The sequence below is a fragment of the Streptopelia decaocto genome (assembly GCF_964273445.1).
Source record: "Streptopelia decaocto genome assembly, chromosome: 11".
NCBI lineage: Eukaryota > Metazoa > Chordata > Aves > Columbiformes > Columbidae > Streptopelia > Streptopelia decaocto.
The window spans coordinates 16,788,485-16,932,663 of record NC_138666.1 but is presented as its reverse complement, the minus strand read 5'-3'; the positions used below and the strand labels follow the sequence as shown (position 1 = coordinate 16,932,663).

At 39.7% G+C, this 144,179-nt stretch overlaps 6 protein-coding genes across 9 annotated transcripts; 2 read left to right on the top strand and 4 right to left on the bottom strand.

Moving 5' to 3' along the window:
• Positions 1-5,804: 5,804 nt before the first annotated feature.
• Positions 5,805-36,601, bottom strand: CMTM4 (CKLF like MARVEL transmembrane domain containing 4). Its single transcript, XM_082063072.1, has 4 exons — positions 36,049-36,601; positions 18,580-18,756; positions 7,842-7,940; positions 5,805-7,108 (listed from the first exon to the last, which is right to left on the bottom strand). The coding sequence occupies exons 1-4, from the start codon at positions 36,232-36,234 to the stop codon at positions 6,935-6,937; spliced, it is 636 nt and encodes a 211-aa protein (XP_081919198.1). The 5' UTR covers positions 36,235-36,601; the 3' UTR covers positions 5,805-6,934.
• Positions 36,602-44,849: 8,248 nt separating this feature from the next.
• On the bottom strand, positions 44,850-68,909 carry DYNC1LI2 (dynein cytoplasmic 1 light intermediate chain 2). Of its 2 annotated transcripts, XM_082063018.1 has the most exons (13): positions 68,682-68,909; positions 67,538-67,611; positions 67,013-67,129; positions 60,548-60,778; positions 54,027-54,190; positions 53,695-53,788; positions 52,998-53,133; positions 52,544-52,655; positions 52,309-52,368; positions 51,559-51,600; positions 51,027-51,144; positions 49,928-50,044; positions 44,850-47,852 (listed from the first exon to the last, which is right to left on the bottom strand). In XM_082063018.1, the coding sequence occupies exons 1-13, from the start codon at positions 68,774-68,776 to the stop codon at positions 47,746-47,748; spliced, it is 1,467 nt and encodes a 488-aa protein (XP_081919144.1). In that variant the 5' UTR covers positions 68,777-68,909; the 3' UTR covers positions 44,850-47,745. The 2 variants fall into 2 exon arrangements, with proteins under 2 accessions (XP_081919144.1, XP_081919143.1); XM_082063017.1 differs by lacking the exons at positions 67,013-67,129; positions 67,538-67,611; positions 68,682-68,909 and adding an exon at positions 65,223-65,313.
• Positions 68,910-70,964: 2,055 nt separating this feature from the next.
• On the bottom strand, positions 70,965-85,816 carry TERB1 (telomere repeat binding bouquet formation protein 1; the record flags this gene model as incomplete). Its single annotated transcript, XM_082063021.1, has 20 exons — positions 70,965-71,076; positions 71,641-71,850; positions 72,363-72,475; positions 72,873-72,986; positions 74,253-74,333; positions 74,818-74,985; positions 75,230-75,322; positions 76,521-76,627; positions 77,882-78,234; positions 79,004-79,161; positions 80,150-80,275; positions 81,124-81,255; positions 82,369-82,521; positions 83,072-83,194; positions 83,327-83,442; positions 83,540-83,600; positions 84,054-84,185; positions 84,651-84,779; positions 84,966-85,076; positions 85,783-85,816. 20 exons carry the CDS (start codon positions 85,814-85,816, stop codon positions 71,047-71,049), a joined length of 2,544 nt encoding a protein of 847 aa, XP_081919147.1. The 3' UTR covers positions 70,965-71,046.
• Positions 85,817-88,192: 2,376 nt separating this feature from the next.
• NAE1 (NEDD8 activating enzyme E1 subunit 1) lies at positions 88,193-101,495 on the bottom strand. The gene is made up of 20 exons (XM_082062485.1): positions 101,393-101,495; positions 100,263-100,366; positions 100,112-100,172; positions 99,161-99,191; positions 98,505-98,576; positions 98,316-98,395; positions 97,093-97,202; positions 96,639-96,748; positions 95,984-96,046; positions 95,665-95,728; positions 94,805-94,896; positions 93,417-93,476; positions 93,198-93,331; positions 92,296-92,371; positions 91,880-91,919; positions 91,295-91,381; positions 90,176-90,268; positions 89,659-89,773; positions 89,534-89,583; positions 88,193-88,447 (listed from the first exon to the last, which is right to left on the bottom strand). The coding sequence occupies exons 1-20, from the start codon at positions 101,446-101,448 to the stop codon at positions 88,338-88,340; spliced, it is 1,608 nt and encodes a 535-aa protein (XP_081918611.1). The 5' UTR covers positions 101,449-101,495; the 3' UTR covers positions 88,193-88,337.
• Positions 101,496-104,723: 3,228 nt separating this feature from the next.
• CA7 (carbonic anhydrase 7) lies at positions 104,724-112,865 on the top strand (the record flags this gene model as incomplete). The annotated part of the gene is made up of 7 exons (XM_082062680.1): positions 104,724-104,763; positions 106,751-106,948; positions 109,467-109,585; positions 110,484-110,579; positions 110,825-110,887; positions 112,324-112,479; positions 112,743-112,865. The coding sequence occupies 7 exons, from the start codon at positions 104,724-104,726 to the stop codon at positions 112,863-112,865; spliced, it is 795 nt and encodes a 264-aa protein (XP_081918806.1).
• Positions 112,866-121,358: 8,493 nt separating this feature from the next.
• On the top strand, positions 121,359-126,416 carry PDP2 (pyruvate dehydrogenase phosphatase catalytic subunit 2). 3 transcript variants are annotated; one of them, XM_082062615.1, is made up of 3 exons: positions 121,377-121,509; positions 122,696-122,765; positions 124,264-126,416. In XM_082062615.1, the coding sequence occupies exon 3, from the start codon at positions 124,323-124,325 to the stop codon at positions 125,922-125,924; it is 1,602 nt and encodes a 533-aa protein (XP_081918741.1). In that variant the 5' UTR covers positions 121,377-121,509; positions 122,696-122,765; positions 124,264-124,322; the 3' UTR covers positions 125,925-126,416. The 3 variants fall into 3 exon arrangements, with proteins under 3 accessions (XP_081918740.1, XP_081918741.1, XP_081918742.1); XM_082062614.1 differs by lacking the exon at positions 122,696-122,765 and having other exon boundaries at positions 121,359-121,509; XM_082062616.1 differs by lacking the exons at positions 121,377-121,509; positions 122,696-122,765 and adding an exon at positions 121,517-121,585.
• Positions 126,417-144,179: the final 17,763 nt, after the last annotated feature.

The following is a 144,179-nucleotide window of genomic DNA, read 5'->3' as shown; positions in this document are numbered from 1 at the left end:
ATTTTCCTTGGCAAAATGTTACATTTTTTTCTTACTTCAAAAGCAAAATACCAAGGGTATGACACAGCAGACTTGTGCTCATATGATAAAAGGAAAATTGCATCCCCTTTGCTCGGCTCGAGATGGAATTCTAACCCACTATTCAACTAATATTCAGAGCTGTTCGCAATTACAACCTGACAGCATTGGACCTACATCCCCGAGGGATAAAGTCTTTCAGTCAGGCCTGGATGCTCCTTCCTCAGACATTATAAATTACGAGCTAGAAGCAGAATGCTTAGATTACACGCACTGTTATTTCTAGAGGATGCAGACATCCCACGCTGAGCATCTCCTGACACAAGTCTCCAGGAAAGGAATCTGGAGTACCTTCCAGCTGACATCAATGGGCTGTATCTCCATCTGTCAGGCAGAGCAAAAGTGAGACAATCTTTGGATTCACCATGAAATCAGATTTACCGTTTAGTGCACAACGGGAAAGCAATGACTACAGCAGCCATAAAACTGGTATCACTGCGAACAAAGCACAACGAAACCAGAGATGCGTTAGTGACTCATATTACAAAAATAGTGTTTACTGCTTTAAGAAATTTACATCTCTATTTTTGTGAATGACAAGTGTTTATACCACACATGGAAGGCACCCTAGGTGAAGCAGTTTTTCAGTATTTGCTTACAATTCTGTGAAAAGACATACAAAGTGTCAACTTTCAAATCAAAATTGAGCATTATATTGAGAAATAAATACATACTTTACTATTTTATTGTGGGTTCCTGAACCCTTACAAACTTCAACATATACAAATAGTTTCAAAATGACACTAACACAGAAGAGAGTAAGTCTAGACAGATATAATGATTAGCCAAGTCATTTGTTATACTATGTCATAAATGTTATGTCTTAAGTATAGAAATCATTTGAAAATGCAATAAATTGGCCACAATATATAAATCAAAATATTTTCTTACTCCAGAACTGTGATGTATGAATTAAAGCTGATGAACTGTAGTGCTAAGCTACACTCTCCCTCCTCAATATCCAATGAGTAGAAACCGGTAAACATTCAAGACTAAAGTATAAACAGTAGAAAAATGAAGGTAGCAATTGTTGTAATAAAGGGTGCTAACCAGAACCACTGTAACCTGTAGACATCAGGATAAATCTAACATTACTAAAAATATTTAGACAATAATGCTTCTGGGATTAAAAGGTTACCAAAAGTGATAAATCAGCTTAGTTGAGAGGGTATTTTCTTTCAAACAAATGAAGGTTTTAATTAAATATGTCTATTGAGACATTTGTCCAAAGCAAAACAAATACAATACCCTGAAATTTCCCATATTCTAAACACTAGTCTGTGGCAGTCAGAACAGGCAGATGGTCATGTTTCATTCTGTTACTCACATCCAGATGTTATTAAAACAGCTGCAGGGACCAGCCCCAATCAAAAAATAAGAAAAACCCCAGATACTCCATTAGTGTGATCTGGCTATTGCTTTTTAAAATGCTCCTATGTCCTCATTCTGAATTCATGAAGATCGTTTCCATATCCTCCCATATACGCTAACTGGCTTTTTAAAATTGTACCGATTAAGTTCACGGTATACAGATAAAACCTTCATAGTAAACACAAAGCTCTGTTATAAATATGTCAATCAAGGTAACTATGTATATTGTATATAAAATTAAATATCTTCTGTTTGCCAAGTATAATTTAAAAAGGAATACCTGTGGCTAGTTATTAAAAACAATTATTAACCCATAGAGATTAAAAGGCAATTTCACTAACTCATCCATCCAGCATGCTTACAAGAGTTGCACCGGGATTCTGAGTAGGCAACTTCATCTCATCACATTTTCATCATAAATAGTCAACATTTTGGGGCATAAGAACACTTTTGAAAGCTGTATATCCCAAAAGAAAATGACATTGTATTGTATGCTCTAAATTAAAGGCTAGCAAAAATCACAGTGTAAGCAGATTGTTTTAAAGAATATTTTTAGAATACAAATGGTTAAATTATAAAGAGATTTTTAAAAGACAACATAAAAATAAGACCAAAACAACAAAGGAGCCCTTTGAGGTTGGACAGCACTGCTCTGGCTCTGTTGAACACACCAATCCAGGTGGCCAAGTGGCCAACGAGGAAAACAACACACCAGGACAAACTCTGAAGTGGCATTCAGAGATTTCCTGAATATTTGCATCAACGCATTTTAACAGTCTCCCTCTGTTAAAATAAAGTGAGAAGTATGGTATAATTTCTACAAACTGTTTTTAAACATTCCACTGTTTTATGTACCTATTTCAGCTTCATTTTATAGTATTACATTTGTTGCCATTAAAACTCTAATACACATCTCTAGCTGCACAGTCTTCTTGAGCTTTGTTGGCCCTCCAAACAACCCATTATTTTATGCTGTAAACAACAAGAACTAAGTACCCAATTTACAGAAACGCTACACAAGAGCTCTGTTCTTTTCGGTGAGAAGACTTTCTGCTAGATCCGCAGAGCCCTTCGGATGCAGACACCTACATCCTGCAGGCCTCTGCGAACCAACCACTGCATTTCAGCTGAGCAGCAGTTCTCTGGGAACCACACGGATTTGTCAACATACCTCAGGCTTTAAGAGGCACCATAAACACCATCGGGGTGGAATCTCCGCACCATGTCCCCAGCCAGCATGGCCGCGGGGTCAGGACAGGGGAACGATCCTGCACCCGCGCTTACTGCTCATTCCAGGGGTGTCTCTTCTCCTTCTGCAGCTGCGGATTATTCACCTTCATGTATCATTCTGAAAGAACTGGATAACTAAGTGTCACATTTGGGTTCCACTCTCCTTTGCACCCTTTGATGCATCTCAAATTCATGATTAGGATTAGTTATTTACCCTAAATACCTGCTGAAGATGTTTGGCTCCAGAGATTTCAGAATTAAGACCTGTTATTTATGCACCAATTTTCAATACAAAGCTGTTCAGTATTTCATCTGAGCAGAAGAGAGAGTATTATTTTCTACGCTATTTGAATTGCTATTACATTTGGGGCTTCTAAAATTATGCCCTAAAAACATTATTCTTACTTATTTGGGGTTGTTGGGTTGGTTTGCAGTGGTTTGGTTTTAGTTTTCTTTTTCTGGTTGGCTGGTTAGGGGGGGATTTGGGAGGTTTGTTTGTTTTTCACAGAAGGGAACAAGTGGGAACATTTACAAAGTTGTCATGAGACATGAAAATAACGGATATACAGACAGGGACTAAGGAAGGGGGGGAAGGAAGGGTTGCATTAATAAAACCACGTATTAGATAAGCTGAGCCTGCACATCCCCAAAATAGCAAGGGTGATAAATACCACATTTGCTTAGGGACATTAAAGTTCATGGGAAACTAGTGGTTAATTCACTCGAAACGGTCCACATGCAGCTCGTAGCAGATCAATTCTCCCGCCGTGTTCCGCAGCCCTTTAAGAACCAGTCAGTCTGCCGTGCTAGGAAGGGGCAATCATCGCATGGTACAATATGATCTTAGGGAAGGAAGGCTGGAAACTTTCCCCAGTTCTCCTCTCTTCCTTCTAGAATCAACAATGAAATACAATCACATAGAACAATTATAGATTGTATCAGCAGATACACAGTGAAACACACGTGACAAAGCCTATGAAGAAGCTCCCCATGTTACTGGTTTTATTTAAATTCACATGTGAGAGATCTTTTAAGTAGAAGATGAGGAGCTCATTGCTGATGCCACGCTTCTGAAGACAAAGTCCATGATGAATAGCACAGGCTGAAATATGGGCATCAAATCTCTCAAAAAAGGCAGAGGTAGGTGAGTCTCTAACCCTCTCCTGGCGCAGACACTATACAGGTCAATGAAGAAGACTTAACAAAAATTAAATATTAAAATGTAAGCCAGATGAATATCCAAAATGAAAGGAACACATGGAGAGTAAGAAGGAATCAGCTTTACTAAGAAGTGAGGAAACTGTCTAATCAATTTTCAGTTATGGTTTTAGAAACTTCTATTGCGGGCAGTTTGCAGATCACCACAGGAGCTTAGGATAAACTTCAGCCCAGGCGGACAAAACTGAGCACGCACAGCATTAAAAGGAAAACATTCTTCCAATGCTATAACAACAGTTATTATGCTGTTGCTCCAATCATATCTTAGGCTTTAATAAATCTTTTGATATCTGTGCAAATGTACTGTCCCTTCTACACACAAAAACACCTGGACCACACACCTGAGGGCTCAGTTTGACGGAAGAGGACTAATCAGAACCATTAGTTTCGAGCATGTCACTCCTAAAAGGTTCAACTGCTTAGCTTTCATTTAGTTTTTATTTACACTGAGCTTTGAGTCCCTTTATGGAGCTAAACAGCACTCTTAAGGACTAAGGGAAATTATCCTTGTATGCTCAGCAACTACGAGCAATTTAGTGTTGCTTTTCTGAGCAAGTTTCAAAAAAGTTAAAACTTTTTATCCTATTTTCTTATCTTTTTTTCTTTTTTATCCTATTTTCTCAGAGCTTTTTTATGATGCCTGCGGTTTGGAGAATAGTCTTAAAATATTACCACCTCTTCAATATACTGTATCAAATTAAGCTGGTGGGGGTTGGAATCAACTGTGTATATGTAGTATGACCTTAATGTTTCCAATTTAGTTGTCTCTCACAGCTACTTTGTTTCCCTTCTATATAATCCAAATAGTAAATAATGTCCCTGGAGTACTAAATGCTTCACTTACATTTTTAGAAAGTGTATGCTGTACAATACTAATATCATCTTGGGTCCCAAACTAAAGAAATCACAAATTTACATTTCTTTTTTCTGGTTTACAAAATGTATCAGATAGTATTTATTAAATTAATACTCTCTGAGTTCACCCCTGAAACTGTGCTAATGATGTCAGTAATAAATAAAGGCATACTGTTCTCAGCTCAAGAAAACTTATTTCATGTGTAAAAGCACTCGAGGTCATTCAGGTGTATTAGACTACATGATGAAGTATTGCACTGTATGGGAAGTACAACTGAATCATTCTGCATTTGTCATCCCAGCTAAAAGAGAACAAAAGCTTTTCATGATCTCTCTCCAGCAAAAATGAAAAGACATCAGTTTTGTCACCATGTTTTCACAGATGAAAATAGTTCTCTGCTGCTTGATTCAAACATTGCAGCGTCCGGTTCGCATCTGTCACTACCCCACTTCTATTGATCTTCTCTTCGGTATAACCTGCTTTTCATATTTAAGTGACCTACTGCAACGTATTGCTGTTTGTTCCTAAGACTCCAATTAACTGCACTCACCCACTTAAGAGTAACAACTACAAGGGTAAGAACATAATGCAAAAAGTGTTCAATTCAAATGTGAAATAGATTCAGGCATACATGGCATACAGTTCTGCTCATTTCAAAGACTTCATCAGCTTAGGCCTGGAAGGAATTCAGCTCTAGAGATCTTCCGCCCCACACATTTTCTTCACCTAACACGCAGGCATGCATATGCCAGATAACAGATTACACACATGAATCACCCATCAAAAAATCAAGGGGCATCTTCCTAATAACGTTATGACATGGTCTAACTGATTACTGCAGAATTCAAGTTTTGAGTAGAGAAAATATCCTCTTCAGTGGAAGTACAATTATAATAAGAAAACTTCAGTTAGGTAAAGCTATTTCGAAACAAATCAGTACAGTCCTATTATCCTCCAATTATCTAAACTAGTTTTTCAAATAAATACTAGGGGGAAAAGATGCAGAAACACCCAATTAAAAAATAGATTAAAAAAAAAATAAAAATCAATGTTATCTACTACCAACAGATTCAATTTTAGAAAAAAACAAACAACCCCCCAAGATAGAAAATATTTATCTTACATGAATCACAATTTTGCAACCGTAGCAACACTTTATAAACACATAATTTTTTGCTAGTTCTTGCTTACCCGAGGCTTCTCAGAAAGGTTGAACCTTAAACCAAACCATCCCCCACACCAGGAGAAAGAACAAAGCCATGACTGGAAAGCACGTCTATTGGATCACGGCCCCTTCCTTCTCTATCGTGCCCCTTCAACCTCCTTTTCTCCATCCAGCCTCCCAAGCTGATTCCTCGTTTCAGAATGAAAACCAGAATGTATCCCAACATTCTCAGAAAGCACATGCTTGCACTTGATGCATTATGGTGATCATTCAGTAAGCATGCTCATTTTCCACAAGTTCAGACCTGGCCAACGCCATGCATGAACTGAATATGGCCGTTTCAGAGTAACCCACAGAGTAACTATCTCAACACTATATATCCATCAATCAAAAATGTGAAATGATTGTCCATTCAGCTATGTAAGTGCACCAACAGTGAAACCGCAGGAGATATTACAGGTAAGAATTGAGCTGCACTGCCAAGGCTGCATGAGGACGGATACAGAGAGTTTCTTGGACACGATACGTGGCTAAAGTTATTGCTATTTGCCCCTCACTTCCTTTTTGCATGTATTAAATTTACTTTTGGTTGATTTCTTTCTTATATTAACCAAGCAATGCAGTGCTGGTCTTAGTGTTTATGACAGACAAAGAAACACTGGCAGAACAGGTATATTCAGAGCTTGCACTTGAGAGACGGAAGGAAAATATCATGCAGTTAATTCAAAACAATAACATACTTCAAAACATATATATACTATATATTATATAAAATATATAATATATGTATATATACACATGTGGACGTCTTAAACTGATCTTGCTTTTGAATGACCAACATTTACTGCCTTCATGACAACAGCTTCTGACTCAATGCACCTCTGCACAAAGCAGCGCCGGGCATTCTTTGCCACCATCTGATCTTCCTTTTCTTCCCCAAAAAAAGAAAAGCCCCTTTATTGTGTGAGGGAGTCAAGCACTTCTCTTCCCTTTGCAGTCCCATGCGAATGTCGCTTTCACGCATCCAGACGCTGAATCTCAGGGCGATGATCTACTTCTCTGGATTCTGTCCGAGCACGTATGTAATCACTGGTCTGCCGACTACTTTGTTGTCTGCTGTTCATTCGCCACTTTTTAATAGCTAAATATGTGTTCACAGCGTACACTGCCATTGCCAAGAAACCAAATATCTACAAGAAGTAGAAAGAATTGTCAAAGACAATTTTTGAAAACAAGAACAATAGTAGTTTCACAACAAATTCCTCAGAAACTTGGTGTTCTACTTTATTTGCACTGAGAAATCATCATGTTGTGTAAAAATGTTGTTTTTCTTCTTCAATGAACTACAGAATCTGCAGAAGTGACTAAGATAAATGATCCCAGAAAACAAAGTTCTCTGTCTACAATCATGACAATTAAATCCTGCAATGCAACTTCAATGGAAGAAGCTCTTGTAAAGAAGAATACAGCCCTTCATCCAACAGTTCACTCCTCAGGGTGCACATGGTTGTAAATGAATGACAAGAGAACCAGTCCAGACATCAGCCTGGAGAAGGAGCTCATCTGCAGTTCTTCCTGTATAAGCAACTGTAATTGCTTGTGAATTTTTGGCTCTATCTTTTCCATAGACTTGCAATACAGAGCATTATCACCTAAACTAGCTATAGAGAAAGAAGCAAGGCAAGTTCAACTGCTCAAAGTGCTCTCTGCGAGTCATTTTTGTTTGTTCTTCCCTCGAGCCTTAAGACAAACAACCCAAAGGATGCCAATATTTTTAAATGAAAATTAGCTTATACCGGCCATAAAATGACAAGTAAATTGAGATGGCAAAGGCAACAGGAGTATTCATTGAACATGAGGGAAAAGTTACTCTTAGTTTTAATAGAAGATAAGTGTCATATACAAAGAAGTTCAAATTCTTACCACAGCAGCAATTTCTGCTCCAGTTTTATGGTTTAAAGCAGCAAGTACTACAGAGGCAATGAAAAAGAAGAAAGTGCTGAGTCCAGTGTTGACCAGATCCTAAAAAAAAAAATTCATTAGCATTATTAAACAATGATTCTTTGCTTTTCTTAGAAGTGATGAAATAGAAGAAGCGTCGAAGAAGAACTATAGTAACACATCCCCACATTCTGTGCAGTTTATCTCTTATCCAAAAGAAGGCAAAGATTATTACGCAGGAAACGTAGCACGTCTGTGAACTGGAGTCAAAGAGCACGTACACATGGAGCACCAGCACAGGTTCTGGATGCATCACCTCCATTTCTGCTGGGTTTATGAGAAACGTACTGCCAGCATAAACAATGAGCAAAGCTCTACCTCAGCTGACGCCAAAGTAACCTGAATATCCAGCTTTAGCGCTTCAGGAACCCCTTGTTCTCTTTCGCATCACAACAGTGCTCCAGTGCACTGTCCTACAAGTTCTTTGAGGCCTTTATTGCAGAAAACTGCACGTCCTATGCTATTTCTATGAGTAGCAGCTGCCTGTATTGCGAGAACGCACAGATTTATTTCTTTATTTACACACGTATTGCATAAAATTGATGCTTCGAGCAGGCATTTTAGAACACACGCACAGCGGCACCCCAGGAGCGCCTCAGCATAGGGAAAATTCCTGCATTGCTCCAAGCACAGAAAAATGACAGGCAACATGCAATTCAGTTATACGGATGCCGCATATGTCACTCAGCCTTCAGACGACTATGCTGCCATGCCTTAAATAAAGCAGGGCCATTAACATAAGGTAAGTAAGAATTCTGAATGTCAGCTATTAGCACAATTATGTCAATAAAAGAATGCCTGATCAGACTCAAGGGGAAAAAAAAGAGTTGGGACTTGAACAGAAGAAATAAAGTGCAAGATTCATTAGGGACTAGCTGTTCAGTATGTTATTTGTGGCATCTTTTAAGATTTTCTTAAAGCATTCGATACATATGTATACTGCGCTGTATGCACCCTACAGAGATGCAGGAAATAACAGACTATCGCAATAAATGAACAAACAGCTGAAGTCAGGGAGCAAGGAGAGGTGAGGAGGAGTCAGGGAACGGCAGCTCAGCACAAATATCCTGCAGGAACATGAAATCAGCGGGAGGCAAATACTGTCACAGCCAAAAGGGACAGAAGAAAACCTGCACACAAGTTTGGTGTGCGACTCACGGTCCTGAGTTAAAGAGAAGGGGAGAAAAAAAAAAGAAGAAAAAAAGAGCATACTGAACATGCCAACTGCCACCATAAAAAAGCATCCCGACACCACTCTCTGATTAGAATTGAAGGACAAATTTGTTTTACTTGACCCTCTTCTTTCACAAGCCTGTTCCTGCTCCTCCACTTACTACACTCTTTTCGTTGTCGAGATCATCTTGTAAAGCGCTGTAAGAATTTAGGCTTAGAACACTGAAGACATAAATTTAAACTTATTCCCTGGGTATGAATCCCATGACTCTGTTCCAGCTACACAGCACAAAGACTTGGAAAAGACCATTGTCATCCAGCCACCCCCAAAACATCTGTTTGTCTAGCAGTGATTGGAGAATGCTTTAGAAAGCAATTGTAAAAACTGAAGGTTTCGGGCGCTTTGTTATTCACAGGGAACACTACCTGTGTTTTGGGGGTCCTGACCCAGCAACAGCTGGTTGTCAAAATGCAGCACACCTGGGGATAAACTGTATGACTTAGCACTGCGGCCCAATTCTGAGAGGTTTCCATTGCTCTTTCCACCCACATATTCACATTTCATGAGCCCAGTAAGACTCAAACGGTCTTACCAAATACTGAAGAAACAAAAGCAAACTGCAGGCTTCAGAATCTCCTACCATCTTTCCACCTGCTGGTGTAATGTCAGAGATACACTTTCTCACCTCTATTCAATCTTACTGGTACTTACGGCATCAAACAAAATTGGAATTTTATGAAATAGTTATTACAGTTTTAATCTTGTAACTTTTTACTTTGCTGAGATAATAGAGATATTAGAAAATACACGGCATTTCACAAGTTCTCCAAGTATCCTCCTCTCCAACTTTGAGTTCAGTGGTTTGAACTGTGCCTCTGGGGTTCAACAAGGGCTGTGGTTCTCATCGGCACAAACCTTCCCTCACCACAGGGGAAATCTCACTATATATGACAACAGATACCACACCAAGGATGCTGAAACTAAATACGGAGGAGAGGGCAGCTATGTTCTTGAATAATTTAAGTAAAAAACTTTAAAAATTTAGTTCAACCCAAGGTCAAGTTGTATATTTCACTACCAGAGTACATTTGGCAGCTATATGTTTGAATAATTTAAAGACAAAAATTAAAAATTTAGTTCAACCCATGGTCAAGTTGTGTATTTTATTAGCAGAGTAAATTTGCCACCTATAGGAATGACCTACAGAATGGAAATAAAATCCTAGAAGAAATAACTCTGAAGAACATGGTAATTGCAGTAGGTAAGCATCTCGAAATGTGATGCCATGACAAAAAAAAGGGGGGGGAGCGAAAAAGCAATTATACATTCCTTTGGACATATGGACAGAATAGGTGTAAGGTGGTAATCTTACCTGTGCAAGGGATACTGGAATGCTGCATCCTGTCCCGGTAGCCACATTTTTAAAAGTAAGTTGAAAATTGGACAAGGTACAGAGAAGAGCCACAGAAGTTATTTGAAAGGAGGAGGAAATTTCTCACAGTACGAATCAAAGAACCTAAACTGCTTTGAATATTAAAAAGATTGAGCTGTGTACATGAAGACTCCAGTGTTCCAACAATCAAAACACAGTAGCGCTTTGAAAGGTTAACATAGAAAAACCACAACAAAATTAATAATGGAACAAAATGAACAGCTGCAAAGTTAAGACCAAAGTCATATTCAACATGAAGTAAATGTAACTGTAAGGGAGGCAAACACCAGAACAAACAGCCAAAAATGTCCTTAATATTCCACCTTTTCGCTTCTTATAATCCAGATTATGTTTTTTTCAAACACACACTCTCTTCTTCCTTAGTGCCATACTAAAAAACTAAATGGATGACACACAATGCTCTATGACTTATGGGGTCAGATGTGCTTATTAGTTAATCTTGCTGACCTCTGTCTGTTTTAATCTGCCACCCTGATTATCTTGCCAAAGGAGAATATTACAAGCAAGACAGCGAAACCTCTCCACACCATGATGGACATTGTCACCTGTCTCCATGCTACATATTGACTGGAAGGCTTCTTGTAAGAGGTCTGAAATACTGCTGAAATTACACTACTGCTTGCCTTTGTCATAATTTTTCCAGGAAACCAAAGATATGTTAGAAACTTTGTCGTCATCACTGGCATTTTATTTCATTGTTCTCCTCTACAAAGGATATCAAATTTATTCTTGCAAAGAATCCAACAATTCAAATCCAAAGAACTGATTCCATCTTGAAGTTCCAATTTATATGTTTCTCCAGTTTCATTTTTCCTGTTTAGGTCAAAACTTTTAATACTTGATTCACACTCATACAATTAAAAATATATATATATAATATATAATATATTACATATATATAATATCTATACCAATATATAATGGTAACATCACAGATGGAAGTATCAGTGGAGGTTTGTTTTTAATCCAAAATTTGGTACTTACTATTTAGAGCAGAAATATAAGAAAAAAGGCAAAACAAAACACAATGGTTTTGGACAAAGTCAGAGAAGAAGCAAAAGGGAATTAGTTACAGCAAGAATTCAAGAAGTAAAGGACACTCCCTAAAGTAATGTTACTTTTTTCCACGTAAGAGAAAATGAATAATCGTGGCAATAAAAAGAATAAACTAATTGAAAAAAGATGAGCCGTTTCAAATCTGGCCATGATGGAGCTGAAGTTCTTGCTATTATATTTATAGACAAAGTAAAAACCACATCACACAGATAGAAGAATTTCTGCTGAAATTACAGCAACCTCATGAGACAGTATGCTGTGCCATAAAATACTGTACAAACTGCCATCCATAACAGAGAATAAAATCTATGAGCTGAATCAAATCCACTCTGGACTGCTGCTGCTCCCTTTTTCCTTCCCAAAAGGATTTAAAATGAAAGACGGACTTCTTGTCACTTGCTAGCTGTGCTCAAGTCACCCTGATCAGTCACCAGTGCTCCTGTTAGTCCAAAGGAGAGTATCCAAGGACACACTTTGCTACTGCCATCCCCAGCCATCCGCCCACTCTGAAGGAGCAGAAGAGGAATCTTAACTTGTGGAGGAAGATGGGTTTGTGCCAAGACAGCATTTTATACTAAAACAGGGTGAGGCTTTTGTTCTGCTCATTCTGCCGTAAAGGCTGGTAACTCTAGAAAAGTGGACAGCATCCTACAGTCTTTCATTTGTGAGGGTCTGGGCAGCTATAACCATACCATACCATACCATAACCATTTATCCACCTGGATTAATGAGGACAGAGAAGCTGGACTGGTGCTATGAACTCTGCTAACAGGCCTGGGAACTCCCATGAAGTAACTCCTGAAAGCTGCTGTTCCATCCTCCTGTTTGCACATTACCAGGAGGCGGCTGGGACGCTCAGAGGCGCGTCAGGAATATCCACACGGCTTTATCCATCCCTCTCTCCATGACTTCACACATCCAAGCTTTTAAGAGACATTCAATCAACACACACGCTCTGCCTTTTTATCCCATATTTTGTGGCGAAGTAAGACACTGCACAAACAACCAGGTACTATTTAAAAGGGAGACAGTACCATCTTGCAGTTGTAATTTGTATAAACAAAAATACGACGTTTAAACTGGTGGTTGCTTTTGTCATTTGCTTTCTGAAATCCAAGCGTTTCCATTTAAATGGAGTTTAAAGTAGCTAAATGAATGCAGTCTGGAAAAGAAGCCTGCACATTTCAACAGCTTGACTTCGTCACAAAAAGTGACAGAAGTTAATGGCCTGCTGTTGTCCAGGTTATTTTCCACAAAAGAGAGAGCTCGAAGCAAGGATTCCTTTTGGCTGCCTGGGTTTTGGCAGCTTGTTTTCCAGCTGGCAGGGGAAGGGAGGGGAAGTGTGGTTATTGGGTTTTTGTTGTTTTGGTTTTATCTGCCTTTTTTTGGTACATTGTCTCTAATTTTTCCTCCAACCAGTACTTCACTTGCAAGGTTTGGGGTCTTCTTCCCTTGTTTCTATATGAAGCTATCAATTTGAATTTGACAAACATAGCGGTTAGTCCTCTAAGACAAGTACACTGCTCAAACTCCCTTAATTTTACCCTACAATCATACTATTAAACATTGTATCAGCATTTTGCACCACAATTAAAAATGGAAACATGGTTTCTCAAGTAAAAATAAATCACAGGTAGAAGGAATAGAATTAACTATATGAGCACTGAATTCCACCTCTTTCTTATTTATTTATTTAGGCCCACACAAGTACAGGAGCCTTATTCAGACACTATAGTCTGCTACTCCAAGATTGACATCAGCATCGCTTCCCGCGATGGACAGCTCACGACTGATGATTCCAGCAATCTGTCAGTGACCAGAGGGCTGTGCAGAGACACCCGAGTGCCCGTCTCATAGCACAGGGCTGACGGTCCCCGCGGGTCCCTCGTCACACGCGGCAGCCCCAAAGGGCATTCGCCTGCAGGTGCTCCTGAACAGGGGCTTCCACCCGGCCCCAGGTGTCCGGCACTGCTGTAAATCAGTTCTAGCTACAGCATCTCAAGCAAACTATGTATAAAAAAACCTCCTGAATTAACACATGTGACTTTCAAAAGCCTCAGCCAACTCTCAGAAAGGTCAGGGACAAGCTATGATTTTGAAGAAGTGGAAGTAGTGGCCTCTCAAAACCAAAATTCATATTATTTTATTCTCATTTCTAACTATTTTTGAGTTGGAATACAAGGTCTGTTAGATGTAGTGAAGCTCCTGAATGAATGCTTCCACAAGCCTCATTTCATTTTGGTTTCTTGACGATCACCTGCCTATTTCCCTCTCAGTTCTTTCTCAGCTGCTCCTCGCTGCTTTCCCTGTGTGTTTTTCCAACAGCGGTCCTGCACAGACAGGACCAGCCGTCATCACAGAGCAACAGTCCTTACTACCAAACCAGGTAATATTTCTTGTATTCAAAACGTGTGCTTGTATTTCATAGGAATAATGTGTAATTGTTTACACCATGCTCCACCAAACGAGAACTGTCCACCAACAGCACTAACCCGGTGGAAATTAATTCTGACAATTTTTTTAAATTTGTAAAATATTCATTTTTATCCTTAATAGGTATTGCTATTTTGACAGCAGTAAACAGAAAAGTGAAGGGTGACTTTATTTCTCATTCAAGAGCTTTGCAAGCCAAAGAAAAATCAAGGTGTTTTTTCAAAACAGAAGAGGAAAAAAAAATTAAAAAAAATAAAATAAAAAAGAAAAGAAAAATAAGATTGCCCCCTGAAGGCCTTTGAAGTGCAGCTCTGCAATCATGCTCTTCAGAGCCTGGGTTGGCGTAAGACAGTTTGACATTCTGGCACCACATCAGATCTTCTGCCAGCCAATTCAGTGTCAGTTGCTCGCACACAAAGTCTCATCTCTGTAACAGCTGATAAAACCCCATCCCTGCAAAGGTGATGAAATGAGTGTTCAGGCAGCACAAAATACAAGCGCTGCTGTGCGTGTCAGAGCCGCACCTGAGCGCTGGGGCTGCTCCCTGCCTCCCCGGGACTGAACCCAGGCTAACGAGCCCGCCTGAACTCTAATTACTTGTGCTGTGCTCAGTTCTGTGCCTTGTCTCTGAAGCTGCTCTAGGCTGAAACACTCTATATTCGGAACTGCACGCACAGAAAATACACTACCAGAGTTCCAGTTCATGCTTAAAAAGAAAATAAAAATCAGCAGTCAAAATCTATTGGAGGATTTTTTTCCCCTACACACAGACATGAACAGTCCATTCCACCAGCAGATTAAGAAACGATTTACATCTGTAATGACTCGGATTTCTCACATCATCCAAGAGACGCTATCAAATTCCAGTATTCTCAGCTACTGGGCATCACTTTTCCCCCTCCCCAAGTCATCTCAGTTCTCAGCCCTGAAAAACGGGTACAGCAGCGTCACAGTGGACCCACTCTGCGGTGACAGTGACAGTCGGAAAGGCTGGCAAACCACACGCCGGTTCACCCAAACGCTGGAGGGAGTGACAAACGCTTCTGTTACCTTTCCTACCCCACCTCTGATTCTAGAGGGCCAGCTCATCCACAGCTTGGCTGCAAGATCTTAAGCTCTCTCAGTAGATCACATTAGATTCAAGAAATGAATTTAAGAAAAACAAACAAACAAACTATAATTTAGCCAAACACAAACATTCAGGTCTTAGTTAACTCTGAAAACAAACATTTCAAAGCAGCAGCTCCTTAGTTAAGCAGGGATCCCCCTGTGCCACTTGCTGGTGTCCTTGCAGAACAGGCTCCCTTTGAGCTGTGAAGCATAAATGAAATGGAAATTTCCACTGACATCTTTCCCAGCTTTTGCATTTTTGCATAATATTGATAGTGCTGCACAACACAGACAAGTGACTGCTCTTTCATCATGTAACTGATCTACCTCTTCCCAAAACATGCAAGCGAGCTTCTTTCCTGCCTCACCAGCTCCATGTTTCTTCCAGGTTTACCTCAGGAAAATGTGAAAATGGTTGCCAAGTTTCTAATTAGGATCAAAACAAAGCTCTTTTTCCCAAATGGCTAAAAATATATATTTAAAAAACTGTACATTTGCATATCTATTAGATGCTAGTATCTACTGATCCACGTTTTCATTCCAACTGGGGATAGTGGACATCAGGCAATATCCACAACACATTAGAAAGAAATTTAATTTTAGTAAAGTACTAAAGGAAACAAACCTGTGTTGGACAATAGCAGTCACTGCTCTGGTACTTTCTAATAGGCAGGATCATTTGAAAGCAAATGGTTTCAAATGCTTCCTAAGAAGTGTGAGTGCTGTGTTTAAAGGGAGAATTCTTCCTAAATGTAAGACTATTAAATTCTTTCAAGCACTCTAACAGCCTCTTCTTCTCATGCAGCTTCTAAACAGCAAAGTTTGAGACTTTTCACAAGGGAAATACCCATTATAAAGTCATATATATATATATATATTTAAAGCATATTAAGTATACTAATGAATTTATACATAAGCAGGAGTAATCCTAAAGCATTCAGGAGTGTTGCCAGAAAGCAGCTCCTGTGATACTGTCATACAGAGAGCCTGCAAAATAGCCATCGAAACACAAGAAAGTTCTAAATATTGAAAGAGGCAAATAATGTTTGAATACACATCTAAACTGAAGAATAAAATGCCAAAATAAGCCAAGACCACCACATTCAGCCACAACTCTACGCTCTTACAGTTCCTACTAACTTTGCTGTAGTAATCTCCCAGAGGTGTTTTATCAGCAGCCTTCGATCCCCCACTCTGTAGGTGCACCAGCAGACTACAGCTGTATCTGAATATTGAAGATACTCCCATTCTGCTCTCAGAGTACCAGTCCTATCAAACTAATGGTTGCTAAAGTCAATCAGCAACACTAGGAAGAAGGAAGGTCTCAGTTGATGGAAGTCAGAAGCTTCCAGTTCTCACTAATGTTACAGATCTTTGGTATAATAATTGAAGAACCATTTCATCTTCAGAACAAAACAAAAAGAATGAGACTTGCGAGATCATGATAATTTACCTCTGCTGATTTGGCAATATGAACTAAAGCAAAAAGCATTTGCAGTGTATTTCATTGGCCCTTCAGGCTGAACTCCAACCATGTCACTGCTCCATGCCATTTAGGTGGGGGGTTCAGAGTGTGGCCGTTGCCCTAAAACCCAAAATACTTTTTTTTAAAAGAAGCAAACAAAAAAGCCCTATACCACAACTGGTTGGATTTTTAAGTCCTGTTTTCTGTAAAGATCTCTAGCAGAGTGCTATGCAGAGACAAGTAATGCTGCACGCAAAGCAACCACTCTCGTCACTCAAATACCATAGGAGGTCAGAGTGGCTGAAAGGACCTACCAGCTACACACTGACAACCACGGCATTACGTGGGGGAAAGGCAGAGAGCTGCAGTTCAGCTTCTGTACTTAGGTATGTTAAACGTATTGTCAAAGTGTTCTGGCAGGCAGTAGAAGTGTGCCACAGCGCTTAACAACAGAACGAAAGGCACAGATACACAGAAACAAGGGTATGCAAAACCATTAAACTGACTCTTGCAGAGACACAACTTCAGCTCAGCCATGGTCACCACACAACCACTCTGTGGTCTCTTGATAAAACGTCCTGGTCAAACTTCCTTTGAACATAAGCTACATCTGGTATTCACTGTGAAAGCACTTGCATCACGCCAGCAAAACCATCATGTATTTTATGTGACACGGATGCACTTACACACGGTTGTTATCATGCTCTTGTACATCTTACTAGCATGTATAGAACTGTGTGGTATAAAAAGATGGTCTTCAATTGCTGTTATGAGCTGTCAGGCTGTTGTGATGCTCATTAAACAGAGACTACCTTCTCTCTGCAGTTGCCGCTTTTCAGCAAAGACAAGTGGTGACAATACTGGCAGAACAAAGACAAAAGAAGCAAAGGCAAGACAACCTAGAAATACTTCAGTGGTTCCTTTTGCAAGGCTCCTGGATCTCCTCCACGTACAGGTACCAGTCGCAGCTGACGGTCCATCTAATCTATCTACCAAGTACTCTTAGGAAGAGTTCCTCAATAAATCATGCATCCCCAGCATACAAAGGATCATCCAATTCCACATCCCAGTCTCATTTTAGTCATTTAGGCTTCTGAGCTGTTACTGAAAACGTACAAATTACAACATAAATTACATTAAAAGCAAGCTTTTAAAAACCACACAGAAGCCTAAAAAACCTCTGGGACTGGTCTCCAACTCTACTTACAAAATTACTGTTATAAGTTAAAACAGAATGTAGGCACATATGTATCTGTACTGTCCCAAGAAGTTAATATAAATCTCGACAGACCTTTTGCTAGAGTGACTGACGTTGATTTTGTGACCTGTGTTTATGCAACCCAATCTGAAAGTTTAACTCATAGTGCAGGATGGAAATAGAGACTTGGACAAAAGGAACGTGCGCTGCCAGCAGTTCCCTAAAACTCCTCGTATTTGAGAACACATCAAGCATGGCCAGTCAATGTTTAATAGCTATGTGTGTAAGCAATTCAAAACACCTGAATTTCACAGACAGCACATAACTTTTTACACTGCTACCCGATGATTGCATTAATCTGTATAAGAAAATATATGTAGCATGGCTGTCCTAATATAAGAAACAGTTTATGAGAGAACAACGGGCTACTGTACAAACAGCATCTGTCAAAGTTAAATAACTACAGGCTGCATTTTTATCCACTTCGTCCACAAACAGCAATTGCTGCCATTAGCAGGAAGTTTCTTCCTTCCAAAGAGAATCTACTAGAAGACAACTTTAATTCTACTTAATGTTGTTTAATCTTGCTACTTTTCAAAGCCCATTCTGCTGTTAGTATTCAAAAATATATGTAAGTAAATGTATACTTTACTCAGCACAAAGAACACCCGCACGCAATCTTAAACAAGACTAGCAAGTACAGTTCAAAGACCAAACTTAAAAACAGACTTGCAGCTATTTTTAACAGAGCGAGGATTTGTATGAACTTACAGTAAGATTCCAGTTGATCTGCGGTATTCTTGTGTGAAGATTTAGACTGAACATAAGCAACAGAACTCCAGTAACCACTAATGCACTACAGCTCACAAACTCGAAGAAATAAAGGCCTTCGCAAGGGGAGCATTCCATGATGGTCTCTATGCAGATGAATGCAATCAGTGCCAAAACCTAGGAAGAAAAACAAGGGGAAAAAATATAAATAGATTTCCACATTTTGAAAGTAGCCACAAGTATTCCTGAAATTTCCATTGGGAACATGATCAGTTTACACTCAGGAATGTGTGATTTTAGTTTATAACAGGGCACTGTCTAAAGAGCAAAAACAAGGGCAAATTAATACAAGGCTTTCTGGATATCTCCTGTTCAACAAAGTATATTTTAGCAAAGTTACAAGGAGCTTAACATCAAAATGACTGAGACACCCAAAAAGGCATGAAACCCCTTCGCGCCAGTGGCTTAACGTGCAAACGGCACCTCAGACATTTTATTTCATTTTTCCGTCACGATACGCTATTCCAAAACTTGAAGGTGGAATGCATTTGTTTATTGGGCCAACCTCAAGCTCAATTACATAATAGGAACAGTGTGATTATGAAAGACATTTCAATAAAGCTGTTATTTAAAATTCACTATCAACTTGATATCTAAACCAACACAAAATAGAATAGATTCAAGATGTCTACCAGCATCCAAAAAAACCTGCCTTTCCATGCTTTTAATCATCAATATGCTATATTTCGGATAAATATATTTTATAGTTCTCATATAATACATTAAAACAAGCAACTAATAGAGGAAGGAAAAACTCCTGGTGCTGCAAATTCATACATCTAACTGGGATAATGGTTAGTCACACTAAATTCAGATGAAGTCTTGGTAGAGTTAACACAAAAGCGGACTTTTGCAAGATGAGAGTTTAATTTACTGTTTAGGATACAACAGTGAAACTCACTATAATTAAAAAAAAAAAAAAAATCTGCCCAACGGACAAAACTAAAATATATAAAAACCACACATCAACATTAGCTCCCACTGATAGCAACCGCTTGGATACCATCAGACACCACAAAGTATACAACTTACAAATGCTGGTGTATAAGTGGTAAAAGGAAAACGGTTGCATGGATGGTTTTCTTCTGCTCTGTGTTTATTTGTATGTTGCTTGTTTTTTAATTTTCCATGGCAAGCAAGGAAGGCCCTAGGAGTGTTTTGCTTTGGTTTTCAAGACAACAACCCCCCTACCCACTCACTTATATTTTTCAGAAAGAATTCACTTTTTTTGCATAATTAATTTTGCAGAATTAATAATTAATAATCTTCAGAGCAATTGTACCTTAAGACTTCATTTTACCCCTTAAGAAATTATAAAATACATTTCCCTATAACGCACCCTTGTAAGAAAAGTATTAGTTGTGTACACTTAGGTTTGACTTAACCCAAACCAGTTCGAGTGAGGCACAGGGCATGACCGTACAGCACAAGTCCATTGACATGTTTATCAGAAAGGTTGGGGGAAAACCTCAATTGCTTCAGTTCATGATAGAGACTTTGGCCACAAATTGGAGGCTGCGTTTTGGAAACATGCACAATAGCTGACTATTAACAGGAACGTTATCATCACAGAGTGGATCGGGACACCTGAACCCTTGGTGGTGCTGGGTACGGGGAAAGGAGAACATTCCCATGCATACAATTGATTTGTAAAACTTTTGTACTTCAAGGAAGATTCCAACTCAATGTGTTACTATTTTTCTTGCAATAAAAAACTTATTTCACCCTTCTCTAAGATTATCCACCCTGCTAGTGCTACAGATAATACTTTCTTGTTAACTGCCCATTCTTTGTCTTGCAATGAATGCCATAACAAAAAAATGAGATCTGAATTAATCACCGCATCAGAAAAAGCTGTCCTCCCACTGAAACTGCCGTTTGCATAAGCACAATAAAAATCTCAGTCTTTAACACAAAATATTTTCGCTTTGAAACATCAGGGTAATCTTGTCCTCCTACACATTTACAAACTTGCCAGGAGCCTCTTTCCAATTAACTACAAGTAATGTGAATCTTCTATAAAAACACACTAGTGCTGCTTTCACTGGACATTGCACTCAGAGATGAATCCAATTTGGTTTCTAATAAAAAAAGAAAGCTAACTACTCTGAACACATGAAATGAAAGTGAAATACATTATAGAATCAAACCCATTACTTACTCGGCTACATTACTTAAAAGTGTCGTATAAACGCTGCAGCATGAGCCAAAGCAGCCAAAGGCCATGGTTCAGCCAGTGACCACGTTCATTAGAAAACAAAAACACCAACACAAAACCAAACCAAAACAAAAAAAAGCATTAACACTGTAAGAAAAAGGCTTCATTTTCTCTGCATTTTTAAATTTACAAAATAAATCATTTATGAGACAGGCTATATAAGTTAGGTTACGATTTTTCCAGCCGGAATATCACTTGGTTGACACGGCCATAAAGCAGAGTGACGTGATCACAGGCGTGCCCCCAGAGCGTCCCACCGCAAACACAGACAGACTCAAAGTCAGGCTTGGTCTCAGCTACCCCAGCTTATTTTCTGAGGGACTTCAGCACAGGTTTAGCAATAACCCTTTTCTCCTGTTCTCTCACGCTCTGTAACTACAATGAAAACATCTTTCTAACCTACATTTCTCTCCATTGCCTGACTACCCCCATCACTGCCTACTGAATTAGCTAATCAACACACAGCTCACCAATGCTCAAAGACCCCAAATGTCACTTCTCCAAAGCTTCCTACCATCTTCCCTCTGCCATACCATACATCCAAGATAAAACTGGTGCCCTGCCTTACCACATTGATTATACACAGTGTCTCGGGAAGAGGGAGGAAGGACAAAGAGCCTCCAGCCCTCCCGGGAAGCCTCGTGCAGACACCATCTGAGGGTGCAAAGACTCACACTGCCCCAAGTGACTGGGACCCAAAGCTGGAGCAGAGAAAACGCTCGTTCCCCAGCTGCTGAATCTTTGCTCTTGTGAGATAAGTCACCAATGCTACCTCAGAAAACCAGGAGACAGGATCTGTCTAGGCCTGTGTCTGTCTCCCATGACTGCCGCTACAGGACTAGCTAAAAACACAAACCAAAAAAAAACACAACCCACCAACGCAAAAAAAACAGTGTCATATCAGACTACAGGTCTCTGCCAACAAAATGCACGCTGCCATTCAGCCAATGCAGAAGGCGACCCTTGCTCTCCAGTCATACCTCTTCTCATGGTTTAGGGTGATGAGTTTTGGCAAGTTTTTCCACAAGCAGAACTTTCAGCTTGGTTTACCGAGGCAAAATGACAAGTTGAATGCGGTGGAGATCTCCTCTTACAAGAATTATTGCTCCCTCCCACAAATGACACAGCCACAGCTTTCTCGGGCAGAGTCAAGAGAGAAAGTTTCCTCTGATGGATGAAACAAACTTTGTCATCTGTTTTTCTCTGCACTGAGTACTTTGGACAGTTTTCTGTTCCACCCCATTTCCTCCATATCCTAAGATTTGTATAAATCTATTACTACCTTTCTTTTTTTTAACAGTCGCTTTTAGTATCCCTTCTACTTGCACTCTTCTTGAAGTAAGTACGGTAGATACTGCGCTGATACGCAACTTTGTCACTGTGGAAACATCTGCTTATTCTACTGGATGCTCAGGTCTATGCAGAAACAGCTTAGGCTTTCTGCAATGTTTTCTTGAACAAAGGAGACGTGAGCATCTGGTCAACAAAGCAGGGTCAACAAACCAGAGCTTCAGCATCAACTGAGGAAAGGTCTGGGTCTGCCCATGTGTGCAATACAGGTCCAACTCCGTGCCCTTCGTCCCTCATCTCCCACCACCACACCATGCACAGGCGGAAGAAAAATTACCCAAGAACAGGATTAAATATGAGATCTATTTCCCAATTATTATATTTTTTGCTTTTCGTCTTAAATAAACCGGCCAACTGCTGTCCAGTTCTATAGCACGGGCCGCTGAGGGCTGCTGAGACAACTCACGCACAGCGTGAGGCTGTTGCCCTTCCACTGAACAGCGGCGAACCCCCAAATAAAGGCTCTATTCAGAGGGAAGGAGCCCCTCACTGGAAGGGGATGAAGCGACCACAATTTAGGGCTATTTAATTCCTGAAAAAGAGCCTCTACACTGGGATCCCGTGTCCTTTAATTTACCACATTAGCCTCCTACCATCACCGTATTCATCTCAACTTTCATGTAAACTCCCCTGGAGAAGGGCCCTTAATGAAGAAATCATCTGCCTTAGGGCTATGTAAATGGCTTATATTTACATCACTTTCTTGGCAACACAGGCACGCACTGTATTTCCCCAAAATGGAGAAAATGTGCTATGACAGGCACCAAAGCTGAAAGGGAGCTTTCAGGGGGTTGCTAATGGTGTATTTTTCCTGTCAGAACATGTTGTGTTCTATTTTTGAAGAAAATAATCAAGCAGTTTTGCACTAACAATAAAAAAAAAAAAGACAGTTCTGCAATGAAAACAAAGTAAAAAAAATTAGTTTTCCTGTTTATCTAAAAAGTTACCACAGAAAGCCTTATTGTGTGGTTAAATGACACAATTACGCATGATTTCCAAAAAGCCACAAAATGGTCAGCATTTTTTCTGCCTGAAAAATACCCACAGAATTTTCGTAAGAATGTCACACTACCAAGACATTTTTACATCCAGACTGTTTAAATTAATGGCACGGCACAATACATACGCACAAAATAGAGAAGAAATAAATTGCTTTTACACCACTTAAAGTATCTGAAGACATTAAACGTTTTTGAATTAAAAATCTAGATTTATTGTTCTCATTTACTTGGCCCAGCAGTCTCAACTTAATGTATGAAACCAAGTGGGTCTCATTCCTTGCAAAACACATGCATTTCCCACATCTAAACCAGCTGACACAGATATGAATATTTGGGATCATATGGCTTAAACACAGTCCTGCTTCTCCAGCAGGAAACCATCTTTTACCCGAAGCAGAATGACTGATTTCCCGCCTGTTCCTACTCTGCATCCTTAAGACTAAAAGAAATGTGTTACTAACTCTGGTAATTGGCCTGCAAGGAGCCTTAAATCACAAATGAGTATTAAACTTTCCTGACAACACAGAAAACTTAGGAAAACTATGCTGGCGAGAGAAGAAAGTTTAAGAAACACCAGAGATTCAGCACTCTGGAGGAACTAAATTGTGTTCTAATGGCACAAAATACAACACTGAACAAAACCCAGAGAAACTCAACCAGACCTCTGAATTCAACTCTGATTTGGTTTTGGTGGTGACACTAGAAATAATAGCAGAATATTGACATTTCAGATCTTCAGTGCGCCTCTAGGGTTTTACATGTAGCAGCAATCCTTAAGTTTTCATTATTTCTTAGTTCACTTTTGAACACAACATGGCAAGACTTCAGAGCATTGAATATTATGCAATCTTTATTAAATCAGATTATCTTTTGCCGCGTCCAATAGTTTACAATAATCCTGGAAAGATTCAGCTACTGCTGACTTCCCTTTCCCAACGTAGGCAAAAGATGGATCCTACACACAGAACATATTTTTGATGTCAGAAATATCTTGGAAATATTATGGAAAAGGGTCACATTTAAGAACAAGGGTAATCAGCTTTAAGTTAACAACAGAATGACAGTTGTTTTGAAACACCAAGTACATTAAAACTAACATGCAAAAAAACCCTGGAAATAACTGAAAACTAACACGCCAGAAGAACTGGAATTAACTGAAAATTAACTGGACTGAACTAAGATGAACAGAAGAGATTCTGAATTGGCTAAAACAGAAATGCATCCATTTTAAAAGTTATATTAATCACATTGTCTAGAAGAAAAAAAAAAGCTGCAGACACGACATAGTGACTTATTTCCTGCTAACCAGGCATTAGTACAGCTTGGACACACCTATACAACAAACATTCTTATCTGCTAGATAAATGCAAAACCAATTCCACTACAAATACCATTAAACAAATACGATTTCACAGTATGGAAATATTACAAACAAACAACATACTTCTTCCTGTTACTGCTCAATAATTTAAGATCTTTTTCATGTCACACATTTATATTGCCGCCAGAATAAATCCATTTTGGCATTCAAAGTACTAAGTGAAGATGCAGAGCGAGGCCCTGGTTTGCACAGCTCCCGTGCAGTCACCATCGGTATCTGGCCCTGTAAGAAGTTGCTCATCCACGACTCTGCAGACCTGACTGCGAGTTTATTCATTTACTCACACCCAACCAAACCACAACCATCTTCCTAACAACACAAAACCCAACATCACTCTGATTTAGGTATGTTGCAGTTTTTATCCAGCCAAGCAGATGACCAAAAGAAACAGTGAACAAAATCTGAAGCCAAGGTGCATTGCGACGAGGTTATTTGGTTTAGGCACATTACATTTCCTCACAGAAGCCTGAATGAGGTTCAATGCCTTCCAGATCAGACAAAAAAGGAACGTAACATGCCACCTGTCCCATAAACAAAAGCCCATCAGTTGTTTGGTAGCAATCCCACCCTATCAGAACACTCACTTGAAGCTCATGCCCTTTAAACAAGGGCAAACACCACACACAAAACGCCATCAGTTACTCCCACAGGAACCTGTGCCGCCAGTCCCCAGGAACTACAATTCATGTGCACCAGAATTCAAAATACTTTCATAAGCAACAGGTCCTGCAAGACAATATTTAACAAACTTCCAGAGTGATATATTTCTAACTTTCCCATTTATATGTATTAATCACTTAATTCCTGTGCAACTCAGTGAAATGAACAACCCATAAACAGGAAGGCTTATTCTGTATCTACAGCACGCTGAATTGTACCAATGGCTTTGACAAGTGCACATAAAACAGTAAATTATAGGAGGCAGGGTTTTTTCTCAATTTCCTGATATTTGAGGCTTAATTTTCCCATTCATTGTCTCATGTTCATTTTGACACACATTTGCAAGCACGGTGCTTTGTAGCCATCTCTCTCTCGTTCCCAAACGCCACCAGTACCGCTTGGAGCAAGGCACAGGCGGCTCCTCAGAAGGAGCCGCACTCGGAGGCCAGCCAGCCAAACCCTCTCAGCAGCCCCCGAGCAGCCCTGCGCACCCACACCGTGCCAGGGGAGCACAGAGGGGCTCCGCATCGTCCTCAGCCGCTTCAGCTGCGCGTGGTTGGGGCACAAGGGTGCGAGAGAGAAGAAAGTAATTTTCCACTAGGCCAATCTGCTGCTAGTCCTATTTATGCAGGCTTTACTACAACAGTGACACGCAGTAAAAACTGACTACAGGAAACAAAAAGGAAAAAAATGATCTAGTTTAACAGCCAAGTTCAATAAAAGTTTAGTAACTCTGTCACCAGGGCAGGGGAAGATATAACTTAACTTCCTTAAAAATCATTGGCAACTCTTGTTTGTCTTAAGGACTAATTTAATACTGCCACTGCAATCACTAGTTTTGTATCGGCATTTACTAGTTTGTTAATAACAACCGTGCAGGATGCTCAAGAGAACACGTCCCGGAGAGGTAGATCCCAGCACACTGTCCAAGTTCCCATCTTCCAGCAACGGTACAGCATCCTCTCCGGTCCGTTTCCCAGTAGTTTCTATTAAGTCAAGCTGTAAGAACTCATAACTTATCATATCTTTGCTATTTAAACCAAAGGGATAAATATAGTTAACCTATTTTTGTCTTCAGGCTGCGCACACATGTTTTGTATGGTACATCCACATGCTCTTTGCTGGAACACAGTAAGCTACTGAGACTTTTTTGGTATGATTTTTAAACAACGTGAAAAAATGGCTATTGCTTCACTTACAAGAATTCTCTACTCAGCTCTTAAAAATGTATTAAAATTCAACACTTTTGACCTGGCTTCATGTTCCCATTCACACTCATGAGCCAACCTGTGTTGGAAACCAGGCTACTCAAAACCATATTAAAACACAGTACTGTAAAGCTGTAACAAACAGTAGGATAGATTAATTGGGTTTAAGAAGTGAAGGTGTACTCATAAAACTTGTCAAGTATTTGATCTGCACAGCCTCCTGTTTAACTAGCCTGTCAGGCTATTTTTAAAAGTGAAAGTTCTGTTTTAAGACTATCAGAATCAGTCTGTATCCTTTAAAACCCCATTTAATCCCAATTATGAGTAAACATCAAACATCCCACAAATACTAAAACAAGAAAGGAATTTTAATGAGAAAACATTCAAGAACTTGAAGTAGTCCTAAGGAATCCATTAAAGTTTTTTGGGTTTGTTTTTGTTTAAAGGAAATGGTGCAAAATGTCCTTGCGATCCCAACGTTCCCAAGATTGCAATCTGAAGGCCCCCTTAGATGCCATGCCTTAAAAGGGAAAAAGAGTCTAGACATACTGGTAAAACAGAACATTAAAAAAATAGATGTAGGCCAGAACATTAAAGAGCACTGCCAGCTGTACTGGGGAATGCACGAAACCTTCAAGCCCGTCTTGCAGTTCAGACTGTCTTAGAAGCATTATACAGTAGTGTCTCATCCAAAATAGAAAAGAGCCCACAAATTGTCGTTGCGTAACTGCAAATCCACCTACTCGTGATTTTATAACTGAAGAACAGATCTGCCTGAAGACTGTAAAGAAACTTGGGACACTGCAAAGAGAGGACTACAAAATAGTGTTAACACAAAAGCCCTAAGGCTCTGGCAACAGTGCTTTTGCCTTCTCCGTCATGATTCTTACTGTGCTGTACTGCCACCGCAAACTAAACATAGTGAACATCCCAAAGGGTTAGGACACTATCCTATAATTACGGAAGAATTACATTCTTTAAAGATGTTACTGAGTGACAACTGCATTCAAACTTAGAAGATCCCAATGTTTAATAAAATGTTTCATTTATATTAAAGAAAAAGTTTCTAAGCAATGAGTGCAACAATTACTTGCTTTTAGAAGAGTATATGATCAAAAAACTAAATAATTTATTCACAGCATTCAACTGACAACATCAGTTCCTAGCATGAAAATAATTTCATAAGACAAAAAGTGACTGAAGGTTATTAAAGACTTGCAGAACTTAAGTGTTTCACAATACTCACCACCGCACTTGTTGCTTTCTTTCATGAACATTTCCGTTTAAAATGTACAGAAAATTACTAATACAGAAATGTTTGCAGTTGATTCATAAAATAATTTTGCAAAAAGTTGCCAGAACACCCCAAGAGACTGTTATGAGTAGTACTGCATCACCAGAAGGTTTATAGCATCTGAAAATAACAATGTTTAGCTTAAGTGACAGTTACAGCAGAAGTGTCACCGTATGCAACTCCAGATGCAAGTACAGGATGTATTTCTACATACCGGGCACACGGCTGCTGGGTTTTTAAACGATGCCGAAACGAAGGGGACTATCGTGAACAAATTCAGCTCAATTACAAGCTGAACACTTTGTGAATGTACATACAAGATAAAGAAAACTTAAACAAGTGCCTTGAACAAGACATTACTCAAGCATCAACATTTGAATATCAAGTTATACATCAGAAGAAGTTTAACTGCGGACGATGCCACGGACACTTGTTTGGGGAAAAATGCATTATAGTCTTCCACAAGCTAAGGCATTAAATACCAGAGCCTTAATTACAATTAGCTAAATACAATAGTCAGAAATGTGATACTCACAGTTCCCAGCTCAATTTGCACACAGTGAGATTGAAACATTAAAAGTGGCTCTGCTCGCCTGCAATTACATTTCAGGCATTAAGCCACCCTAAGAACAGACTGCAGCGCCAGGACAGATTTCATCCTGGACACCTACTAAATAAAACAATGCTTCAGACTTGTCACTGTAAAGACGGCATTACTGGATCTGCGCTGTTGCACAGCGCTCAGGCTTCTCAGATCAGGCGAGTGCTGCATCAGCTCCAAGACTTCTCTGCCCATCTTTGACCCATCCTCCCTCTACTCATGGTTGTACATTCTTACACCTATTCTACATCAGGTTGGTATTATGCAGCTTTTGCTTTCCTACTCCCATATTCTGAAGAGTTGACCATACAAGTTCCAGAATAACCTAAACATTACTTCCATGTTTTGGAAGCAACTGACCACACAAATCACCTGAGAATTAGGTGACTTTTTGTCCAGCTCTAATTTAGAAATAGCAGCTACTACCAGTACAGCATAACAGCAGCTGACCCACTGTCAAGGTGTCTATTCACTGTGCATCCAGTCCTCTTCATATGCAATATTTCAGCACAAAGTTATTTGTTGAGGTCTAGAAGCAAGTCAGGTATCACTGAAATACAATTTTGAGCACACGATGATGACTACCAAAGAGTGTGCAAGCTCATTGACAAAATGATGCATTAACTCGCATCAGAAATAACAGATTGCTCCTATACTGGTTATAAGAAAACCACAACCTCTTACATTTCTAGTCCTTCTCCTTGTCTTATCTCCAGATCATAATTAAATCGCTAGGGAGACTCATCAACAAAAGACATCACTGGAAAAACTACAAGAAAAGAAGGTCATTTTACAAATAATAATGCCATCAGAACTACCTTTCTTACTGTAGTATCAACAATTAGCATAGTGTATCTATTACAATTACAGTGGTTCATAATGGGTGAGAAAAAACAGAGAGTACATATTACAGAGATTACAGAAATCTCTTCTGAAAGCAGAATTTAAAACTATCCACCATCTCAGAGATAAATTTATACCAGGAATCTGGAGTTTACTGACAGTAGGACACCAGCCTGTGCTTAAGAGACACCATGGAAGAGACTAAAACCCCCTCACCTTTCTGTGGGGAGACAACCACAGTCTTGTCTTCAGTTACACACAGGAACAATAAAAAAGAAAGCTAAACAGAGTTCTCTCATCATTTTCCCCTCTATGGTAAATGTCAGCAATGCAGATCTACAACCATTAAAGATAAATCTTTCCAAAGAGAAATCAAGAGTTTCAGAGATACTGAAGAGACATAGTTTCTCTAAAGACAATTTCTAAGCATATTTGTGATGATAAATTTGATCATTTTGATACAATATTACAGCAATCTTAAGACCCGATGCCAAAGATCACCAGTATCCAATGTCATACTAAACATCCTCTGAACAAGCAGCTACAAATACCACTGGGAATCGACAGCATACATCACAAAAAGACACAAGTATTTCTTATATAAACGCATATTTATTGTTTGTAAATTATAAGAGCATAAAAGATGGAGGATACAGTTAATCACGGAATGACTATAAATTACCAGTGCAATCCTAGGATGGAACAGGAGAGGTATTTGCAGCAGAGGCTTGAAAAGTGATTTCATACACACTGGTAAAACACCCTTGAAAGGGGTCACCTACTCGGGTTGTGCGGGGTGAGAAACCATCACCTCGGTCATACGGTGTGCGTGGAAAGGCTGCAGATGGCCCCACGACCAGAGCCCCTCTTAGGAGGGGAGCCCAAAGCAGTTGTGCGTTGCCTTGCACAGCAAGAGGCGGCTGGCTGAGCACCCGCAGCTGGTGCGGAGCGCACAAAGGAGCCAGGAGCAGTTCTGGGAATGTTAACGCAAGAACAAAGTGCTATATGTTTTCTAGAATTAAGTTCACACTAGAGATGAGGAAGGTTTCTACATCTCCAAAGTGAACAGCAAATGAACAAAAGGTGAAACCATCACTTATGAAAAAATATGTCAGGTCTCAGGCTGCCTGTGACACCAAAGCTGCCTTAGAAAGCCCAAATGTCTCCTGCAGAGCGACCGTGCAAGGCTCTACTGATGACCTGACCACTGCGGGAGGGCTGTACCATGCAGAGAACATCACCTACTGACCTCTACTGGGCACAGTCTGATTTTCTGTACCTTAATTAACACCCCATTTACATAAAACCAAACTTTACAGTAACTAATATGAAAGAAATCTTGATATAGTCACACTGTATTCAGTGGCCAACTGGTAACCTCTATGATTTACAGAATGATAGCTGCCTGTAAAGCACCCAGCTCCTCACTCTAACCAGCCATAAATGAAGCAGATCAGGAATCACAAGAGAGACGCAGGGAGAAAGGAACGGGGAAGAATGAGATATGCCCTCAGATGTGACACACCAGACTGGGGACTCATCTAATCCTCCCCTCCAGCAGCGATCGGAATGGGATGCCGAGCTGAAGGCACAAGAAGGCAGTGATAATTAAATATGAGATTACCAAAAACCTCATAACAGTTTTCAACTGGATTCTAATAGTCAGCAATTAGCTTATTCCTCCTAACATAAACGCTATTACTCTTTTTTTTTTTTTAATGTAATGAACAACAGGAATTTTCTATAGTCCCATTTAGGCATGTATTACTGGCTTTTTGAATTGTTTTCTTCATTTCAACATATCTTGATAGCAAAGAATTTTACTGTAGTTCTGGCCTTAACCAATTTCTGGATCTGGAAATGTATAATGACAGTACGCCACAAAACAACTATTTCCAACATTCAGCTACTCTCCACCAGTGAGGATGGAACATCTTATTCTGAAAATTGTGAACATATGAACTGCTATTCCCACCAGATTTCATTTAGCTTAAAATCTTGACTCCGCTGACGAGCAATAGTATATGCTATAGAGAAGAAGACAAGAGCAGCACGCAGTGATGCTTCCCAGTACGCTCATCAGCAACTTGTAGCTCAGAGACCTCCCAAGCAGAAGTATTATCTTCTTTCAAATGCATCTCTGGTGGAGTTTTGTAGTATTTGGAACAGACACATGAAGAAACTAAAGCCTAGGGCTGTCCAAGCCGCAGAAGCCACCACTAACCACCACAAATGCCATCCTCTTTTAAGCTAAGCATGCGATAAGGGTTTCCTGATGCGACCTCCATCAGAAAGTCACAGGAACTGGCCAGGCACAATTCTTCTTATCAGTTGTCCCAGTTGTTAAAGGTAACATATGTTACTTTAAACCAAGTGCCTGTCAAAACTAGTGGGATGCTGGTGAGAACCAACCAGGCTCCTCATGATTCACCTGCTGGCCTGATGAACAGCACACAGTGCCAAAGAAACAGAGAAGCAGACAACAGGCAGTCAGGATCCACCATCAAAACTTCTGTGGGAAATATATGTCTACACGCAGCTTTAACAATACTAAGATCCTTGAAGGTGCGGTATTGAAACAATCAAGGAAAAACAATAATGCATTTCAAAAAGCTGAACCGAAAAATAAAGTGAGGAGAAGAAAAACAACAACAGACACACACAAAACACCCAAAACAAAACACAGACACACGCAAAGCAAAACAGTTTCTAGCAAAGAGGTGGTACCTGCTAACCAGCCCATTTCTTCTGGATCACACAACGGGCCCCTCCCGATTCCTCACATAGTAAACACTTGTGTTCCGCAAGCACGCTCAGGAAAACGAGAGACTCTAATTAGGAAATTCAAGGGAATTCAAGTGAAATGAAAAAGATCATTTGAGGATATCCACAGGAAAGTTTTACAGGGATATCTGTTTGATTATTGTACAATAATCTCCATGGGAAGTATTAAAGCCCCCCAAAGCATGAGAAACATTAAATCATGCCAGAGAGTAATGCAAATAAACTCTGAAGAGCTTTTCTGCTCTGGTCCAAGGACAGCTATCTAACGGCTCACATCTGCCGGATGGCAAGACACCGCTCCATCTAAATGCTGGCAAGTCAGCTGAGACAATTTCCACCTAGGCTTCAATTTCCCCAAGGGAAAAGCATTTATGTGTACTGGCTTCTCCCTAACTTCCATTTCAAGCTCAAATTCCCATTAAAAAAAAAAAAAAAGGCACAAAACCAAACATGAGAATTCCATACTACTGCAAGTCCTCCCCCCTGCATCCATGTCCCTTCACCCCGTTCACGTTCCATCCGCCTGGTGACACCCATCAGGTGTCTCAGCCACCCCAGGAGCCCTGAAAACTCCTTTGCTGATACGATGCACCACTCAGCACCTTCCTTCAAGCTGCTTTAACACAGGCCCGCAGCTCCGGCCCCAGCTGCAGCAGATGTTTCCTCACAGATCCAAGTAAACACACGTACAACTACTTCAACAGAACAATAACCTATAGGCTAATGAGCTACTCTCCAAAAAGCTCACCTACCTATCAACAAAACTTTGAAAAAGAGGAACATCGGTTCAAAACTAAGCTGTTCCACATGGGCTCTTTTTATTACTTCCTCATATTGAATATTACTGACCATTAGCAGGCAGATAGATATATTTACTACCTGACTGTTCAATGTAACCCTAAAGAGTAAAATACAGATTAACAAAAAAACATAATGCTATTCAACCTTTTCTGGGAGTCAAGAGAAAGCGAGCCAGAATAAGACTCAGAAATAAGCTGCACAAAGCCATACAGGAACCGTTATCATAACCCACTATGTCTGTGCACCTTTTAAAGATATTTTAGGGCATATTCTCTTGAAATATTAATGACTTAAAACTATTCACCCTTCTAGCAGTACTTAAATTACTCCATACGCCTAAAATGTCATACTGCTTTCCATCTTGTAACAACTCCTGTAACAACATTTTGAATCAATAAAGACAAATCTACAACAAAATAACAGAGCCCTACAATCACCTATTTTCAGTCACTTCTTTTTTTAACCTACTCCCTATTTATTCTGCTTCTGACAATCACATACGGGCATCTGGAAGAAGAGCCAGTTAAGTCACAAAGCCCAACACTTATCCCTCACATACAGAACTACAAACTGACTTGCGGAAAGTCCTTCAACTGATGATTAGAAAGAACAGCAATGTTTGTCCTGACCTGATACTTTTGTCTGCCAATCATATATGTAATTTAAGACAAATCCTGATGCTAAATGAGGCATATGCCTTGTAATCTTTCCTGTGGCGTTCTTTTTACCGGAGAGACCTTTTTATCTTAAAAAAAAGAAAAAGACAAGTATTGGTTAAGTTTTCTTGTATGCAATAAAGGAAGTTCCTCTTTGCTTTTAGGAGCTAGAGTTCTATACTATGGAGTTTGATACAAAAATACTGTAGAAACTATAATGTAACAGTATTACTAAACATTATAATTAAAATCATTATACTTAGCAAATAGGCAAATTAAGTACGCTATGGAATGTGTTCTCTTTTTCCTTTCCAAAATGGCTCAGTTTTCTATCGGTTTGCGAAATTCTGTAGTCTGCTCTACCAGTCATTACCATGAATTAGATAGAGCTCCTTTTGAGTACAATTGTGCAGAAACTAAAGGTGTTGAGATGGTACGCAAGCTTCCACCCGATACTTGCCAATTTAAATTCTCGTTAACTTCTGACCCACTGGATTAATGCACTGTGCAACAGCTCAGATGACTCTTGTTAAAAAGACACAAAACATTACTCTGTTCCCCTGAAGATATAATCTGCACATATACATCTTCCTAATGATGTACTGGAAGTAGCGACGTCTTTGTTCAACAGACAAGAAAACTCCCCTATCTTTAACTCCAGCACAGTGTGGCTTTCCCCATCTTTTTTTATAAGACTTAAAAACTAACAGGTGTACTCCATATAACTTTGGAAACTGATCCAGCCAAATCAAAGCTTAATAATAACAGATTCACTTCCTCATGATCGGTAATCACTCATTTTAATTACAAGCTTTTAACACAACTCGCCACAGTTATTAACGTACTACAGAAAGGATCGGCAGCAGGAACAGAAACAAAAATCCTGAGGGCAGATTATTTCAGCGTATCAGGCAGCACCACCCCAGGATTCCTACCACATGGGTAGTGTTTAACAGTTCAAAGGCAGGTAGATGTTGCACAGCGACGACAGATTCTTTGGCTTCAGTCCTGAGAACACATAATGCAAATCCAGCTACACTCGGTAGGACGACTCAGGTACCAAGCTCATTGCTACCACTTCTGTTCTAAACTGAGATGAGAAAACAACAAATTGAACTTCCAAATCCTGGATTTTGCCCTGTGTTCATAAAAAATGATCATAGATTCATCACTGCAGTCCTCTATAAACTTGTATCACTGTTGAACCCGGGATACTTGGACTGTATTTTACATGAAACCTGTACACGCCACCTTTGCCTTATGTTAACCAGCATTGGTTTTACATGAAGTTATACATATGAAATATCAAAATGTTTCTGCCATCACAGTCCTCAAGGAACTAATCCATTTTAAGGGAAAACAATTTGTACTGCCCTACAAGAAACTACTTTAAAAGTTATTTCAAGCTTACTGCTATTTTCATAAAACACCTACTTCAAATTATCCTGAAAAACACATTTGTTGATTTAAAAAAATACTAATTTTAAAGTGGCTTTGAAAGTAGATCAGAAAAGACAAATATCAGCATCATCAACAGAAAAACTGACAAAACGCTTAGATGTGATTACACATTTAGCTGCTATGGTGCTCTAAGACTCGCACAGACTCCATCAAACAGTTCAGCTGTTCAAAGCACACGAACGAACACGGCTTACGTTGTATTTCAGAATGGAAAAACGCGAGTTTGGCAGGGGAGGGCGGGTGCCCAGCGTTTCTTTTCTTTTACTCTGCACACTTAAGACAGGGGTGTCAAACTCATTGTCACCGGCGGCCACAGCAGCCTCGCGGTTGCCTTCGAAGGGCCGAATATCATTTTAGGACCGTATAAATGTAGCTACTGCTACTCCTGCGAACGCTTCACGGGAAGCTCAGCGCCAGCCCGGCCCGCAGGGACCCCGCAGCGGCTCCGAGCGGGACCGGGGCCGGACCCCGCGCTGCCGGGCAGGTCCCGGAGCCGCCGCCGCGCCGCTCTCAACGCCTCTCGACGGTCAGTCCACCAGAGTGAAAGAACGTTTCAATTGATGTACCGGGAAGTTGCCCGTTTTTTTTAACCTACAGAAATCCCGCAGCTGTGCAGGTCTCGAACAGCCCCGCGCTCCCGGGGCACAGGCGGGCCCTGGCACGCACACCGAGGTAAAAACCACCGAAACCAACCGGCACAGCGGCAAACTCCTGAAAACCCACCGGCACGGAGGCCGACCCCGGGCCGGTCCCCGCCCCGGGCCACCCGAAACCCAGCGGCGCCTCGTCCATCGCCGGGGCCGGCAGCGGGCGGGCAGCTCGCGGCGCTCCGGGCCGAACGGAGCCCCCGCACCGGCGGCAATGGCCCGGTGACCGGCGCTCGCCCCGGCGCCGAGCTGGGCAGCGCGGGTGACACGGCGCTCCCGGCCCGCGGCGGCTTCCCGGCCGCCTGAAATGGAGGCCGGTTGGGCCGCCGCCAGGCGCCGCGCCCGCAGGTACGCACCTCCGCGCCGGGCCGGCGGGCGAGCGGCTCGGCCCCGCCGCCGCGGGCTGCCCTCCGCGCTCCGCCCGCGCCGCACGGGGGAAGGAGCCCGCGGGGGCTCTCCCGAGCGCGGGCGGCCGCGGGCCCGCTCCCCGCCGGCGGTACCTACCACCTCGGCCAGCTTGATCCTGCCGAAGGTGCCCCGCAGGTAGTCCAGGTCGCAGCGGAGGCCGCCCAGCCCGCGGCGCTGGCTGACGGGCTCCGTGGTGGGCTGGTAGGGACTGCTGGCCCCCGAGATCATGGAGGTGCTGGACGCCTCGCCGTCGAAGCCCTCCAGGTCATCGCCGTTCCTCATGGTGCCGCCGAGGGGCTGGCCGCGGAGCTGCGGCCCGAGCCGCGCTGCGCTCAGCTAGCGGAACGCCGGCTGCATGGCCGCCCCCGCGCCCCGTCAGGCGGAGCGGCGCGGGCAGAGCGGGGGCAGCATCGCGCCGTGCCCCGAACCGGCCCCGCGCGGGAGGAGGAGAGCGCTGTGCGGGCAGCCCTCAGCCCCGCCGCTCGGGGGCGCCCTCGCCCCGCAGGGTACGCGAGGAGCCGCCCGGGCCGGGCTGCGACTGCGGCGGGGCCGCCGGGGCTCCCTCAGTCCCCCGGCTCGCAGCCCTGCCCCGCTCCCGGCACGGCGCGCAGCTCCCACCGCGGACGCTGCCGCCGCTCCTCCCCCTGCGCTCAGCGGAAAGGGCGGAGAGAGCCCGCCCCGGAGGGCTGCGCCGCGGCCGGGCGGTGCCTCCACCGGCCCCGTCCGCTCCGCCCCCGCGGCCGGCACCTGCCCCAGGCCGCCGCCCGGCCCCGGCCCCGGGCTGGCGTGCCCGCCGGGACAGAGCAGGGCAGGGCAGGGCAGGGAGCTGCGCCGGCGCCGAGCCGAGCCGAGCCGAGCCGAGCCTGGGGCGGCCACGGGTCACCTCGCTCGGCTGGAGCCGGTCGGAGATCGCGGGTGTCGCTTCCCGGCGGTCCTGGCGCTTCAGGAGGTTTTAGCGTCCTGCTGCGTTAATGGCTGTTTGACTTTGGAGTGTTTTAAATGCAGCGATGTTGATGCTAACACTGAGAAAGTCAAGGATAATGACGTTTTGAATTGTATTCGTAACTCAGAGTTAATCCTTCGAGATACATAAAGTAGTTCACGCTGCTCAGAATTACACTTGGAGCTGTCGTTACTATACTGTACCCGCAGTAGCTGGAACACTGGAAACCTTCGGGGTGTTCTTCACGAGTGCTAGAAACATTTTAAAGTGTCATTTTAAATAGCGAAGTTTTCCAAGTAAACCGTTGGTTTTGACAGGCTCTGAATCACTTTTTGGAGACACATTTTCTGTGTCACCATAAATAAGGAGAAATTTCAACATAATCTGGCAAAAGAACAGGTGTATCAAATGCAGCTGAAGGTTTGGGGATTTTTAACACGGAGACAGACAGAGTGCTGTCTGGGCCGAAACTGAAGTGTTCAGACGCACCAGGATGGACAGAGACTCGGGGTTTTGTCTACCATTAACAGTCATCGTTTGGTTAACTGGAGACATTGTTGGCAGTATACAGGCAAGAGGTGTCTTTTCATAACCTCTCTGGTACACACTGGTACTGGAAGAGGCCGATATTCTCCAGCAAGATGAAGTGTTAGAGGACATGCTTAAGAAGACAAAAACATGGCCCTTTGGTGAAGGGCAAATGGCAGGAAAAGGGAAAAAATGAGAAGAAAACATGGGCAAGGCATGGAGAAGTATGGAAACCGTGTTGCTTGGGGCACATGAAACCAGGGTAACAATATGAAATCATAAATGTAAGGGGGGAAATCCTGCATTGGCACAGGGCTGGCCATGATGGACTAATAGGTTTTTATAGTCTCTTCTTTCTACTTTTGTGTAACTCCAGGGAAATCATAGTATCATAGAGCTTTTTCTTGCAGGGAATATGATGGGTAGGCAGTTGCCCCTTTAAGAGCTTCTCTGGATTTTTTGACTTGGGGCTCCACAGCTGTTCCAGGAAGGCAGGATTTCCCCATTTACCTGCAGAGACATTTAACATTTGCTGTGGTGGTTCTAGAAAACCATCCTGAGCAAAATAATGAAAACATTTTTGAAACACCCAATGAACATTATTCTTTTGCAGTTGTAACCAAAGCATATCAGTATGTTGAAGGAGAATCAAAAGGTGTTATTGCAGAAGGCAAATGAAGGACAAAAGGAGAGATGGTTGGGTTAATAAAAAGGCTAGGTGATAAGAGATCTTGATTGTTTTTTGGCACAGCCACTGCCTCCTGCGCAGCCTTCAGCAAACTTAATAGCTTAGTTTTTCCTTTAAAGTGGACGACACAAAGTTTAAATGTACTTAAAAGCATTAGAGCGTTTTGAGAACGCTGTGAAGTATAGACACTCCAAAATCCCTCTGTTCTTCAGTGAGCTAATTACCCAGGTAGCGAAAGCACAGCATGAGTTCGCTCTGCTCCATCCCAAGTGTTACTAGAGCAATTGTGAGGCACGTTTCCAGCCGGCGTGTTGACGGTGTTGCTGACGGCGGTTTCACAGGCGCTCGGGCAGCTCCCAGGTCTCGGGGTATCGGCACCGCCGTCCGCAGCCACGCTGCCCCTTTCGGCACCGCGGCTGTGCAGCCAGCGTCCCCCCATGGCAAATGGCACAGCGCCAATCCCGAGCCATACCGGAGGATTTTCTGGCGTCCTCCTGGACCGGTGGGTGGGCTGGACAGACTTGGCAAGGGCTTCTGAGGCTGCTGCCAACATTTAACAAAGGAATCCTTTACACACATTCTTGCCTGATACGGCACCTTTGCAGCGTGCTCTGTAGCACTTGAAGGAAAAAAAAAGTCTACATTTAATATGTAAATAAAAGTATTGATCCAGTAAATGGTAACTGCATTCATCCAAGGCAGATCACATTGCTTTCAGATAACTTTGTTTCTACAAGTTCAGATGCTTTTCAAGCACAGATCGCCACTTCATCGCGGGCCTGCATACCAAGACCAGGAAAATGGGGAAACAGGTCAATGCTCCGCACCCAAAACACCACCACAGTATCAACGCTGATGGAACTCATGAGGGAGGACTTCATATGCAGCTGAAAGATGACTGAACAGGGAAAACAAGGAAGAAAGAGCACAGAGAAGAGGAAATCCAAGTATGCTATTCATAGACACTATAATTACTTGAGCAAAGATCTGTATTTTTGCAGAACAGTTAAGCCAGTTTTGACAGAATTGAACATTTGGCATCAGAAACAATCTCCAGGACAGCAGTGATAAAGTAAAACCAACTGGTGATTTAGCTGTAAAAAGCAGTAGGAAGAGAATCTTAAATATTATCACTGATCAAACTGAACGAACAACCCTCACCTCTCAACTTCCACCTCAACTATTCACACAGCCTTTAATCAACTGTGGATTCATTGCATTAAGCACATTTAAGTTTTATTTTCAAGATCGAAGCATGTGATTCTATTTCAACTTAATAGGAATACCAACTTTAAATCAGATCTTTAAAGCTGCATTTATGTAGTTTTAACACACTTAGAAGTATTTTAATGTTTATACATAACATTTTGTAGATCTGAATGGTGCTTATTATGAATGGTGCTTAAATGTAGTTAAGAGTGCGAAAGGAATTAGAATCCTAATGGGAAAGTTACATCTGTGCAAGTACCTGGAAAGAGCTGAGAGGTTCTTTAAGAAAACGCTCCGGTATTTCCACATGACCTACCAAAGGGAAGGAGCGCTGGTATGCTGCCAAATTCCAAGAGAGCTGAGCAGTGATTAGAGTTTAACTCTGGCATCAGAGAGGAGGCTTTTTTCCCCTTGAATTTCTCAATGTAAAAAATGCCGAAGCTTTTCCTCAACTTTTCAGTTGGGTAAAAAAAAGAGAAAAAAAACAAACCACCACAAACCCCACCCTAAGAAGCTACTAAAGAACGTGCTTAAAGAAAACATCTGGTAGTTTTAAGTGCCTTAGTTCAGTAAGTCGCCCTTTTTCACAGGGTGGGAGTGTGGCATGCACATCGTGATTTTGTAGCCATGAGCAGCATGGGAAGCAGGCAAGTAACTTTGCTGAGTCAGACTCAGGAATTAATACAACAGGAATAAGCTGCAAGTTCTGACATGGACTTTAAGCAGAAGGAAAACTGGACAGCACGGTGGGGAGCCGGTTATCTCTAACCGGTGCAGGATAACTGCTGCTGATTCCGTGTCCAGCCACGCTGAAGTAACGCTGTGCAACCTCCCGGGTCCGACCGCTCAGCACAAAGGCACCTCAGGAACAATAACGAGAACCAAATTCCTCAGCTAGGAGTCAAAACACAGTCATAGCAACTGAAGGAAGTACAAAGAGAAGCAGAGAGGAGGACAGAAAGAAACTACTTTGAAGGGCAACCTATCAAAGTTTCTTTTGCTGAATATCCAGAAACCTTTCCCAGCTGACAGCATAGTGCCTGCTTCTCAAATCTGACAGTTTGGTCGGGGTGCTTCAGGCACACACTGACACAGCACAGCAAGCGACTCTGCGCTTTTTGTCTGGTTAAAAAAGGGCAGCTCTAGGAACAGAAAGCGTTAGTGAATCCTGTTCCTGCCTGCAGTTGTAACATCAGCCCACGCACACCGCCAACACCTTCACCTGTATTCCAGCCCTTATGCTCTGGAAAATAAACAGAGCGGCCCCGGAATCCCTGCAGGCCTCGTGTGCTGGTGCGACAGGTTCCTCCAACACGGGCCCCGCGGGGCAGCCACCGGGTCCCACAGCTGGGACCGGGAGGCGGTGGCTGGAGGCAGCGCGGGACCTGTCCCACGGAGCTCCACGGGGCTGGCTCAGCACGGGACCTGTCCCACGGAGCTCCACGGGGCTGGCTCAGCACGGGACCTGTCCCACGGAGCTCCACGGGGCTGGCTCAGCACAGGACCTGTCCCACGGAGCTCCACGGGACTGGCTCAGCACAGGACCTGTCCCACGGAGCTCCACGGGGCTGGCTCAGCACAGGACCTGTCCCACGGAGCTCCACGGGGCTGGCTTCATCTTTAAGGGGACGGGTAAACACATCACTCCTGGAATTTCACCATTGCTACCAGGAAACAGTATTTTCCCTTCAAAAACAAACCATCAAAACAAAAGGTCTGCCAAAAAAACAAAGCCTAGAAAGGCAACACCACCAATAAAATTATCTAGACCCTTACTTTGCAGACTTACGAACACAACTTTATATGTTATTAACAATGAGCCATTCACAGAGCAACTTTGTTTCTTCAATCTAGGATTAGAGATTAACATCTTCAGTATTGTCTGCTGGGCCAGGTATTTTTTCCCCCTGCCTTCATCACTGATGAAGTAGTCACTGACTCCTTTCACCTCCAAAAACTTGTAAGGACATCTGCAATCCGCAAGTGCCAGAGCGGGGTTACCTTGCAGCCACGGCTGGGCTGAAGGGCAGCAGACACTCCACATAGCAGGGAGGTGAACTTAATTTCTATAAAAAAGTAGAAGCAGAACCTCATATTCTTAAGAAAAGTGCCAGCAGACCTTTAATGGTGCTGGGAACCAGCCAAGACTGTGGGTTATGTTTCTTTTGAAAGAATCCTGTATAATGAAGCACGCTGAAAAATATGCAGGGAGAGCGACAGCAGTGTTTATTTTATTCATGGCACTACATTTATTCAGAGAACAGAGGGGAAAAAAAAAAAGCCCTGAACGAAGAAAAAAGGTAGTCTTCTTCCAATAATACCATAAAAACATAGAGTCTCAGAACAGAAGGTCAGAAAACACTAGTTCCCCCTGACTGCCTGGGCATGGTCGTGTTCCCCCTGTGATAGTCAGTATTTTGATAGCAAGAGATGGAGCGTGCAGGGTACCGCAGGCCTTGGGAGGGAAAGAGCTGGGTTTTATGTTTTGAGGAGGTGGGAAGCTGAAGGGGAGGATGAAAAACATTGTATAAACCATGTTTTATACGCTAAGTTTTAAAGGTCCCTTAGCAAGCTTAAAAAAAAAAGATGAAGTACACTCACTGCATTCTTTCTTTCCATGGACGAAATGGGCCAGTGAAAACAACTGACCTCAACTGTTTTAATACCGTGTTTGCTGTTACGTAACCAATCAGCCCCTGCGCTTCTGGTGGGGAACTGTGAACGTTAAGAAAGTTCATTTTGAATTATCCTTCTGAATTTGCTTTACTTACAGCTAAACTACAGCTTATTGCTAACATGTCAACAGTTCAAAGAATATTCCTTTTTTTCAACAGCACTTAATTCCCCCCATACAACAGAACTTTATGTTCAGCTAATCTGGCTCATTCCCTTGCAGAGCATTTCTTTAGTTACATCCATCTTCTACATGTAAGGGAAAGTTTTGGCTTTTTTTCCTTTCTTTAAACAGGAAAAATAATTTCGACTCTTCCATCACTGGCTGTAAACTCAATGCAGGCAGATGGTCCCAACTCTACAAAGCCATACACAGCGGAACTAATACATCTTGATTCCTTGCAGACTTAGGTCTTCTCTTCCCACCTTCCCCTGACCCAGCACCCTCCCCAGGGTCCCTTTTCACACACCACAGGCTTAGCTCCTATTTATGTCCTCAAACTACTGCTTGAGCAAAAGGAAGCAAGTGCTATGCCAGGTTCCGTGTGTGCAGACCGACTGTTGTTTGGCCCGTCTCGCCGATGAACTAGCCAAACTTACTTGGCAATCCCTACCTCAAGCAGAGGAAATCTTCGGATTTATCGTCTCCACCAAGCCACTAATTTTCATGCAACTGGTATTAAGTCAGCTGTCTGCAAGATCGTTCTTGTCACTGAAGCTGGCCAAAGGATTTACGTTCTTTTTGACGAGGGGGTAGAATAGGGCAGAGCACAAATGCAACAGCAGAGAAGACTGTGCGTAACGTATTTTAAATATGACAGCATCCTCTTAATAGTTGTTCAGCTAAAAGGTGACTTGGAGAGATTTTGACAGGATTTTGTGAAATGTGAAGTACCTCAGATTCTGCCAGTTTCATTGGCAATTTCTCAGCCCAGCAAAACAGCATTGCAAGGTACCAGTCCAAGCCAGCTAAACAGTTGCTAATTATAGTTGCCTACTGACAATCCAGTATTTTTCTGGGGCACGGGTGCTTTTCCCAGGAAAATAAACCTGTGTGTAACAATTCAGGTTTATAACATACACAAATTTCAGTATTACTGCAGTTACCCCAATCTCTTACACATATCTAAGGCTAATATACCACTTTCTTGTTTCAAAACCAGCCCATTGCAACAGGAACTAACAGTTATTAGCAAAGGATATTGTCAGCTGAAAGCTGTTGAGCATTTGTGAGTGGAGTCCCACAGTGAGATTACAGCACAGGTGATAAAAGTCTCCATTGCCCTCCTTACTGACCTCCACACCTGAGCTAGATAATCCAGTTCAGGGTTTGGCTGAAGTACCAAGGTCTCTCCCCCTTGCCTTGTGCCTTTGTTCTGGATTTCAGAGATTTTCTGTGTAGTCAGTAACTGATCTTTAATAAAATGGAATTTTTTTCTTCTCCCTCTGTGCCTATGGGCACAGTAACTCAAGTCTTTCAAACCATCTGAAAAATTTGAACGTCTTCACTTTCTAATAATCCCTGAAGCGTAGTCGGTATACCAAGTCCCTTATGGAGAATAATTTGATTCCTCTTAAAAAGAGAGGTTTTAATTTGATAGTACTTAGTGATTCATTACCAATGTAAACCAGTTTTTATTAACCAACCACAGCAAGTAACACTCATCTCCACCTTTATGGTACCATTGAAGACATACATGATCAGTATGGTCATTTAAACTTGAGTGCAACATCCAAGTTTGCTCTGCAGCCAAAATGTGTGTCAAGCCTGTGTTGGGATCCAGACTTTAATTACCAGGCCTCTGTCCCAGCATACATTACCCTCCTACGACACACGGTTAAACAACAGGAAAGCAAATGTAAGAGTTACAAGGGTGTTATTCCGTTTCGATCCACTGTTATGGTCTTTCTGAAGAAAGTAACTTTCAACTTCAGCATGTCTGAAGAGGAAATCTTCAGTTAGTTCCCCCCTCCCCAGTTAACATAACCAATAATTCTCTTCATATACTCAAAAAATACTTTCTAAATCTCATCTTGAAGGACTAAAATTAATTCCTTACATTAATGAACTTATGAAAACATAAAGCATTATGGCAATTCAAAAATTATATTTGTTTCATGGCCTCAGAAAGATTCACTTCTAGAGAAACTATGTATTTCAGAAACCAAAAGCTTATTTCATTTCTATTTCAGAGGCAGAGTGACTCAAGAAGCATTAATCACTAGAATTTCAGTCGATGCAGGGGGATACATAAGCATCCAGGTAAAATAAAAATGAAGCAAACAAGTAGAATACTAATTAAATCCATGTACTCTTCCTGTGCTTACTAGGAAGAAAATGCTACACCCACGAAAGGGAGAAAATGCTATTGGCAGAGCAGAGGCATTTGCACCACTCGAACAATTTACTCCTTACATTTCTCATCGTCTGCCCTTTAATCCAGCAAATTTAGGAGCAGTGCTCTGCTTGAAAACAGTATTCCACAAAATATATTATAAAGTATACATCTTCACCTGGAAAAACATCCAACTGTTTCCCCATTCTCATGAAATATATTACTTTGCATCCAACCCGGTTCTGCTGGCATAACCGTTTATGTGTAAACTACCACGAGCACTCCTCTCTCTGCAAACAGGGCTACACCAGCTCTGCTTTACTTACACAAGGTACATGCTCTGAACTCCGGGGGAGCTGCATTAGCAAAGGCTGGTACGAGAACTCCCAAGAAGCAAGCTGTCATCAAGGTGCACAACGGTCCAAGCCAACTTCTCCTGTTCAGAGAACACACTAATATTCTGCTTCCAAAGAAAGAGCTCTAGGGGGGGATCTTAAAAACAACAAAAAAGCACAGCATAAAGCAGTCTGGATTCGTGTTTATTGAAGCCAGTAATTAAAGACGTCCTCATTTTGCCAGCACTAGAAAGCAAGATTCCACATGACTGCATACTGCACCTGGTTAAAGCCATACAAATGGACTAAGGTTTGTTTCATACATTTGCAGTCCTAATTGTAAGTTGGAAAAAACCCCAATAAACTTAGTATACAGGACAGTGAACTTTCATTTACAGCATGTATATTGTTAAGTTCATGATGTACAGAGCAGTCACTTTCAACGTAGTTAAATTAAATAAAATACGAAATTCTGTTCAGTTTAAACAGGTTTTTTAAATGCCAATAAAAAAAAAGTGCAAACTTAAAATCAAGCAGCATAACCACAACATTTTTACGAAGGGCCAATCTTTAAACTTTTCTATTTGCTTCAAGTTGAATGCTTTCATCTTTTGTTTTCTTAGTTTAAACGTGAACAGTAGATGCAGTCACTATAATGCATATAAATATAGTCATATAATAGTTTAAACAGTCTACCATACAAGTGTATCTGCAAATAAAATGAAGTTTCACTTGAAAACGTAAAGGCTGTTTGCAATTTGGCCTTTGGTTCCAATGCCTGAAGACACCAGAATTAACAACCGTGCAGCTCACCCAAGCTGACAGACTTCGGCAATCACAGGATGCTACATTACCTATGACTCTCTTCCATAAACTAGGAGCATTCACTTGCAATTAGAAACCGGAAATCCGTTCCTGTTTTGTCAGAAGCAGCTTTCTGCAACACTAAGTTATCATACGTTATCAGTTTTAATTGATTTTAGTGTATTTAACATTTTTGTAGAACCGGAAAGTACTTCGATGTTAAGTTTTAGCCGTATTACTAGAGAAAGTGCTTATCAGGTTAGATGACCAAAAATGCAGCTTCAGACTGAGGTTTTCAAACTATATCCCATTATGATCACACACTTTTTCAATTTTCCTGTCAAGTTTTTGATGTTTAAATCTCCGATCTCAATTCTCGGTGTCAGGAGGACAGTGTGTAAGTACTTCTGGTGCGGTAACTTGCAGCTGGCGCCCGGGACACCACGAAGCACATCCACACGACCCACCAGCTGTCCGCAGCCTTAGGCTGTTATCTACACAACTGTATCACTTCAGGTCATACCGCTTATTTTTTAAAAAAGTAAAAAAAAAAAAAAAAAGAAAAACATAGTATTTTCAACAAAAAAACTGGCACAAGTAACATACTCATGTTAATGTTTGTCGAAGAGGCAAGTAAATACTCGTAGCTTTCTAGATAATGTTTAGACAGACTTACAAGAACAGCCTCTTGATGTAACGTAGGATTTGAAGTTAACATCCAGTACTGTGTTAGTGGTCAATCTAATTCTGTATATTTAAGTAACAATATATATTAGGGAAGTTATATCCAGACATCAGATTTAGTACAAGTTCATATCAATAAAAAGTAAACTCTGCAAAATTCAAATTGTGGTTTTTCCCTTCAACATTAAGAGCACAGAATATGCTTGGTAGCTTTAATTTATGGTAGTGTGTACATGTAAAACAAGCATACTGTCTATAAAATCAAAGTGCCATTTCAGTAACGATAGCAGTTTTGTTTGTTTTTACAGAATGATGGTTTTATGTGACCGTGGGCAGAGCTCCGCTAGAGCAACAGGGACAACCACAACCCATCTTTCCAAATGAAATGCTACATTAGAGAAAATACAAGTTATTAAGTGTGTTCACCATGTACACATTCATACGTTTAGGTTACCTTCAGAATTGGAGTCGGCTGCACCTGCAGCGGATGCGGTTGGAACTAGGGCCTTGAAAGTCTTTTCTAAAAACCTCCATAGGTGTAAGGCAGGAATCAATTTTAGCTTGGTAGCTAATATTTAGTTACAAAAAGTAAGAAAAAAAAAATACTGAGAGCATTCTGTAGCATATTTCATTATGGGAAAATGATACGTCACCCACCATTCTTCATAGGCTAGCCTCTTGGCGTAAAAAAAGGCAGAAGCTATCAGAAAACAGGATTTAAAATTAAATACAAATTGCCAAACTACCCATTTTAAAATAAAACCAAACAGTGACTGTTTGTACTACAGTGCACAATAAATTCAAGCACCTCCTAAAGACACATCACACACTGTGCCAGGCACTTGGATCTAAACAAGTTATAGTTTCTCCCTTTGTCAGCTACACCAGAAAGGGCATCCACACTCTTAGACTTTTTTAAAAACTAAAACAAGATTTATAACAAGAATAAATTCCCATGACACTTAGTGTTTGGCCTGGAATTCTCCAATGTAAAGTAGTCTTTTGAAAACAGTGATTATTTACCCTATGTGAAACACAGGATTTAACAACATTGCTCCTCTCCAGTCAATCCAACGTTCTAGTTTCTCACTGTCCCAAGTCTGTTTCCCCTTTCAGCGCTCCATTCTCTCCCTAGGCTCCTTTCACCCAATTAATGCTCTGTTACACCACCACCACCTTTCCAATAATATAATGCATTTGCAAACATACAAGTAGCCAATTCCAGTAACTCTGAAAGAGGATTTAATTTCTCTTTCTTGCCTTGTGTGCAGTCAGTAGTAGTATTTGAATAAGAATTCTCCATTTTTGCTTCTCTGTGTTCTTCCCAACAGGAAATGCAGCTGCACCTGCTTACCTCCAAAACCAAAAGAATTGCCCTATATAAACTCTAAATGGTTATCTTATACAGAGGGATTTTATATGCAAACTTCCTGAATGTGCACTTTTTACTGGGACAAGGCAATGATGGAGGAGTAAGCTCATTTCCCCTGCCCCAAGAAAACTGATAGCATCTGCCATAGCAGAAAATTCCTGGTCTTATCAGATCAATTTACATAGTTATTTGGTCATTTACATATGCATTTTTATGCGCTATCAAGCTTCGTTCTCTGTTGGAGGAGAGTTTGTTGTTACCATAGAGTCTGGCTTGCGAGTCATCCTATCCAATTCCTCTTGAACATTTGTCAAAACTGTTTTTTGTCCTAAAAAGAAAAAGGACAAGGTTAAAACAATTTAATTTCAATTAAATGGTTTAACCAATGAGTACAAGTATTCATGAAATCACTTTCATATGACAATATATCATTTATTTTCTCATTATTTCACCACCTACCCAAGAACACAGGCCCTGACACAACGCAATGTAACATCTACATAAAGACTGATAAATACTCAGATTTGATTGACTTTAAAGAGATGAAATGCTGAATTATACAGCAGCATAAAGCAAAGAAAATCTGTGATATATTTTACAGCAATTAACATTTTGAAAACAATCACATTTAGAATTTTCTATTAAAAAGAACTATACACACGTCTATTATTAGAACTGATAGCAACGACTGACTTTAAACCCAGATTTTAGCTACAAGTTTTCCAAGGTACATAGGACACCTGCTACAAAAATCACATTTGTTTGGTCACACTTACACTTGCTCTGTTTTAATATTAAACAACTAACAGGAAGAACTCTTTTATGTCTGCAGACAGTTTTTTCCTTAAAAAAGGGGACACGAATTGCATATTCATGTAATATCTCAGAGCAGTCATTTCAAAGGACTTCTTCAATTGGAAACAGACATGCTGAAGTATTTAATGGAAAAGCATATCTTACATTTTTATATTAGACTCAACTTTTTAGCAATTCTCTAACTGAACCATCAGTTTAATCCTCTCACTCTGAAAATTATAAACCCACAAACTGAACACTAAAATTGGAACTAAATATTCTATATGCCTAATACATACAAGCATTTAAGATTAAAAAGCTATATTTTTAGACAAAAAGTAGATTATATAACCATGTACAGCTTCCTTACATAGCCAAAGAATTTAACAAGCATCTGTTTTCCAGCTCAAATGTGTGTGAAATATTAGGTGGATTTTTTCCAGGGTACATGCTGAAAACATTAAGAAGGCAAGATTTAACTGTTGGAGATTTAAGTGTTTTTTCCAAAGTACAAAGACATAACCAAGTTAAAAGGTTACCTTTAATCACTACAAAGGTTTTAGATTCAAGCACTAGTTGTAAGCCACAGTACTCTTAACAGCATCTATTCAAAGCATGAGTATTTAAACTAAATTTAAAAATGAGTACATTAACTGTAATATAACTTACAATACAAAACACTTAACATGTAAACTAATGGTACCTTGGAGTTAAAAAAATCTAAATCCTAAAACAATAAAAAAACATGCAAAATTCTTGCTCAGACAAAAGTAGATCTAAACAAAAACTCTGGCTTTTTTAATGCTAGATGGACTGGAACCTTAAGCCTCCAAAGAACACCAAGCAGCTGTGTCCTGGAACTACCTCATATTGGACACAAGAAACACGGCCAAGCCGTTCAATGACAGGCAGGTTCACACACTCCCCTTTGCCACCATCATAGGTGAGCACCTTTCAAAGAAGAAGACAGACAAGGAGCTGTTTTAAGAGAACAAAGTTTTCCCCTACATTATAAGTTAAACTGGTAACTCACTTCCAGTTTCCCTACAAAAATATTGTCAAGGATGGTAATGGCCTTAATCAATGAGATGAGCTTTATACAATTGTTACGTATTCTCCTTCCTAGACTCGAGTGAGAGCAGGGAACCCTAGTTCTTTATCTGTTGCACAGGAATGGAAAGCTGAAGGCAATACTTGGAATCTGCAAGAATCTTCTTGTGAATATAAATGAAATAACTTTTAAGTCTAGAAGTCCATGCCAAGAAAAATAATACACCACAGAAACCACCAAATGAAGTTCCTTGAAATATCATGGAAGGAAAAAAAAAAAGAAATTAACACTTCCTGAATATGATCAAGACTCAAATATTATTTATATCTCAGCAGTATAACTTCACACGCATAGTCAAGTTATAACAGGCTTACTAGAAGCCCTGGAGTTGCGAAGCTGCAGTAGTTTAGTTCTTAAAGACTGCACATTTTGGCACTGTCATCTGTCAGGGTCTGGCACTTTACTGACCAGTTTAAAAGATGCACACTGTTAGACCAATGTGGGCCAAATAAAATATTGAAAACATGCAAACCAGCCTGTAATCACAAGTCCAATACCTGATTTCTTGGCTGTACTTTGCACTCCTCCAGCACCAGGACTCCCAGGAGAGCCAGTCTTTTTGCTCAAGAGACTGTTAAAGAAACTAGCCAAGACACCTTCACTTGCAGCATTATCTAAATAAAAAATATATATATCACAGAATAGTTAGTACTGGTAAACAATAGAACTTATTTTTTACATACATATATAATGCTCTTACCAATCAGTGAAATAAACCTAAAATATGAGAGTCTTTCCTTGCTCAATTTAAAGACACGAGTCCTTTCAATTCTTTGGCAAAGTCAGAAACGACTGAGAGCGTATTACTGCTCTTCTGGAATGGCAGCAGGGGGGTGATTTTAATCTAAATATTTGTATGCTTTTGTTTTCTCTACATGTAGAATCCAAGAAACAATGTATTCCTTGTGGATGTGTAAAGATTTATAAGTCCATTAACAAACTGCGTAGCCATTTTACTGCTGTCTCTCACGCCGCACTACCCTTCATAAATCAGAACGTGGATGTGCAACAATGAGACACGATCCAGAACTGCACGAGGGAACCCACTGCGGGTGAGGTTTGGCACCAGTCACCAGCAAAACAACGCTGGCCCCACCAACTTGTTCAATGCTCAGAGAGGAAAGAAACCAGCCCACACCGCCAAGCTCTGTCTTAGGGCTGAGGAGGTGGGGGGGAAAAGGGTGTAATTCCCAAGCTTCTTCATCTACTATAAAAAATTGCACTCTAGAGAAGGTTTAGTAGAATGGGTTTCATTGTGGATTCCAGAATAAGTGATGTGAAGTATAAAATTGCATGTAGTTTAAAGCAATCCCCAGTCTAATAATCGAACTGATGCATAATAGATGTATTTAGGCAACCTAAGGAAACAACGCATTTGAGCTCTGACCCTGCTTGGCAGTCACAGAAATCTACTTCAAATCATATGAATGACAAAAGAAAGAAAAAAGAAAATCAAACCTGAAGCTGTCATCAGTTCATTCCTGTTATTAAACTAACGATACCATTAGTGAATAAATTGCAAAATCCTCATACAAAAGATGATTTCTTTTTAAGGGAAGTAGCACATGATAAAAACAATAAAATGCTTATTCTTACTTTTAATATTTGGATCTGGTTTCTTAACTGATGTTATTGGTGAGGCACTGGGTACATTGGCAGGACCAGCTCTGCCTTGAGTTCTTGGGGATCCTGCAGGGCCTCTTGCAGGAGATTCCTGTAAAAAAAGTCCAAATCACAGAAATTAGAGAAGAAAGCAAATGTAACATCACATACTAATTACTTTTTAAACCTTTATATTAGCACTGTAGTGTATGCACACTAGGAAAAAAAAACGTCAAAGAAAACACCACTACTTATTTTGGGCATGTGCCTCCACTGAAAGAAAGGATGAATCACTGTAGTAAATTTTTAGTTCAATAATCATCAGATATTTTATGTTACCACAGTGAATTACAATTAAGCAATTTATAATCAACATTTTAAAATATTGCCTTTTTATTATTTACTTTCTGCAGTTGGAGATTATGTATTTTACATTTACAAAATGAATCTCTACAGGTTAGAATTGCTCCCTCTTTCCTAGAAGGAAAGAAAACACCTCCTCTACTCTTCTCTTGGATCTACTTACTGATGCTCTCGTAGGCGTTGCTGGCTGTTTGGCAAGGAATGACTGCAAAAACAACATATTAAGAAAATTAAACATATTTCAGAATAAAGTAAGTGTTAGCTTCACTGTATTTCTTTAACTTATTTGATTTTTTTTTTTCTGGTATTTACGGGCTTCCTTTGATATTTATATACTTCCAGACTTTACCACTAGAGGACAGCGTTAAAACGAATAAATAAGCTTCAGCCCTTTGTCTTAGGCAGCCAGTCCAGAACTATAAAAAAGCCAGAACCACAGCCACCCAAGTCTGTAACCACTATATTTATAATCAACTATACAGGAAAGTTTTGGGTTTGGTTTGGGTTTTATTTTTTTAAAACAACAGAGCAGTAAAGGAAATAAGATGACACGGCACAGGCAAATTTGACATCTTAAAGTCTTTCAAGCCTCTGGCTGTGAGAAAACTGCAACACTAAGATGTTTTAAAAGTATTTATATTTTACAGATCAATATATCTATGCTGTGAAATTTCAGATAATCTTCTCATTCTTCCCCTTTGAAATGTAAATTATTTCTGTTCTCAGCATATTTTCCTTCAACTTGCCAACATAAGTGGCCATATTTTCTATTTGCCTTTGTTAAAATAGTCTTACATCACAACTACATGTGAATTTGCAAAACTGAACAGTGGCTATCTAGTGATTTAAATGAGGAATTAAAAACTGTAGGCAATAACAATGGAGAGCTTTGGTTTCATTCTTCCATTCTTACCTGCTGCTTCATAAGAAATACTTGTTCATCTTCCGCTGCCAGCTCTTTATCATGGACTAACTGTTGAAAAAGTATTTTGTTAATAGAAGTTTTTAAATGAAAGCCTCATGTTTCACACATTTGGATTAAAAAAATAAATACATTTAGATTTGGAGCTCTTCAATATTAGTAGTTATTAGTAGCCATTCAAACTGCTTATTTGTCAGGGGCCAGGGAAGAGTTTACCCCTTTTTACCTTTCTTACAGGAGGTTTCACAATGAAGTCCTCATATGCATCTTCTGGTTTCACTGTTGTGAAGTTTTCATGTAAAATGGCAATTTTCTTTTCATTGTCCCAACCAGCAGGTCTACAAAAAGAAGGAAAGCTTTTCCTTTTCGGTCACGAAAAGCACTTCTACAGAGACCATTTATTTACTGCCCTCTACCTGAATAAAGCAATTCTGTTACAGGTCAGTCCTCATTCTCAGTTAAATTCCAAAGACAGTAAAAAGCTGGAATGGTAGACTCTTAGAGTCCAGTAACCCAAATAATACACACTAAGTTGTTTTTTAGTTCAAGACTTCAGAAGACTCACATACTAAGCTTCTGAATGACACAAATCATTCAAGTTCTTTTTATATATAGTTATATGAAGTGTAATGCTTAATATAAAATAATCTGAAACCATGCTGCTTATCCAGCTGACTTACATAAAAACTGCATCCTTTTCTACCACTAAGGCAGGTGTGGTAAACTGAAAACCGTATGTTTTATGTACAATGTACTTATACAACAGATCAAGGTTCTTTTCCTCCTTAACTGATGTATAAATCAAGGCAGCCCCATCTGATTATTTATTTAAGGAAAACATGCAAGATATAGCTTTTAAATTGTAGTAAGAATTTCAAAACAGGACCTAATGGACATATATTTACTACACCTAATTTTGAGAAGTAGTTTAAGGCAAGAGCTATAGCCATTTAGTACCCAGGAGAGGAAGGGGGTATAACAGGAGCAGACTCATGATACTTTTCCCGACATACACAAAAGTTACCTACTCTCCCAGGCACCTAATTTTGAAAAAGTCAAAAACTAAAGAAACTGCCAAAATCTCGGGTTTATGTGGAAATTGCAAGTTTTGAGGGGAAAACCAAGAAAAAGCACCTCACAAAATGCAAGGCAAATCCTTTGTAAAGGAACAAAAGCTCCAAATTCCATGCAGAATTTAAAAACCATGCTATACACCTCTCAACATTTTCAAAACAAAAAATGCCAAGTAGTAAATAACTAAATACCAAGCAATCTTGAAGTGCTATTTCTCAGATTAACTTTATGCGCAATTCAACGCTAAAACATATTTTCTTGCTTCCACATTACAGCAAATCGCTTCAGTGCAGGAAAGGATACACTGTAAGCAGAATCTACGAATGTGTGACTGAATGAAGTCGAAGTGTTCTTCTCTGTAATCGTGCTCCTTCTCTAGTACACTCACTGCATCGCACTGCAAGAAAGGGAAACAACCAAAGCCAGAAAAACCCAGTCACTCCCAGCACATCTTAAAACATCTTCCTTAATATTACAAACACATCGCATTTACTTTGAGCCTTTGGTTTTCAAGTGCCACCAATACATCATAAGATAAAGTAATTCACATTTAATTGATAAGGTTATATCCTTCTGCAAAATTAAACAAAAGTAATTACACTTTTCCATAGTGGCAAACAGCACCAGAAACTCACTTTTGTACAAACTACCAGCACCGGAATACCAAGGTTATGAGTCAGCACGTTTTCTCCAAGCGGCAAAGAAACGTGTTCATCTTCTTGGCCAGAAGGGCCTCTCCTCTGCGGTGATCCTTGGTAGCCTTCCTCAGGTTCCACATACTCTTGAAACTCCTTTATAACTATTAAGAGAGAGATCTTCTTAAGATACAAAGGAACTAGTTCTTTATAAACCATAACCAATCTACGAATAACTAGAACTCACCTTTTCTTTTTTGCTTTCATAATGAGGCACTATATAAGAACAGAATGCAAGCTTAAGCCTTGTTGCCCCCTTCAAACACAATAATTCTCCACCAACATTTACAGTGAGTTAAATCAAGTGCGTTTTGTATCCAGAACAAGCAATCAAAACTATCTGCAAGAGCTACAGTATGCACAAATGCACATTCCTCAACTCAATGCATTTCATTATAAGGGAGCTGATAACAGAAAACATAAATACAGTTTAGCAATGTCACCAATACTCGGCGCAATTTGTACCTAGTTTTGGCAGAAAGCATGGTGAAAATGTACATGGGCACAGAAAACACCAAGCTGAAACAGCCACTTTGACTTATAAACTATGACTCAATTTAAGTTTCTATGACTGTGAATTTCTGTTGCAGGAGTCGAACGTTAGAAACACAAAAAATACACTGCATAAATACAAACTCGACGACTTCTAAATGTTATCCGAAGAGATTTTGTTATATCCTGGAAAACTATAATGGAGTCCAGAGGAACCCAGATGCCTTCTACATTTTCAGTGTTTTAATTTTATGGTAATGACACATATTCCAATAATATTGAATACTATGAAATACTGAAGTGCCTAAGAAATAGTATTAACCCCATTTTGGAAGCGCACTGTGACCCCACGCAAGCTTAATCAAAAGTGGGCTGCAACTCACAGCTTTTCTGTCTTTTTCCAGGATGAACGCCCAGAGCAGATCCATCTGCCCACGGGATGTGGCTGCTCCCCGCCATGAGGAGCACGCAGAAAGAGACAAGCAAAGCTCCACGAGCTGCTCCCCTGAAACCATCTTTACGTTAGAAATAGTGGGAGCAGGCTGACCGTACGCACAGTACGGAAAACTCTTTGAAAAAGCTCCCAATCTCCAGCACAGTCACAAAGACAGTGTTGTTCAGCACATCCATCCATCCACGTGACAGGGAAGGAACTGCAATTCTACTGCAGGCCATGGGATACTGCTGAGGTTTAGGAAGTGGAAAAACCTCAGAATAGTTTAAAATACAAATCTTGCAAAATGAAGTCACTGTACCTTTTCAAAATAGGAACCATTCCTGCAATAGAATGGGCATGTGCGAGGAAGATCAAATCAGAAGAACACTTCTGTTCGAAGGTGCACAATCTGCAATTTTTATTTAAAATATAAACTTGTGTGATTCCTATGGAAAACGAGGAAGGTCTAGTCCAGAGAAAAGCTTAAAAAACACACATTAAATATAGACAATAAGACTTCTAATCACTAAAAATATTCAAATGCAGTTGCTTTTAAACTTGGGGAGGCAGTGCCTTCTGGTGGAGAGAAAACAACCATGCTTTCAAAGAGATCCTTTCCTCTAGTGTTGTTCCATATTCAGCAACTGGAAATCAAAATTCCATTATACATTCTGCACATTAAATATGTTTACTGACTATCTCACAGAAAGCAAATTAATTCCAGAGCATTTAACTACAGAAGGGTTTTTGGTAAGTACTTGATAGAAAAAAAAAAAACTATTGAAGACAAGTAGATCACAACAGTTAAAAAATACCATTTACATCCACCACAATCATTCAGATATGCCTCTCTGACTTAATCGGATGTAAAAGCATATTTGACAATACTGCTCTCGATTTACTACAGCATTATAATCAGACAATATTACTTTCCTAGGCTTTGGTTATAACAGAGCAGAAAAAATTTTCTTTACTGAGTTATCTATTAGTATAAAACCCCTCAAAATCGAGAAAGGAGAGCCTCTCTTGAAAACAGTAAGACTCTTGACAACATGACACAAACCATTATTTAAGATTCCCCAAGAATTTTACTAATATAAAGAAGAGCAAATGCAACATAGAAACTTCAGAAATCTGATGGACATCCTGATGAGTTTCTGCTGACTGGGAATGAAGACCATGATCCTCGAGAGCCAAGGCCCCCCAAGAGCAGGCAGAGCCAAACCTGCGCTCCACAGCCCTGCGACCGGCCCGGCCGTACCTCGCTCTGCCTCACCCGTGCATGGAGGAAGAAACAAACTGGAGACTGTTGTTGAAGATTGTTAATAATGCACGTGGTCTGGCATTAATCCCTGACTAGAGACTGAGAAATAACACAGAAAACACTCAGCTTCAGTTAACAAGGGTGGCTGCTGAACAAGCAACTATCAGAGTTAAAAGAGGGCAAAAGAAGCTCTAGTGAGAACCTGGAACTGCTATATCTTGAACACAAATACATTTGCTTCTGAATTAAAGGGGTTTAAGTGCCTGCTAGCAATAGGCTCTTAAAAACTTTTTAAAAGACTCTCACGGAACCCCCACTATAATTCAAACTTCAGCCATTAAATCCCAGTAAAGTTATACCACAAGGGCTGTCAGATTTACCTCTTACCAACAAACTGCAGCCCAGGCGGCTAATAAAGAAGCTCACTTCAGTTAAAGTGCCACACAGCAATTCAATACTCTTTCCTTACTTCCAATATCTGTTTCTCACTTGACCTCCATCCTTAAACTTTTAATGGCCATAAAGTTCATCATACACCCAAACAGCTTGTATAAATCTCTCTCTTTTTTTTCCTAATGAGCTATGAATACTTTCTCCTCCACATACTTCATGTTAAGGAATCACATTTTCAATGGTATGGGAAATAACTCTTTCCTTGATTAAAAAGTAGACGAAAAAACTTTGGCTTTTTTTTTTTTTTAACAGGAAATAAGATGATGCACATAAAATAGGAAGCCAGAAAAGCAAAAGTTCATCTGACAAAGCAGTAATATTCTGCTACCTATCAGTAAGGTTGAGTATTAGGAACAGTCTATTACATTTGAAAAATTATCACCTGGTGATGATATGCCATAAAAATTACACCTCTGCTACTCATTTATCTGCTGGACTTGGGGCTTATCTAGGTAAAAAAAGCCTTTTATTTAGACTTTTGCATTTGACACAGCAAATGAATGCAAGTTTACAGTTAACCCTTTGGTTCTCACCTTATTGCTTATTTCCACAAGCTACTGAAAGCTGACTGTAACAAGAACAGAAGTACCACCAAGAAAGCAATCCACAATTATTCTTATGTTTGATTGTTCTAGTAACAATAAACTCATCAGTCTTGAAGCACTGTTTAACTGCAATATGGAAACGGCAGACAAACACTACAACTTAACTACTTAGATCACAAAGGCACTGAACAGCAGAACAAGAAAAACACAGAAAATTTTCCAGAGACAATCGTTCCATATTTACACTCTATTAAATTTCACAACCAATTCATGCAGCTTTTTTTTTTTGAGCACTATCTTTACTGACCATAAATTTTAGTCTTGTGAAAAGAATTCCTAGACAAAAAACATCTGGTCAAATTAAGTTTATTCTATTCTTTAGCTTAAGAATTATTTGAGCTGTGAGTAAGACAAAAAAAAAAGGCAGAGAATCTGAAACCAGTTCAGCCTACATGGGACACTGCTTAATTTTCAGAAAAATGTATTATTGTGTTTCAAGTGTTCAGCTTCAAATGCTCCAGAGGACATTAATATAATAGCCATTTTACCAGTATACTTCCTTTCTGCATTTCTTGATTCTTGACAGTCTTCTGCTTCGCTGTCATAAAGAGGGATGCAAAATTTAGATCTTCCTCAAAATAATTAATCCAATGTGTGTTATTTAAACAATTATTTATCATAATTGAGCCTCAATTAAATTAGAACACTTGAACTGACGTTATATATCTGAACCCACACTGGCCAAGCTTTTAGCAAGGAATTTCCAGAGCAGCTCAGTGCTAGCAGTGAGTGCAGACAAACAACACTCTTGGTATACTCTGAATAATTCAATTTCTTTCGAGGCAGCCTGTTGCTTCCGTATGTGTGTCCTGCCTCCCACTCTGGAAGCTCCTTAACACAAAAGGAAAGCTCATACACCAGATGGAGCCCAGCGTCATCCACCCAGCCAAGCCAAGAGTCAGTATCTCAAATAGCAAACACAAGACAAAAGACTGGGTGGAGAAAGGCCACAAAACCCTTGAAATCAAAGACAAGCAGTCCAAAGTTCAATTCCACTGAGAAGGGTAAGCTAACAAAAGGATTTCTGGAAACTGGTAATGAGATCTTAGTAATGGAGAAGGAACAACCTAGCAGCACTTTAAAGGGATGCTATCGGGATAATACTAGAAAATGTTTCCCCAGAGTCAACAAGAACTACAGGCACTGGTACCGAGTGTAATCGCTGGGGAAAGCCCCGTGGACACTGAGTCTGGCCCACATGCCACAGGTTCTACCTAGAGGCAAATGTACGGGAATGCAGCTCTGCAAGCTGAACTCAAACATGCACCTCCCTGTGGGGAGATGCTGCAGGGGGGCTTTACCAGAATGAATTTAGCACATCCCTTCACTCTGCACCCCATTTCTATATTTTGACTGCCTGCTTTACATCTGTGCTTTGTTATCCCAATTTTTTTTTTATATCCGGGCTACTGCAACACAGTGGCAGCTTATCTTAGGAAGCATACACAGCTGGATTTCAGTAAGTAAACTTTGCTGGTGTAGCTTTATTGATGGACTGCAGTCAAAAGGCATTCTTCAGGCATGTGTGCTCTATATGGTCTGAGCAGCTACACTAATACACCCACAGCTACAACAGGAATTTCTTTTAGCAAAATTTGCTGTTAAGAGAATTACAAGCTATGGCGGGGAAAGTTTTGAGCACAGGTCTGGCCCCAGGGCCAGCTTGCAACAATACGGAAGACACACATTTGAGATGACACAAGTGTCCTACACAGAGACCGAGAAAAGGAGAGAGATGGAAGTTTGGGGGTGCAGATAGTAGGGCCCGTTTCACCTGCACACTGATACTGAAGTTCACTGCTCAGCCACCGCATGGCAGCAGAGTCCTGCAAGCCTGTGAAGCTAAGCAGCTCTCAAATTTTCCTTTGCCCTCGACTCTATTAAAGTACAAGAGTAACAGGGAATTTCTACAAGACTTTAATTTCGAAGTCTCTTAAGACAATACCATTCCAAGTTCCCTAAACACTGTGCTAAAGCTTTGCAATAGTTGTAAGTAGCTCCTCCACACAATAAATAGACTCTTAAGGAAGGTTTAAAATACTTCTCTTTCCAAAAGTAAAATTTAAGTGCACAAACTCTGCATTTATTTGGACTTCCCTAAAATTCGGTATGCCTCAGAAAAGTGCAAATTGGGTTAGCTGTTGTATTCTGAGACTAGACCTGCCTTTTCATCTCCCATTCCCAAAAATCTCTCATACACACATACAAAAAAAAGCTTTTTCCCCTTAAAAAATGTCAGATTTTACTCTTTTTTTAAAAAATATATATAAGCTGGTGAACAAATCCAGGTGGTTTCTGTCATTAAGTTTAAACTCTAGTTAGTATGCTGTAGGCACAAGCCTTTTGGGAAAGGAGATCAGCTATAGAAATACATGTGAATGCTCACATGCCAAACAGATTACACTGCTGCCTAAAGTGAATCTAAGGAAGCTCCCAGACAGTATTTGCAAGGTTTAAACGCCCCAGTACAGCGAGCCACCAGCCCCGAACAAAAGCAGCAACCAGCAAAGATCAGTCTGAATCTACACTGCAGCTAAGGCCTTTTCCACTGAAGGAATTTATTTTAGAGTAATTCAATAGGGAAACAGAAAAAACTCAAGAAACATTCAAAACTATTTTAGGAAAGAAAAGAAGCTGCAGGAAACAACACTGCAGCGGTGACTGCTTGCCAGTGCCAGATTCTTTCCTGCCACAGATATGCCAGGAAAGACAGTTAATTTATACAACATTCCTAAAGTCATAAGGTAGGAATGGCTGCAGTCAGAGACAATTGGATGTACCAGGATCACAGCCTAAGCCTCGTGAAAAACAAAGAGACCTACTGGAAGATAAACACAGGGTGGAAATTGGACCACAGGAGAGCAGACAGCTCACTTCAGTACTGAACTTTGTCAATATTTTTAAAAAGTCATTCTGTATGTAGTCATTCTTAAAAAATAATTTCATTATCAAAATCTCATTACTGCAAGGGATTCAGACCATTAATTCACCTGATGTTTTGTTAGCACAGCAAAACTGGAAGAGTTGTTTTAAAGCCTAATAGTCTTTTTGAATTTGAGTTGTAATCACAATTTCAAAGTAATTCTTATCCAACCCATTCTTAAAACACTACTCTGAAGAAATTTATCATTACAACAGATAGCTGCAAGAGTTAGTTCAAAATAACAACCAAAAAAAAGGGACCAGAATATATGGATGCACAAAAACTTACACTTCTGTTCCATGTCTCTTATATCTTCTGGAGGAATTTTCATCTTATCAATATGTTCTTGCAAGACACTGGCCCATTTCTGTAAAGACTCCATAACAGTCCAAGGTCTAGACATATCTGCAACAAACACTACAAGGGTGTCTTGCAGAGATTCTGCAGAAACTGCAAACTTCAATAGCCCCTTATGGTATAAGTCTCCGTCCAGAATCCAAACGTTACAGCGAGTATGATCTGAAAAGAAAAGGTACAGTTGTAACTCAACAGATACCAACTTTCTTGCTTTGCTAGTCCACAAGTAAACAGATGAGTACATCAGTGTTAAATGAAGACCAAACCCCAACTACCAGCAGATCTTGTCTGTTTATTTTCAACACAGGTGTGCATGTAAATGCCTACATTACTCAGTAGATGCTTTCATTTAACAGGATTTTTTCTAGGTTCAGAATCTTTTAAAAAATAATTTATGTTATTTGGCTTTTGCTAAGGACAGCTGACACAACAGTTTTTAGATACTGCACAGCATTCCTGAATTTGAAATATGTATATGCCAAGTAAAACCAGAATACATGTGACACATGTTAACTCCAAGTTCAAAAGGGGGTGGTTCTAGCTGAGGCCAGCAGGGAAGCCTGAGGTGTCCCTCTGACACATTAGCTGGTTTAACATACTAAAGACATCTCACAACAGAAATAAGCTGCAAACAAGATACAGGCAATAAGCAGCTTAGGTTTCTAGCACAGGAGGAGGAGCAACCACCGGATAAACTCACAACCTACCAAACTGTAAAGTTGTGCTACCTGCTCTTAATTCACATGGACTTAGCATTGGCTCCTACTGGCAGGCTCCTTATAGAATGAGTACTGGACAAAAGAGCTGGTATTTTAGTTTTGTGTTTCTCCCCAGAAAGCTGGCATGAGAAGTTTAACCTAAAACATGAACTTTGGCAAGAGCAGCAGAAACTGAAAATGGAACATCATCCAGGAATGATTTATCAGGTACTCCAAACAACAAAATCTATCCAAATTATTATTATTAATAATAACAACAATAATAACAACATTATCCTTGGAACTTCCCCCTGAACAGGAACAACTATCTTCTAGACTCTTTCAATACATTCCCTGTTCCACTACAGCTGTCCAGAGGGAACGGTGGGTCTCCATAGGTATTACATGTAAGATACGTGAATTCTGAAATACACAGATCAGGAAAACAACCACTGCAGAGCCCAGATTTTCAAAATTCACAGTTCTTCACAATTACTCTGCCTCATTATGTTTCCATGCCCAGCGCTCCAAATCGTTTAACTTCACAAAATAAATCCCATCCCTGTAGTTATGATAACTTTAAGAAATAATCAATCAGGATAAAAAAAACCCCACTGGCTCTACAAAAAGGCAGAAACTTGACTAAGGAAATCAGAAGAAAAAAAGAGCACAGAGATATACTTACCACCCTTCTAATCAGGTCTTGGATAAAATTACTGAACAGCCAAGTTACAGACAGATTATAGCAAGATGCTATACGTGGGCAGTCTTCATTTAGCATTTGTTATGCTCCTATTTATGTACTGTTAGGCTGTCATAAGACACTGAAACATCAGTCATGACACAAATAGGCCAACAGTTACGCTTTTAACTTAAAAGATCTTCCAACTGCTCATCTCAGATCTATCCTTTACAGTAAACAGTTACAGTAATCGTTGTGTATCTAAGAAATGAATCTTTGCATATTCCTTGTTTCCCCATCCTTCCCACCCCTTCCAGGAAGCCGTCTCACTGACATCACACAGGATTCTCACAGCACTGGATGTACGAATCTCAAGCTGCCGAAGACCTCTAAGGACAGAGGGAGAGCCTGATAAAAGTTTGGAAAAACAGAAAGGAAGCTAGGACATCATGTGAACACATTTACTATTTCACAATAGCAAATGAAACATCAGTGCAGGACTCTATTATTCCCTGCAGCACAGAAGCATCCTTTTTATATTCCCAAAAGCAGAAATCTACCAGTGAATAAAAACCCTGGGAGCTTTTCACGAGTGAAAGGTTATTGATAGACATTGACTTCCTCCTTGAAGCAAATACTAAAGTGTTAAAAACCCAACTTAAGTCTACCTATAGTCTATGGAAGTTTACAATTCCCATCAGCACTTTCACAGTTTCTCCTGTGGAGAGTGCTGTGATCGCAGAAAAGACTTTCACACCTTATCAAGTAACAAAAATTAATAAATATCTAATTCACTGCTGCTAAGCTGCTTTTTTAAGGCAATACCTAAAAGCTACAAAGGTTTGCTTTGCTAAACCACTCTGTCCTACTTAAGGATTTAAGTTTCTGCTTTACATTTAGAACACAGCCAGGAACTAGAACACAGGTGGAACTAGAATGCAGTTGGAACTATCACTCAAATGAAACCAATCTGCTAGGAAGACTGGAAGTCCAGCACTACCCTTAAAATGTATTTTTTTAAAAAAAAAAAAAAAAGATAACACTGCATGAAAATGAAAGGTTTTCCTCCTTTCTTACAATGAAGAGGTATGGCTCATGATTTACATTTGCTACAAATACAAAACACACTTTACAATACAGTCCTGGTTGTTCACAATTTGGCAAGGACTTGAAGGCAAATTCAACCTTGTCAGCACCACATCAAGCTCCTAGTTAGTCATATGATGTCAACGTTAACTAGACCTTCCGTAGCGGCTACAACATCAGAGACACCAAAACAGAGCAATTACCAGATTCTGTTGGAAAAGCAGGTGCTACTTATTAAGGACTATTAAAATATTAGCCAAAACTAAATTTCTAAATCTTGTCAATATTTCATTATCCCTTTAGCCATAAAGAATATTTTCCAGCTTCGATGAATTTTACTGCAGATGGTTGATTCTGCAACCTGCAACTACACCTCCTGCGTTTACTCAGAAGGTATCAGTGGTAACTAGAAATCCCTCGTTCAAGCTGTGAAGAGAAAGAAAACAGGGAAAAATAATTTTCAAGAGAACTACTTTAAAGATGTTTCCAAAAAAAAAATTCCCATTAGAAACCAGCGTACCAGCAGCGCTTGGCTCAATCTGGAATAACCAGTTCCACTGCAATATGCATTTATATGACTGAGGCCAGTCCAAACCTGAGGCAAAAAACCAAGACTACTTGATTTTGTTACAGGTAAGAACGCAACAACAGAATGGCTCTACTTCATTGGCACATTTGGCAAAGTCAGGACAACTGTGCTGCATTTGTAATCTGAGGCAGTTCAACTGAAAGTCCTCTATGGTGTTCATAACTGCCAGCTCACCCATACAGCACGGGTGTCAAACTACTCCTACATTTATAGAGTCCTAAAACTACATTCAGCCCTTTGAAGGCAACCATGAGGCTGATGTGGCCCTGGTGACAATGAGTTTGACATGCCTGCCACAGAGTATCGCTACGAAACCAGGGGAGGTAGTTTGTCACATTGTCTTCCTGTACATCCTCACTTTAACTCTGCCCCGTCACTGCAAGAGACTCTGAAGGATACTCCAGAAATACATATCGTTTAGCAAAATTACGCAGAGCCTCTCTTCTACCTCCTACGAATTAAGTTTCTCAGCTCTTGAAAGCAGACTAGCCAGCATCGTCACAAAACACCTATTCATCACAAAGAAAGGCAAAAAATTAAAACTGGCCATGCTCCCTGAGAAATTCCACTAAGAAAGGACTCTTGGGCCTGAGCTCCAAGGTTGTTTAATATCCTGAGCTAACTTTAGAGCTAGTGCAGTGTGTGCTTTCATCCAGATGAACTATGGTGTCATGTATGCAGAAGAAGCCATACCCTCCAAGGATATTGTACCTGGGGCTAACGACCTAAGAGAATCCTCTCTCTCAGGATTACTTCTCAGGCATCCCTAAACCTCTTGAACAAATGCCTTAGCCGAGGCAGAATTCAGCATAATAGCCAAGGACAGAGATTTTTCACACAGAGATTGAGTAGTGGACGTATTCTAAGCTATCCTGAGACCTAGGGACCAGAGTATTGAGTGTTACATTCTACAACTAACATGTAACAGAACTGAACCAGCAAACAACCGATGCAGTGGGGATGTGTATCTTGCCATCCAAGCTGGTTGTCCAGTCACTGCCAAGAAAAAAGCTGATGACCGTGAAAATCAAAAAGTTAGTGGCTACCTGTATTAGCCACGGGGGTTCTCGAAAAGAGAAGTGTTTTCTGTGTATTTGCTTAATTTTCCTGCTAAAAAAAGAGAACACTTTAATCACTGATCTAATCTTTAGGGGAAAAGAAAAAGTAACTGTAAACTAAGGTATGCACCTAGAAATCTAGAGTAATCTTACTTCAAATGTAGGAAGAGTCAGATTCAAATATCCCTTAAGGAGGAAGGGGGGGTGGGGATAAGAAGCAAAACAGATTTTCCTTAAGATTTTCAAAGGGTGGTGGGAGGTAGATAATGACTCAGCACTATGACCAAAATATTTCTCCTGGACAGAGTAAACTCTTCCAAAATGAAGAAAAAGACAGAGAGAGCAAAGAAATCTTCCAGCACCTGGGAAAGAAGTTGAAAACATGTTCTCACTCCACTATGAAGTTTCAGTTACCAGTGCTGATCTGACACCCCTGGAAATCTTTGTGCTTTGCTGGTCTTGAATAGGTTGGGGTGTAATAAAAAGCAGATACCTGAATATGTGATAGTAAGCTCCTGAATGCCTATCTTCAGTTTCTTCAGGGCTTCCAAGAACTGTGGCTCAGTCATAAAGGCTTTGTTCCTAAACCTGTATCTGAGCATACACAGACTTAAAGCGTGCAAAGAGTTTAAGGAAACTAACCCAAACCTGTCCTAGAGAAGGACGAGCATTATCTTTCTCTGCTGGGAGGTCCCGACCCACTTTGCTATTTATTTTGCTCACTGATGACACTAACGAGACAGAAGAGAAAAAGGCATGTATTATTAGATCCTAACACATCCATTAAAGGGACATATGAATTCTCCAGCTGAGTCTGGCAGCCAAAAGGGTCTCTTTTTCCTGCTTGTGATGTCAGAGTTCTTATGACAGGCTTCTCCTAATCACTTTAAATACTCATCACTTCCAGATACTCAGGAATACCTGCAAAATATTTCCAAAGTAGGAACATACTTGAGGTTTGATTAAGAGCACCAGGAAAAAAGGCACACCAAACATTTTTCTGCTTATAATACCATATCCTTTGATGCTGCAAGAAGCCTTATGTCACAGGCTGTCCTAACACTCCTAATCACAGTGGTTTTTTCTCCCGTGAAGTATTTATGCAGTACTAAAGAAGACTGTGCATGAGAAAGCACTTATATCAAGAACTTCAAGAAGCCAAGAATGGCTCAGCATTTCAAATTACAGCACAAAAGATGTTTAGGAACTGCAAGATTAGGTGGCCACTGAAGACACAGGCAATGTACTCATCCTTTAATTGCGCCTAACTTAATATCCAAAGACAGTTTATTAACATGTGAGCGCAGGACCAATCTCCATAACAACCAGTCACATATGGTACTTAATCACTTGTGCAAGTCTTTAGTACATTTCCATTTCCAAAACAATATTATAGGATCCTCCTAGTTCACTTCTTTTCAGAAACATGGATAAAGCATCATCATTGCTTCCCCCCTTCTGAACTGACAACTCAGAACGAAGTCATGAACAGGAAGACTGTCATTTCCCATTTTTGAAGAGGGAAACTAACACAAAGAGGTCCAGCATTTTGCTCAAAATGAGAGAAGCAGGGGCAGACTTAGAAGCAAGGATAATAAACTCACTCCCCATCTCTTCCTGCCGCTAACCTTCCTAAAAATAGGAGTATTCTGTTAATTAGACCTGCTTTTAAACGATCTTTCGTCATCATCCCCTTCCCATATAGTAGAGAATAACAATCATCAACAATAACAAAGACAAGAGGCAAAGACACAAGATCCAATCTGAGAAAAAAGAAATACTAATTCTAACGTAAAGATCTCTTCTTCACTCACTCAACTCTAGCAAAATACCCCAGTTATAGTTAACCAAAATACTGCACACAGCCCCTGCAAGGAAACACCAAAACCCTATGCCCAGAAATCCATACTGAGAATTAAATTCTCATGGATGTATCACTTTCTATCATTATCAAGTAGTCATACCAAATTACACTATATCTGCTAGTAAGTCAACATCAGCAAATCTATCTACCCTAAAAGTAAACTGATACAGAGAGCTGCTCAAGTGTACTTTTTTCTCATACACAGGTCAAGCTGTAAGAAGGGCAAGTGGGAGAATGAACATTGAATGTAAAATGCATTTAACTTACAAGAAATTAATATAGCTTCTAAAATACAGAGAACAACGCTAGAACCAGTTACCTGGGCGTAACCCAAAATACACTGATGAAACCACAGTTATAAAAAAAGGCATGTCAGCTACTTAATTACAGTAAAGAGATTACACATAAAATGAACCTACCATCTCTGTCTTCATCGTGAATATTTAGATATAAGTATTCCAGTCCTCTTCCTTTCTTGCCATGCTCAGCTCCCTGTATTTTAGCCATAAGCGTGGTTTTACCTGAACCATCATCACCTGCCAGTAAGTTTTTACAGGATAAAAAGACACTTTCAGCATTAATATCAACTTTGTAGAAACATTTTTTCAAAACACACTTAAGCAATCAGAAATATCTTTGTACATTTTTTGACACTACTTATCTGCTGTTTCCTTTCAAGTATTCCAGCTAAATCCAACAGCTTATACCATGACAAGAATGAAGCACTTAATTATTCTGTATTGCAATCCTTTTGTTAAAATATATACTATAAATCTAACAGCATAATAAACCAAAAAGAAAACTATCAGCCTGAAGACAATAATACCATAGATCATATCACATAACCTAATTTTAACAAACTGATGTCTCAGTTTGTTCACATCATTGTTTTAAACACACTTTCTACAAAAACAACCACCCAAATGCTTTCATATACTACTTACCAAAAACAAGAATATTCTTGCCCGATGGCAATTTAGATCTTGACCGGGTAGAAACTTCACTCAGTATCGAGGACCTAGAAAAACAGCATCCCCCTTGTCAGGCTGACAGGCAGGGCAGTGCACGCACAGACACACAGACACGGCACACGGCGCGCGCAGACACACAGACACGGCGCGCGCAGACACACAGACACGGCGCGCGCAGACACACAGACACGGCGCGCGCAGACACACAGACACGGCGCGCGCAGACACACAGACACGGCGCGCGCAGACACACAGACACGGCGCGCGCAGACACACAGACACGGCGCACGCTGCCCAGTGACAGCACCCGTGAGCTCAGCAGATCTGCGCAGACCAATCCATTCACGTTTGTTCTATTTACAAACCAGATATGATGCTACAGTCAGAGATTCAGGTTCATTTCAAAAGACCAGAAGCATGCCACCTTTTTGAGAAAAGCTTTTATCATTTATAAAACTCACGCTGTGACATCTTCTGAAGTTTTTCTCCCTTATAAAACGTCACATAACTGCAAACATTACTTTTGAACTGATGACTAACTCTTCCCACAATCCACTACTGTACTTCATGCACAATTATTTAGGCCATTATTAGTATTCTTTTACGCATTCCTCAGAAATAAGAGACGAAAAACCAAGCGGTCGCGTCTCCCGGAGCCCACCCCGCACATCTCCGGCGGAGCCGAGCCCCGGGCTGCACGGCCCTGCCCTCCCGCCCCGCACAGCGATGCTGCCCTCGCACCGGGGGGCGCGGGGCTCCCCTCACCACCCCACAGCCCCTCCACACCCGGCAAGGGCCCCGCTCCGCACCCGTCCCGCTCCCCGCCGGCCCCGCCGCCCCAGCCGCCGGGCGGGCCGGCCCCGCCGCCGCCACCCCCGCTCCTGTCAGCGAGGCCCGAGCGGCCCCGCAGCCCGCGCCCCCCGCTGCCCGGCCCGGCGGGGCGCACGCTCCGCTGCAGCCCGGCCCAGGGCTGCCGCCCGCCGCGGGAGGGCTGAGGCGGCTCGGCAGAGCGGGAGAACCCGCCGTGACAGCGCGGGACTCCCGAGAGCAGCCGCTCGGCTCCGCCGCCGGGGCGCCGCGGCCCGGGAGGCGCCCCCCGCCCGGCGCGGCCGCTCACCAGAGGTTCTGCCCCTCCTCCTCCTCGCTGGGGAGCTCGGCGCCGCCGGGCCCGTCCGGCCCCAGCAGCTTCTTCTCCACCAGCACCGGCGCCATCTTGCCGACTGCAGCCACAAAGAGTGACCTCACCCGGGCCCGCCGAGGACCCCGCTCCTCCCTCTCCCCGGCCCGGCTGTGCGGGCAGCCCGCGCTGCCGGCCCCGCCGCGGCTCAGCGCCGCCGCCCCCCGCCCCTCGCGGCCGCCCCGCCGCTCCCGGCCGCGCCGCTTTCCGTTCAGGCGGCGCCCGGGCAGCCCCGGCAGCGCTCCCCGCCCTGGGCGGTGTCTTCCGCGGCGGGTGTGGCCGCCGCCGGCAGCGCCCCCTGGTGCCCGCGAGGCGCTGCCGGTGAGCCCGGGACCCGCTGAGTGCACCTGCAGGAAGGGGCCTGTTCTACATTGCTGCTCCCGAAGCAAGCTGAACTGCCACCCACGTTCTCACAGCCCGCCAGTCATTGCTGCTCTTCCAATAGAACTACAAAGCAAATTCAAGTTTTCTTAAAAACACGTTTTCCTTTGTGATCTGTAACCAATTCAGCCTTTCAAAACGGAAAATACCACACTTCAGCAGCCTAAGGATGACGATTATTCTTATGCAATTACATTTTTAGGATGCTCCTTATGCGTGGATTTCAAACTATTTTATGCAAGAAAACTAGTAAGATTATCAAGATTGTGCGATGACTGAAAAGGAGAGAAAAAAAGATTGGCACAAGAGGTTTCTGCCTGCTGCTAGTCCATGACTCTTCTCTTTTGGATTACACAGAATGTTCTAGTGATGCCTGTTCAGCAGCTGAAGCACCAGAAGAGGTTGTGGGAATTTAATCCTCAAAGACCTTCAGAATCTGACGAGGCCCCGAGCAGCCTAACTTTGAAATGCCCTGAGGGGATGAGATCACAGCCTCCAGAGGCCCTCCCCAGCCTACATCATGCCTAAGATTAGGTAAATTGTCAGTATTGCAATATTCTGACTTTGTGTCAACTAAAGATTTATGCCTTGCATATTTTCTCCACTTGAAATATATTTAGACGGCGATAATACAGATTACCGAGGTATATGCCATAGTAGCAGCTTATCCAGACCAGCTTCCGAGCCCTTGGAAAAATACTGTAGAGTGTGTAGCAGACCAAAATCTCCCCGCTGTGCGTACGGCTCTCAGTAGCTCTTTTGACTCATATTCTGCAAATATGCGTGCCAATATCTGACTACAGCTTTGAATGGAGCTATTCCAAGCAGGATCTTTTATAGAAGCTTGTATATTCTAATCATATAAAAACCAAAGTGCAACAGCTGAGAGTATCAGAAGACCCATTTATCTCATTGGCGTCATCTTTACTGCAAGACGTTCAGTTTTTGTTATCGTGCTTGTTTTTAAGCATTTAAGCTACATTGTAGTGAAAACCTAGTGCTAATAAGATAACTAAACTTTTTCCATAAGAAATTAACTAATAAATAATCATTCCTTTATCAGAATATTATTTAATTTATATTTTTTATCTAAGGTTATCATTGAAAAATCAAGTTACTAAGGCTTTCACTGAAGCTTTGTACAAAAATTGTATAATTAGCAGAAACGGCAGTTCTGCTCACTTGAATAATACACCAAAAATGTCCAACTGTAAACAGAAGCCAAATCTTATCAGTACCTGCATTCTACTTAGTTCAATGCTGAAGTACTTTAAATAGGTCCAGGAATGTTTTCCCAGTCATTAATATCAGTCAAGAAATATTGCAGCGGAACCACACATTAAATCTTCTACCCAGAAGTTGACATTTCCATAGGCTTTCCATTTCAATTTACTTACTCTACCAATGTAAACTTTCCCTGCTACGCGCAAGTTGGTGTTTTCTGTCAGAGATACATTTTTCTGCTCATACAGCACATTAAGTGCATGACAAAATATTTTACCTGTTTTAAACATTTCACTGATGGAGAGGAAACAAATTCAGACACAAAAACATTAACGTTTATCAGTTTCTGACATAAAATACTCATTTTAGCAATACAGCCTTTTCTTACCAAAGGTATAAAGCCAAACTGAATGTTACATAAATGAAATGTCTAAGAACATTAAATTTTACTGATAAAGATTTTTTTAGCTATGCTAGCATTATTAAAAAAAAAAAAAAGAAAACAAACACCACCTTATCAAATTACATGTGATTGGAATGTACAGAGCATAACAACTGGGCCATAAATGTTACCCTGAAAACCATGAGTCCAAGCCAATCTAAATTCTCTCAGGGCTCGTACTGTTGTGCCAATACCTCATGGTTAATAAAGCTGTTCTTTGACATTCTGCAACAAAATCCAAAATGCTCTTGAAAGATGTTATTGACTATCTTTGTTTTTTTCTTGCCTCTGTAAAATAGAGATAAAAGAGACAAATGTTGACACAAAACACTACACAATTTTAGAAAACATTTTAGTAGAAAATCGCTTGCCACTAAACACTCCCACTCATTTCCAAAGCACAGCAGAAATGCTGCCCACTCCATCCACACAGAGCATCGCTGTGTGAGGAGTGCACATTAAACATGGTGAAAACCACCAGAATTTTCACAAATCATCATCAAAAAAGATACCGAACAGAGAAGATACTAACTTCCTGATAAACACAGGGATTAATTTAGGGTCCTTAACTGAAATCCCTATTCTCTTTGTACCCTGTCAGGTGGCACTGGCAGATTCAAAGGTTCTCTGATATTTTCCCAGCTTAGTTCTCCCTCCAAGCACAAGCCCACCTGAATTACCTCGGGGACCATTCCAATGCTCAGCGTGCCTGGCATTGAACTGACACAAAGTACAATCCCACGGGTTGAAAATTCTGATGGTCTGACTTTTTTTTGCAAGTCAGTTCAGGGGCAAAAGCTGAAAACCAAGCTGACCACATATATGATTAGTAGAAAATAAAATTAGGATTACTTGCAATTGTAACCTGTAGTATTTCTTGGCAAGATCAACATTTGTCCGTCCTTTCTGAAATGGATAAGACCACAAAATTAAATTCCAGTGATTACCCATTTTTTTTACTCCGCTACAAAGATAGTTAATTTCTTCAGTTGTGAAATCTTTTCGGGTTCTTCTCTTTTGTAAAGTTCTTGTCTTCATGTCCAGGGAACACATTTCATTGTTCCACAAATATGTATTTTTCTGCAATTAAAAATTATGTAAATTCAAATGCTATTGCATATTTGGAAGTAACGTATTATTACTGATATTACGATCTTACGTAATTCTGAAGAAATGATTGCTTTGTCAAGATAACAATGGTTCTTCAAGATTTCTTCACTGTCACCCGCTTACTGACATACAGTGTTTTTCCATGACCATTTCTGTCGTGCCTACATAGTTTATACCTTTAGTATGTTTTTTCTTGAGGTTTCTGTTATACTACGCAAATGTTACAAGTGCAGGAAAAAGCGTACCTCCATAGCCATTATTCAGAAAGGACTGTCAGTTGAAAAACACTTAACTCATTCCAGGGATAAATCAGTAGGACTGGAGTAGAATCTCTTTTCAATAAGGTTCACTTTGCTACTGGGCTCCTGTTAAAGGTGACTTTAAAAGAACTTATGCAATTCATCATGATGTTATTTGGACATTTATAAATATGTGAGTGTATGATTAGGCTTTGCATAACTAACCTCACCCTTGTCAAGTGAATATATGCAATTTTCTTTTAAGCGCTGACATTCCTGGTTGCACATTTCTTTGACTCTCTGTCTCTTCAAGTTAGCATCTTGGGTTTTTTTGAAAGCTATGAAATTGTGAACAAGGAACCTCTTAGTTACTCGAAACTAACTGAAATCTACTGTAAAACTGAATATGGTGTTGTAAAGGAACATTTCTTCTAATGAACTTGAATATGTAAATATTGCTTTATTAGTAGTACCTCATTTTCATTCAATCTTGTTCTCATAATTGACATTAACACTTGAGGATTATTTATGCATTGGAAGCAACTGGCAAATAACAGGAATTAACTCAAACATCAGTAATACTATGACTGAAGGTACAAGAACACAGGTACTTAGCTTGTCAGCCATTTCTCTCCAATAGCAAGCACAGGTGCTTTTCTAAATGCCCTGACCTAAATGCAAAACCTGATCTTTAAGTTATACTTACTAAAGAACTAATTTTCTGGTAATACTCACACTTTTTATACGTAGGTATCAAGTTATAGTTGTCAGTCAGCTTAGTATTTTTACTATGTTCATCTCTATTTGAAGTATTAGATTTATCTTTTCTAATTGGAGTCAAAAGAATACCTTAAAGAAACCCAAAGAATAAAATATTATGCATCTTTCCTAAAAATAAAAAACCACACACAAAACACAGGTAGTGTTTTAGGAATTAAAATTTAAGAGAGAACCATCTTTTGAGCCATACTACTATCTGGTCTTGGATGAAAGACTTGAAAATTCAGTTTACTTCAGAAAATGTCTACTTGCTAAAGGTAATGTACTAGTGTAATGAGCTCTTGAGATTAAATAAAGCTGTTTGTTTTGGTTTGTTTTTTTAAAAAATGAGAAGACCTCCATAGATACAATAGCCAAATTAATTAATTTCTGAATCTGGAGGGGAAAAGACAATTTAAAAAAATCTACTAGCTTTTACTAGTTGATGAATGTAGTAAAGTATGGCTGTAGTTGGAGCTCTCCAGGATGTACCCACAGACACCATATTCTGAAGAAAATCCCTTGTGAATTATGTAAAATATATATATATATGCAGAGTAAGAAAAAAATTATAACCATTAACTTTTTTGCCATAGTACAGAATAAAATACTGTAAAAGATATGTACTCTGCTATTTACCAATGGACAGTTGTTGTGCATTATAAGGAATGCCAGATTTCACGGGCAACTGATGGTTCAGAGAGTTCCTAAAGGGCACTGCAGAAAGTGACAGATCTTATATTCACTTTTCCATCTCTACCTTAAGAATAAGATGCTAATAACATGTTATTCAACACCACATAATACAGGACAGGTAGACAGATCTCCTGTAGTTAATCTTCTGTTTTCAGTTACTTGCTCTAGTATTGTTGTATATGTTAAGGTTTACCCTTTAGCTGTTTAGCACACGGACACCCAAGTCCTTAGCAGAGCTCCAAGGAGGAACAGAAACAAGTATCATAGGATAACATGGCTGTAACTGTGTAATAGAGTGATGCTGAATCCAGGAACAGGCAACTGTACCGTTTTCTGATCCCAACTATACCTCTCCATTTTAAAAATTAATGCCACAAAACTGAAAAATACCAGATGGCATGGAAGTAACCCTGACAGGATTCAAAGTAGTATCTACAAAGAAAGCACCAGATAACTTCATTGTGATGTAATGTGCATAACACAATTTTGTGATTATAGAATATGCATTTTCTGGCCTATTAATACACAGATTTTTTCACAGAATCCACAGGAAAAAACCCAAACATAATTCCCTATCTACAGCATCCCATGGTAAAGTCCTGCTAAAGAACTTCTTAAACAGTAAGGCTTTTTGCATTACTTTCCAAACCGAGCCCTTACTTTGGAAACTATCCTTTTTGCTCCTAAAAGTTGATATTTCTGTATGCAGTCTCTCTTTCTTCACTGGGGTCAGCACTATTTCTGGAAAATATAACATGGACATCAGTACAAATGATAGTAAGCAGTATCTGTTTACTTTTCAAAATGCCTCCTTTAAACCAGAAAAAATATAGGATGCGCTTTTAATTCATCAAGAATTATAAGGCTCTTACATCCACAAGTATGCAATATTAGAATAAAATGACCGTGTTATGATGTCATAGATCCATTCACATTTATTTCAACTTAATATATTCCCTTCTATTATTATAGTACTTGACTAACTCTGGTAAACAGAACAGAGCCTCATCAAAGCCTACAATGAGGATACATCACTACTGCAAAGAAATACACAAGACCCTCAAAACAAAAGTGGCTAGTTCTGATCTCATTTACTACAAATCATTAGTAAATTAAATTGAGTGTATTTACAAGAGCAGGACAATCAGATTCACATCAAATAAAGTTCAGAATTTTAAACGCAATTTAAAACAATAGTTACAACTACAAAAAATATCAGAATTACTCTCATAAGTTGCATATCTACTGTTGTTGCAAACAGCCAGTTTGCGAAGTTCCTTTTTATATCTTTCTTCAGCTTCCTGAATGACTTTGTGATGGTCACACTGGTATGGACAACTTTGCAACACCTTGGTAAAGGTTCTGCTATTGAAGGGCAGTCCTGCTGTACAACCTGGAAAAAAAAAAAAAGGATATTTCAAGCACGACTGATAAAGCACCTATCATAAAGTCCAACATTTTCTTTTGCTCGCTATGATCAACAATTTGACCTCCAGTTTTGCAAATACACATCTCAAAAGAGGTCACACTTCTCATAGGTCTTAAAATTTCTGTAAAGTCAGTTCACTTACTGCATTGCTGTCTCATTAAGCCTCCTTTCATGGACTCGGGAAAGAAAGAACTAAGATAATATTTACCTAAACACCTTAAATTTGCCATCTTATGGGATGCAGGTGTAGCTGAAGTAGATTTTTCTTCCTTGGTTATCTCTGGGTAGAATGCATGCTGATCTAAATTAGGAAGGAAATGAAACCAGAAAGAAAATGCAATCTGTCTTTTGCCGTGGCAATCATGCATCAGGATACCATTTAAATGGATCACATTTACATTTTTGTAAATCCAAATTAATTACATTTAATTCAGTACTTTTTCATCACTCTCCCAAAGCATATTACTTCAATTTGAACACAGCAAAATAACTCTATAAACTTAAATTGCTTAACTATGTTCTATAGACTTCATTCTTATTTGGAATCAGATGCTGAAAAATGTGATGTACTGGAATATTCTTTATTCGCCAAATAAATAGGTACAACCTAGAGATCAGCTTTGTTACCTGCAGAGCTACCATTCTGGTAAATATTAACCTAATGAATAAGCATAAATTTTATAAATCAACAGGAAACTAAACTTGATTGAACAGATCCCAATTCTGAAATAAGTATATCAGATGGAGAAGATCAATGCAAATCTGAAAAACTTTTATCTTAAACACATGTTCGACATGCAGGAATAGCTCCAGGCCAAAGTCCTTCTCACAGGTAGGCTCTATCCTCAGTCTTACAAGTACAGAACAAAACCAGCATCCTTACACATTTTTTATTAATGGCTTTCACTGTTCAGTACGGATTGTATTCAGACTAAACTTAAAACATCTGTCTGTTATTCATTCATTTGAATAGCTAAACTAAAAAAAAAAAAAAAAAAAAGAAAGCTAACATATGTCTTAGAAGAGAAGCAGAATAACTATTCTTCTAGTAAAATTGTATATGATAAAGAATTCCAAACCAATGCAAATAAAGGATATTAGACATAATGTACTCTATAATCTAATAATATATAACATCGGATAAAAAGCAGTTGTAATAGTAGACAAAACTAATTAAAATCTCAGTAAGAACAAAATTATTCAAGAAAGGAGCATGCTTAGCTATTTGTACCTGATGTGCATGTCTGTTTCATATTTTTAGCAATCTCTGCTGGTTGATTAAATGCGTGTTCGCTGGGAAGATCAAAATGTGAACAATTTAAAAAAAATAATCAAACTTCATAACATACATTTACCTGTAGAATGACTACACACATTCCAAAGGCAAAACAAGGAGCACATTAAATATGTAAAATATACGAAAAAATAATTTGATTATCCCAAGCTACTGGGCTCCTGGTATCCAGCATGTAATCACTGTGTGATAGGAATCTGTTTACCAGAGATCTGTGATGAGCATTCCCTGCTGTGCTCTTCAGCACATCTGTGCCAGCATTTGGAATGCAGTGCTTTCAGGGGATGCTGGTTTCCAGAATCATTTGCAATCCTGGTTCACATAAGGATTACTCAGCGCACCTAAAACCTTCACAAAGTCTTCAAAATAGTTTAGCTTTCACCGGATGTAGCAATTGTTCTCAAAGGTAACCGATTTTTTTTTTTTCTTATACTGATTGACATTTTTGCAACCAACATGCTCCTATGATATGGTGATCATGCATTTTTCTGTGTCCTTGACTACCTCCAACTGCTGCAGGAGCAAGGAGCTTTGGTAACCACTGTTTTCACACAAATACATATGCAAGGAGAGCACTCCCCACTCCAAATTAGTTCCTTAACAGTTTTCTGCTTCAGAGATCAGAACAACAAATAAAGAAGCTGTGTGAAATTCAGCAGCAAAGCAAAATTTACCTGAATGTACCACAGAAAATATCCTAGGCTTTTGATAATTTCTGCAGTAGTTGCAAAGTTACAATGTAAAGCATGCAAGGAAACTGCAGAGGAGCTGGATCCAGCCAGCCACATAAAAAGCACAATAAAAATGTGGAGCTCAAAAAAAGGAGAAACATAGTTTTGTTCATATTCTCTCATTGCCTGCCTTGAGGGATAGTCCAGATATAAACTCAAGATAATGGAATCTGTATTTATTCTTGCAAGTTGCCTATAATCAATTTTTTGTTTATCAATAGGAAAGACAGTCATAAGCAGGGAAAAAAAAAAAGAAAATAAGTATTCATGTGAAAGCAACGAGCAAAAGAACAGTAAATGACTAAACTAGACTCTTTTTCTTCCCATGCAGGGAAGCAATCGAACATGAGGGGAGAAAAGTGGGCGGAGAGTTTTCCTTAGTTTGTTGGCATTCAAATTTCAATTTTTTTGTGGAGCAGTTCCGTAAGTGCTGTTTTCCTAGTAAGTGCATACCACAGAAGTCTCTGTGGTTTCATGCAAACAAGTGGGTCCAATCTTGATCCATTGAATCAGTGAGAATTGAGGCAAAAACTACAGATGCTTTTCAACACTATGTTGAAGGCGTCAGAGCACAGCTCTCTATACAATCTGACAGAAGCCCGCCATTCAGAGATAAAGATCAGAAGCTTTTATTACTACAATGCCCACAATCTTTGATCTGTTTTGTCAAAAACACTTCTACAGAATACTCACTAGTGAGCCGCTGAAAGCCTATGCCTTTTCACTAGCAGAGAAACACATAATTAGTAACAGACAATTTGAAAGGCTAACATTCCATTTGGAAATTACTAAAGAAAAGCAACTTGGTATTTCTGCTTAGGTGTAAGATACTTACCTCACTTGAGGAACAGACTGATTTTTGACACAAGCAGTTTTTTCATTTATACCGTGCCTCTGAAGTACTATGCCTGTTTGCAGTTCATTAAGTGAATGTGGTATATTACTCTGTTCATTTTGTCTAGTAGAAGCATTGACTGGGTCCACAGTGCTCACTATTCCATTTTTCAGTGGAGAAGATGGAGCAAGAACATGATCATCCAACCTAGAGGTCAACAGTGGACAATGTACTTTTTTATGTGTTCTTTCTATGTAAATTTTTGGATCAGCAGGATTCACTTCATAGTATTTTGATGCTTCAGTATTGGCTTCTGAAGACCTGTCTACCAATACTCTTCCTTGCACTCTCTCCTGTATCAAAAAAATACTAGTTAGCAACTACACAAGCTCTTTAAAAATAGGAAACAAATCTAGCAACAAGACTAAGTAAAATAGAACAGTCTAACTCTGAAGGTAAAACAAATTCCAGAGAAGCTTCAAAACCCACTGATCTAAAGCAAACAAGACAGCAATGCTGCTGAAGGTGTTCAGGGGTGGTTACTACATGACGATTCCAGGATGAAGCAATGGATTTGTTACCATACAAGGCACTTAGAGAAAGGAAAAAATTTAATTAACTTAGATCCAGCTAAATAACTCAAAAACTTGCTGTTCCACACCCAGAGTTACTAAGTACAAGGAAAACAGGAAACAATTTTATTTCAGTTTATATTCACATTTGTTCATTATCATCTTTCCCATCACAGCTGTACAATAATGGGAATTTCATGCATACAAATAGTAAAATTATTGGTTCAAATGACTGGCAAATTAAAACCAAATCCAACTCTTGTTTCTCCAACCTAAGTGATCTCAATTTTGTAGAAAATCTGGGTTTATAATAAACTAAAATGCTTCATAGAAATACAGATGCCTGCATTCTCTGATTGCCCTGCATACTTGTAACTTTGTATGATACACAGTAATGGTAAAAGTTGCAGGTCATAGTTTCACACATATCCAATGTTTTCCTCACTTTCCTAGCTCACACTGACATTATCTTAAGGGTTTACTTTCTATTTCTCCCTAAACTCCAGAAAGATTTGCTTAAGTTTGATCCTACTTTAGTAAATAGGCCCACCTCATTATGCTCTTTTTCAATCAACTGTATTCTGTGTAAAATTTCTTTAGCTTTCTTCCAGTAGTCTTGTAGACTTCTTTTTCTGACTTGCACATCCAACTCTTCTGCATTGTCCACGTTTAATGAATTATCATTTATTTGCAGGGACAACTGTTCAGCTTTATAGAATATAAATAAAAATTAATATTGCAAATTCTACCAATTAACATGCTAACAAGTATTTATTATATTTTAGCATGCTGAGGGATGGCCCAAATAATTTAATGCAAAATATAACCTCTTAGTAATTTTGTATTACTGTTAATTGAAATTTACATATAAATGTTAATACACTTCTAATATAAACTACAGTTACAAGAGGTGAGCTTGCAACTGTAGTTACTATAAGCTGTTCACACAATGATGCTGTGCTCTAAAAAGTTACTTTATCATGGACTTAATCTTAACTTTACAGGTCACTTACAAGTGTGGGTCTGGTTACTTTTTTTAAAAACAACTCCATATTAATGGACAGTGAAAATCACCACACACCTCCAATCTTAAACAAAACTCTCAGTTAAGTTTCCAGTACAAAAACACAGATACATGCTTTTTACTAATTATCAATTGCATAATACCTTTCATGCTTTAGAGACTAAAGGACAAGGTGTCTTTCTGTTTCATTGGTAGTATTATACTGTTAATTAAAACAAACAAACGAGACACTTCAAAACACACTCTACTTTAAAAATAAAGGTTTTTTAATATTGCAAAATAATTGTATTCATAGTGATTTTGGGTTTGATTATCTACTGGTTTCATCTCTATGTACAACGGCACACACCCAGGAATAGAGTGCCAACTAAGTCTTAAATGACAATGTTAATATCTTGCATATGATTTATAGATGGGAAAGCTTTTAAGAACTGGGCCTCAATTTATTGGATTCACAAATGCATTATTGCAACATTGTTAATTTTTACTTTTATTTTTTCTACTTAAATCCCATAATCAGTCCATGGTGACCAATACACAACTTTTCTGCAGAATACAAACATCTCTTGGAGTACACGGAATAACAAAGCCATCACAGGTAAAATCATTTCAAAAGTCAACAGAACTTAAAGATGGAAGTAATCTCAGTAATTTTTAAAGCAGTAAGCTTACTCATTTGTTTGCAGTTTTGCAGCACAAAAGTAGCAGCTTTGTTTAGTTCTTCATCCTGAGACTCAGTTAATACCTGAATCATAAGTGGAAGACCATTGTTCTGGAGCAGTTCACACTGGTTTTCTTCTAAAATAGGATATTGTAAAGAAAAAAAAGTGTTATATTTTCACCACATATGCTTGGGAAAGCCCTGAGGAGCCTAGCAAAACATTTCAGGGTTACCTTCTGGTTATGCTACTTCAAAAACAATAAAGTTACATAGCTTTTTAAAAAATTAATAGCTATGTAAAGTGGACAGAAGCTGTATATATCAAAGGCCATTAAAAACAGAGTTCAAAAAGATTTATTTGGTATATGTACTGTAGCAGTTTTCAGATCTGGATTAATTTTCCCCTGAGATACCAAAGCCCAGCTCTGAATTCTTGCATAATAGTCTACTACTTCTAAGCTCTTGAAGATGCTATCTGTTAACAGGTTTTAAAATTTAAAAAGGAAACATTATAGCAAACATCTTTTTCTGAGTATTAATATTACATCTCATTAATGTTTACAAATATATAAAGGGTGAGTGTCAGGAGGATGGGGCCAGGCTCTTCTCAGTGACAACCAATGACAGGACAAGGGGTAATGGGTTCAAACTGGAACACAAAAGGTTCGACTTAAATTTGAGAAGAAACTTCTCAGTGAGGGTGACAGACACTGGCCCAGGCTGCCCAGGGAGGTTGTGGAGTCTCCTTCTCTGCAGACATTCCAACCCGCCTGGACACCTTCCTGTGTAACCTCATCTGGGTGTTCCTGCTCTGGCGGGGGGATTGCACCGGATGAGCTTTCAAGGTCCTTTCCAATTCCTGACATTCTGTGATTCTGTGAATAGAACTTTCCCTCATGTTCCCATCTTGATGAAATGACATCATTGAAGTAATGTACGAGAACTTAGCAGAAACTGACAGGAAAAATTAAAAAAAAGATCTTACCACAAACTTCAGTACAGTGTCCAATTGTTAGAATAATACTGATTTTTTCTCCTGTATCCAGAGTGTCATTGGACAGCAGCTTCAGTAGCTCTGACACAGTGTGATACTTTGTCAAGACAATACCCATGGCAGCTATTATGTTAAAAATAATTTGGAGAAAAATAAACTAGACAGAATGCAGGCATCATCCAAGCATAAAACACTGTTTTTCAAGGGAACTCTACAGACCTCTGCAAGCTTTGGACCTGCACAGTCCTTCTCTCTCATTTTAACAATTCACATTGTGACATCCCTTCCAGTGCAGTAATTCTGCCTGTGCTGCTCCCCAAATGCAACACTGCCCTTTCTCCCCGATTGTGCTGTATAGAGATGTGGTAGAAGATCAGATAAACAAGGGCTTTGCAACGTGCAAGTTTTGTAGACCTCTGCTGAGTCTCTCCATATCCTTTATCAGCTCCAGAACAGAGCAAGAAAGAGTAGAAAAAGGTTTGACACATGGACTATCTGCCGCAAAAAGAGCCAAGAAATTTTCTGGTAGAGGGCAATCTTTTACTGGAACTGGGAACACCACTGCTAGTAATTACATGCTGAAACCTAACCCTGTCACATACAACTTCTCTGAAACTAGGCTCAAAACCAGTGCAGGTATACAGTTTTAAACTTCTTTGAACTTTTGGTAGCGAGCGCTTATGGCAGTAGCATCATATAAAATAATCATGGCCAGCACCACTGGCTCATCAAGCTCACAGGTTTCTCAAAATCTTCTGATGGAATATACAAAGAGCTCATTAGGACAGGACTATCCAGAGAGTAAATCAGGGTGAAGATGTATTATACAGATACATCACATTCTCAGCTCCATAACCCAGTTACTAGAGCTTCCAGAACTTATTAGCTCACACATAGGTATACAGAAACACAAGTCTTAACTCCGGGATCCAAGCTGACCGCCATAGCCAGTTCTCAGCTCTACTTACACAACACTAGCTCTGGGATCTTATTTTTCATTTTCAGTATAGGTTAAGTTTCACTATGTTTATTTTAGCAACAAAGGGAAAACAACCAATCTCAGATGAACTGAATAGACATGTTTGAATTTTAAAAAATCTGTAATATAAACTGGTATGTATATAACTTAATTGCCTTTTAGCATCCACTCATAGCACTTTTCTACCAAAATGAGATTTTAAAAATTGCATTTTAAAATTACCATATGTAAAAAATGGTAGCAGGCTTTTCACTCACAGTCGTTAGCAATGCAGGCATCCAGAGTCTTTGTTACTACTACTGCAAGTTTTGTGCTAGAGTGACTCATACAGGAATCACGCATCAGCTTGATGAGAACTTTAGCTAACGTATCCAGTCCTCCAACAGAAACAAAATATTTCTGCACATATGCTTAGTGGGGAAAAAAAAAAAGAAAAATGTGTCTTAAATAATACAAGTTTCAAATTTTTTTAGCATTTTATCAATTCAGGTCATCACAATTTTTCTGTGCGTGTATTAATCATTACCTTTCCACCCATACAACAGAAATGAAGCTGGATATATATAAATCTCAAGAAATTTAGTCATCGCCTTTTAAAATAGTTACAGGAAACACATGGCCCTAAAATATGCATACAAACAGCAAACATTATGCCTGAATTCTACCTAAGTTATGGTTTTCAGAGATGTAATAATGACTTATATTTGTAAAATACTTCTAATCAAAATAGCTTCCAAACAGTTCTTACTGACTTTACTAAATGCAGCCAATTTGTAGCGATTTGTGGACTTAAGCACAATGCAGCGCAAGTAAAGATGGTGGAATTTAGTTTTCAGAGTAAAAGCTGGAAGAACAGCAAAATAATTTGTAAAGATTGACAAAAATAAATCAAACATTTAACAGTTGAATTAACTTTACTTTCGGAAAAGAAAAACTATTTAAAGCTTGAGCTGCACTTACAGTTATTTGCAACTGTGAGACCAACAAATGAACAAATAGGACGAACTATCTCAGGTTCTGTGCAACTTTCGAGCCACTCTTTGGCATACGGAAAGACTGAACAGCAAATATTTTGATTATCTTCTGGAAAAATAAAAACAAATAAACCCAAATCAAAATCTGAAATTTCAGTTGAACAGTAAAAATGAAAACTAACTGTTGTCACCTTGGAAAAATACTTTAAACTTTCTCCACAATTTTAACAGCAACACTTACCATTCTGAGGATTGTTAACACAGGCACAGAGAGTACTGCAGACTGAAGACCACAGCTGATAGCACTGATTAGTATTTTCATCTGACAGATTCATCTCAGATGTGGAAAGAGTTGTTCTGTTAAGAACAATGCAAACCAGTCCCAAACCGGCAAGCAAATATAAGTCTCAAATAGTCTATAATTTTTCTGTTTGAATTGCAACTGTTTGTTTACCTGAATAACTGTAGCAGAAGACCAATGCAGCCTGTATCTCTGACATAGGTTTGCCCACTTTCTAAGAAAGAACATATACAAGACTCCGAAGACACATGCAACTTGTGACAAAATTCTTAATGTCACATTTAATTTACATATGTGCATTCTATTTCCATTTCCTAAGCATATATGGCCCACAAACACAAAACAAAAATCACAGCAACAATTTGGCAAAAATGCTCCATTTCTTTCTATGTCTATTTTTTTCTATACGTTGTCAGAAACTACTGGTTTGCATTTTTTTTTCTTAACTATGATTTCAGTTTTTGGACTACAACACTTTCTGCTATTTAAGGAAATCCCAGTAAGCAACGATCTACTTACGCACTTCAGGTTCAGTTACATCAACCATCCATCTTTATAAATCAAATTTACCAAAACATTAGTTACTGAATGTTACAAATGTCTGTACTGCAGATTGGCAGATAGAAAAAAAAAAGGAGTTATAAAACAGAAAAAAACCGCAACTTACTATTATTTGAAACCAGTACTAAGATGACATAGACAGACATTCTTTTCAAGTTCACACCAGAATCCTTATTAACTAAAAATAAAATGAGGTCTTCAAACAATGCAGAAGTACACAAGGTTTGTTGACAATAAACTGAAACCAGAAAATAAAAACCATTAAGTCCTAAAGCAAGCCATTCAAAATCCTAAATTATTTTTGTAATACAGTAACTACAGTCTCAGTTGCATCCAGTATGTGGTGAGTGGAGACAGAACACCGCTATAAAGTGACTGAGGGCTTCCTCCCGTAGTTAGTTTTAATGCACTCAGGACCTTGGCAAACTTTGGAACAATCTACGAGTCACTGAATGCTTGCTGAGGAAGAGTGGTGCAGCTGACAGGTATCATACAGACATGCTGTCTGCACCAATCAACAAGGTATTTCTCCAAATCTGGGGACAGACAAGTGAAATGGTAGCAACTTTATCAGCTCAAGTCATGGGCAGTAATCTTGTAATCTGATTTTTTTGAGACCAAAAAAGTAACAGAGACAAAGCACAAGCAATATCATGGGATCATAACTGTCTCATAACTGACAAATAATATTACTTATCATTACCATTACTCTCTATTATAATTCCTAAGGTAAACAAAGCCGCTTCCTTCACTATGCAATGAACACTTGACTTTGCAAGATCATTTATAAACATCAAACCACCAATTTCTCGAAAATATTCACTTGCTTCACCTACAACAGACAAAATGAACAAAAATTAAACTTTTGCTTTTGTTTCTCTGTAAAATGAAAATGGTCCAAGATTCTATAACTTCTCAAGCCTTACATCCTTTAGATATTTTTTACAGTGACAACCAGATTCTTAGCATTTATTGTGATCATAAAATTGCGTTGCTTCTAATGAAAAATGCTTCTTACTGTTTTGTTGACAAATTGAATAAATAGTGATCAAAGCCTCTTTCTGAGATGCAGGGCAGTCCATCTGATATTTAAGGCATTCAAGCAGTAAGTTCAGATCTGTTTTCATATCTAAGAGCAAACACAAAAAAACTTCATGCAAATTGTTATATTTTCTTTATACTGATCCATTTAGTATTACAATAAATTTGACCAAAAATGTAGTACGTATACACTTTTTAAAGAAAAAAAATACAGTGAGCAAAACAGAGCTACACTACTTCTATCCATCTATAAATGACAAACATACTTAACATAAAAATATTCTTTCTCCATAGTATGTTATTTGAGCATGATTCCTTTGCTAAAGTAACAGCTCCCTTTTAATATTTCTGGCCTTTAACTATCAGTAACTGTTAGTAAATGTGATGTAAATTACTGAATATTGAAGTCACAACTGCAAGGTATAATACATTAAGCGTATTTAAGTTAATAATCTAGAACCATAAAAATATTCAGAGTGAAAATGCAAATGAAAATCTACAGAGTGAATAGAGAAAGAATCAAACAAAGCAAGGCTTGCTATATGGTATTTAGTTACTGTAGACTTAATCACCACACCATCTAGAATCTTTAATAAGTTGTCAGGTTAGTAAGCTAACACAAAGCATTTTCTGGGCACCTACATACAACTCTAGGTAGGTAAACCACTTTGCAAATCTGTTTCTTAGTCTCTTGGGTATAATAAAAAGACTTATTTCCTAATTATTTGCAACAGTAACAGCAGATATTGTGTATTTTAAACACTTGGAAGATTTGCCATTAGATTTGCCCTTACCACACTGTTTTTTCTGCACGTTCTGATTTTCCATTTTTGGTTGTATCCCTGTTCTTGTTCTACAATGGCAAGGAAAAGGTGGTTTATTTTCTGTTTACATTAGCAGTGTTTGTAATATCATATGCAGTATAAATTAAATCATTTTTCTTAAAATACACCCCATTTTTTTTGGTTTTACACTATCATTTGACACACAGTTTAATATGCTCTCGAATGGCAAAGATTTCCTTTGGAAATACAGTATTTTTATAGTAACACTGCATTTGTAACTATTTTGTTATTATGTTTTGAAAGTTAACATTTTGCAAAAATCAGGTGATTCCATGTTTGAAATTTGAAAAGAGTTTATCTTTCTTTACCCTTTCAGAAATGATAATGTGTATGCATTTCATCTTGTTGCAAATCTAATCCTGCCACAATAGCAGAAAAGTTTCAGGTCTTCCTCATGTCTTTTTACCCCTACTGATAGCACTCTACTAGTCTAAGAGAAAACAAAAACTACCTACATATTCCTTAACAAAAGAAAGGCTGTAAAATGAGCTCACTTCGGAGCTAGTTTCAAAGTTTAATTAAATACACATTTATACAATTAAGGAACCTTAAATATAAGCAGCACAAGTTTTTTTTTAATGCTATAGCAAGATAGGTCTTGACCCCAACTGGATCTTTTTTTGCAACATACAGAAGGCACACAAAATCGTATTTATAAGACAGCCGACATTAAAATGCAAATAGCTCAATTCTGATGTTGCATCAAAGGGCAAAGATGAAAAGATAAATTACAGGATTTGCTACAGACTTCTGGTAAACATTGCCTATAAAATACGTTACCTCTTCCCCATCAGTTATGGGAAACAACCTAGTAACATCTCCTCAAACTTCAACACTACACTCTTAAAAAAGTGCACATACGGATGTGTTTGTTCAGCAGCATTAGAGCACAGAGCTTGGACGTTCAGACAGACGGACACGGGAGGTTGTGGAGCTCAGGAGGCTGACGGGAAGGTGCCCAGTCAGGGCCTGGACTCCTGGACTCAGCCCTGTGAGGACACACCAGGGTAGAAACCGTCAGTCTCAGGGGTATTTGTTCTTTTTAAAATCCAATGGTCAAATCCTGTGCGTCGGGAGTTTGGGTTGCTGGTGTCCTATTGAAACAAAAACAGCAGCAGCTGAGGGTGCAACTGCTGACTTGAGAAACGCTGCTCAGTCTAACAGGCCTTTGAAGTCTTCCTGTGCTATGTCAGTGCTCATCCCATCCCGCCGCCCTCTCCAACGAGCCATGTATCATTTATAGCTCATTATTACAGTTAGGCTTTGAAGTAGAAGTCTTAAGAAGTACTCCGGATCATCCCAAACATAAAAAGGGAAGAACACATAAAAGATTTAAAAATAAAAAAAGGCCAACAGTCTCAAGATGAAACGGCAAAATCCTCCTTCTGCCAGCTGCTGGGAGGGGTGTGGAACATCAAGAGGATGGGAAATAGGGCACGGATTACCTGTCGGTCTGGCAGCGGGAGTGGTTCAGCTCAGCCGCGACGGACCACGCGGGCGCCCCCTGGTGCGCCCGGCCGGCCCCGCCGCACCGGCTCGGCCCCGCCGCACCGGCTCGGCCCCGCCGCACCGGCTCGGCCCCGCCGCACCGGCTCGGCCCCGCCGCACCGGCTCGGCCCCGCCGCACCGGCTCGGCCCCGCCGCACCGGCTCGGCCCCGCCGCACCGGGTCACCCGCGGCCCGGGCCCTGAGGAGAAGGCCCCTCCGCGCAGCCGCCCTCAGCCGCGCGCCTTTCCCGCCCCGCCGCGGCGCGCGCGGCCGCTCGCGCTTCCCGGCCCCTCAGCCGCAGCCGCGCGGGGAGCGGAGCGGCGGCCCCTCGGGCACGGAGGCCCCGCAGCCGCGGGCCGCTCGGGCTCCGGGAGGCAGACAGAGCCCTGCGGCCACATCGAGCGCTGTCCGACACTTGGCGCGGCTCCAGCCTCAGGCCAGGGGGACACGTTTTGGTTTTCAATGCAACTCAGTTTCCATTCCCCGTATTTAGGACACGACACCAGCACAACACACGGTGTGCCAGCACCTGACGTGCACCAGACACAACCGGTACAGGGAAGAGAATCCTTCACTGGATCAATACAGCTGAAAGAATCAGGCTTTCAGGAACACGATCCCTTTCCCCAATGTCCTTGAACTCAATAAAAGGGATTACAGCTTTCCCCAGCTCTCCTCACAGTTAGATCCTCAGACCAAAGTCACATTGGCCTTCTCTAACCTTTTTGAAGTTCTCCCCCCAACTGAAAAGCAGCTGTTGTGAAAAAGTTCAGCTCTACTGCATGTATAACGCAACTCACCGTGCCAAAGAACAGCTGCCACCTTATCTCAAAGGCGAATCAGAAAATTCTAGATTTAAAAAAAATGTCGTGATTTGGTATGATTTTATTTGTCCCCAGAGAAAAAAAAATGATAAAATTGTTACAAATAAAGGAACTTTAATTTGCAGGTAAAACAGAAGAGTCCAGTCAGCAGGACGGTATTTACAGAACAAGCAGCAGTGGGAGATCGTTCTCCTACAGCTGGAAAGTCGCTGAAGTCTGTGACATTCCGCTGTAAATGTAGGTGTTATTAAAAATTACAAACTGCCCTGTAATGACTTTGATAACCTCCTGTGCAGCAGCTCCTGAAAGGAAAACAAACAAACAAAACAGAACAAAACCAAACAAAAAGGGAGTTAGCAGGTGATATTTAAAAACTAGTACAAGAATGTTATTTATCTAGAACTCACTACACTGGAATTATTTGGGAAGTGTCCAATACAGCTCCTAAGAGGTAAAAATGCCTTTCAGGACATTCTAGTCAGAAAGCTGTTACTCTGAAAGGCAGCTTCGCATCCACTCTGCTGTATACACTTGCTCTGTCCATGTACATATCCACACAAACACAGTAAAAATGTGCAAACAGACAGACCCATATAAACTGTGACCTCTAAATGAAACTGAGAAGTTCAATTAAAATAAAAATCATATACATTTAAACTGTAAAATAAATTGAAGGGTCACTGCACTGTAATCCCTTTGTGTTCTCCTATAGCATGAAATATTCTGTAATTTCTTCAGAAGTTACCTTTACAATAATTTTTCTAAAGCACTGCACATACCAGGTTTCACTTAGGCAGAAAAAAATTCCCAAATCCACAGACTACTTAATACATAATTATCTTCAGCACTGCATGAAGCCAAATAAAGAACTTAACTGGATATATAAATTTTGAGCATCCATTAAAACATATTCAGTCTTGATAATACCCACAGGTTGAATTAAGGTAAGCAATCAATGCTATTTGTATTTAATAGATACTTAATATAAGTGTTATTGAGTTAAAGGAAGATGTGTACTGTGTTAATTTTAATATTAGTACAATTATTCCTTTAAAAATAAACCTCAAAGCCTCTTTGAAGCATTTTATTTCAAAACACATTATAAAGCTACTAGAATTGATCTACTGAGATTAATTTTTACATTTATTTGGTTTCTTTTACTGACTTGAAACCCTTGCTGTGTCCACCTTCTCTATACACCATAGAAGGTTACATTTGGAGAATGAAGGGGGCAGATTTTGTTCTAACACTACTTAAACTACAGTCTGTGATCACAGCCTTTGGTCTGACAATACAAAGTAATTAAACCAGAGGAGATTCTGACCCAAGCATGTACTGCAACAGGCGGGTTTATCTGTATGGCCCTTCAACATACGTGACATTCTTACCTCCCATGAAGGCAGCAACAGCATGTGGCTCAGCAGCTCCATAGCGACAACTGGAGAGCAAAGTAACACTTAGTGTTTTCAGGTCAGTTCTACCAATAAAGCAACACTTAAGATATAATACTTACAACTCATGAACATAGTCATCTTTCACCACTACAGACAACCCATGTTCTTGTAAGAAACCAGTGAGGCATGATTTTAGTTTTCCAATATCATCTTCTACCTGATAGTTGTAGACACCTGGAAAATTAGTTAACTGTTTCATCACAGAACCATAACAACATAGTTCATGGGTTTACATGGCAGCGCAACAATTTTGTTTTCTGCAAAGTTTCTAGGCCAATTAACATATTAATATTAGACTAATAATTGCATATTCTGTTGGTGCTACACGTGGTAGTGACAAATATTGAATAGCTGAACCGATTCATAATCCACACAACCCATTTCAGTGTTATCAATTCAGATAAATTCCATAATTTCCTAATGAGAAAAAATTCTCACTTTAACTTTCACATTCTTGAAGTTATATTAATATGGAAGCAAAACTACAACTAACACTATATTAATAGTTTATAGTATTATAGTAGCTATTAGTTGTGGGTTTTTTGATGACATTAAGTAACTCTGGCATTAACATACCTGGATATCTACCATGCTGCTTATAAAATCTATCTACAGCCCGCAGCATCAGGTACAGCACTAGTTCACTGTCTGGATTATCCATATGGGAAACTGAAAACAGGAAGAGAACCGGTTAACTGGTGCGCACAAAATGGAGGAAAAAAAAAAAGGGGTTTTAATTACTTGAAATCAAGTATTTCCAATGTGCTTAAACTGTAAACTCCGCACTGAAAATATAATTTAATGAAAACAACCTGCAGCTGAGAATCTCGATGAGTCAGTTTTCAGATACATGAGTTTGACTCCAGTGTATGACCAACCATATTGAATGTATTTGATACAAACTGGTCAATGAAGATATTCACATTTCAGCTCTGACACCTGCTGTAACATTAAATCATAGAATCCCAGAATGTCAGGGATTGGAAGGGACCTGGAAAGCTCATCCAGTGCAATCCCCCCATGGAGCAGGAACACCCAGATGAGGTTACACAGGAAGGTGTCCAGGCGGGTTGGAATGTCTGCACAGAAGGAGACTCCACAACCCCCCTGGGCAGCCTGGGCCAGGCTCTGGCACCCTCACCGAGAAGTTTCTTCTCAAGTTTAAGTGGAACCTCTTACGTTCCAGCTTAAACCCATTACCCCTTATTATGCCTTCAATAAAAATAATTGAGCTTTTTTTTTTTTTTTTTTTTAATGTATCCAGGTTCAAAAAAACCCAAAATGCAACATCAAGTAACTAGTTTGCTATTTCACATACTGAAAATATAAGCTTAGAGGGGGTCAAGGCAATTAGTCTTGTAACTTTGGTCAGGTGAAAGCACCTTTCCAACTCTGTCAGAGAAAACTGAGGTACAGAAAAGAGAAATTTGAAGAAAATGTTTAATTTATGTGCTATCAAAAATAAAATCTCCATGAAAAAACACCTGAAACATGTATCGATCTGTAAGGTCATTTTTTAACTTTCAAAACTCAAATTTAATTCAACATTCTAGACGTGGAAAAGATACTTGTAGTTGATGCCAAATTATAAAACTGCATAATAAAACAGAATGTGTAACATACAATTCTTTTTGATCACAAAACCATTTCAAGTTGAAAATGCAATTGAAGTATGTGCAGAACTGGAGTACTTACTGATTTCATCCTTGTTAAAAGTGTTCAAGCCATATTCTTCAGCCAGAGACCTACACCGTACTACTCGGAGGAAAGCCGAGTTGCTGCCTAAGCAGAGGGTGCAGAAAGGAGAGCATCACCTACTTGAATGCATCACCAACTAGGAAATCTTTGCAAGTCTGTATCTTTGATGAGTTAAACATGAAACACTAAAACTTATAATCATTTCATTTAACACTTTCATGTTTCTTCCAGTTTCTTGCAGCAATAAAATCTACTGAACTACATTTAGGTCTATGATCACAAGTATTTTAGGGAAGTATTTTGTGCTTATTTACTTGTAGAATCTACATGTATCCGCCATGTTAACGTAAAAGCGCACAAGACATGTAGCTCTTCCATAGCAATTCATCCATCACAGCCATCAACTTCACATTCTCCTCTCCCATACTGCAAACGAACAAGGGTTCTTTTCCACTACATCTACTATGATTCTATGGAAAATTCAAATATTGAGTTACTGATTAATAACTACATTAGCAGTCAAAAGTTTTTGATTCTTTGATCATTTGCATAAACACGGGGACAGAATTCAAGCATACTTACAAAATAATTTTAATTCTCTCTCTGAAATAGATTCGGGTGCCTAAAAGAGAGAATATACTCTCATTCCAGTACATACAATGACCAAAGAATTTATATTTTCAGATCTATTCACACATTCATTGTGAACTAACTAGTCATTCTTGTTAAAATAAAATAAACAAACTAACAAACAAGCAAAACTTAAATTGTAAATAATATATCTCTGTACTCCTTTTGCTTTTATATGACCAAATCAAAAGTGATAAATAAAACAGACCCTGGATAAAAAATTTCATTAGAACTTATTTAAACCTTTTGAAAAAATAAGGTAACTAAGCCTTCTCTTTTCGTATCTGTCTCCTGTGACTTATGTCTGTACAGAAAGTCAGGGTAAAAATATTTCTATCATGTCAGAATGAGGGTAGATTTTTAATTACCTTGCCTAAGGACTGTAACAGTTTAGCAGCATGGTTACCCACAGCAGCAATATCCTTCTTCGCTTTTTCACGGTATCTGTGAATAATAAAGAAGTCTCATTAATTACAAGAAAAAGCCATCAACTTCACAGTGAAGACCATTTCTTTTTGGTTTATATTATACAGACAAAATACACGCCGTGTGAATGAAGTGAGCCACCTCAAGGCCGGGAATGCACCTGTTACTTCCCTGTCTGACTGTTGGGCATGGCTGAGCTGTTCACTAAACATGTGGTCTAGAAAACAGTTAAAATAAATGTAACTACAAAAAGACAGAGGAAGACCATTAAGCAGTTTCAGAACAACAGCTATGTGTCCTTGATTTGGCTTGAAGGATGTCATTAATTTCTCTATTTCAGTATTTGTGGCCATAGCATATTAGTTCTGTTACAACCTATGACAATGCAAACATCTCTACAACACGGTATTTAATAAAATTCAATTTATGAGCTCATTTTAAGGAATTGTAAGTGATCTATTTAGAATTAAATACCTAGGAAACTAGAATTTCTGTAACCTGGTTGACATACATACTGAGGAGAAAAAACAAAGGCTGCGTTTAAGCAACAATTTGCTTTGGACAGCAGTAGCTGGGCTATGGGATCCACTATAGGACTGTCTTTACTAGATCCAAAACCAAGAAAAGTGATCACTTACTGCCCAGCCTTAGGAAACTGGGGTGCACTGGAGGCTGAGGCCCTGGTTCCAGACAGCCCCAGGCTGCCATGCTCCTCACACGCTCCTCACTCCACTCCCACATACACTTTCCTTTTTAAATACAGGAATTCATGCACTTGGTGAGGTCTGAAGTCATCACCATTTACTACCAATAGTAACTATTAAAGTAAAAACTGTATACTTACACATTTTGCAATTTGATGAATTTATTGGAGTCTGCGATCATGTCAGGAATAGTGCCCCGGACAGGCAAGCTTCCTTGTCCCTCATTTGCCACAAATTCCTTCACAGCTCGAGCCAAAACCCAGAAGGAGGGTGACTGCAAATGCACAAGAGACAGTCACGTACACAAATGTTATTTATGCTTCTGCTACATTTAAGCCTTACCCTTAATTACTCATTACCTGCTCTGTGAGGTTTATGCAGCAATCATCATTAAAAATCTCTTCAATGCATCTTGGAATCTATGAAAAAAATAAAATGGGTTTGTATTTACTTGACTTGGGATTTCCTGAACTCTCTCAACACTCACTACATAGATGAGCCAACTCTAAGTGACCTCAGAGCTTCACACCAAAATCTCTGCTGAATCTTGCACACTTAGTGCTTTTCAGACTTATTTCAAATAGTAGCCCTGCCTGAAAACAAGGCACGTGCTTCTGATCTAGATAAACATTACAAACAAAATCTCACCTCATTTCCATCTTCCACAAGGAAGATTTAAAAAACTGGCAGCGGTATCTGCAAAAGGTACCACCGGTATCCGCAAAAGGTACCACCGGTATCCGCAAAAGGTACCACCGGTATCAGCTGTCCATCCTACCAGCCAGGCGTGGAGCAGCAAAAAGCCAGGGAAGTAAAGAGGGGCTGCAAGAGTGAGTGTTTTGACCCCTTAACTGCCAGAGTTCAGTCTGACACATAAACTGAAATAAATCACTAATAACCTGGGACACGGCTTGTAGTGGCCCAGATGTGAGCACTAAGTTTTACCTGCTGCTTTTTTGGGAGACTTAATGTGACTGTGCAAGCAAGGATCAGCACGGTTCAAATAAAAACTGAATGTAATCCAGAAAGAATCACAAAATGTGTTTTTACCCCATGTAACTTTTGCAATTTACTATGGATGAGAAATTAAAGAAATCAGATGTCAATTCTAAACCATGAGTTACTACTCCAGGATTATTTAAAAACAACAAAAACATCACTTTTAACACCTTTTAGCTTGATCAGTTTATGAAAGAAATTCCATAACATGTTTCTTCAAGAGGAAAGTACTGAATTTGCTGAGTCAAAGGTCCCTTGCAGCACTTCACTTCTATACAGAATCAATACTGCAGCAAGCGGTTTCAATATAGCATCATTTCAACAAAGGCTTTCTGAGTCTCTCTCCTAGCAATGTATTTAAATCGAACATCATCCGCACCAGTGGCTGCTAATTTACCACGCACTTCACAGTTTGATCTGTAAAAGAAATCTGGTCAAGTCTAAGCCAGGCATGCATTGCTAATGAACTCTGGTTACTGATTCTTTCTATACCTGAATTCACGTCTTCAGGACAGAAATGTAGCTTCCCGGCATGAGCAAGGAAATAAAAGTTTCCATAAGCTACAGTGCCACCTAGTCTAGGTCTATTTTACTACACATTATTTCAATTTTTAAAATTGTAATAATCCTGTTTTACCTAAATATAAACGTTGCAAATGGAATTTCTGTCCTAAAAGTGCATAATATGTTCTGAAAAAATGAGGTAGTTGAAGTTTCTTCAGTTTTGTCCCATAAATGTTTATTTTACCTCTGTAGTATTTAATGCAGTGTTCACATTTTTTATAGCTTCTTCAAAGTTTTCCTCATCTTCTGGGGTCCCACTTTCATTCTTTAAGATACCTTATTGAAAACAAATAAACCAAAACTCATGTTCTGAGTTAAAATTCGTCATGTGGGTCTTACCAACAGAGCAGACTGGCTTTGAATGCATTTGGGGCATAGTAACTAAGCAGTAAAAAACTGGATTACTAGTAAGACGTACTGATAAAATCAGCTACATGTACATTCTGCGTAAGATTAATTTTCCTGTGATGTTACGTACAAGTTGCTTATCACAAAAATATCAGTTTATTTGTGTGAGAAAGAGAGTAGAGTTTCATAATCACTGAATTAATGCAGATGGTGGTAAAAAGGCAATTCAACTCTCCTTCCCATCCCCAGTCATGTCTTGTTGTGTTTTTTCGGTCAAATCTGCCAACACTTACGAACCCACATAACAAGCCAGACCAAGAAATGGACTGCACTAAAAACCTAATTTAACCAAACCAAATCACTACAGATTGGTTCCCTAGCCCAGCCCGCAGATGAAGATGACAGAACACTCCGCAATTCGCATGTGGGCCAGCTTTAAATGAGAGAATACCAAAAATTCAGTTACTGGTTTTATTCTACAATAATTTATGACAACATATTTCTAGATTTTAGAAACCCCTCACTGATTTTAGCATCTGCAAGCACCTGTGTAAGACAGTCATTGTGCAAAAGAATTGTACTGTATGTGCCAGCAGACTTTCATAAATCAACCCTGAGAGAACTTCTGATTCTTTTCCAGATATTGCCTTACATATTTCTGCCAGTATGAATAAGCGACTCTACGACATATATTACCTTGCCGAATCAGTTGTCTGAAAGCTTCTTTTTCTTTGTAACTCTTAGGCAACTGGTCACTGTTCTAAATTGAAAAACACAAAAATATTTCTATTTAAAACAGCTATTGCTAATTTCATTGTGCCCAGACTGCTGAACTCCAGAAGTCTGTCACTGTCCACACATATTCACTTCTATTTCAACTAGTAATTTTTTTAATGGTTTCACCCTGTTTTCTTTATTTGTTACACATTGCGAACATAATAATCTAGTTTAGAAAAGAAATCATTAAAGAGGTAGTAACAATAATACCAATGATTTATGAAGTTTTGCAATATACCTCGTTGAACCATTTTGTTAGATATTTGGCTACAATCACAATCCACGGAGTGTGGCTGTGGTCCTGTAATTGAAGAGCAGAGAAATATTTGTCAAGTTGAGAAAAGATAAAAATGGGACGCAAATTACAAATCTATCTTAAATGTACATATCTAACATCCCTTCCACTATTGTAACAACGCAGGATACGTCCCACATTTCAGCTCAGAAATAACACTCTCTAACTACTATAAAACAAATCACTAAATCACTATTCCCTTACTTAAAAGAAGGGTGGCTGAGCCAAGTTCTCCACTATTTTTCCAAAGTGGAACTTATGTTATGCAAAAATATCCACACTGCAAAGCCCTGCAGCAGTAGGCAATCATAAATATTCTTTTAAAAATGGGAGGCATGAGGAAATAAATCTAATAAAATATCCAAGTTGTCCAACAATATTCATTACTTCCCAACACCTCCATTTGCTTAAGATATAAATACAGACAGTAATATGTGGGGCAAAGGTAAAAAATAGTACTTTGTGACTGATAGTGCAGTTGCCTCTGCTCAGATGAGGCTCGGCAGCACTAGAAGTAATCTACAAAGAGTCATCTTCATAGAACCCTGTTCTGTGTCTGCATCTGTCGTAGAGCACATAATGTAAACCACATACCAACCTTTTTGTCCATATGATCCAAGTCATAAGACTGAATGTGTTCCCTCAGTTCCGGAAATGGTTTGTCCAGTCTCAGATCTTCTAACGTATTGTCAGGATGGGATTCAACAACTGTGAGAAAAAGTTACACAATGCATGTCACACTTACGTTCGACCTTCAAAACAGCGCTATACACCCAACACAGTACATCATCTGCTCCTTACGCTGCTTGATTCTCAGAGTAAGTGTTTTGTGTAATTAAATTTTAATGTTGAGATAATCTCAATTTTACTATTTGTTGCAGTCCGTAATTTCTATGCATTCCTCGAAGAGTGCTCCTAGTGACAAACTGCAAACTACATAAGACTTAACAAATACTAAATACAACACAAGATAAAGATGGAAAAAAAAGTGACATCACATATTGAACCCTTAAGGCTTTTAGAAGAGTCTTTATCTCAGGAAACCCTCTAACCTGTATGTTCTTTCATAACGATTCTCATATAACCAACCAGCCCATAAGTCCTGCAGACCAGCAGAGGAATGTTGGAATTCCAGAGAAGTTCAGCCAAGCGCAGCAACGTACTATAAAGAAAAACATTTTTGTCAGATATACAAGAGGACAATAGTTAACTACAAAGTTAACTCTTACACAAGTTGCTTGTGGAAGGTAATTTTTCTACAGGAGAACTCTAATATTATCATGATTTTAAGCACATACCAAGTCATTAATTTTATATGTGAATTTACACTAGGTTAGAAATATATTTATCCATTAGCTCACTTATACTTAACTCTATTCTCCCAAATGTTCCAACTATCAATTAAACAAAAAACTCCAATGAGATTGGTATGTTGCACAAACATAACTTCCAGGAGGGGCAATTCCCATCACAGGTTTTTGCATAGCATATAAATACTCTTTATACACAGATGTCTGCAGGAAAATCACCACTTCAAAGAGACAAGTTGACTCTTATTTCTCTAAGAGACAGTATCTCTAGCTCCTCTATAAGTAGAGGGAGGGAGATATATATGAAGTATGAACAACAGCCTCTTCCTTACAAAAACAAGAGTTAACTATTCATCTATCCAGCAACCTCTTGCCTCTGTGGAGGCAGCTTTGCTACTGAAACAGGAACATCCTCTTCTCCACCAGTTTCTCAATATTCTGAAAATTGTCATTTTTCATGTGTACTGTTCACTGGAAGGCAGCACAGGAGACACCTCTCAGCAGGAAGAGGTTAAAAAAACCCAAGAACTTCTGGTCTTGACAAAGTTTCTACAGGCAAAATAATTATATACATGGGTAAAATGGAAAGACCTACACAAAAGATAAAACAGATTTGCAAAAATCTAAAGGTATCACAGCTCATATGATCTGTTGGGTTTTACATAAGAACACTTGTTATAGTGATTTTGGACCAGAAACAACTTTCACTACAAGAGTAGTTGACATAGAAGAATATATCTGGAGACAGCACCTACGAGTCAGACGGGGATCTGAAGAAGGTTTTAAACTATGTATTAACGTATTAAAAGTCTGTAGAAAAAAATGCCATAATTTACTGTAACTTTTCTTCACAATGACAGAGTTCCATTTTGCATAAGTTTTCCTGCAAACATCTGCCTGCAATGGAAACCTGCTTTTACAACTGAATGAAAACAAACAAAAAACAACTTCAGGTTACTCTTTACCTTTCTGGTAGCTGGGTTGCAACCACCAAGTTAAAACGATTAAAAAAGGAAGGGTCATTCTCTAGAAGTTTTTCTGGACTCTAAACAGTTGGGGAAAAAAAAAAAAATGTCAGGAAACACACAGGTTTCATTTCATACTTTCATCACATTGTGTAACAAGAAACATACGACTGATTTCAGAAAACAAACCTCTTCGACAAAGTTTCCAGAAACATCATTGTTCAGTTCTTGCAAGAGCTCAGTAGCGCTCTGGGCACGATTCTGTTTCAGAAAAATCAAAACAATGTTTAACCTCCTGAACTGCAATTTATATAGTGTATCAGTACCACATATGCAGCATGCTAAAAAAAAAATACATGAGGTAGGATTTCTTATTCCAAGCCTTGCTTATCTGAAGAAAAAATAAATCCCTTTACAGCAGGCACTTGTTTGAGTCCATCTTCAGTAATATCATTTTAAAAACAAAAGTTATGTGACAGCTATTTATTCCTTTCCAGGAGTTACCAATGCCTTTGGACTCTCCCATTTTTGTGATTCTTTTTACCCACCATTCACCTCTCTACTCTTAGCTTTACTCCTTCAACCACAATTCTCTTTCACCTTAACCTTCCAAATATTTTCTTAACCGTGTCCTGTTCATTTTTCCATTCAATCTTACCAGAATTGAACTTATCTTCTCACTTATGAGCGACTAAAAAGTAAGCATGGGGTATTTTGACAAAGAATACATAGATTTTAACCTATCCATATATGTTTTTAGCATTACTCATAATACTACATTTGACTATTAACTCATTACTTTCATGCTTTCAACACACCTAAATTAACACTTGTTATGTCCTTACCTGACCAATATGGCTTTTTTGTAGGAAGAAACTGAAAAGGAGACAAGAGTTACATGTGAGGTTGTATTTTGAAGAAAAACAACACTAAAGCCACACTTGTAGTGCAGAGTATGTTGCTGACTCCCATACACAAACTAATTCCCTTTAAATATGCCTTTCTGCACTGTAATATTTTCCTCATGATCAGTTTCTTAAGGAAACTTTCCAACGCCTGGGCCACAACTCTGAAAGATAAGACACACCAAACCCCTCGAGAAGCCAGGATCATACTGCAGATTCGTTTTCACTAGGCTAATTAAAGATCCATTAGTACTCATTTCTTCATGTAATGGAATACCCTCCGCCCACACATAACCCTTGTAAGTAGACAGATATTTGTAGGTATCTACCTGAACCATAAGAGAATGGGATCTAGAATTAGCAAAGAAATTGTTTCTATAGGATTTATAGAGAGTTTCTTACCCTTTCCCCTGCTGCACACAGCCTTTAAAGCTGTGAAAGCTAATAGGTGGCTATTAGCCTAATTTCACAATGATAAACTAAAAATAAGTTATTTGCACAATGAAAATTTTGGAAAATACATTCAGCCATGCTGGAACACAAGGAAATCTTGCATTATCATGTATCAAGATTACAGCAAACACATTATTTTTGAATGTCTTTATATTGAGCAAACTACTGTCTTTATAAACTTGATTTGTGAAGCAAACAGACCTGTAAGATAGAAAAACAGCAACTAAAAAAACATGTAAAATTTAGGAGCTAATTTCAAAACTATCATGCATGCTGTGTATGCCACAAATGTCCAAAAGCACAAAAGACTTGGAGAAATACATCTGGGGTTTTAAAGTTATTAGGAACCTTGTAGAATTCCTTAACAAGTACACTAACAGAACTACTTATGAAACCCTGTTACTTCTCATTTTTATCAGAAACTAGTAACAAACCTACTTATTTCCAACATCTTCTCCAGAGACCCAATTCCCATCGACAATTGTAAATGAACCAATACCTTGGGGAAAAAAAAAGTTACAATAAATAACTAGGAGTCAGGAAATTACCAGGTACATCACTACAAAATGCAAAAGAAGTATCTACTTACCTGGTAGCACTAAGTTTTTGAGTATTTCAGTTCCCGTCGCTGTTGCATTTATCACACAAACATGGGCAGATTCTAAAGCTTCTTGTCCATGGTCACCCCACAATCTACATTGGGATGGAAACAGAAACATTCTGAAGTCATTTCATTTCAGATAATGATGCCAATATAAAGAATTGTTTAAACATTTAAGCAATCCCAAATGGAGGCTCGCATACCGCTCTCCATTCAACTGAGTGGCTAAATCGCACTAACCAAGATGAGCTTTCCTTAAGAAAAACTAGTGTGACAACCATGAAACTTTCTGAAGAGCAACCCAATTTTACTGACATTTCATTCCCTCCATCTATTATACTCTGCACCATATGAACACACACGCTTTCTGTTGTAACGTATTTAACTTTTTAAAAATCAGCATGGGTCACAACACACCTGACACAACTGTTGTCCTAAAACCTGAATGTTCTGGGTTTTGTAAGTTTTATTATAATACATTTTAATGGTTTTTAATATTTTTTACAATTTATAATCCCAGACACTGAAACGTACAAGCAGATGGAAATGACTCTTGTATCCACTACGTCTATGAGATAACACGGGCTGCAATGGGGACAGCACAGCACTCGGCACAAACCCCAACACGGGCAGGAATTTTACTCAGTTCAGCTGCAGAGAGGAACGTTACTGCCCAGGCACAGCAAAGCATTATAACTAAGACCCTCAGATGTGTACAAGCATGTGCAGATGAACCCAATCCACACTCCAAATGCAGGCTGGCTCCGGTAAAGCCGCCCCGTCTCACTTCACCTGGCGCCTTTTTCCCCTACGCAGGCACGAACGCGCCGCTGCCCGGCGGAGCCGAGAGGCGAGCGGCCCCACAGCCCGGCCGGCCCGGCCACGGCCTCCCCGCCCCCCGGGCTCCGCCGCAGCCGGCAGCGCCGCTCCCCGCGGGCTCAGCGGGGCAGCGACAGCGCAGCCCGGCCCGCCCAGCGCAGCCCGGCCCGCCCGCCGCATCTCGCCCTGCGAGCGGCCGCGGAGGAGCCCGGCGATGGGACGGGCAGCCAGAGCCGCAGGAGCGCGGGCTGCGGCCGGCGACAGCCCCGCGGAACCCCGCAAAGCCCCCACCGCGCTACCTCAGCTGCCGGTCGTATCTCTGCTCCTTGAGGCTGGCCCTGCCCGCCTGCGCCATTGCCCCACGCTCCCCCGGCAGCCGCTGCGCAGGCGCGGGCGGGCGCATGCGCGAGGCCGCTGGACGGCGCTGCGGGCCGCCGGAGCGGGAGCCGACCGGGGGGCGGGGCTGTGGGCGGGGCGGGGCTGTGGGCGGGGCGAGGTGCACGTCGCGGGAGGGGCGCACTCGGCTCCTCCTCCCCGGCGTGGGGCGGCCCGGGCTCCCTGCGTGAGGCACGGGCGGTGCTGCAGTCCGGTGGCAAGAAGCGGGAGCATTCGTGTTGACGCGGAGATTTGAGCAGATCCGGCCGGGATCCGGTCGGGATGCCGTCATTGCTCAGTGAGATCGAGACGGCAGTTTGGAAAACGGTGGGAAAAACCCGCGCCGAGCGAGGTCGGGGTGTCTTTGGGGACACTGATGTCACAAGCACAGAAACACAGGATGCTGTTTCCTTCAGGAATACATTTCTAAAAATAAGGTCCCATTCCGAAAAGTCATGTTCAGAAAAGGTATTTCTCTTCATGTCTCAACCCACTTTCTGGTGTGAAGTTTTGGGGCGTTTTACAGCAGTCTGAGTCAGAAGCCCTGCAGGTACCCGCACTCAGAAGAATCAGGTTAGGTACATTTGCAGAGTTGGTGTACATTATTACAATTATTTCTATTCAGTATTGAGACAAAAAAATCTGAAATCTTTTGTATCTATGCACTTCTGTTATGAAAATCCTTCCATACAGGATCAATACAGCTTGTCCTGTGAAGCGCACTAAAAAAGGAAAGCTTCACACCTTTAAAAATTTCAACAACAAAAGAGAGGTCCTAAAATGTGTGCATTGTTCCCATTGGTTAGCCCATAAAAGAGTATTGTGATCCTTTCAATTTGCTTCTCTTTAGTATATTTAATTTGCTAGATATCTGCTAGCATAAATTATACAACGGTGCAATCTAGTGGTTTATATCTTGTAGATGATGTTATTATACAGTATAGTGCTTCCTCTTTTGTTTTCCCATATACATTATCTCCTCCAAAGTTCATTTTTCTCAGGCTTTTTGTTTGCTATGTCACAGTAAATCCTTCCTTCTGTTTAAATTTCAGTGACTGTTGCAATGTTCGTAGGAATGTTCTGTTTACCAAAATCAAAAGGTGTCTTGTTCTGTTCTTGCTATCTGCTGCAATTATACAGTTTCAACTGGACAAACCATAAATTATAAGATTATTTCAGACTTAGTTCCAAAATATAGTGCCCATTTCTGGTATAAAGCAGCCAAGTGTTTACAGCTTTAAAAGTCAAAGAGAAATAATAATAAAAAATGGTATGTGAAGGCTGGGAAGCCCTGAGGGAGCCAGGTATCCCATTCCTCTTTCTCTACCCAACTTTCCTGTCATGTACACACTGGCTATCACTTATAGCAAAAACTGTATTCAAGCTATTTTGGTCTTTCCTCTTGGGTACTTTCACTGCCTCTTTTATGCTTCTAAATCAAACCATTTAAACCTCCATTTTGAGGAGTCGACTTCCCGCCATGTCTCCAGCAGGTTTCCCTTGTCTCAGATGCCTTCCTGCGCCTGCTTTTGTAGTCCACATACATAGATTGTGTTTTGAATGTGAGAAGATAAAAGCTGAAATGGTGAATGGTGTCAAATGCATGTAGACATTGGGCCACTTCATCGGCACTATACTCTGTCAGCAAGATCTGAGCCTCAGGTTTAAAGTTTCACTTGAAAAGTTGCTCAGTATTTTCTGTCTTGCATATGGTTTTCTTTTCTCTGACAAGTTGGTATTTTTGTGCTTTTTCCCATGGTCTAGAACAGCTTTCCTGACTATTCGCATCTGGCTGACTCTATCTACAGCTGGTTTCCCTGCCTACAAACACAGCAAAGAGCCACACAAGAATAAGAACCAAGGCATCACAGCTTCTCACAGCTCATTACTGCTACTAAGCAGCAAAGCATTTGAACGCAAAGGCAGCGCTGCTGTACTGATTCCAGTGTTTGAGTCACACGAGGACCTGGGTGTGCAGACTGACCACAGACACCCCAGCAGGGTCAGTGCCTGCGCAGGGACCTGAGAAGATCTCGGAAGTTTAACAGCACCAAATTGAGAAGATGACCTGAGTAAGTCATTGCAGAACTACTCTGTGGACACCTTTACAGCAGTTTACATCACTTATCTAGTGACTTAGCTTGCATCAGTGAATCTCAAAGGTTTTACAGCTGAATCCTATGGAGAGGTCCTGAAAAAGGAAATGAATTCTTACGATGCAGTATCACAACATAAAAGTTGCATTAAACGCTTCCATTGATTTTTTCTTCCATTTTCCTGATTGCATAATAGAAGAATCCCTATTTCTATGTCCTATTGTCTTTGTGAAAATCAATGTCTTTGAAAGACAGCTTTTCCTCAGATCTAACAAAATTACTACCGAGGAGCCATTTTTCTTGCCACAGAGATGTCTTAAGACATTTTACAGCTGCAGATTTGGTGTCTGCTTGTAGCCTCTTCATGGGCTGGGTGCAGGCAACTACTGCACCATAACAGATAACTTAGGCTTCACATATCACCTTCTTTCTCTAGAGTCTGCTCTGTTCTATTCCCTAATATAACCACTTTTTTTTTTTTTCCCCAGTTTCTTTAGACTTAGAAAAAACAAAACAACCAATAACAACAAACAAAATAAAACAAAAAAAATAAAACCACAAGAGATTGCCAATTTATCCTTAATTGTTGTGATTTTTACCTTGTTTGAATGTAGCACAAGTATTTTTTTTTCTGAGATGAGAATGTTCTCCCTCTGACCTAAACACTGATTCTGAAGTTTTAATTACAAATCAGGTGGAAACATCATTCTTTGTTTGTTTGTTTGTTTGCAGATGGAGAGAGTGTTTGAGAAAAGAGAGGCAGTAACTTGATGATGTTTCCCCCTGCAGAACATAAAGTGAGAAGGACAGTTCCCATTACAATCTGCCAGAGTTACTGTGCCCTGTTGCTCAGAGCAGGTTATGGCTCTTGCTTCCATATGGTGTAAAATGGGAAAATACTACAACCTTTTCCTAAGTTTGACCCCGATGCGACCTGGACAGCCTTGGTTCCCCAGTTTTACTTTCCCTCCTCTGTGCTGCGTTAGCAGGCAGGGTGAGGAGCAGCAAAGCTGGGAGCGGGAGGCAGGCGGCGCTTCCCCCCCCGCAGGGCTCGCTCTGTATCTTTAAGGGGCCGCCCCCCCCGCGGCGAGCCGCTATAAAGCAGGTGAGCAGCGGCGCTCCCGCACAGGGCTGAGCGGAGCGGGCGCAGCTCCCGGTAATGACCGGCCAGCGCAGTTGGGGCTATGGGCGGGATGACGGTAGGTTATAGCATTTCTGCGCTGCATCTCTCGGTCTTCCCCCACTCATTTTCTTTCTAGAATTGTTTCCTGAGCCCTCCAGAGCTGCCTGCAAGCATCAAGTATACACAGCAGGTAATTAATTACTTTATTGATAATAAGTAGCACCCATAAAGTGGCACAAACCTATGCCTGCTGCCTTTCATTATTGTAATCAATGTTCCAAAACTGAGAGAAGCGGTACTGAGGTTGTTTTTCCCCCCCCCAGACTGCAGATATTACAGATAGGTCCTGTTCCAAAAAGCTGCTATGAAAAGGGTTAATTCTTTTAAGTAAAGATTCAGCAGAGCAGTAATAGGTCTTCTGATCCTGTGCAGTTGCTAAAATGTGATATCTAGGCTTCCACAGAAGTGAATAAAATAAGGTATACGTTGTATATTCCTACAACATTGATAAATTGTACAGATCAGTATCAGAAATCTCTTAAAGAACAAGTTATGCTTTCTGATTTGACAGCTTTTAATTTAGTCATCCTCCTTTGCTTCCCACCTCCAAGAATGTGTGTCACAGAGTGAGATGATTTCTGACGCTACTGAAAGATTCCTACAACAACGTTTTATAGCACCTATATGCTTTACAGAGGAGGATGGATGAGTGACTGGTGTTGTCCAACAAGACAATGTTTTGCATAACCTTCAGGAGTCTCTCTCTTTTGGCAGCAACTCTTCTAGCTGCTGAGTGTCCAACGAGAGTCTTTTGTATAACCTTCAGAAGCCAGTCTCTCTCTCTCAACAGCAGTTGTGTGAGTTTCACCAAGTCAAAAAGCACATTTAAATGCAAAGTGAAGCTGGTTAGTGCTAGTAGCTTGTATTATGTATTTGGCATATAGGTAGCAGTAATAAAGCCATGTTTCTTGCAAAGCTCGTAAGAAACAAATTATATTGCCTAAGCTTGTGTAACAGTGTTGAAATCCTAAATCTGCTTTACAGGCAAGCTGAGAAAATATGCTATTTTATAAGCTTAGTTTTTCAGAAAATGCCAAAGACAAATAAGAGTATAATGGATTGCTGTTTTTGTTACATAAACTCAAGGAGGGGGAATACCTGTGCTTGATTTAAAAAAAAAAAAAGTTTCTACTTGTGAAAGTATGTGAGAATGCTACAACTGAAAATGTGCTTATTGGGAACCTTAAAGTTGTTACTGTTAGTGCTTTCTGAACATAAGCAGTAGAAGAATTTAATTGCTTCTTGCACCACCATATCAAAGTAGAGAAAGTAGTGTTAAGAGTGAGTAATTCTTTGATATAGATACAGTTGTGTTATCTCAAATAGCAGATGAATGTTCCAGCTCTGGCAGTAGAGAGCTGTGTTATTAAATTGCTCTTTCTCCCCACTTTATTGCAGTCAGAAAGTCCAAAAATACTAATCATCACACTGTACCCTTCACTCAGGGTAGAGAGATACCATAATGGGCATGAGTGAAGAATGGAGCTGCCTCAAAGATTTACTGCAGTCATAAAATGGCTTTAAAAATAACTGCATAGTCAGTAGCTAAGAGATTGAGTCATCTGCATCTAATTTGAATCACTGGAGCTTTTACACTGTCTTTCCCAGGAAGAATTAAGTGCTGTTTCTTTGGGGGAGTGTGTATGTGCATATGCATGTGTTCACACCTGCACCCACCTTGGAAGGTCTTCAGATTCCTTAGCAATGAAATTACACACTCTGCAGAAAATTACTGTCACAAGTAACTGAAGATACAGCACTCTGATGTGCTATGATTTCCTCAGTGTCTTTTGTACAAGACATTTGACTTCCCCATCTTGTTGCAGTCTGTTTGTGCTCATAAAAATACACCAGCTTAGAATTGAAGTGAACCTCTTGGATACAAAATTTTCAAGTCACTCCTGCTCAGCAAGCTTTACTTCAAGGCTCATGAAAACCTGTAATGATTATTTTGTGTATAGTAGGAAGAAAATAACGGTGCTTTCCTTTCTTTCCTTTTGAAGGACCTTCAGAGTGGCACAAATCTTATCCTATTGCCCAAGGGAACCGCCAGTCACCTATTGATATAGTTTCTGCAAGAGCAGTTTATGACCCTAATCTGAAGCCACTTATTATCTCCTATGAATCATGTACATCTCTCAGCATCTCCAACAATGGCCATTCAGTTATGGTTGAGTTTGAAGATACTGATGACAAGACAGGTGAGACTAACACACAGCTGACTAACTCAGAATACAATTTGTTAGTGAGGGAAACAAGTACATCCTGTATAGTGTATTTGTTATGATTTATAATTTCGGTTTAGAACAAGGTGTATAACCAGAGCCCTTTATGTTTTGTCTTCCTGAGCCCCACATTTGTCTTCACTTGAATCTCTCTAGCAATACAATTGCTAGTGGAATAGTGTTTCTACATTAGGAAAAGCTCTTGCATCAGGAGAATCAGAAGTTTGTTTGCAGGACATCCCTTTCAAATGGGAATTGTCAGTTTGCTAGCCAGGGCATCCTTGCATCTTTCCAGCAGTTCTAGACACATGGGGTAGGTATGTACACTCCTCACTGCCCCGTGTCCATGATCATCCAAATCAAAGGTACCAACACGCGTGCCAGCTCTGTGTGGCTCACTGCCCAGTTTCCATCCCCGGGGTAGGGAAGAGAAGAGGATTAGCAGAGATCAGGTGATACAGCGTAGTCATCATCATCATAATCCACTACATTTAAGTTGTATCTGGACCAGTCACTAACTGTGACCCTGCACTATTTTCTTCTTTCCTCCCTGCGTCATAGCAGTTCAGTTTCTTCAGAAATTATAAAATCTTCAGTTAATTCTGAGTTGGTAGCTGCTTGTGGATGTTGGGCTATCTGCAGTTGCATATTATATTCTGTGCCAAGAGCTAAGAGACAAGAATAAATACTTTAAGTGATTGATTACTTCTGTTAATTCTACTGCCATGGTAAACCTTGCTTTTATATCTGAGGGGGGAGGGAAGAGTATTCAAATGGAGATGATGAAATAGCTGAGTGCATTTTAAAAAACTATAAACAATTTTTAAACATGTCCAAATGGAAGATTAAATCAGCTGTTTGACATGTTGTTTGGTTCTAGCTAAATAGGATACCCTGGATACTCAGAACAAGTTACTTTTTCTGTGAAGTTACTTGTCTGTGCTGGTAACCCTTTGAAATAGGGGCTGGGGGTTACAAGTCCAGCCATTTTGTTTTAGAACTTCCCTTCTGAAATGAAGCTGAGAAACTGCCCAACTGAATGGTCAGGTTTTCAAGTGTCTTTACTGAATTTGAAGAGAAGACTGGACATGCATTTACCAAAATCTTACTACACAGATGCATTAAGCATGTCACCCTACAAAGAGAATTTGTAAAATATATCTGAAAGTGTTAGCTTGCTAACTACTCTTGTGCTGTTCTAAGCTGAACTGCATATAACAGATAATGTTATCCAGGTTTAAAAAGCATTGTCTATTACTCTGCATTTAGAAATATAGACTCAGAGCACATACAGGAATGAACACCTCTGCCCTTTCTACACTGAGCACAAGCCTTGCTTTAATAACATTTTCAAGGAAGAAGACTGTGAGGGGTGGAAAGCATGGTTTAAAGTGTTTTAGTTGTGTTGAAATAGATCTGGTGACTCATAATTCTGCATAAAGGGCACAACAGAATTTTGACAGTAAGCCATAATAGCTAGATTTGTTAAAATAATGGTTGAGACAGGTGATGCATTCCATTGCTAAGTTCAGAAAAACACACTAGGAGATAATTATACTCTTAATACTGAAACCTTTGCTTTGGTAAAGCTGGTTTCCTGCATAAAGGCCAGCTGGAACTATGCACATGTGGTAGCACTGTGAAAGTCCCAGCTTTATGTTTTTTAGACAAAATGTTATGGACTACACTGAGGATGAGTGCCTTACAGATACTAAACGTAATTTTAATTTTCTTCATATAAGACTTTGATCAAGTTTTCATGTCTGTTTGGCAAAATTTATTTGATTTAGTGCCATATAAAAGAACAGGAGGACTACTGATGCAGTTGATAAAGTATCTTCCATAGGTGGCAGCTTACACATTCACCTGCTCTTAAGTGTTATTTCTAAATGATGTATGAGGTTTCTCTGTAGCACTACCTCACATTTTTAAGGTGACTTGAGATTCTGAATGGTGTCATGTAAAGAACCAGCTATTATATTACCTCGTTTTGTGGGATCAGGTATTTAAAGGAAACGAATATAGATAACCCCCAGAGGAAGGGAAGACACTCTAAACAGGAAATTGTCTACCTGATGCTCAAGGTATCTACACTCATTTGCATGAAATGTCAAGTAGCACTGCCAAAAATATTTTAGATACATGAGTTTAAATTGTTATTTATTTTTTAACATTCGATTTGGATTTATTGTGTTGAATAGGAAAGGCATAATTATAAAGCTATCCCCTCTTTGTATGTCAAATATACTCTTTTTCAAAGAAGCCACAATATTCTGCACAAATAGCCACTCAATGTTTTTAAATTTAAATTTTTACATAAATTCAGGTGCTTCCTGTTAAGAAGTTCAACCCTTATAAATATTTGGATGATGCATATATTTGATATTGGCAACTGGGAGATGCTGCTGGCTTTTTTCCACTACATTAGTTTTTACTAACAGGAAGCTAAGAAGCTGGAATGCTTAAGCTTTTTCTCTTATTTTTTTCTGCTTAGCAATCAGTGGTGGTCCCTTTGAGAATCCATTTCGGCTAAAGCAGTTTCACTTCCACTGGGGGACAAAGCATGACCAAGGATCGGAGCACACAATTGATGGCAAACCTTTTCCATGTGAGGTAATATGTGTTTTTACAGATGGGATTAATTCATGCAAATGCTGTTGACAAATGACTTTGTCTGCAGTGGGGACTAGGTGTCCCTTAGGATTCTGATTGCTTACTCACTGTGCTTAGGTCAGCACAAACTTTAATGAGAACTTTATTCCTTACACTGAAGTTATCTATTGATTACTCTGGTTTTTAGAGTGCAAACTTATCTCCCCCTGGTCCAGCCCTTTTTCCAAGATTCTCAGTCATCTTATTCTATTTAACAGGACACAGCCCCACAGTTTAGTTGCTGTGCTCACACAGCATCTCTGAGAGTCCTTTGCTGTCTAGTTTAGCCTGCTGCACACCATTGATTGCATCCTTTTATTTACACAGGTGGAGGGTTATACTGACAAACATGACGCTGAGAAGCCAAGTGTAGCTCCACTACCTGGCACTGTTAACTTAGCCTTCAGCTGATGGTCACCACCTGTGAAATGCTGGTGCTGTCCATAGCTTAGAAGTGGCTTCATGTGGGGGCTTGAGACAGTTCTGCAAAGCCTAGGACAAGCACAGGCCTTTCCCAGTACAATCTTTCCCAAACACTACAGTAGCATAGAATTCTGGAGTCTCCTAGGAAGTACCGGAGCATACTGCTTCATGGGATGAGGGCCCATAGCAGGGAAGTTAGGTCACAGGCTAATGCTTGCTTTGTTTCAAATTAAAGCTGATATATAGGAACTTTTAGTGTTTGTCCATGCTTATGGACTGGTCCAAAAGGCTGAACTTGCTCATATTTCCAAAGATGCTTTCAGAGCAAAACCTACATTCTTTTATGAACAACCATTAGTGCCTGTTAACATGAAACAACCTATGTTCACAGCTTCTATCACCAATTTGTTTAATTATTATTTATTTTTCTTTAAAGCTCCACTTGGTTCACTGGAATGCCAGAAAATATGCAACATTTGGAGAAGCAGCAGCAGCTCCAGATGGCTTGGCAGTAGTTGGTGTTTTCTTGGAGGTAAGAATAACAAAAATAGCATGTTTACATGATAAAAAGTATTATGCTGTCAAGTGTTTGAGAACCAAACCACATATTTCAGAAGTGCTTAAGGAAAACAGATGACTTATTGGAAGCAGTAAGTCAATGCAAATTGCTGTTAAACTTACTTTAGTAGGAATGTTGAGATTCAGAGAAAAAAACACCACCTATTCAAAGCATAATTATAGTCATTCTTATTTAACCTGTCTATTCTGTTATTTTAGATTGGGAGAGAACATGCCAATATGAACAGACTCACTGATGCTTTGTACATGGTAAAATTTAAAGTAAGTTTTAATCTCTTTAAATTTTACTATTTCTGGAATATCCTTTACAAATCAAGCTCATGTACATGTTTAAGACAAAAATGGAAAATCACCCACCACAAATCCTCCCATCATTAGAACATCACTGTAGTTGTATTCTCCTCTTCCTCTCCAAAGCTCATCTTACTTGCTCAGTCTGAGGTGCCTCCCAAGGCTATGCTGACCCCACCGGTCATTCAGAGGTTCTGCTTTTCCCAGAGTATCTAAAATCTAAAGCTCCATGACCCTTCAGGCTCAGCTCTTACACTCAGCAAAATAAGACTTTTCCATTGTGCCTAGCCTTGAACAAGTCAAAGCTGGGTATCTGTCTTCTGCTGCAAAGCTCTGTTGGCAGCCAATCTTCATGAGGTCCTGAGCTAGTCTGTTCTTATAGTGATACTTCAAGGTGGTCTTCACCCAGATGTATTGTATCTGAGAGCTTTGAAGGTTGATACCTGCTCCACTTTCTCAAATGTGAACTGATTAGACCACTACAAGTGTTTACCTTTCTGGATTTACATGAGGTTAATGCATTCTATAGCATGCATAAGTTCTAATATGCAAAATAAACTTGAGTAGGCATATTATTCTTGCTCGTCTATATAAGCTTGTGAAAGACAAGAAACGAAGGCAGTTATGCAGCAATATGTAGTCGGTAGACATGCTAAATGATATTTTTATGTTTAAGTAATTTCTTCCACTTGCAGGAAAGAAATAATTATCCCTCAGTAGTAGTGACTGAAGGTCTGCAGGTTTGCCACTGGGGGTAAACTACTCATTCTGTTCCTTATGAGCAATTTTACAGACAATTGAATGGTGCTTTCTGAGTGACTAAGTACCTTTCAGATACTCCTACAAGCCCTAGACTGTGTTAGTTAAGGCAATCACTAGTTTAAATAGCACCTCCTGTTTCTGCTGGTCTTTTGGCTGATCCATCTTAGTCTAATTTTAGACTTGAACATTTGATTTTTTTTAAGTCAATATTTGTCTTAGCAGATGATGACTCTTTGGGGCCAAGTTTTTGAAGGTTTCAAATTCCCTACTGAAGTAAATGGGGAGCATAGAAAATAGCAAGTAATGAGACAAGGAATTCTGCCATTATATTATCTGTAGCTCACACTGAATGCTATATACAGAATATACTTCTGCATTATTCTTGGACCTTCTGTGACAAGAGCTGAACTTTGGCAGAGGCAATGAGGCAAGAACTCAAAGTCCAGTAAAACAGCAGCAGGTGTCACTCTTGCTATGCTGCTCTTAGATAACAGTTGTTATAAAGGCGCCAAACCTTCATAGATTATTCCTTTCCCCTAATCTTTAATATTACTTCAGCGTTTCTTTATCCTTCAAAAAGACTTCTTTAACCTGCACTTAAAAGTAAAAAGCTATACTTCAAGTATCAATTTTATTTTTTCCAGGGAACGAAAGCTCAATTTAGAAGCTTCAACCCCAAATGTCTCTTGCCTTTGAGTCTAGATTATTGGACATACCTTGGTTCTTTGACAACACCACCCCTTAATGAGAGTGTAACATGGATAGTGCTGAAGGAACCCATCAGGATTTCTGAGAAGCAGGTAAGCTTTTGGTACTCTCACAGGTCTTGTAGGATTCAACACAGACAGTGACTGTTTTGATTTACAACAGGGCTAAGTTAAAAGACCATTACCCTGTTCAATAATTAGGGCTTCTGTTTATTCTGCTAATACTCTTTAAGATCTTTGCTTGAACCTGTTCCATTAACAGATTGTAATGTACTGAATACTTTGCTTTGGTCCTTTTAATAAAAGCTTTGATACTGGTTGCCATTTTAAGCAGTAAATTTTCACTGAATTTACAGCTGGAGAAGTTCCGCATGCTCCTCTTCACCACTGAGGAAGACCAGAGGATCCAAATGGTGAATAATTTTCGACCCCCTCAGCCTCTTAAAGGGAGAGTAGTTCGAGCTTCCTTCAAGGCCTGAAGAAAACTGATAGTGGCCCTGAGATAACAAAGAGCTTCCACATCTGAGCTACTATAGATAGAAACCCTGGTCTTCAGATCACTTGTGGAACACACCAGATACCCACTACTGTGAACACTCTACTTGGAGGGGAACAATCTTTTGATTTCATTTTATTTGAATTGCTCATTCTTTTGAGAAATAGGATCTTTTTAATGGGTACTTTTTAATTTAAGGGATAGCTGAGTAATCTAGAGTGTTCTTCAAGACCTGACACTCTAAAACTTAAGATGAAATGAAAACCCTACTTAATATAAAATGGGAAATTATGTGGTGATCTACTAGTACTGGTGGCTACAATTTCTAATTGTCTCAATACATGATGAAACAGTAGTCAAAAATTTTGGACACATTGGACTTAAATTTTCTTTACCAATCTCTTGTTAGCATTTGCTGAGCTCTGTTTGATTTAAAGATTGCTTTCACTGTGTTCTTGCTGTCCATCACATACCATGCACATGACTAGTGCTAGGAAAGAGTTCTTATATCAGGTAGGCACTGGTATGAAAACTACATCTATATTAAGTTACTGTTCTAAAATGCTGTTTTGTAACTAATTTGAAATAACAATGTAAATGCTGTGTTTAAAAGCAGGCCATTTTATTGCCCAGTGTTGTTCAGACATTAGTTCTTTTAGCCCATGTGGCCTATATAACTGTAATGCCCTTGTCAATTTTGTTGAAAAGAACATCTGTAGCAACTCAGGTATGTGTTTTGTGGTTCTCAGTTGTTCAAATTCTACCTCAGCTAAGTGGTTTGCTCTGCAATACAACCTCTTTCATTGCTGCCCTAAGTAAAGTAGCTATTTTATTTATTTTGGGGAACTAACATGGGTAGACATGGATTGCACTGAATGTGCACTGCTGCACGAATCATGCCCTCCCTCTGGCAGTCTGGGAGGATACTCCCTGCAGATGAGAGGCTCATCAGTCCTGAGCCCTTTCACCTCTTCAAAAGAAAGCTGCTTTAGAAAAGCCATGTGGTAGTATTACTGCTTCTGCAGCTTGGTGACAAAATGCAGACTTGTGTCTTTGGCACTAAATTCAGTGATGTTATCTGTAAATACCCACAGTCTATTTTCAATTGCTTTAATTCTAGGCTTCAAATGTTCTACTTCATCTGTATAGTTCAGATAAAAATTGCTGATGTTTATCAATTTTAATCAGCTTAGTTGGAGAAATCATCAAATATGTACAATGTAAAGGAAAGCAAGGGGGAAAGGAGGATAACAGCTACTATGGGCTGTTTTCCATTTTTCAGAAAGGGCAAAAGGCACTAGATGTGAAGCCACGGAACACTAGAATTCTAGACCTAACTCTTCTACAGTTTTTCTGGTACATTGACCTGGAACTTCTACTTTCCCCTTACATAAAATGAGGGTAACACTAACCTACCTCACAGGGACATTGTGAGGGCTAATTCAGCATTGTTTTAGATGTGACATTCTTATATAGCAGATGCTAAAGGAAACAGAAAATCATTACAGAATACAATGTTTTTAGCTATTATGAATGTAACTTTGCTAGTAATGCAAACTAGTATTGCAGAAAATCTATTTAATGTATATTTCTTTAACAAATTAAATGAGACGTTAAAATCAAGTGTGCACCTCTTTGTCCTTTGTTTGGAATAGACCTACCTCTCCCTACTTACAGCACTGTTTTTCTTGGACTTTTGTTAACAGAAATGCTGTTTGATATCTTCAACTGCTGCATTTATTTTAGATCAAAGAATGATTTGATTATTTACCTTCAGCTTCATAGAAACCTTGGTTGTTATAGTAGAATCTAAATGCAGGTAAGAGTTATCCCTTCGAAGTTTATGGGCTGCTTCTTTTTAGAGAAAAAAAAAAATCTAGAAAGCTTACTCATGTTCAAAAGCTATTTTTAGCCTATACCACAATCCTTCCCATCAGTTTCTATTTCTTTTTAATCCTTCCACTCAAGAAAATTCTGATATTTTGTGCATTTTGGATGACTTTTTGCTCAGAGTTAAATTCTTATTGTCATGGATCTTATGTTCCTGTTAAAATGAGTCTCTTAATGTAGGTTTTAATCTTAAAATATTCAAAGTCTTTCAAAAGAAACTAATTTGCTAGCCCAAATACATTTTATTGGGGTAAATTAAAATACCTTCCTGATTTAAAATTTAATCTTTACTTACCATAAATATCTTAATTAAGCAACCAAAGTACGGCTGCATTAGTACCAGCACACACCTTCACAGAGAAGGTCATTGGTCAATATTTTCAGTGTTTTCTCTCATTCTAGGCATACAAGTTGGTTTCTGATCACTCGGTCTCTCATAAAAGGTAAGGATTGTATATCAAACTTTTCTCCATTTTTTTCCCCAACTACAACCACCCAGTCTAATAAAATAAATCTTATTGATCTACTGAATGTGTCCATTCTGTGACCTTGAACACAATACTTAAGCTTCTTTAAGGGTGGTTTACTTGTGAACAGCACAGGGATAATGTTTAGGTTATTGTAAAAGCTTAGCTACTGTAAAGAGCTTTAAATGCTGAATCCCCCAGGTGTTCAGTTTCCAGGAGAAACTGAATGTACACCTTCCTTCAAGAATAAATTTTGTCTAATTTTACAATTTCTTTCAGTTGCTGGATTAAAGAACATATCTTTTTACCACAGTGAAGCAAAATGGAAAAGGAAGCCTTTTATTTTTGTTGTTGTTTCTTGAAACCCTGGTCATCCAATAAAAAAAACAAATATTTCATTTTGTATGGTTTTAAAGCTATAAACTACATTCTACAGCTTAATGCACTTTATTTTGATATTATGAAAGCAAAGTGCAAGAAGAAATGTCAAATATATTACATAATGAATGTTATTGTATACTCAATGAACAATGCAATCAGTACGATGAATGTATGGTATTCCATTAGATTAAACTTTGCTGTACTGTCTTTTCCCTGTAACCGAAAATATAGTCTAGCAGGAAAACGTAGCAAAACTAATAGCAATAAAACTTTTTATTTCATGCTAAAAGACTTAAAATCAGCAATCTTAAGTTACTTTTCAGAAGGGGTAGCATGAAGAGCTTCACTGATGATTCTTTCTCATTTAGCAAAGTTTCCCTAGTAAGACTATTCAGGGGTATAAGGGACCATATTAATTTGTTTTGTTTATACGACTTCTTGACTTGTTAATATGCTGGTTGAAATATAGTTAACAAGATAAAATAGTGTTGATAAAAGAAATAAAGGATTTCTTGCTATAAGGCTCTCAAGTCATCCATAAGATGAGGATAATGAAACAGAAGGACTGCGTACTGTATTTATAATGTGCTTTGAGACTTTCAGAGCTATGTTTTGGTGCTTGCATATATAGGCATGACCATCAATTTATGGAAGTGCTACATTTTGTAAGACCGTGGGAATTAAGCCCCTGTTACTAATTTGCTTGTCTGAGCTCCTAGTGGTATTCTAGCTAGGGCCTCTAGAACAAATGTGCCCCTCAAAGGCAATTCACAGGGCCAAATACCAGCAGTACTTTTTAAGGATTTGCAGAAACTTCATTTTTTCTGTCTTCCTTCTAATTGGTCTTCCTCTGCATACAAACATTACTCAGCAAAACTCCTCCATCAGGGTCATTCAAATCCTAGAATATGTGCTATCCTTATCTCCTACCAACTATGTTGAAGGAAAAGTAGCAGCTTAATATAACTAGTCCAGCAAGAATTAATAGGATCACAGTTCTCATAACTGAGAGAACATGAGGCCTTCTGTTTAGGACAGTGACTGACACAGCACAGCTACAAAAACTAGACTAAAAGTGCCATCTAGTGGCTGGCTGTTCCCACTTCTTAACACAATGCCTAAAACAACTGAACACTTAAACAACACTTTTTTTTTTTTTTTTAAGGCAAATTCAGTCAAAATACAACACATGAGAGAATTTAACTTTAAGGATAATTATTTTCTTAAGGTATAGGTGAGTGTAATTGGTATCCCTGTGCTGGTTCTACTTACACAGTCCTTGAAAATCCTTTATCAGATAAAAATCAATTTTACAAAACAAAGTCATTAAATCAGTTAGAATTTTTTGTTTCTCCTTTCACTGACAGAGTGGAGATATCCTCCACCTGGTAAACTGCATACTGTGTTAACTTGAACTTTTTAGCTTTGATAGCTATAGTTAAGGTTCAGCTTAAGTTTTTTTTTCCCATCCTCTGCAAACAAAGATTTTTAGGCAGTTTCAGGGATATAGTTGATGTGATCTAGCAGTGATTTGTTATGATAAATTTTGTGATGGCTGCAAATGAACTCAAATACAAGCATCAGGGCAAAAGCGTTACAAGGTACCTTGTCACCAGATGGTGCTTTTGGTGGCGTTCAAAGGTCAAAAAGATAAAGAAGGGAGCATTTCAGGAAAAAAATAAAAAAAGCAGAGATAAGCCTGAAAAAATGAGATGTTATCTTATACCTCAGATTAGCTGTTTTCCTCTCTGAATTCCTTCTGTGTGCAAGAGTGACCATTTAGTAAAGACACCAAGTATCGAACCATGTTGCTCTATACTGCCTGTAAGAAGGGGAGTGTCAAGTTTTTCTCACCCTGAGAACTACAGCATACTGATGAAACCTGACTGAATTTAACAGAACTATTCCCCCTTTGCATGGCTGTAAGGCAGAGAATGCTTATACCTCTGGTGTGCCATTTATAGTGCTACTTGCATTATATTTGAATTTTAGTAAACTTTTGGCCCGTCACCTCAAGTTGTGAACAGCAACAAATTAATGCAAGCCGTCATTTAATTTCATTTCACACTAATATAGTGGAATATTAAATGTATCAATCCAGGAGTAAACTCAGACCATTCATCTGTTGGAGGAGAAGAAGGTGGAAGGAGGAGAGAGGAAATGTGTATAATTACTTTTCTACACATGAGCACTTGATACTGAGCAAAAAGACTACCTTGCACTTGTAAGGTGTCTGCAATAAATTTGCTTTAACAGTGGTGCAGAATCTTAACTGAATAAGCATTTCAGTTTAACTTGAACCAGTTTTGTGAGCAACAACTGGTAAAACTTTTATTTGTGGAGTCTAGATCCAATTGCAGCAACTAGGCAGGCCTTTGCACCAGCCCAATTACATTAACCTAAACTGAATCTTCAGTTTAAGCCTACATCTTCATATGTAGAGACACTCTTAGAATGCTGTAACAGCAGAGGTTACATGAAGTTGGAGAACTGGAATGGCCTTTTTCCTACAGTTCATGGTGTTTACCTCTGTTCACTGACATTTCTTGCAGCTTGTTTGCTTTCCTAGCATTTGAGTATTTGTTTTAGATTATACAGGAAGATCAAAGACTGGAATTTTCTGTAAACAAACTAGGAAAATGCAGTTGCTCTAACAGACCTAGAGGAAATTTATTTTTCCTAGCCTCATTCCTCTTTTCTGTTTGTTTGATCTCTGCATCCAATGTACTAATTTGCCTTTTGTGAAAATTCAAAATATGATATACGGGAACTGAAATATATTTCACTATTTGCGGGCAAAATACATAGAGTAAACAGCTGACATTTTTAAGGGTCTGAGCAAGAAGGTATCCAAATATTTTTGTGAACTGGTGTTGTTCTTGTTTCCTTTGAAAAGCTGGTTAGCTTGATGTTGTGCCTTTTTTTTTTTTTTTTTTTGGTAAGAGAAGTCAGATAAAAATCTTTTAAGTTTCCTGTCCTGTTAGTACTAGCCTTCTTTTCTAAAAGGACATGAAAGATTAGAAATGGCTGTTCTTTCACCTTGTAGGTACATTCTGCCTGTTTTTTAACTTCAGCTAAAAAGCTCATCATCCCGAACTGTCAGAGTTATACCAAGTATACCTTCATATGCCATTTCCAAGTGACACATATATATATGACCTCTTTTGCCTCCTAAAATTTTCAGTTCTTCTAGACAGTCTGGGGTTGTCAGAGAGAAAGTGATACAGTGCAGTTAGGAGTCCAGTGTCTGTGGAATCACAATTACCTGAACTTCAGTTAACTAGAATTCTTTTAGCAACATAGAAGCTTCTGGAGTTGGGTTGGCTGCTGCGCTTTTCAAAGGAGAATACTAAGTGATAAAACCCTCAAGCAAGGTTTACGACTGGGGAGATGCCTCCCTGCACTCTCTCCCAATAACTCAGTTTTTCTTATCTTGTTTCATGCAATGGCCTTTCTCAAACCGACCTTATAGGCTCAAATAAACATTCCACTTTATCTGAAATCTATTAAAGCTTGCTGAAACTGTCATTGACTTTAACGGGAGCTGGATCATGGCCCAAACAAGCAACAGAACACAAAAACTCATTTGCAAAGAAACTCAGAGTTGCTGACTGTACAAGTCAACAGATAAAATTATACCTTGAAAAAAATCTAAATATAGCATTTGCTATATTTTTAACCTGTCACTGCACCTTAGTACAATGCCCCTGGAATTACACTTGTTTACTTCTAAATACTGATAAGAACTTTCTCCTGGCACATGACATTTGATACCGAGCTTTAGTTCACACATAAACAGGGGAGTCAAAATCAAATCTTAGTTTTATTTAAAGAAACCTGAACTAAAATTTTTTAAGACAGAGCACTATGGCAACCAAGCCACTGTTGCTGCAGAAATTTGCCATTTTAATTAGATATTCCTGAAGGCAAAAATACTGCAAGCCTGAGCAGTACTCCTCCTTTTCTCAGATCATACCAAAGAGTAGCATTTCTACTTCTTTAAACTTTAATTATATATCACTCTGGTTCATCAGCATAGCCGAACACTCCAAAGCAGAATCTAAATTGCAATTCAACTTATTAACACTGAAAACTATTGAGTTTCTTGGAAGCCTTCAATATGGTATTCATTCTTGTGTTTAGAAAATATGGAATGAAAGCAACACCTTCTTCTGCAGGTCAGTTGTTTCACCTCCATTTGCACGCTTCCTAAATCACTTCAGCTTTTGCATATGAGTTTACGAAATTACTACCTGTACACGTGAGCAATAAATACCAGCTTTCCATTGAAGAGAAGCATTTAAACATGCCAGGAGTACAGGAAACCCAGAACAGTCAAGTTAGCTTTCAGGCTGCTGGGTGAGGTTTCACCACTGTTGTAAATGGCACAGAGGATGAAAAAATTGGTAGGTCAGAACGAGGAGCACCTTGAGATCCAGAAACTCCTGTCAGTATACCCCAGCAGCGGAGCAAAGCAGAGAGGTACAGGTAAGGTCTACTGTGGGTGATCTCTTTCTGTTCAGTAGATTTGTCAGACAAATAATTATGTGAAACTTAAAATAATTGTTTTCATGTGTGCTAAAATAATGTCCTGACATTTTTCTTTAAGGTGACCTTTTTCCCCCCATGGCTTGGTCTTCCATTTAACATGAAACTATATTTCATTGTATTAGCAAAAACAGGAAACAAATGAAAGCTTGGACTCACGAAGATGATCACACATCCTTCCACTTGAGATAATCTGGGAAAACCTTTCTCTCGTCTAGGATACCTGCAACACATTATTTAAATGAAAAAAATGCTTCAGTACAAGAAGCCAGGAGAATAAAAAATGCTCTGCATTATCCTCTTGTGACTTGTGAGCCTCCGTTTTTACAAAATCGCCATTACAGGTTAAAGCAAGGACTACTTAGTAACCAATCCATAATACACAATAACTACTTATTAACCACCATGCACTTTGGGCTCATTCCTTGTATTGATATGTGGTATAAAACCACTCAGTAGAAATTTTAACTAAGACAAGCAGACACGTGAAGCAAAAGAAATAAAAAAGGGAAGGCAGCAAAATAAGCTTTTAATATCTGTTCTCCATAATTTATATGGCCTAAAATTTTCAAAAGGACCTTGCAGTTTTGAGCCTCATCGGCTGGCAGCCTCAGCACTGAAGAGTGTAAAATTGTATTTAGAAAACAAAGAAAAATCCTAATGGCTCTCCGCAAAGAGAATAATGGTTTTTTTTAACTTTATTAATGTGGAAAAGAAGATTTGCTGATGCTTTATTTTCTAACGCATCACATTCTTCTTGCTTTTATTGTCTCACGTTTCTTTCCTGTTTAAAAACGCGCAGGGCCGCACTCCCTGGCGGTCCCTCAGCCCCCCAGCTGCGGGGCAGCCGCGGCTCTGCTGCCGGAGCGCGGGCAGCGGAGGTGGCGGGAGGCTCTGAGGCCTTGCCCTCGGGGATCTCCCCTCAACGCCGGGCCTGGCGGCAGCACGCACCGCGCTTCGCCTCGCCCGTCCGCAGCTGTGTCCGAGCGGAGCAGCTGCTGCGGTAAATCGGGCGCTGAGGAGAACATGGCGGGGGGGGTCCGGCTGGGCTCCGCGCGCTCCGCCCGTCCCGCCGTGTCCTGACAGGAACCCGCGCGCAGTTGCTCGGGGCGGGGCGCGGGGGGCGGTGCCGGCGTCGGAGGCGCGGATTGGGCGGCGGCGCTGTCAGTCAGCGCCCACCTCCCGCGCCGCGCCGGCGAGCCCGGAACCTGCGGGCGGCGGGGGTCGCGTGGCGGCTGCGGTGGGCGCGGCCGGGAGCGTCGCGCGGCGGGGGGCGGGCAATCGCCTCAGCGGGGCGGGCGCGAGGAGCCGCGGCTGCCAGAGGCGCCTCAGCTGCTCCGGGTGAGTCGTGCGGGCGGCGCCGCGGGGGCTCGCCTGGGCGGTGGCCGTCGGCCCTTCCGCTGTGGCACCGGCTGAGGTGGGCTGGGGGCGATGCCGTGGGGCAGAGGGAACGGAGCTGGGCCTTGACGGGAGGACGGAGCCGTGGGGGCCGGAAGGCCGCGGGACGGCTCTGCGGGAAAGGCCCGCGGGGTGTGCGGGGTCGGGGCTGTGTGTGTGCGGGGTCGGGGCTGTGTGTGTGCGGGGTGGGGGCGCGCTGGGGTGCGGGGTCAGTGAGGGGCGGGGCGGGGGAGCTTGTGGGGTGTCGGCCGGTGTGTGCGAGTGAGGGGCTGGGGGTGCGGAGGGTGTGTGGGCAGCGCCGGGAGCGAGCGTGAGGGGAAAATGGGGCTTGGGGGGGGTTGTAAAGCAAAATGTAACGGGTATCTGTTTTGCTGGGCGTTCCTTTTCTGTGAGCTCCCGGTGAGCTCTGGCTGCCCAGCAGCGAGCAGCTGGGTTGTGGGGCAGTTTGTGTTTCAATGATCACACTGGTTCACCTGACAAGGAAGTGCCATGTTCAGTGTTGAAGTGATAGGTGTGCCGAGCAGGGCGCGTAAGATTTATGTAATTGGCTCTTACATAAAGATCTTTAGCGCACATTGCTTTTATTAGCACTGGTACTGTGTTCTAACGTGGGTTGTGCTGGAGCAGCTCATGGATGTGGGTGGGTGTCCTGGGCAGAGCAGTGGAGCCTGCACACTACAGCTGGGGGGACCTGAGGATGTGAAAATTGTATAGTTATGGACTGTGAGTAGGAGTGGTTCAGAAATATGCTCTAGGATTGATCAATGCTACCTGACCTTAGGCAAACACATCTAAATGGTATTTGGCCGTTCTGCTTCTAAAAAAAAAAAAAAAATCACCTTGCTATGTCTGTTAGCCAGCTGATGTGAACGGGTAAGTTTGTTTAAAATACCATTTCTGTTGAGTTTTGAGTCAATGACATTAAAGTTGTCATTGTTTTAATCTTATGTGGCTTAGAGAGATGAGAAGTGGAAAAAGAAATAACAGGATGGAGAATTGCCTGAGAAAGGTTGGCAAACATGAAGCGTTGTCTTGCACTGTTGGTGCTTTTTTGGGTTTAATGGGTGCTAGAGTTAGCAGTATCAGCTGTCTTCCTATTAGCTTTATTTTGCTTGTTTTCTCTCTGCAGTACAATAAAAGGCGTTGATTGTGTTGCCTGTGTCCCAGGAGACTGCAGGCCAGCCTTGAGCAATGAACTGGTATCGCCCTTTCCATCTGCTCTCCTATCATCAGCAGGAAAATTATGCTGTGTCTTTGCCTGTCTTCATAGGACCCTCAGAATTACAGTAGTGGGGTCCTTGTTGGTGGGGGCTTGTCTACTCTTTTCTGTTGTTAAGCATGAGTGGTGCCCTTCAGAAATGTTTTGTGACACATTGCTTCTCTTTTCCAAATGGGATTTTGGTAAAGTCCTTGGATTTTATCAGTAGGCCTTTTGTTTATAATAGTTCAAGTTTGGTTTTACCTCCTGCTGATTTCTTAAAACTATGTTTGTACAACTGGCTGGCTTCTTGTTATTTCTCGCGAAGTGCCTTGCTAAAAAGACAATATTGCAGTAGCATGCAGTGTCTTTGGCTTGAGACCTAGAGCATGTAGTTCAGAGTTCACATAAAACTGTATTGTTCTAACTGGCTGCTGGTATGATATTTTGGGAGTAATTGTACTTACAATGCTACTACACAGTTAGCTTTGAAATCCTGAAATACTGTTGTGGAGTAAGCATCTGGTAGTATGTAGCAATTACCCACAGCTCGAATGCCTTATTTAAAGTAGGAGACAATATGAGGGACCACCCCCATGGCACCTGAAGAACATCAGCTGTTCGGGTGCCCTAGGCTTTAGTGCTGTTGGCAGCAGAGCTCTTCACAGCTGCTAGATACAACTGTCTAGATATAAACCTGTAAAAGTTGTCAATGCAACTGTGCTTTCACTTCATCAAAGTGCACAATGCTGTGATAAATGCATTAATTAAGCAGCAGTAGAATCTGCCTTCAACTGTGCAAAAAAATCCTGCCTGTGTGAAGGTTGGTTAAGACCTTGAAGATTAAAAAACAAAAAAACAAATAAAACCCAACAACCCCCCCAACAACAAAACCCAAACCCACTGACCTTATAAGCTTGAACAGAGTTGGAAAGGTAGACTAACTTGTTCTAGATGTGAGGATCATGGCAATTCACACAAATCATTAATTTGCCGTATCTTTCATATTTTCTATAGGGTTTGAGTAGTGATCTTCTCTTGTTTTTGCTATTTAGAGTGCATTAATAGAGTTTTACTCTAGCAGGCTTTTAAAAGTTGTGCATTGTCACTTAAACTCCTATTTTCTAACTTGTTGGATCTGTTTGTTGTGTGTCATGTTAGATGAGGATTTTCACTGAACAGTTGATGATTACATTTCTTGTAATGTTGGAATTTCTTCTTAGCCTTGCCACAATGAAGGAAAACATGCTTGGAAAGTAAAATTTATGTTTTCTGATTAGTTAACTGAAGAGTGGCAGTCATATCCTAAGCCAAATTCACCCGGGTTATAATTAAGTGATGGAAATTTTATAATTTTTAAGATGCCTGTATTTATAGTAGTCTTTTTGGAAAAAGGTTCTGGATATTTCTGTAGGCTCTAGACTTCCTTTTGTATTACGGTCTATAAAGCTTCTTGTGAACCTTCTAAATTTTGTACCTTTCCTATTTTTATATTCCAGGCTGCAAGGACATTCTGTGTTACCGAAGGAAGGTGCTACTCGTTGTGGAGTGACTTATCATGTCAAGAACTGTATCATCCTGGATCTTAAGCTCAGCAAGAAACAGCATTGTTTTACAAGGAAAAGGACGTCTGTACTCCATCTGTGTCCCAAACAGAAACAAGATAAAATGGAAGCTTGTTTTCTCCAAAATGCATCTCTACCCTGCTGGGAACTGCAGTTTAGACAATACTTTCTCCTTAAAAAAAGCATTTCGACACACTTCCACTGAAGAAGAACAATTCTCTTTCCAGTTGTCTCCATCACAAATCAACGATATACTCAGAGCAGGTGAATTATCCCATAGAATACTGGATTTGAATGGTAAAAATGCAAATTCTGTGTTGAGGTTTGAAAGTAACCAGTTGGCATCCAACACCCCTGTTGAAGACCGCAGAAGTGCAGCCACCTGCTTGCAGACCAAAGGGATGATGTTTGGAGTCTTCGATGGTCATGCAGGTTCTGCATGTGCCCAGGCAGTAAGTGAGAGACTGCTTCATTATATAGCGGTTTCTCTCATGTCTCGGCAAACCTTGGAAGAGATGGAGCTTGCTGCGGAGTGCTTGAAACCAGTTCCACCTATTCTGCAGTGGCACAAGCATCTAAATGATACAGAATATCAAGAAATAACTTCACAGTATTTTGAAAACCTCCGGGTTTACTGGCAACACTTGCTGGACCTGGATGCTGAGCCAGCATTTAGTTTAGAAGAAGCCATGATATGTGCATTCAAAAGGTTAGACTCAGACATATCGTTGGAAGTTCAGGCTCCTCAGGAAAAGGAACTGATGAGAAATATTGCCCTTCAAGTAGCTTTTTCTGGTGCAACAGCCTGTGTAGCTCACATTGATGGTGTTCACTTACATGTTGCAAATACTGGTGATTGCAGAGCAATTTTAGGGGTTCATGAAGAAGATGGAACATGGTCTACTCTCCCTCTAACTCGAGACCACAATGCCTTCAATGAATTTGAGATCAGAAGACTGAAGAGAGAGCATCCTAGATCTGAGGAGAAAACGCTATTTGTGAATGACAGATTACTTGGAATTCTCATACCATCTAGAGCTTTTGGAGATGTGCAATTAAAATGGAGTAAAGAGCTGCAACACAGCGTTCTGGAGAATAGCTGTGATGTTGAGGCTTTAAATATTTATCAGTATGTTCCTCCAAGCTACCATACACCTCCTTATTTAACTGCAGAGCCTGAAGTCACATACCACAAATTAAGAGGCAAGGATAAATTTCTAGTTATTGCTTCGGATGGTCTATGGGAGATGCTAAGTAATGAGAAGGTTGTAGAACTTGTTGCTGGACACCTTACAGAGCTTAATGTGCAGAAACCACAACTGGCTTTTGAGAAACCAGTTAATTTGGGTTATATGCACAGCTTGTTACTTCGGAGGAAAAATAGAGGTGTTGCCTCACTTGACCAAAATGTAGCTACTCATTTAATACGGCATGCAATTGGAAGTAATGAGTATGGGGAGGTGGATCAAGAGAAACTTACTGCGATGCTGACACTGCCTGAAGACCTTGCAAGAATGTACAGAGATGATATCACAGTTACTGTGATCTATTTTAATTCAGAAACAATTGAAAATTACCACAGAAACAATGAATAGAGACTTGCACTGCTGCTATTCTGTACCACTAGCCAGCTTTGATACTGAAACCATTGTTGTTTTTTCTCTGATAGTCAAGCTGTTCCTAGTGTTATGGTCTGGAAGTTCCTAAATCGTTTGGTTACTTACTAGTCTTGAAAATAACTTTATATAAGCAAGTTTGGTGAAAGTTGTCTGAGTTTCCAGGTCTGTACGCAACGAAGAATAATGTCTTGATAAATGTTCACTGAAATGTAACTGAACTAATGAGTGCTGACCCAGTTCTGATTCTATGGGAACTACTGCTAAAACTTTCCAAATGAACAAACAGGAAAAATTTCTCTGAGACTGGTGCGATTTAATAGAGAGATGGATAATACCTGTAGCTGCATGGAGTGTAGGAAAGGCTCCGCTCTTATGGAAAGTGAGTAGCACCCTATTGAAGCACTGGAATTGAATTAAATAAACAAACTACCAAACCTTTATTTGACGTAACAGTGTCAAATACTTTAACAAATTGCCTTGTATATGTGAAGATAGCACTTTAGAAAGTTGTTCAAACGCCTCTGGGGTTGTCAGATGTTTTTTTCTCAATACTTTTTTTTTTTTTTTTTAAGCTAGGAATCAAAGTAATATTTTCTTCTGAAATTATTTTCAAATGTGAATGCATGTTCTCTTAACTATGTGTGGGCTTGAGTGACAGCTTTCAGTTCAAACACACATGAGGGACTTCATGGTTCTCTATGCAGGAATTAACAATGCTAGCCTTAAGCATTTAAGCGTCTAAGTTGCTTAGAAATTATACCCTTTTGTTAAGTATTTTTCTGTGAAGTGCTGTGCATCAAATCCACCAACAATAATTTAATGGAAGTTTGACAGATCCAGAAGTTCAAAAATTCATCTAAATGTAAATACAGGAAAAGAGGGCACATTTCAGATTTGACTTAGTAGAGAGAAATAACAGTGCCGATATTTCACCAAAATATGCTTAATCTTTATTTTACTCTTATTGTTGCCTATGGATGTCAGGTTTTACTTATAGGTGGGGAGTTATTTTCTCTAATGAATGTATGCTCTCATCTCTGAACATATACTTTTGTGTGTTTTAGAGTGGTTTTCCTTTATAATCTCTAAAGTGCCAATCTAAGCTTGCAAATTAGCTCTATTTTCTTAAATTTCACATATGGTGTTTTCTAGTGATTCTTTTCCTTGTTTAAGTACAGCAGTAACTGTTGCTTACATGAATGTGCGTACTGGGAATATAGGACTGTTTACTGCTGTTGCTACGAAGAACTTGTGTGGGTACAGCAGAGCAAATAAAAATATTGCTTTTCCTAAATTTCATTATCCATCTGCAGTTTAGTAGATGAAAACGTATTTAATTTTTTTTCTCAAGATCTTAAGTAGATGAGATCTTGAGGCATGAACCAGTAGCAATTGTGGATTTGGGGCTTTTTTAAAATACTTTTCCTCCAGATAAAAATTCTCAGTGCTTTTTTCAGGCATTTAAATAACACATCTTGAAGACTGATTAGAAGGAAATTGTTAATAGATATGTTAAAAAAAATATTAATGCTTTTGAATATTCAGAATTGGCCTGTGATTCAGTGCTACAGTTGCAGTCACCAAATGCATCATTAAGAACCCTCTGTTCTGGAAGACCAGTTTACCCTGTAAGTTGTTTCATCTGGTACATAGTGCAGCACATCCAGCAACTCAACCTGGAGGCTGCTCGCCCTGTTTTTCAGATAAAATGAGTAGGTCTATTCCCCTTGATATCAACAAAACGGGATTAGCTCAAGAAATCTGACACTTAGATCTTGGTGACAGGGACTGCAGGAAGACTTCAGGTACATGCAAGATGTCACAGAGGTTGCTGCAGTCCTTGTTGCCTGGGTCCAATTTAAAGTGTGCCCTCATCCATGAGGCTGGTCCTGTGCGAACTGAGATTCCGTTTGCCAGAAAAAGGCCAATGATGAAGGCTTGGCCCGTGTTAACGGCAGGAGGGTTGTGCTTTGCCTCCAAGGGTGAGGGGAGGAGAGCTCTTCAGCAGTGTTCCTGAGCCCTTTTGCCTTTGAGTGGGCTTTTACAAATCCTTTTGTGTGATTAGTTACACACATCATTGCTTGAAATTTAGACATTTAGCAGTAAAAGAATTCATTTCTAGACTACCTCTTAATAGAGAAATTAGCTAGAGGAACAAAGGGGCTAAACCTTATTAGAGCTGATATGAAGTGATACATTTTATGAAGATAATCTAGAAAACCTGTGATATAGAGCAAACCTGCAACTGCAAAAGAAATATAGCAAACCAGCTAAGTACATAGTAATAAAATAAAAATAACTGTTTTGTTTTTTTCACCACCCAGTGATGAAATCTGGGTCATTTTTAAAAGAGTCGTTGTGGCACTACGTCATCTAAGTGTTACTCCTGGATATGATACTGTATGTAGGTTGTTGTAACTGCAAATCGATAATGATTGTTTTGGGGAACGTGTTTGACAGTAAGAAAGGTACTCTTAGTAATTTAATGTTAGTTTTGCTCAGTTTAACATGTAATACTATAATTATCCTACAGTGGAAAAGGGTAACATTAAACTAGTTAGAGGTTTGTTAGGGTCATGGCTTTCACTGTGTTCTCCTTGGAACTGGTTACAGGCCAATGAAAGCAAACTATTCATACTTGTGGTAAGGAAAATAATGATTCTACCTGTTTGAATTGGATCATAGATGTTTTCCTCTCTAACTACAAACACAGCTAATAGGCATTAATGAAAGTAGTGTTTTGTGACTTGGAAAATCAATGCTTAAATGAGTGAATTAAATGCATTAGTCTGCTCCTGCAAGCACAGTGATGTAAAGATTTGATAGCACACTTAGATGCAAGTTCTGCAATATTGCAAATACATTGGAATAAACATCTTTGCAGACAGTGTATCTGGTTTAGTTTAGATAGTTCTGCTTTGCATTTGTGTTTTGTGCATTTTTTAATTTCCATAGCAGTTCAGAGAAGCAACAGTCAAAATCACAGTCACTCAAATGCTGTGTCTCAAAATGTGGTATTATGGGCATTATGACTTTTAAGTAAAATATCTGAGGTTAAGCACTAATTTAAATAATAGAAAAAAAGTATTATTTTTTTCCCTAAAACTTAAACTTTCAGTTGAAATACAACTTTGCCACTTCTTGTTGTGGTTTTTGTTTGTTGTTTTGTTTTTGTTTTTTTTTTTTTTCCTCCAGAACTCTTTTTCCATGTTCCTAAATTATGATGCTTATTTAAATTTAAGTATTCAGACCTCCATAATGTATTTGGAGTCTGGGGGCAGGGGGCTGGAGAGGTGTTTGCTTTTGGTGTTTTTTGTTGTGGTTTTTTTTTTTTTTTTTTTGTAACTTCATTCTAAACAGTGAGGGGGAATCACTGTAAGTAAAAATATTCATTTAACACTTAAACCTAATCTTCATTAAGTGGATGAAAGATGTAATGTTTTGGTTGCCGTACTGGAATCTGACTGACATTCTTTCTGCTAAATACTCATATGAAAAGATGCTACATTCCAGGTCAGAAATCATAAATGTTCAAGCTGCTGTAAAAGTAAATAGTCTGAGTAGGTGTTGTAAGTTTTCTAAAGTGTTTGTAGCTCTGTGGTTTTTCCACAATGGAAATAACCATTAAGATGTAAAAGGACATCTTGATAGTAGTGAGGTTCCACTAAATTATCTAGTCAGCAGAGGGAGCACTAGTTCTCTGGCCAAAGTATCCAAAATGTGCTGTAGTTAATTTGGAAATCTGCATGAAAATATTTTAATTTGATAGGCTCACATGCACATGTGTTCATCGTAACATTTACATCAAGTGTGTGTTGTAGCTGTCTTAAAATAATGCAAAAATCCCTACAAATGCAACATCTATAGAAATACTGATTAAATCCTTGTATTAAAAGAGGCCAGTAGCAAGACAAGTGTTCATGTACTTAGGCTTAACTTTATCTATATTAATTATAAGTGTTTGTATTTTTTTGGGGGGAGGGTGTGATATTAAGATAAAAGATAATTATTTGGGACAGATTTATTTATTTATTTTAAAATAAGGTATCTGTCTAAACACTACCACAGGCTTAATGCTTCAGCAGAGAAGTAAGACTGAGGCATGTGTTCCCCATGGGGTTACAAAGCACAGGTGTGACATGAAAAAGTTTTTCCTTCTTTATATTTGTTCGGAGAGGTTAACCATCAAAGTAGTATTATTGTCAAATAGAACATTTGGAATTTTACCATATCTTTGTCTTTATCCTGAAGAACTGGTTCAAACTGCTACTGTCAGATCTCTCCCCAGTTGTCAGTCAGGTACAAGTAAGTCTTGTTTCTTATTGCATGGGGTTAAGTGCTGCTTAGAGACATTACAGCGCATTGGCCTGCGCTGCAGCACCTGCTGACAAGCGGTGGGTGTCTGCTGGAGTTGGGCTTTGAGCCTGTGCTCTCAAGACTCTTGGAATGCTTTGACTGAAGGTTGTTAACAGCTCAAAGGGAAGAGGTGACTGGGAGCCAAGGAATTGCAGAAAGGAAGCAGAGTTATGGTTTCTATTTGGGTTAAGAAAACTTAACTGGGCAATTTTAATTTCTTAAAGAGAAAAAAAAAAAGTACCTTTTTCCCTTATGGTGAGCTTTTTTGAATTAGAAACAATGCAGGGGGTAAAATGTGGTCAATGAGCAAGCAATGCTTAAAAAGGTACTGGAATCATAGGCAGCAGATAAGTGGGTCACAAAGTGTACTTCTCCTGCCTCCCTGCTGAAAGTTTGGAGCCAGTCCTACAGCGACTTGTTCCAGAGCGGGTTGGTTAGTTCAGACCGTACTTCTCTCAGACGGTGGTGGCAGGAGCTGTTCCTGGCTGTGGCTGCTGGAAGGGCACTTTGATGTCAGCTCAGGGCGGTTCTGGGCTCTGATGGTGAAGCCTTTGACATGCTCTTTTCTATTTTTGTTCAGTGTGCTTGCTTTGTGCTCTCTGAAATGGTCTTCATAACGCTGAGATGGCTCTTGCATTGCTACGTCATGTTATGCAGTTCTGTGGCATTTTTCTTAACAGAAAGGATTTCAATTTTAGTGATTTACTGAATAATCTTTGATTTTTGTACCTGCAGAGACGAGGTTGGCCAGAAGATGTCATCTGGGTTTTGCAAAAGGAGATCAGTGCTAGGAATTCTGTCTCTCTTTCCTATTATAGATACGTGTTCATAACAGAAATTTCAGGTGCTATTGAAAAATGGAGGAAAAAACCCCCACCACCAATCACCTACACACATCTTTAAAATTGTATATGATTTATTAGTATTTCCAACTTATGAATTGGGTAATCGGAGCAAGAGTTTGATTCTTTGCCAAAACCAAGGTTTAATGGCCCATGTACCCTAAGTGGTAAATCTTTGTGGAAAAGCCTCCTTGTCCTGGCACTGCTGGGTTCACAGACATGAAAGTGAGGCCACGAGGCACTTGTCTGAATTTCCTGAAGAGTCTTCAATAGCACAAGAGTTGCACTGTTGCTTTCTTAGCTGAGGAAGTCTTTTCTCAGCCATTACCTGTGTCTGGCTCCTGCTGTGGTGCAGCTCAGAAGCTGCAGGTGGTCACAGCTGCCCCATGGCTACACTGTGGCTTAGGTGAGGGTGTTTTGGTTTGGACAAATGTCTAGTCTGGAAATCACATTGAAATGTTCCTGGAGGAACTTGCTACTGTGAGGAGCTTGAGATCTGCTCTTCAGTGTAGGTGTTCACAGAGATCTTGGTTCAAATTCGTAGTTAGCTGGAATTCTTAAATGAGATGAGGGTCCGAGAAATAAATCAGTGTTTGGTTTGTTTTGCGGTTGAGAGGTTTTGCCTCTTTTCCTGTTTTTAAAATTCTTGCGTTTATCTGCAGTTCTTTCTTCTGAACAAAGTTGCCTGCACTGGATGCTGCTTAACAAAACTTGCATCTATTGCGTATTCTTGCTGTTGCTCTTTTCATGTCCCAACACTCCTTAAGAAACGTACTGTTTGCCAGTGGTTTTCTTTGCTGTGGTATCCCCTGTGAATTCCTGAAGCATGTACATAGGACCTTTCTCTCCTTTGCACAGCTGTGTTTATGAATAAGAGATAATTGCTGTATTTTTAAAATAATAATAATAGTAGACAGTAAATTCCCTAAGGACCCTGATCTTTTTATCAAAAAATGTGCCTAACACGGTTGAAAAGGTTAGTTATTTTTATTATGACTATGCGTAAAGTAAGCTCTGTATGTTTGAAATATTTGGCTACAGTAGAACAGATTGCACTGGTCAATAATCTGAAAGTTTCTCTGTGGTGACATGGTGAAGAAAAGAGTATAGAACTTCTTGGGAAAAATAAAAGCACAACAACACAACTGACAAACCAAAACAAAAAAAAAATCCCACAAACAGACAAACCCAGGGTGACATTGCTGCCCTTTTATGTACATTACAAAAAGAAAAATGGGACTCAGTTTCATGTTGAATTCAATGTCTGCCTGGCTTTCCAAGCACCTGACCCAGAAGTAGGCACACTTGGTTATCCTTATTTCCTTTTCTGGAGTGCTGGGTAATTTTTTAAATGTGTGTGTGTGATTGGTTTTTTTCCTCTTCCAGTCAGGCTTTTAGAGGCATTCTAGTGTCATTTTCAGTGAATGCTGGTAATAAATATTTCTACCTGATTCACCTGCCAACTCATCTTTTATTCATCCTGCTGATGAAAACCATCTCCTGTGAAACCTCTGTTGCTGAAAGAGTTCAAAAACTTTCCCATTACAGATGTAACAGATCCTTTTCACCTTAGTGTAAGAATTTTCTGTTACTTTGTTACACATTTTAAAAAATAAATTAGGAATTGTAAGGTTCTGTTGTTTAACTAGGGCAACAGAAATAATGCAACCCAGTAAACGTAGCAACAGGTGAACCTGAACTTTATATTCTTATTGCAACAAGCCAATGCTGTGCCAAAACAAAAACTGCCTGTCCTTATGTTCTCTTAAAAGTTCCAGAGGTGTAGACGGGTGCAGCTGAACCTCATGTCTTTACTCCTCAAACACCGGTGTGCTTGCGATAGGGCAGCGGTACCAAGCACAGAGGAGAATGCTTACTTGTAAAGTTGTGTGTCTTGGGAACTGGAGTTGAGAATACAGTAATTGGCAATGTGGATTGATGGAAAAAAGGGAGCACCCATGCTATGGACTTCCCTTCTTTCCATGTTGGCTAAGAGTGTGTTTATGTAGGAATTCTGGGATATACCACTGAATGAAATCCAACTGAGAATTCGTTTTTCTTAGTAGAGCTGAAATTGCTAATTTATGCAAACTATTGGTAGCAGAATCCCAGCTTAATTGCTGATACCTCTCTGTTTAAAAACTAGCAAATGAGAGCTGTAATCAAACAGCTATTGTAAAAACTGTGAATTATTGCAGGAGTTTACATATCTAGACAAAAATGTAACAATTACTAAATGCATTTGAAACAGGTTGTAGTATTCACCAGACCAACTGATTTCTGCAGCTCTATGTATTACATATATGTGTATCTAAACCCCATTTGATCTACAGATGAAAAGCGAGAACTGTAGGCAAGCTAGTATCCTAGACAGTCATGAGTACAAGGATTTTACTACTTTAAATGCATCTTCGTAATAGGAAAACATGATTTTTATGCTTTGTGAAGAGAAAGGAGAGGTATGAATGTACACCCAATTAAACTATTGTTTTTTTCTAAAGAGGTTTTCTGTGCTTGACTGGGTGAAATCTTAGCCACTTCAAGCCTATCACCCTAGAGGCATAACTGCGTGTTTCTGCCACGTTCTTCAGGCGCATGTCAAAGCTTGGCTTTGATTTTCAAGATGGTGCTGAATTAAAACATGCCAGTGATGTGGGCGTTGCCTCTGAAGTCAGGGCTCTTGAGGCACTGGTCAATGGGAGCTTCACCCTCTGAGCTGTGGCAGTGGATGAAACAGGTAGAGTAGAAAATAAACAAATGTCCACCTCTAAAAAAAAGTGATGTTTTTGATTCCCTGGCCTGGAGTAGAAAATGAACTGTTGTGCTCTCCCTTGAGACCACGTAAGATTTCACTGCCACAACATCCTGCGACTCTGTTCAGAGCCAACTGACCTCTACTTGAAAAACCTGGAAGAAGACTGTGAAACTCCTGGACTCTGGTTATAGGTCTATATGCTTATGGCCATACAAAAGTATTTTAGTATTTAGTATTTTTGTTCATTGCTGACCAGTACTTGAACTTTCCTTTTTTTTTTTTTTTTTTTTTTGGTAGCAGAAATAGCTTAGATCAATAATCTATTAATAACCTATTCAAGCCCAAATTTCTATTCATCCTCACTCTCCAAATGAGGTATTTCCATTGTTCATTATTATGTGTCACTTCCATTTCAACCCTGAACTCATAAATCATAAATGAGCTTGAAGTATTCATTTCCCTCTTTCAGCGGTACCTTTATCTAGTATTTGCTGACATGGCTCATTATAACTTATTTTTGAGCACAGTCAGACCTTGTTTTCTGAACAAATGAATTCATTGTTGGAAAGGACTCTATAAATAGAATTTATGGGCCACCAAAATGAGAAATTCTATCTCGTTAGTATCTCAGCTGGAACAATGTGATCTGATATACAGAAGTTTTGAGCTGATGAAATACAAGCGAAGACTGAGATAATTGGTTCTAAACCTTTAAATTACAAATGGGCTATTTTTGTATTACTGTTGAGAGTGATAGAAACCATCTGGAAAATAGATTTGAGGCAGCATATATTGTAAGGAGAGAAAGGAGAAAAGACTAGGGCAGTTAAGAAAATGTATGGAGTGTTTACAGTGGGATAAAAAATGACTTCTGGTATTCTGAGCTGTCTTCTTCAGGTGAGACTTGTACAGAATTACAATCCTGTTAACCTCTGCCTGTCTTCCTCACGTGTAAGAGGCAGATAAATCTCCTCTATCAACACTTAGTGCTGAAGTAGTGAAGTAAATTTATGGATATGTGACTCTATTTCAATATCTCAAGTAGGATTACTAATGGAAAATGCATGAATCCTCTAAGCTATCTAGTCTCATGGAAGACAAAGGCTTACTGCATCAGCCCAGAAATATGTCCTGTGGGAACAGCCTGGGTAACTGTGTGCACATTCTGCTCTCAATAAGTGTCTGGCATAAGGTGCCTTCCAGAAGTTGAAATTCTGGTGTTGGGGCATGCATGAAGACTTTGCCCTAATTCTTCCCTTGCTGACAGGCTTCAAACATGTCAGGATGCCAAACTAAGTCAGTTTTATTATCATGAAATAATAACCTAACTAATGTCTTTACTTCCTCTTTCCTTACTGAGAAACAAAGCACAGTGTGCAGGGTGAAGACCCTGTAATCTTAAGGCACAGCAAGTCACTGAGGAGGAGCTGTAGACCATTTTTCCAGGGTATGTACATTTGCTTTTTAAGAATTACATTAGCTCACTGTTTTCTATTGCCTTCCTAAGACATCTTAACTTTAGCTTTTTTACTGTGTACTGAAACCGGGTGAGTTCATGTGTTGCCTCTAGAACCAACAGCTTACAGGAGAAGCTGATGACATGAAATTCTTTATAACTTGTATAGTTAAAATTATTGTGCTTTAAATAATGGTCTGTGAAATCTGAGTGAGATAAAACCCATGCAGGTAAGGGATGGGATCTTTGAGTGGCAGCTTTGGTAATCTGAAAGTCAGGGAAAATCAGCTGTTAAGAATCATTTCACAGTTATGGAAGTGTGCAGCTTGGAAACTCTTGTCATGGTTGTCCTGCTGTCCCCTATATGCAATGTGCAAGAAAGTACAGGCACTGTAAATACCTAAAAAGGAATAAAGAGTAGAAAGGGAAACTGAAGAAGTAAGAAAATTTGCTGAAATCAGGTCTTCCTATGTTGGAGAAGTTCCTTTTCCCTAGGATTTCTGTAACAGACTCAGACATGAAATTCTTCTAAAATCAGTAATTTATTTGCAAGATATAGTGTAGAGCAGCATGAGGTTGGTACCTCCCGAAGAGGGACCCCCAGTGGAAAAAAACTTGCATAATTATAGCCTCACAATCCAAGCCCCACTCCCTGTGAGTCACTCTGGGCCAACTGCAAAATTAGAGTCTGAGGTCTCCCTTTTTCTTCATTGGCTCTCTTCATTTTCATCAGGTGGGCTGTCAAAGTTCTGACCTTCAGTTGCTATTTTGCACTCGCAGCTGGAGAAAATAAGTTATTGACAACAGCCAAAACATTTTTCTGTTAGACACTGTTCTGTTCCTTCACTTGTCTCCAGGGATGCAGATCCCCTTATCTTCCAGCTTGAAGACTCCGAAGCCTTTTTTGCTTAACAAACCAGAAAGAACAAAGGTTCACAGCTTGCAGAAGTTATGCTAGGAAAATTCTCTATAAGCAGTTTCTAAACAAGTTCTGTAAGAAGCAGTATACCAATAATTCAATAAGCTAATGGCAGTCTATTCCCTAACGTCTTACAGGCGTACAAAATGTGGGAGGACTGACAGTGGGCTGTCCCCTGCTGCTCCGTCACAGCTCTGAGCTCAGACTCTGCCCCATGGCACGGACAGGCCTTACCAAGGTCTTGCTTCCTCTTCCTCAGTATGGAATAATGACATTTCTTTGACATAAGGTATTTTCTTGTTCACATCCAGAACTGCAAAATTAATCTAGTTATACCAAGAATTTGATCTTCTGAGAGGACCATTTAGAGAGATAGTTTTAACTTTGAAAAATTGTATTGACTACAAATACTTCATTGAAATAAAACAACACCTGACATTTGTATCCGAAAGATTAAGACTGCTGTGTTGAGAGTAATGCGTTAAGAAATGGTGATAATGGCAGGACATGTGATTAGTTTTTCCAATGCTTTTTTTCATGTCTTTTGGGTGATTAGAGTGATCACTGAACTTATGGAAAGAACTATGAGTGTTTTTGTAGACTCACTCACACGAACCTAACGGGAAGGACATATGAAGTGTCCAAAATTACAGCTGGATTTTGTGTTTGTGACTTGACAAGCTGCCTTTTCTTACACAATGCAGAGTTATTAGAGAAACACAAAGTATTGTCTGTCTCGGTATTCATAGCCTGCATGGCTTATAGGATTTAATGGAATATGGGATGCTCTCTCACCAGCAATTTAAATCCCTGACCACTCTCAGCGATGCTGGAGAGCAGGCAGTACAGCACAGAGCTACCTGAGCTGACTCCAGAGCTAGATAGTAGTAATTTGGCACTTTGCAGGATTAATTTGCCTCAGTAAAAGAGGCAAATTCGCTTGGATAGTCAGAGTCCACTGCAGCTGCACAATGTGTAGTATATGTTTGTACATCCTCTCCTCTGCTTGCTAAGCTGTAGATGCACGTTGTTGCTCTGGAGCTGCTATTGATAGCACAGTGCTGCTGTCATGGATGGGACTGGAACGTGGAGCTGTGGTTTAGATGGAAGCCAGTTCTTAGACCTAAAGGCAAGGCTGACACTTAACTCACTCTATTTAAAGTCTCTGCAAGTGGTTCTATATAACTGACAGATAACTATAAGAAGTCTCTTTTCCAGTAAGCAAGAACAGGGATTAAGAAAAAAAAAAAAAAGGGAAGTCATGTTCTTATTCTGTTTAATCTTAATTTAAATGACAAGAAGAATGAATGCATTAAACCTGTTGTCTCTTCTTGTTCTTGTCATTTCTATTGGTAATACATGTAACCTCAAAGTGATGTCTCCTTCTGCGTTTTAAAAATCATTCACTTCCCTACAAAAGGAAATGTCTGTAGCTGTGTAGATATATTTCTTTGACTAAACATTTTGTGGCAAAATTAGAGCTATTAGACAAGGTAACCAGTGCATTCAGAAGCCAGAAGAAGGAAAACTAAGATCGCTGTATCCTCCTTTAAGTTGTGTCTTGTTACAAGTGTTTGTCTCTTTTCCAAAAACTAAAAAAAACACCCAAGCTCCATGAAAGGAAATACTATCCTCTCAAAAAATGGGCAGTCTGTCTATGCAGATTTGTAGTGTTGGTGAAGCTCAGAGGACTCAGACTGTAGCAAAAACCTGCATAGCTCAGGACTACCATGCTCACATTTAGCTGGTTTGCTGTAGTATCTGAGCTGAAAGCATAAGCTAAATTTTTAAAATCTGTTTTGTTTTTAGATTAAATTAGTGATCTTAATTATACTAGGGGTAGGGTAAGCCAGGATGGATTCAGGAAAACAAAGTAACAGAAAATTGTGTGCTGATCTGAAAAAAAAAAAAAAAATTGCTATGCTCATTTAAAAACTTCGGAAGTATTTTTTGCATGCTGGTCTTTTTCCTTTAGTCTCTGTGGATTTGTAAACCTTATGTTCCTTCTTGCAAAGGGTGTGTTGATTTACATTGTATATGATGCTTATGAAAGCATGAGGTTAAAAATAATGTATTGCCTAATTTTTTTTAAGGTATATGCTCTAGATACTCGTTTTGTTAAGACTTGCCCTTATGTGAAGAGAGGGTTTATTTGATAGAGTGTGAAAAAAATCACGAAGTACAAAACTTTAGCAAGCAATGCTAAATTGGGATTATTAAATATGAGAGTCTTAATGGTGTATCTTGCCTTCTTATGTTAACGAATTAAATATAATAATGCACATCTTTAAAATAGATATACTGTGCTCATGGTCACTGTTTCTGATCAGAGCTGCCCATCACCATTACTTCACTAAGCAGTTCTATGAATAGATGTTGACCTGCCCTTTTAGTCAGCAGCAGCCAATATAGGATGGCACCATCAACTCATACCACGTTTAACTGGATACTGACAGACGAGCAAATAAAAATTCAGATAAAATAAGAAACTGTTTACAAATGTTGTTGTTTTAAGCTAGGCCCTTTTGCTTTGGGAAAATGCCTTGTTAACAGATGTGATATTGGGTAGTCCAGGTGAGAGCTCAGTACTCTCCCAATGTACAAGAAGCACCGTGTCCTTGGAGGTGGCTGATTTCAAAAGCCTGGATTTCCAAGCCATACAGAAAAAAGGGTGGTGCACATCAGACAGATACTGAGATTTGGTCCCTGAACCCAAACTCCAGTTATTTCTGAACCATCTCTGTCCAGGCAATTGTTAACACAGACAAGCTAGGGAGCCAGTTTTAAGAAGGTGTTACATTTCATGGTCGTAAATCTTTCAAAGATGATGATTCACAACCTTTATTCATTAATGGGCATCCGATTCATCATTGGTTATAGCGGAAATAGATTTTTATATTGCAGTATAATTGTTCATACTGCGTTATAAAGACTGTGCAATTATTCCTATTATTGGTGTCTATTTGGAGGATTTACAGCTTGTCTGTAAAACTTCCAACCTGCCAAACTATAGCATTAGAGCAATCTCTAGCTGGAAGTGATTTGAAGTGGTCATTTTTAAATTATGAAAAGGTTTTTCTTTAAAAAAAAAAAAGTTTCAAAGCATTCACAGGCTTTCAGTAGCACATAGAACTCTAATTTTCATGTAAAGATGAAGAAATGCAGTAATTTTCTGTTAGTTTAGCTAAAAGGAAATGTTTTATAGTCACAGGTTTCACAGGCTCACATACTGATTTTCACAGGATAAAAACTGCAATATTTACAAGTAATCAACAAAATATTACAGGGAAATAAACCCTGCTGTTATTTTATTTTTTTCCTTAAGGAAAGGATGAGAAACCTTAATTTTTTAGGAAATGGTGAGTCAGAACATTTGTCAGCACTTTTTAAAGTTATATGGCTTTTGTCAGGAACAGCTTAGGTGAAATGAAGTATTAATTTTTAAAGCCTCAGTGTCTGTAACTTGAGCAGACTGACTCCGATTGAATCATGACAATACAGTGCCATTAGACTTTAAGGCCACGTTTGTTTCGTCTGACCTTGTGAAGAAACTTGATACTTGTGTCGTTATGGGATTTGAAACATGCTGCTTCCTACACAGCAGAAATTTGGCTTATTCCTTGTTGACAGCTTGCTTGTTTCATTCTCTTTATGAATGGTCAGTAGCTGGAGGCTGACTTGTATTGCAATCGTATGGCGCGGTCTTTTGCGTTGTGGGTTGTTTTTTGGTGTGTGGGTGGTGCTTGTTTGTTTGTTTGTTTTTTAAAAATTATTTTTACTGTTGGTGCATGTTTTACCGAATTGCCTGGGATTTCCAGGGGTCCAGCACACTGCCAGGAGAGCTCGGCTGACTAATGGCACCAGATTGTGAATGTTCTTTGGTATCTCACAGAATCCCAGAATGTCAGGGGTTGGAAGGGACCTGGAAAGCTCATCCAGTGCAATCCCCCCATGGAGCAGGAACACCCAGATGAGGTTACACAGGAAGGTGTCCAGGCAGGTTGGAATGTCTGCAGAGAAGGAGACTCCACAACCCCCCTGGGCAGCCTGGGCCAGTGTCTGTCACCTTCACTGAGAAGAAGTTTCTCCTCAAATTTAAGTGGAACCTCTTGTGTTCCAGTTTGAACCCATTACCCCTTGTCCTATCACTGGTTGTCACCGAGAAGAGCCTGGCTCCATCCTCCTGACACTCACCCTTTATATATCTGTAAACCTTAATGAGGTCACCCCTCAGTCTCCTCTTCTCCAAGCTCCAGAGCCCCAGCTCCCTCAGCCTTTCCTCGTAAGGCAGATGCTCCACTCCCTTCAGCATCTTTGTTGCCCTGCGCTGGACTCTCTCCAGCAGTTCCCTGTCCTGCTGGAACTGAGGGGCCACAACTGGACACAATATTCCAGATGTGGTCTCAAGATTGAAGACATTGACTCATTTGGGGATTATTCCTAACAACAAAAATAGTAGAAAAAGCAAATCTGACACTTAGCACTTACTATTCCTGTAATTTGGTCCAAAATGCTTTGTGTAGCTTTCAGATAGTCTTTGGCAAGTAGTGACTGTTAGTTCTCCCTTACTGAACATGTCTAGTTCAGAGACAGGATGTCACCAACTTTGCACAAGTTACCATGTGTTTGAACTGATGGAGTTTATGCCCACGACACTGTAAAGTAATTATCTGAGAAAAGATCTATCCTGGCCACTAAGGCAGAAAGCTTACCCTGTTATGAAATGATTATTAGAAATGTCTGTTCCTTCTTAGTTGCAACATATATAGGGAGTGGGTGAAAACATGATGTTAAAACCTTGAGGTTTTTATGGGTAAAAGTAAATCCATGACAAGCTTTCAGATACCCTGTCTTCAAGATCTGTTTCTGTCCAAAGGCCACACACTAAGGCTTAAAAAGATGCTGACTGTAAACTTAAGAAAACGGAGGAGTCTTCAAGACAAATGATTCTTTGATGTACCTGTGTGACTCTGATCTCACTTTTCAACTATAAAGTCTCTGTTCTTACATCACTGAGTATCTGAAGAAGGCTTTAACTAGCTGAATAAACCCCGCTTGTATCAGCTAAGGATTATGGTCTCCAGCATTACGTCTGGTGTGGAAGCTTTATGTCTGTCACCTTCCCTAGGTTCTCTCTGAAGCTTCCATCTCTGACATTTAATCCTCAGATCCATAAACATTTGGGACACTTGATTTTTGTAATGTGTTTTTTTACAATTCTGACAACAAGTCTATTTTTATTTCTTTTTACTCTTCAGGGCTCGTTATTTCTTTTCTCATGATTATCATTCAAGTTTCTTAAGTAAAAAGTTCATTCAATATGAAGGAGGGCTGTCGGTTGGTTGGTTGGGGCTTTTTTTGTTTTTGCCTTTTAAAGCACAAAACTGGGAGTAAAACTTTTCTATGAGCTATGTCCAGGAGATATAACTGATGAAAGTTATATTTACATGAACAGAAATCAACTGAAGACCTCTAAACATCCAAAATACTACTGAGGCTCTTCACATTATTGCCCTCTTATTGCTGAAAACCCAACTAAAATACAGCGCTTTCCAACTTTGCACAGCTCCCACTACCTTAACGGTAGTTGTGAAAATGTAGTCTACGTACTTCTAACTTTATTTGCTTTTTCCACAATCCTCTACGCATTTATTTTTTCATATAAATAGAGCTGAGTGATATGAGATGTTTCACCTTTTGTTATTGTCTTAAGAAATAGTAATTGCTGTCAAGATGAAAGTAGGGAGGGTGGGAAATGAAACAGGCTATTTATATATAAAAATATATTTTAAGCTCTCTTTTTATTGTTGTATTTCTTTGAATTGAGGAAAAAATGCTCTCTTTTGGCACTGTTTCCTCTGAGGACTGTGAAATTTTTACAGACAAAGTTAGAGAGTAACTGCAGCAGTGAATGAAACATGACTCTCTTCTACCACACTTGAGGCAAACAGAACTGATTTTATGTTTGTGTCTAGCCGGGGAATACAGAATGTGAAGATCTCAAATTTTAAATTGTACTTTGAGATGAATTGGCAGTTTGCATAGCTTTGCTCTGATACTCTAGTATCAGATACCGCTTATCAACTGCTTTCTTTCTGTGTTCCTTTACCTAGTGTTTCATCTCTGTAGAGGGAGCACAACAGGATTAATGAGATTATCTTTTACAAGGCATTGGAAATGGCAAAGTAATAAGATGTACTAATACCGCCTTTAACCTAATGTACAAAGGATTTTAAACCTTAATTCTGTGATAGGTTTTGTTGTCATTATATTTCACTCAGAACTCAGTTTCAATCCAGCAGTTGTCCAGAAAAAGACAGGGAAATGGAACAAATAGACTATAATTTGTTTACAGTTTAGAAGGCATGTTTTCAGTTAAAAACAGAACTGGGTGTATAGAAACTTGTATTAACACACACTTGTCAAATAACTACACTGTACCGCTTACTCTGCCTCAGCAATTCCACTGGTACTTTGGGTCTGCCAGGAGAAGAGGGTTATAGTCTCAGCTGAGGACATGGGCTTAAGCATTTCACTTGCTCAAAAGGGCTTTTGTCTGGTATCCGAGATTACCTCTGCTCTTCTGGTGAACTGAGGAGTATTGTCTGTGGCTGCTATTTTGAGTTTACTTGCACATCTTTCTGAAAAGACCAATGACGACATGCTTTTTGGCACTTTGGAAATCTCTGTTGCTAATGGCTATACATCCGTGTCACTTGGAATTTTTCTTTATTGTAGCTGCATCTAAGTATTTCTATTCTGGAAGTTGGCGGGGGGGAGTCTTTCCATGGAAAAGTACCAGTTAAAGTTCTATCTACTTCAGACAATAGTAGAAAGATACATTTGTCAATGAACGTTTTTCATAATGATTTTCTTGCATATGTTTTCAAAATTGTAACTGAAAACCACTGAGATAGTATAAAACCTAGAATGACTCTGAGCAGAACGCATACTTTCATTTCAGCGTGAATTTCATCTTACCCATATTTGCATTGACTTCACCATTTGAAGAAAAAAGCCAAATTCTCTACCATCATAAGTGTCTGAAATTCTACGTAAGTCCATAAATCATCTTACAGAAGGTCACCTTGCCCTCTTAAAGCAAGGATGACTTGAATAGACTCTATACCTAATATAGACTATTTTTTAAACTAATTTTATGTTAAAAGGTTCCCATGTTTTTGAAAAACAAAGATATTTTTCTGCCTTCAATCTTGAGGACTGAAAGGGTTTTTTGATCTGTAGATAGTCTGGAAGGATCTCCTTCTGAGTATAAAAGTAGAAGTGCTTCAGTACTCTGAAACTGTTAACCAAGATTCCCAAAGAGTTCTTTCAAGACTCAAATTCATTAAGTCATATCCACAGGATGAAACAGCACTTGTTGTATGAAGTTTTAAGGTAGCTAACATCTGGGCTATGGGATATGTCCAAAGAGAATTCTGGTTCTGGAGTTACTTTCTGCACAGCACGTTTTGCCATCTCTACAGTAGAAGCAAAACTATGTCTTGCGTTTACAACACCAGGTTGTGGTGGTGTAACATAAAGGCACATTTCTGACTAACCATGTCCAAAACTTGTCAGGTAAAGAGCAGACATTGCAGTGCCTTCTAGACATGGAAATGGGGTATTAATGAGATCCACCGCAGAGAGCAGTGTTGGAACTGGAGGTGTATAAACACACAAGCAGTTTGTTCAGGTGGTGAAAAACAAGTTACAGAAACAGCATTTGTCTGTGTCGCCTTGGGCCACCTCTGTCACCCACTGTAAGAACAGATTCAGGCTATAGTGTAACCCAAACACCGGGGCAGAAAAGAGTAGAAGTAGTAGCTGTTCAGATTTAAGACTCTCAAAATGTGGCTAGAATGCTCAAGCAACTGATCTAAATAGAACAATTCTGTTTTAG

Coding starts and splice junctions, on each gene's coding strand:
- NAE1 (XM_082062485.1), bottom strand. CDS start 101,448: ATGGCGCAGGCGGGCAGGGCCAGCCTCAAGGAGCAGAGATACGACCGG. Junction 100,173..100,262: donor CAAAAACTTAGTGCTACCAG/GTAAGTAGATAC, acceptor TTTTTCCCCAAG/GTATTGGTTCATTTACAATT. Junction 93,477..94,804: donor CTGCATTAAATACTACAGAG/GTAAAATAAACA, acceptor TTTTTTTCATAG/ATTCCAAGATGCATTGAAGA.
- PDP2 (XM_082062614.1), top strand. CDS start 124,323: ATGTCAAGAACTGTATCATCCTGGATCTTAAGCTCAGCAAGAAACAGC.
- DYNC1LI2 (XM_082063018.1), bottom strand. CDS start 68,776: ATGGCGCCGGTGCTGGTGGAGAAGAAGCTGCTGGGGCCGGACGGGCCC. Junction 67,612..68,681: donor GAGGAGGGGCAGAACCTCTG/GTGAGCGGCCGC, acceptor CTGTTTTTCTAG/GTCCTCGATACTGAGTGAAG. Junction 53,789..54,026: donor TGCTGGTAGTTTGTACAAAA/GTGAGTTTCTGG, acceptor CCTTTCTTGCAG/TGCGATGCAGTGAGTGTACT.
- CMTM4 (XM_082063072.1), bottom strand. CDS start 36,234: ATGAGGAACGGCGATGACCTGGAGGGCTTCGACGGCGAGGCGTCCAGC. Junction 18,757..36,048: donor GGATCAAGCTGGCCGAGGTG/GTAGGTACCGCC, acceptor TTTTCTTCCTAG/GTTTTGGCACTGATTGCATT. Junction 7,941..18,579: donor AGATCAACTGGAATCTTACT/GTAAGTTCATAC, acceptor TTTTTTTTTTAG/GATCTGGTCAACACTGGACT.